General features: G+C 43.0%; 2 protein-coding genes across 7 annotated transcripts; both read left to right on the top strand.

The window, feature by feature from the left end:
* The first annotated feature begins 24945 nt into the window (after positions 1–24945).
* On the top strand, positions 24946–91783 carry LOC104845418 (zinc finger protein 420-like). Of its 6 annotated transcripts, XM_064293112.1 has the most exons (6): positions 24946–25113; positions 58800–59050; positions 75792–75870; positions 86433–86559; positions 87665–87815; positions 88678–91783. In XM_064293112.1, the coding sequence occupies exons 3-6, from the start codon at positions 75868–75870 to the stop codon at positions 91415–91417; spliced, it is 3021 nt and encodes a 1006-aa protein (XP_064149182.1). In that variant the 5' UTR covers positions 24946–25113; positions 58800–59050; positions 75792–75867; the 3' UTR covers positions 91418–91783. The 6 variants fall into 6 exon arrangements, with proteins under 6 accessions (XP_064149182.1, XP_064149185.1, XP_064149183.1 ...); XM_064293115.1 differs by lacking the exon at positions 75792–75870 and having other exon boundaries at positions 88792–91783; XM_064293113.1 differs by lacking the exon at positions 75792–75870 and having other exon boundaries at positions 88699–91783.
* Positions 91784–131092: 39309 nt separating this feature from the next.
* On the top strand, positions 131093–136811 carry LOC100664734 (histone-lysine N-methyltransferase PRDM9-like). The gene is given in 6 exon segments (XM_064291871.1): positions 131093–131165; positions 131336–131604; positions 131925–131992; positions 133033–133212; positions 135286–135656; positions 135659–136811. Coding segments are annotated over 6 exon segments (1413 nt in total). The 3' UTR covers positions 136111–136811.
* Positions 136812–144179: the final 7368 nt, after the last annotated feature.

Below are 144179 nucleotides of genomic sequence, written 5' to 3'. Positions count from 1 at the left end.
GGTCCTCAAGCATTACCCATACATTTTTATAGTAAAATTTTTATAATTTTAGTTTTTATATGGTCACTAATCTATTCTAAGTTAATTTTCATATATGGTGTGAAGTATGAGTCTAACTTCATTCTTTTACATGTGGAGACCCAGAGTCCCCAGCTCCATTCATTGAAAAGACTTCCTTTTTCCACACTGAATGGATTTTTTACCTTTGCAGAAAATCAGTTGACTGTAAATATGTGGGTTTATTCTGGATTCTCAGTTCTATTCCATTGGTCTATATGTCTATCCTTATACCAGAACCACTAAAAAAACTGAAGAAAACATTCAAGCCTTGAGTTGCAATAGTGAAGAATTCTATGGGGAAAATGTTAAATGATGCAGGAAGCATCAAAAGAAGATGCAAGAAATACACAGAGTCACTGTACCGAAAAGAATTGGTCTATGTTTAGCCATTTCAGGAAGTAGTACATGATCAAGAACCGATGGTACTGAAGGAAGAAGTCCAAGCTGCACTGAAGGCGTTGGCTAAAAAGGCTCCAGGAATTGATGAAATACCAAGTCAGACGTTTCAACTAATGGATGCAGTGCTAGAGGTGCTCACTTGTCTATGCCAAGAAATTTGGAAGACAGCTACCTGGACAACCGACTGAAAGAGATCCATATTTGTATCCATTCCTAAGTAAGGTGATCCAACTGAATGCGGAAATTATTGAACTATATCATTAACATCACAAACAAGTAAAATTTTGCTGAAGATCATTCAAAAGCAGTTGCAGAACTACATCAACAGGGAACTGCCAGAAATTCAAGGTATATTCCGAAGAGGACGTGGAACAAGGGATGTCATTGCTAATGTCAGACGGATCTTGGTGGAAAGCAGAGAATGCCAGAAAGATGTTTAACTGTGTTTTATTGACTATGCAAAGGCATTTGACTGCGTGGATCATAACAAACTATGGATAATGTTGAGAAGAGTGGGAATTCTACAATTAATTATGATCAAGGGGAACCTGTACATACACCAAGATGGAGTCGTTTAAACAGAACAAGCAGATACTGGGTGGTTAAAGTCAGGAAATGTGTGTCGGGGTTGTACTCTTTCACCATACTCATTCAATTTGTGTGCTGAGCAAATAATCTGAGAAGCTGGGCTATATGAAGAATGCAACATCAGGATTGGAGGAAGACTGAGTCTGCATTCTTCATGTTAACAACCGGCAACATGCAGATGACACAACTTTGCCTGCATCAAGTGAAGAGGACTTGAAGCACTTACTGATCAAGATCGAAGACCACAGCCTTCAGCATGTATTACACCTCAACATAAAAAGAACAAAAATCCTCACAAGTGGACCAATAAGCAACATCATGACAAGGGGAGAAAAGACTGAAGTCAAGGATTCCGTTTTACTTGGATCCACAATCAACACCCGTGAAAACACAATCAAGAAATCAAAAGACACGTTGCATTGTGAAAATCTGCTGCAAAAGACCTCTTTAAAGTGTTAAAAAAAATGTTACTTTAAGGACTAAGGTGCACCTGACCCAAGCCATAGTGTTTTCAAATGCCTCATATGCATGTGAAAGGTGGACAGAGAATAAGGAAGACAGAAGAAGAATTGATGCCTTTGAATTATGGTGTTGAAGAGTATTGAATATCATGGACTGCCAAAAGAACGAGCATACCTGTCTTGGAAGAAGTACAGCCAGAATGTTCATTAGAAGCAAGGACGGTGAGACTTTGTCTCACATACTTTGGCCAAGTTATCAGGAGGGACCAGTTCCTAGATAAGGACCACGTGCTTGGTAGGGGGTCAGCAAAATAGGAAGACGCTCAGGGTGATGGACTGACACAGTGGCTGCATCAATGGACTCAAGCCTAGCAACAATTGTTAGCATGTCGCAGGACTGGGCAGTGTTTTGCTCTGAGGATTGCTATTTATCCCCAGAATGGTTCAGCTGTGAGGATTTTTGTTTTCTTTATGTTGAGATGAAATCCATACTGAAGGCTGTGGTCTTTGATCTTCATCAGTAAGTGCTTCAAGTCCTCTTCACTTTCAGCAAGCCAGGCTGTGTCATCTGCATAATAGAGGTTGTTAATGCACATTCCTCCATTCTTGATGCCCAGTTCTTCTTCATAGAGTCCAGTTTCTCAGACTCTTTGCTCAGCATACGGATTGAATAGGTATGGTGAAAGGACACAACCCCAACATACACCTTTCCTGACTTTAAACCACGCTATATATCCCCTAGCGTCTATAGGGTCGCTATGAGTCGGAATCAACGGCAGTGGGTTTGGTTTTTTGGGTATATCCCCTAGTTCAATTTGAATGACTGCCTCTTGAACCATGTTCGGGTTCCTCATGAGTCCAGTTAAGTGTTTTGGAGTTCCCATTATTTGCAATATTATCCGTAATTTGTTATGATTCACACACTCAAATGCCTTTGCATTGTCAATAAAACACAGGTAAACATCCTTCTGGTATTCTCTGCTTTCCACCAGGATTCATCTGACATCAGCAATGACATCCCTGGTCCCACGACCTCTTCTGAATCTGTCTTGAATTTCAAGTTCCCTGTCGATATACTGCTGCAGCCAATTTAGAATGATCTTCAACAAAATTTTACCTGCATGTGATATTAATGGTATTGTTCAATAATTTCCACATTCGGTTAAATCAGCTTTCCTGGGAGTAGGCATAAATATGGATCTCTTCCATTTGGTTGGCCAGGTAGCTGTCTTTTAAATTTCTTGGCACAGACGAGTGATCACTTCCAGTACTGCATTTGTTCCTTGAAACATCTAAACTGATATTCCGTCAATTACTGGAGCCTTGTTTTTCACTGCTGCTTGGACTTCTTCCTTCAGTACCATCGGTTCCTCACTACCTCCTGAAATGGTTGAACGCCAACAAATTCTTTTTAATATACTGACTCTGTGTATTCCTTCCATCTCGTTTTGATGCTTCCTGCTTCATTTAATATTTTCCTCACAGAATCCTTCATTATTGCAACTGGAAGCTTGAACTTTTTCTTCAGTTCTTTCAGCTAGAGAAATCCCTAGTGTGTTCTTCACTTTTGGTTTTCTATCTCCAGGTCTTTGCTCATGTCATTATAATACTTTACTTTGTCTTCTTCAGCCACTCTTTGAAATCTTCTGTTCAGCTCTTTTACTTCATCATTTCTTCCTTTTGCTTTAGCTACTACTTTAGGTTCAAGAGCAAATTTCATAGTCTCTACTGACATCCATTTTGATCTTTTCTTTCTTTCCTGTCTTTTTAATGACCTCTTGCTTTCTTCATGTATGATGTCCTTGATGTCATTCCACAACTCGTCTGGTCTTTGGTTATTAGTGTTTAACACATCAAATCTATTTTTGAGATGGTCTCTAAATTTAGGTAGGATACACTGAAGGGTGTATGTGACTCTTGTGGACTTGTTCCACTTTTCTTCAGTTGTTCAGCCTGAACTAACATGAGCAATTGATGGTCTGTTCCACAGTCGGCCCCTGGCCTTGTTCTGACTGATGATATTTAGCTTTTCCATCGTCTCTTTCCACAGATGTAGTCAATTTGAGTCATGTGTATTCCATTTGGCGAGGTCCGTATGTATAGTCGCCATTCATGTTGGTCAAAAATGTAAATTGCAATGAAGAAGTCATTTGTCTTGCAGAATTCTATCATGCAATCACCAGCATCATTTCTATCACTAAGGCCATATTTCCCAACTACGGATCCTTCTTCATTTCCAACTTTTGCTTTCCAATCACCAGAAATTATCAATGCATCCTGAGTGCATGTTTGATCAATGTCAGACTGCAGAAGTTGGTAAAAATCATCTATTTCTTCATCTTTGACCTTAGTGGTTGATGCATAAATTTGAATAATAATCGTACTAACTGGTCTTCCTTGGGGGCACATGGATATTATCCTATCATTGACAGTGTTGTACTTCAGAAAAGATCTCAAAATGTTCTTTTTGACAATGAATGCAATGCCATTCCTCTTCAAGTTGTCATTCCCCGCATAGTAGACCATATTTGCCTGATTCAAAATGGCCAGTACTAGTCCATTTCAGCTCACTTATGCCAAGAATATTGATGTTTATGCATTCCATTTCATTTTGGATGCTTTTCAATTTTCCTAGATTCATACTTTATGCATTCCATGTTCCTATGATTAATAGATGTTTACAACTGTTTCTTCTCACTTTGAGTCATGCAACATTAGCAAATGAAGATCCCGAAAGCTTGACTCCATCCACATCATTAAGGTTGACTCTACTTTGAGGAGGCAGCTCTTCCCTAGTCATATTTTGAGTGCCTTCCAACCTAGGCGGAGGGGTGGGGCTCATCTTCTGGCTCTATATCAGAAAATGTTCCACTGTTATTCGTAAGATTTTCACTGGCTAATTCTTTTCAGAAGTAGACCGCTGGGTCCTTCTTCCTAGTCTGTCTTAGCCTGGAAGTTCAGCTGAAACCTGTTCGCCATGGGTGGCCCTGCTGATATTTGAATACTGATGGCATAGCTTCCAGCATCACAGTAACATGCAATCCCACTCAATATGACAAACTGACAGACATGTGGGGGATTTTGCCCATAGAATCCTTCAAAATTGCAACTTGAGGCTTGAATTTTTTCTTCAGTTCTTTCAGCCTGAGAAATGCTGAGCGTGTTCTTCCCTTTAAATTTTCCAACTCCAGGTCTTTGCACATGTCATTATAATACTTTGTCTTCTTGAGCCACCCTTTGAAATCCATTCAGCTCTTTTACTTCATCATTTCCTCCATTTACTTTAGCTTCTCTACATTCAAAGGCAAGCTTCAGAGTCTATTCTGACATCCATTTTGGTCTTTTCTTTCTTTCCTATCTTTTTAATGACCTCTTGCTTTCTTCATGTATGATGTCCTTGAAGTCATCCCACAACTCATTTGCTCTTCAGTCATTAATGTTCAATGTGTCAAATCTATTCTTGAGATGGTCTCTAAATTCAGGTGGGATGTACACAAGGTTGTATTTTCATTCTTGTGGACTTGTTTTAATTTTTTTCAGCTTCAACTTAAACTTGCATTTGAGCAATTGATGGTCTGTTACGCAGCCAGCCCCGGCCTTTTTCTTACTTATGATATTGAGCTTCTCTATAGTCTCTTTCCACAGATGTAGTCAATTTGATTCCTGTGTATTCCATCTGATGAGGTCCATGCATAGTGACTGTTTAGGTTGGTGAAAAAAGGTATTTGCAATGAAGAAGTCATTGGTCTTGGGAAATTCTATCATGTGATCTCCAGTGTCATTTCTAACACCAAAGCCATATTTTCCAACTACCAATCCTTATTCTTTGTTTTCAACTTTCACATTCCAATTACTAGTAATTATCAATGCATCTTGATTGTATGTTTGAACAATTTCAGACTGCAGAAGGTGATAAAAATCGGTAGTTTCTTCATCTTTGGCATCAGTGGCCACTCTGTAAATTTGAATAATAGTCGTATTAACTGATCTTCCTTGTAGGGTTATGGATATTATCCTATTACTGACAGCATTCTACTTCAGGATAGATCTTGAAATGTTCTTTTTGATGACAAATGTAAAACAATTCCTCTTCAATTTATCATTCCTGGCATGGAGACCGTATGATTGTTGGATTCGAAATGGCCAACACAAATCCATTTCAGCACACTAATGTCTAGGATATTGATCTTTATGCATTCCATTTCATTTTTTATGACTTCCAATTTTCTTAGATTCATAGTTTGTGCATTCCATGCTTTGATTACTAATGGATGTTTCCAGCTGTTTCTTCTCATTTTGAGTAGTGCCACATAAGCAAATGAAGGTCCCAAAAGCTTGACTCCATCCACATCATTAATGTTGACTCTACTTTGAGGAGGCAGCTCTTCCCCAGTCATATTTTGAGTGCCTTCCTACCTGAGGGATGCAAATCATTACAGAAATGCAAGTCAAAACAGGAATAAGATACGATCTCTCTCCTGCTAAAATTAAAAAAAAAACGTTGCTGTAGAGTCAATTCTCACTCACAGCGACCCTATAGGACAGAGTATAACTGTTCCATAGGGTTTCCAAAGACTGCCTGGTGGATTTGAACTGCTGACCTTTTGGTTAGCAGCTATGGATCTTAACCGCTACACCACCAGGGTTTCCCCTACTAGGATGGTAATGATTAAAAAAAAATAAAGGCACATAAAATAGCAAATGTTAGCAAGGATGTGAGGAGATAAGCACTGTTATCCACCGCTTGTAGAAATGTAAAATGGCATAGCTAATGGGAACAGCATGGCGATTCTTCAAAAAAATAGAAATATAGCTACCATATGATCCAGGAATTCCAATCCTAGGAATATGCCCTAGGGACCTAAAAGTGTGAACACAAACAGACATATGTATGCAGACATTCATTGCAGCACTATTCACAATGAAAAAATAGTGAAAACAACCCAGGTGCTCTACAGCAGATGAACGGATACACAAAACATGGTACATATATAGTGTGGAATACTGTTGTTGTTGTTGTCGGGTGCCATTGAGTCAGTTCTGACTCATAAATATCCTATGCACAACAGAACAAAACACTGCCTGGTCCTGCCCCATCCTCACAATTGCTCTTATTCTTGAGCCCATTGTTGGAGCCACTGTGTCAATCCATCTTATTGAGAGTTTTTTCCTCTTTTTCGCTGAACCTCTACTTTACCAAAAATGATATCCTTCTCCAGGGACTGGTCCTTCCTAATAACATCTCCAAAGTATGTGAGATGTAGTCTTGTGGTCCCTGCTTCTATTGAGCATTCTGGCTGTATTTCTTTCGAGACAGATTTGTTCCTTCTTCTGGCAGTCCACGGTATATTCAATATTCTTCTCCAACACCAACACGGTATATTCAACACGATATATTCAATATTCTTCTCCAAAGACATCAATTCTTCTTTGGTCTTTCTTATTCAGCGTCCAACTTTCACATGGTTATGAGGCAACTGAAAACACCATGGCTTCCGCCAGGAGCACCTTAGTCCTTAAGGTGACATCTTTGCTTTTTAACACTTTGAAGAGATCTTTTGCAGCAGATTTGCCCAATGCAATTCGTCCTTTGATTTCTTGACTGCTGCTTCCATGAGCGTTGGTTGTGGATCCAAGTAAAATAATAAAATCCTCGATAACTTCAATCTTTTCTCCATTTATCTTGCTGTTGATTATTGGTCCAGTTGTGATGATTTTTGTTTTCTTTATGTTTGATCTTCATCAGTAAATTCTTTAAGTCCTCCTCACTTTTAGCAAGGAAGGTTGTGTCCTCTGCATAACACAGGTTGTTACTGATGACACATTCTTCTTCATATAGTCCAGCTTCTCAGATTATTTGCTCAGCATACAAACTCAATAGGTACAGTGAAAGGATACAACCCAGACACACGCCTTTCTTGTCTTTAAGCCATGCAGTATCCCTTCATTCTGTTCGAATGACTACATCTTGGTCTAAGTACAGGCTCCTCATGAGCACAATTAAGAGTTGTGGAATTCCCATTCTTCGCAATGTTATCCATAATTTGTTATGATCCACACGGTCGAATGTCTTTGCATAGTCAATAAAACACAAGTAAATATCTTTCTGGTATTCTCTGCTTTCAGACATGATCCCTCTGACATCGACAATGATATCCCTTGTTTCATGTCCTCTTCTGAATTCAGCTTGAATTCCTGGCAGTTCCCTGTCGATGCACAGCTTCAACTGTTTTTGAAAGATCTTCAGCAAAATTTTACTTGTGTGTGATATTAATGATATTGTTCAATAATTTCTCCATTCAGTTGGATCACGTTTCTTAGGAATGGATACAAATATGAATCTCTTCCAGTCGGTTGTCCAGGTAGCTGTCTTTCAAATTTCTTGGCATAGATGAGTGAGCACCTCTAGCACTGCATCCTTTTAAGTTGAAACACCTCAATTGGTATTTTGCCAATTCCCGGATCCTTGTTTTTAGCCAATGCCTTCAATGCAGCTCGGACTTCTTCCTTCAGTACCATTGGTTCTTGATCATATACTACTTCCTGAAATGGCTGAATGTTGACCAATTCTTTTTGGTACAGCGACTCTGTGTATTCCTTCTATCTTCTTTTGACGCTTCCTGCATTGTTTAATGTTTTCGCTGCAGAATCCTTCAATATTGCAAGTCAAGGCTTAAATTTTACCTTCAGTTCTTTCAGCTTTAGAAATGCCAAGTATGTTCTTCCCTTCTGATTTTCTATCTCCATGTCTTCGCACATTTCATTATAATACTTTAGTTTGTCTTCTCTAGCCACCCTTTGAAACCTTCTGTTCAGCTCTTTACTTCGTCATTTCTCTCTCTCTTTTTCTTCCTTTAGCTACTCTACATTCAAGAGCAACTTTCAGAGTCTCTTCTGACATTCATTTTACTCTTTTCTTTCTTTCCTGTCTTTTAATGACTTCTTGCTTTCTTCACGTATGATGTTCCTGATGTCATTCCACAACTCGTCTGGTCTTCGGTCATTAGCGTTTAATGCATCAAATCTATTCTTGAGAAGGTCTTTAAATTCAAGTGGGATATATTCAAGGTCATACTTTGGCTCTCATGGAGTTGTTCTAGTTTTCTTCAATTTCAATTTGAACTTGCATATGAACAATTGATGGTCCGTTCCACAGTCGGCCCCTGGCCTTGTTTTGACTGATGATATTGAGATTTTAAACCGTCTCTTTCTACAGATAGAGTCGATTTGATTCCTGTGTATACCATCTGGTAAGGTCCATGTATGTAGTCACCTTTTATGTTGTTCAGAAAAGGTAAATATGATAAAGAAGACTTTGGTCTTGCAAAATTCTATCATTCAGTCTCCAGTGTTGTTTTTATCATCAAGACCATATTTTCTAACTACCAATCCTTCTTCTTTGTTTCCAATTTTCTCATTCCAATCACCAGTAACTATCAATCCATCTTGATTGCATGTTTGATCAATTTCAGACTGCAAAAGTTGCCAAAAATCTTAAATTTATTTTTCTTTGGCCCTAGTGGTTGGTGTGTAAATCTGAATAATACTTATGTTAACTGGTCTTCCTCGTAGGCGTATGGATATTATTCTATCACTGAGAGCATCGTAACTCAGAGTAGATTTTGAAATGTTCTTTTTGACAATGAGTGCAACACCATTCCTCTTCAGGTTGTCATTCCCAGCATAGTAGACCCTATGATTGTCCAATTCAAAATGGCCAATACCTATCCATTTCAGCTCACTAATGCCTAGAATATTGATGTTTATGCATTCCGTTTCACTTTTGACACCTTTCAATCTTCCTAGATTCATACTTTGTACATTCCATGTTCATATTTTTAATAGATGTTTGCAGCTGTTTCTTCTCATTTTGAGTCGTGCCACATCAGCAAACAAAAGCATCAGGATTGGAAGAAGACTCATTAACAACCTGAGATATGCAGATGACAGAACTTTGTTTGCTGAAAGTAAAGAGAACTTGAAACACTTATTGAAGAATATCAAAGACTACAGCCTTCATTACACATTACATCTCAACATAAAGGAAACATAAATCCTAACGACTGGACCAATAAGCAACATTATGATAAAAGAAGAAAAGATTGAAGTTGTCAAGGATTTCATTTTACTTGGATACACAATCAATGCCCAAGGAAGCAGCAGTCAAGAAATCAAATAACACATTACATTGGATGAATTTGCTGCAAAAGACCTCTTTGAAGTGTTAAAAAGCAAAGATATTACTTTAAGGACGAAGGTGTGCCTGATGCAAGCCACGATGTTTTCAATCACCTCATATGCATGTGAAATCTGGACAATGAATAAAGAAGACGTAAGAAGAATTGATGCCTTTGAGTTACGGTGTTGGCAAAGAATATTGAATATACCATGAACTGCAAGAAGAGCAAATCTGTCTTGGAAGAAGAACAGCCAGAATGCTCCTTAGAAGTTGGGAGGGTGAGACTTCATGTCACATACTTTGGACATGTTATCTGGAGGGAGAAGGACAACACGCTTGGTAAAGCTGACAGTCAGCAAAAAAGAAGAAGACCCTCAATGAGATGCATTGACACAGTGGCTGCAACAATGGGCTCAAGCACAACAATGATTGCGAAGGTGACGCAGAACCAGGCAGCGTTTTGTTCTCTTCACATAGGGTCACTATGAGCCAGGACCTACTCGACAATGCCTAACAACAACAACAACAACAATAGTGAAAGCCTAGAATGCCTTGAAGAGATCGTTGGTGGAATTATGGAATCAAACACAATTCTGGTGAGGACTCAGAAGGAAATGAGGAGAGCTATAACACCAGAGATGGCACAGCCAGTGAGAAGCAGCTGCAGAGAAACGGTGGCATCAGAACTAGGAGACTGGCATAAGGCAGCACGGGTGCCAACCCACAGAGCAAGAGAGCTCAGTGCCTTTGTACAGGAGACTTTCTAGTGGGGTGGGGTGCCTTTAGGCACTTATCAGTGAATCTAGGCTTGCCAACCCATGGGGCAAAAAAGCTGAGTGTCTTCCAGTCAAAGTTTACTGACAGAGTGGGGTGCTTCCAGGCACTTCTCTGTAGAATTAAAGAGTTTTGGAACACTTGCCTGAGTCCAGGGAACCATGAAGCAGAAGCTGAAGAGAAAAGGAACACAGGATGCAGAACTGCCTCAGTCTCAAAGGGTAGAACTACAACCTCTAGGGTGTTGGAGAGTGGAGCCATGGCCTCTGGGGTTTCAAAGGGTGCGACCACAGACTCCTAAGTTTCAAACAGTCAGATCTTCACCAACTCAGTTCTGCAGTGTGGGACTGCCTTTCATGACTGCCAGAGGGATGGGGACAGATCCACTGCCCAAAGCTGAGGGGGCAGGGCTGACATGTCCAAGGCGCAGAAGAACAGGGTCTGCCAGGGCCGAGGGGGTAGGGCCATCACTCAGATGGACTAGGAGAATAGGGCTGCCCAAATGTGAAAGAGCAGAGCTGCCATTCCAGTGGGCCTGGAAGGCAGAACTGAAGCCCAGGGCCGAGACACCTCCACCCAGAATCCGGAGAGTGTGGCCAACACCCAGTCTGGAGAGCAGATCCATTGCCTAAATGGTCTCAGAACAGAAGATTATTTTCAAGCCTTGAGAGCTGATGTAATGTGTTCTACTGACTTGCTTGGTATCTGTTTTTCTTCTTTCCCTCCAATTTCTCCCGTTTGTAAATGAAATCTCTACCTTGTGCCTGCTCCACCATTGTACTTTCAAAGCAAATTACTTGTATTCTAGATTTCACAGATGAGTAATTTTGCAGAAGATGATAATTGGGACTTGAAGTCGATTTAAGACTTGGGATTATATGATGGGGCAAAAGCGTTTTACATGTGGCAAGGACATGAATTGGGGGGAGCCAAATGATGAAATATCATGGATTGCATAGTGTCCCCCAAAATATGTGTCAACTTTGCTAGCATTATGTGGTTGTCCACCATTTTGCAATGTGATGTGATTTACCTATATGTTGTAAATCCTAATCTGTGCCTGTGGTTAATAAGGCAAGATTAGGTTACGCTAAAGAGGCTTAGAGTGGGATGCAACACACTTACTCAGGTCACAGCCCTGATTCTTTCATCTTGCAAGAGATAAAAGGAGAGAGATGCAAGCAGAGAAGGGGGACTTCCTACCACCAAGAATGAAAAGCTGGGAGAGGAGCATGTCCTTTGGACCTGGAGTCCCTGTGCTGAGAAACTCCTGGACCCAGTGGAAGATTGATAACAGGACCTTCCCCCAGAGCTGACAGAGATAGAAAGCCTTCCTCTGGATCTGGAGCCCTGAGTTAGGACTTCTAGCCTCCTAAACTGTGAGAGAATAAACTTCTGTTTGTTAAAGCCATTCACTTGTGGTATTTCTGTTATAGTAGCACCAGAAAACTACGACATCAAAGAAGGGCAAGCAGTGTGGAGAGAGATGGAGGGGGATGGGGGCTTTCAGACAAAGGCTTTCCTAAAACAGAAAATGCTCACTGTCCCTGTCACTAGGGAGGGGAGTAGCCCAATCAGCCCCCTGGGAGCTGGAGGAGCCATTAGGCCCTGGAGTCCCATTCATACATCAGGCCCCTCTTCTACCTGGGAGGACTGTGGGGAGGTGACAACATAAGACTCTTGAGGAGGAGAGGAAATACCCCTTTCACAGCAGCTTGTGGAAGAAAATGTCCAGGTCTGGGAATGGAGAGAAGGCAGAGGTTTCAGTGTGGAGGGAGTTCAGAGCTCCTGTCCCTCATCTTTGCAGCCCCAAAGCAGCTGCCAGCCCCACCCGCTCAGAGCTGTACCTTACCTAGCCCACAGCTGCCCAGGCCCCAAGTCCAGAAACCTGAGGTCAGGGGAAAGCCACCTCTGGTGATTTGCTTGGAAGGAGAGAGAGGAAGAGGAGGTAGAAGCTGATGTTGACTTGGAGAGGGCCTGACAGGGAACTCCACCACCCTGGACTGAGTGTTCAAGCTCTGAGTCACCCTTCTGGGAAACCTCATAGATCCTGTCTCCACTGACTCCATGGAGCAGGCAAGTAAGAAGCCAGAGCACACCTGAAGCCTTCCCCTTTTTTCACTATAAAGCTTTCCCAATCCCTGCTGACCTTGGAGTCCCTGCCCAATGCAATCAATGGTGGCCGACACCCTTGCTACAGCAAGCTCTGAACAAATAGCCTCTGTTTGTTCTCATTTTGTCTTTGCTTATTTCTACAGAACCATCTCCCCCATACACAAACACACACAAATATGTTAGGAATGACAGAGAAGGGAAGTGTAGAAATTCTTCAGAGGAAACACACCAGTTCAGCCTGAGCAGTTTTGTCCAGATGGAGGTGAAGTGTCTGGTTGGCAGCTAGGGCCAGCCAGCCTCTGCTGTATTTTTCCAAGTGACTTCTGCCAGCCTTTTAAAACTTCAATGTGCTTGGTTATTTTGGAGGCAATGACGTTGAAGGCCATGGAGGTGCCGGGTATCTTCTTCAGTTGAACCCCATTGAGAGACCAGCGAGGGACTTTGCACACCTCTGCCCGCCGTCACATGAAGTCCCCCTGGTCCAACTTGTGAGGCATGCACAGGAGCTGGGACCAGGAACTGATCTTCATTCTCACAGGAAGTTAGGGAACACAGCTTCGCCTCCAGAGGTTTGAGCATCTCCACTCAGTCCTTGCATTCAAATTCATTCAGGTTCCTTCTGGCACACCTGAAGACAGATTTCTTCTTATAAACTTGAAGAATCTCCCACTGGCCCCCTGCTGGCCCTGGGTAGTTCCAGAGGGAGAGGCTGGGGTCACACCACAGGGAAAATTCTGCTGGTCACATACCTGTCAGAGGTGCCCAGCATGGATGGAGTTTCTTTGGACACGTCTCCAGGGGAAATTGGTTCTGCCTGGGGCTCCACCAGTGCAGCTGATATGGTGGGCTGAGGAGCAAGTCATAGAGAGGTGCAGGACTGCTGGGCTGGGATGCCACACCTTACAGATACTCTCTGCAGGGTACAGCCCAGAAGCCTGGTTGGGCTGCACTGAGGCCAAGCTGGATTTCTGGTGCAGGAAAAGCAGGGCTGGGGAGACTGAGGCAGAATCAGAAACTAGGAGGTTCTGGACTCTCTCACAGTTAGGCTGTATTTGCCGTTCGAGATGGAGGTTAGCCAAGGCTGGCCTCCAGAAAAGGACATTCTTGCTTTCATTTGTGCTAGTTGAGAACTCTCCCTGTTCATAGGGCTGGTCTTCTCCCCTGGGTGAGATAGGGAGCTAGCAGTTTGAGTTCTGATCCATCTGTGAGGCCCAGATCTCTTCCTATGTGTAACCTATGAACACCACTAACTCAGTGTGTCAGGGTCCTTGTAGTCAGTAAGTAGCCATGTAACCCACAGGCACCACTAACTCACTAAGTCAGGGCCCTTGTAGTCAGTGAGTATCTCCATGTAAGGCTTTAGTTCATAATCTTTATGGCCCACATTCATCCATGGATCTTTCACGATTTGCTTTAAAGAGGCTTTCTTACTGGAATTGAGGATGAGACATTTCTTGAGCAGGTTTTCACACTCCATGAACATGTAGAAAGGAACGTGCTATTTTCCACTCAGTTTCTGCTCCTGCAACCACTTCAAGTTCTGTCCATCAAAAGGCAGGCATCCACTGACCAGTGTATACACAATGACTTTCATGCTCTACGTATCCTCTGTGGTTTCATTGTATTTTTGGCCCTGGAAGGGTTCTGGGGCAACATAAGGGGGACTGCTACAAAAGGTATCCAGCTTTTTGCCAAAGGTGAATTCCTTCCTGAAGACAATGTCTGTAATCTCGATGTCCTAACAGCATCCAAGAAAAGCTTTTCTGCTTTTAACTCTCTATGCACACTAAACTTTGGTGACAGTGCTGCACAGAGGACACTGAAGAGTTTGGCTTGGGTCACTTCACTTTTTCTTTCACATTTCCATGAGCCAGTAGGTAATCAAGCACTCTCCTCCATTAGTGTACTCTGAAAAGGTGGAGTTTTCTCAGTCTTGATCTCTTCAAATAACTATGTTAGCATGATTCAAAGTCTCCATTTTTCTTATGTCATGGGAGGGTTTCAAAAGGCTGAGGAAGTTCTGTTTAGCCTTGCCAAAGATCTTGACCCTCATGTTCAGCCAAGCTTGCGTCCAGCTGGTCTGAGTTACAACTTCTAATCTCAGGGCCACTACCAATGAGTAAATTTTAATGAAAGTAAAAGAAAGTTTTGAGGTAAACCCTGATACTGGGCCAAGCTTCAATTCTCTCTGGTCCTACCCTCTACCTTCAGGGCCCCTACAAAGGAACGTGCTGGGGCAGATAGTGACCCTGCACCAAGCTTAGATTATGTCCAACCTGAGCTATGGTCACTAGCCTCAGTGCTATTTCCAAATACTGAAACAAATGATAATACAGGAGATTGGAATGATTCATAAGAGAATGGACAAAACAAGAGGGGAAGAGAAAGGAATTCATTCCAGCAGGGTGGAGATCTTTACCCAGTTATTAAGAAATGAAAGGAATGAATATTGATGGAGTCAAAACAAATGTCTTTCTTAGTGCAGCACTCTCACAAGTTGGGTGGTTGTTCCTCAACATTAAAGGTCCCTAAAAATCTACTTTAGTCACCCAAGTTTGGAAGAATTTGAAAAGGTGCAGGACCAATATGACGATGAGAAACCTGACCTCCTATTGCCTGGGGCGATGGTCCCAAATCTTATTTTGTGAATTAATATCGCCAGCTTCTTTTTTTTTTTTAAGTTTTTATTGTGCTTTAAGTGAAAGTTTACAAATCAACTCAGTCTTACAAAACCTTATATACACCTTGCCATATACTCCTAGTTGCTTGCTCCCTAAGGAGACAGCACATTCCTTCTCTCCACTCTGTGTTTCCGTGTCTATTCAGCCAGCTTCTGTCCCCCTCAGTCTTCGCATCTTCCCTCCAGACAGGAGCTGCCCACATGGTCTCATGTGTCTACTTGATCCAAGAAGCCCACTGCTCACCAGTATCATTTTCTCGCTTGTAGTCCAGTCCAATCCCTGTCTGAAGAGTTGGCTTTGGGAATGGTTCCTGTATTGGGCTAACAGAAAGTCTGGGGACCATGACCTCCAGGGTCCCTCTGGTCTCAGTCAGACCATTAAGTCTGGTCTTTTTACTAGAATTTGGGGTCTGCCTCCCACTGTTCTCCTGCTCCCTCAGGGATTCTCTGTAGTGCTCCCTGTCTTGGCAGTCATCAGTTGTAGCTGGGCACCATCTAGTTCTTCTGGTCTCAGGGTGATGTAGTCTTTGATTTATGTGGCCCATCCTGGCTCTTCGGCTCATACTTACCTTGTGTCTTTGGTGTTATTCATTCTCCTTTGCTACAGGTGGGTTGAGACCAATTGTTGTATCTTAGATGGCCGCTTGCTAGCATTTAAGACCCCAGATGCCACTCTCCAAAATGGGATGCAGAATGTTTTCTCAATAGTTTTTATTATGCAGATTGACCTAGATGTCCCCTGAAACCATGGTCTCCAAACCCCACCCCTGCTACGCCAGCCTTTGAAGCTTTCAGTTTATTCAGGAAACTGCTTTTGCTTTAGTCCAGTCGTGCTGACCTCTCCTGTATTGTGTGTTGCCCTTCCCTTCACCTAAATTAGTTCTCGTCTACTATCTAATTAGTGAATCCCACTCTCCCTCCCTCTCTCCCTTCCTTGTCTCGTAACTATCAAAGAATATTTTCTTCTCTGTTTACCCTATTTCTTGAGTTCTTATAATAGTGGTCTTATACAATATTTGTCCTTTTGCAGCTAATTTCACTCAGCATAATGCCTTCCAGGTTCCTCCATGTTATGAAATGTTTCACAGATTCATCATTGTTCTTTATCAAGGCACAGTATTCCACTGTGTGAATACACCATGATTTATTTATCCATTCATCCATTGATTGGCACCTTGGTTGCTTCCATCTTTTCGCTATTGTAAACAGTGCTGCAGTGAACATGGGTGTGCATGTATCTGTTCATATAAAGGCTCTTACGTCTCTAGGATATATTCCAAGGAGTGGGATTGCTGGATCGTATGCTAGTTCTATTTCTAGCTTTTTAAGGAAGTGCCAAATTGATTCCCAAAGTGGTTGTACCATTTGACACTCCCACCAGCAGTGTATAAGTGTTCGAGTCTCCGCACAACCTTTCCAACATTTGTTATTCTGTTTTTTGGATTAATGCCAGCCTCGTTGGGATGAGATGGAATATCATTGTAGTTTTGATTTGAATTTCTCTAATGGCTAATGAATGTGAGCTTTTCCCATGTATGTGTTAGCTACCTGAGTGTGGTCTTTAGTGAAGTGCCTGTTCATATCCTTTGCCCATTTTTTAACTGGGTTGTCTTTTTGTTGTTGAGTTTTTGCAGTAACATATAGATTTTAGAGATCATGCGCTGATCAGGGATGTCATAGCTAAAAACTTTTCCCCAATCTGTAGGTAATCTTTTTACTCTTTTGGTGGAGTCTTTGGATGAGCATAGGTGTTCGACTTTTAGGAGCTCCCAGTTATCTAATTTCTCTTTTGCTGTTTTTGGAGTTCTAGTAATGTTTTGTACGTTTATGCCATGTATTAGGGCTCCTAGCATTGTTCCTATTTTTTCTTTCAGGAACTTTATCATTTTAGGTGTTATATTTAGGCCTTTGATCCATTTTGAGTTGGTTTTTGTGCATGGTGTGTGGTATAGGTCTTGTTTCATTTTTTTGCAGATGGATATCCAGTTATGCTAACATCATTTGTTAAAGAGACTGTCTCTTCCCCATTTAACAGACTTTGGGCCTTTGTCAAATATCAGTTGTTCATATGTGGATAAATTTATGCATGGATTCTCAATTCTGCTCTATTGGTCTATGTATCTGTTGTTGTACCAGTACCAGGCTGTTTTGACTACCGTGGCGGTATCATATGTTCTAAAGTCAGATAGTATGAGGCCTCCCACTTTGTTCTTCTTTTTCAGTAATGTTTTACTTATTCAGGGCCTCTTTCCCTTCCATATGAAGTTGGTGATTTGTTTCTCCATCTCATTAAAAAATGTCACTGGTATTTGGATCAGGATTGCATTGTATCTATAGGTGGCTTTGGGCAGAATAGACGTTTTTACAATGTTAAGTCTTCCTATCCATGAGCAAGGTATGTTTTTCCACTACTGAAGGTCTCTTTTGGTTTCTGGCAGTAGTGTTTTGTAGTTTTCTTTGTATAGGTCTTTTATCTCTCTGGTTAGATTTACTCCTAAGTACTTTATCTTCTTAGGGGCTATTGTAAATGGTATTGATTTGGTGATTTCGTCTTCATCACTCTCTTTGTTCATGTACAGGAATCCAACAGATTTATATATGTTTATCTTGTATCCTGAAACGCAGTTGAACTCTTCTATTAGTTTCAGTAGTTTTCTTAAGGATTCTTTAAGTTTTTCTAAGTATAAGATCATGTCATCTGCAAACAGAGATACTTTTACTTCTTCCTTGCCAATTTGGATGCCTTTTATTTCTTTATCTAGCCTTATCGCTCTGGCTAGGACCTCCAGCACAATGTTGAATAAGAGTGGTGATAAAGGGCATCCTTGTCCGGGTCCTGTTCTCAATGGAAATGGTTGCAATCTCTCTCCGTTTAGAATGATGTTGACTGTTGGCTTTGTATAATTGCCTTTTACTATGCTGAACAGTTTTCCTTCTATTCCAATTTTGCTGAGAGTTTTTATCATGAATGGGTGTTGGGCTTTGTAAAATCCCTTTTCTGCATCAATTGATAAGATCATGTGGTTCTTGTCCTTTGTTTTATTTGTGTGATGGATTAAACTGATTGTTTTTCTAATGTTGAACCATCCCTGCATACCTGATATGAATCCTACTTGCTTGTGGTGAATTATTTTTTGATATGTTGTTGAATTCTATTGGCTAGAATTCTGTTGAGGATTTTTCTATTTAAGTTCATGAGGGACATTGGCCTGTGGTTTTCTTTTTTTTGCGGAGTCTCTACCTGGTCTTGGTATCAGGGTTATGATGGCTTCATAGAACTAGTTTGGGAGTATTCTGTCCTTTTCTATGCTCTGAAATACCTCTAGTAGTAGTGGTGTTAGCTCTTCTCTGAAAGTTTGATAGAATTCTCTGGTGAAGCCGTCCGGGCCAGGGCTTTTCTTCATTGGGTGTTTTTTGATTACTTTTTCAACTTCTTTCGTTGTGGGTTTATTTAGTTGTTTGTGTTAGTTTAGGTAGGTAGTGTGTTTCTAGATATTTGTCCATTTCATCTAGGTTTTCAAATTTCTTAGAGTACAACTTTTCATAGTACTCTGATATGATTCTTTTAATTTCAGTTGGGTCTGTTGTAATATCGCCCCTCGCATTTCTTATTTGGGTTATTTGCTTCCTCTCCTGTTTTTCTTTTGTCAGTTTGGCCAATGGTTTATCAATTTTGTTAACCTTTTCAAGAACCAGCTTTTGGTCTTGTTAACTCTTTCAATTGTTTTTCTGTTCTCTATTTCATTTAATTCTGCTCTAATTTTTATTATTTGCTTTCTTCTGGTGCCTGAGGGTTTCTTTTGTTGCTCTCTATTTGTTCAAGTTGTAGAGATAATTCTTTGATTTTGGCCCTTTCTTCTTTTTGTATGTGTGCATTTATTGATATAAATTGACCTCTGAGCACTGCTTTCACTGTTTCCCAAAGGTTCTGATAGGAAGTGTTTTCATTCTCACTGGATTCTATGAATTTCTTTATTGCTTCCTTGACGTCTTCTATAACCCAGTCATTTTTGAGCAGGGTATTGTTCAGTTTCCAAGAATTTGATTTCTTTTCCTCCTTTTTCTGTTACTGATTCCTACTTTTATGGCCTTATGGTCAGAGAAGATGCTTTGTAATATTTCAATGTTTTGGATTCTGTTAAGGCTTGCTTTATGGCCTAATACGTGGCCTATTCTACAGAATGTTCCATGTGCCTTGGAAAAGAAAGTATACTTGGATGCTGTTGGGTGGAGTGTATGTCTACAAGGTCAGATTGGTTAATTGTGGCATTTAGCTTTTCCAGGTCTTTACTGAGCTTCTTTCTGGATGTTCTGTCCTTCACTGAAAGTGGTGTGTTGATGCCTCCTACTATTATTGTCGAGCTGTCTATCTCACTTTTCAATGCTGTTAGAGTTTGTTTTATGTATCTTGAAGCCCTGTCATTGGGTGCATAAATATTTAATATGGTTATAGCCTCCTGGAATATTGTCCCTTTAATCATTATGTAGTGTCCTTCCTTATCCTTTGTGGTAGATTTAAAGTCTGTTTTGTCAGAAATTAGTATAGCCATTCCTGCTTTTGATTGTTGTTTGCTTGATATATTTTTTCCATCCTTTGAACTTTAGTCTGTGTCTTTAAGTCTAAGGTGCATCTCTTGGAGACTGCATATAGCCAGATAGTGTTGTTTTTTTTAATCCATTCTGCAACTCTCTGTCTCTTTATTGGTGCACTTAGTCCATTTACATTCAGCGTGATTATAGATGGGTATGAGTTTATTGCTGTCATTTTGATGCCTTTGTGTTTTGTTGACCGGTTTCGTTTTTCCACTTCTTTTTCTGTGTTGAGAAGTTTTTCTTTGTAAATTGCGTGTTCTTCTTTTTCATTGTGGTTGAATTTGTTTTTGTGAGTCTTTATGTTTATCTTGTTTTTTATTTTGAAGTGTAGGATTGTTAGTCTTCTTTGTGGTTACCTTGATATTTACTCCTATTTTTCTAAGTTTAAACCTAACTCATATCTCCCTATATCACCTTGATTTCCTCTCCGTATGGAAGATCTATGCCTACTTTATTTAGTCCCTCTTTATTGATTATTGTCTTCTTTTACATAATGACATCACTGATTCTCTGTTTAGAGCATTTTTTTATCTTGATTTATTTTTATGATTTCCCTGAGATGATATCTGGATGTCAACTCTGTTTTGTGTTCTAGTGTTGGGTTGATATCTGATATTATTCATTTTCTATCCAGAGAATTCCCTTTAGTATTTCTTGTAGTTTTGGTTTGCTTTTTGCAAATTCCCTAAGCTTCTGTTCATCTGTAAATGTCTTAATTTTGCCTTCATATTTGAGAGACACTTTTACTGGATATATGATTCTTGGCTGGCAATTTTTCTCCTTCAAGGCTTTATATATGTCATCCCACTACCTTCTTAACTGCAAGGTTTCTGCAGAGTAGTCTGAATTTATTCTTATTGATTCTCCTTGGTAGGTGACTTTTTGCTTATCCCTGGCTGCTCTTAAAATTTTCTCTTTATTTTTGGTTTTTGCAAGTTTGATGATAATATGTCTTGGTGGCTTTCTTTTGGGATCTACCTTGTATGGGGTTCGATGAGCATTTTGGAAAGATATCCTTTCATCTTTCACAATATCAGGGAAGTTTTCTGCCAACAAATCTTCAACAATTTTGTCTGTATTTTCTGTTATCCCTGCCTGTTCTGGTATTCCAATCACTCGTGAGTTATTCTTCTTGATGGAGTCCCACATGATTCTTAGGGTTTCTTCATTTTTTTAATTCTTTTCTCTGATTTTTCTTCAAATATATTGGTGCCAAGTGATTTATCTTCAATCTCACAAATTCTGTATCCCAGTTCCTCGATTCTGCTCCTCTGACTTTCTATCGAGTTGTCTAATTCTGTAATTTTATTGTTAATCTTCTGAATTTCTGATTGCTGTCTCTCTCTGGATCCTTGCAGTTTATTAAATTTTTTCATTATGTTCTTGAATAATCTTTTTTATTTCTTTAACTGCTTTATCTGTGTGTTCCTTGACTTTTTCTGTGTGTTGCCTGATCTTGTTCCTGATGTCTTGAAGAGTCCTGTATTCTTTTGTATTCAACATCTGGTAGTTCCAGGAATACAGCTTCATCTGGGAGAGTCCTTGATTCTCTGTTATGGGAGTTTGTTGAACAATCATTGTCTGCTTTTTTATGTGATTAATATCAACTATTGTCTCCGAGTCATTTATAAATTATTGTATTAATTTATTTTGTTTGCTGTGTCCTAGTTTCTCGCTTTGTTTTCTTTCAATATAGCCAAATAGGTTACTAGAGTGAGCTACCTTGGTTATTGGTGCCTTTGAAGCACTACTGTCCTCTAACCAGATGGCTAGAGCTGTTAACTGACCCATGAGTCTCACAGTCCATTCAGTATTCTTGTATTGATTCAGCTTAGGTGTCCTGATAGTCAGTCACCGAGTGTGTGGTGTAGGCTCTCACCTGCTATCTTAGAGGAGCAGTGATGATGGGTATATGCACTGGTTTCTGGTAGTGGCAGGGGGTCACACTCCGAGGAGGGCAGGGTGCTGACAGCCTTCCCCCAAGTGTCAGTGAGGAAGGAGCATCTCTGTTCTCTAGAGCACTCTGGTGGGTGGGCTCTGTAGCTGTACCTTAGGCACCCAATGCTTATATCTGTAAGTACTGGTAGGCATCGCTATCCTTTCGCGGGTGGCTAGGTGGCATGGATGGAGCCTCCAGTCCTCAGGCCCCTGCTGTGGGTAGGTGAAGGCCCTGTTTAATAGGCAGAGTGGTATGAGACCTCCAAAACCTGTTGCCCCACCACACAGCTAAAACAGTTACAGTCAGACCTCAAACAGATTAGCCCTTGCAATATAATAGCCACCTGTATCCATGTAGGTAGGGGTGAGACACAAAGTCTACGGATCACTTACGCCTGGGCTGAAGCCACTTCCGCTCTGAGCTTCCAAACTAGGGAGTCTGCAGGGTATTTTCCCCCCATTTGTTAATTCGTAACTTCTCCCAGGCCAGGAAAATGGCTCAGAGAGCACAGCAGGTTCTATCTCAGGCCCAGGGAAATCAACTGTTAATGAAGCCAGCTTGGGCAGGGGGGAGGGATCAGACAGATAGGGGAAAGTTCTTTCAAAAGAAGGAGCTACTAGATCTGCGCACGGTAAATTACACAAAATCACTTATCTTGTGTCAAGAGCTCTGTCTTATCTCAGATTCCAGAGGCATGTGTAGCCTGTGCGTGCTGGCTGGGTCCCCACCGAGATTGCCCCAGGGGGTCAGGGCTGCATCCCGTGCTTGCCTTCTTTTGCTGAAGGAGCTGTGTCCTAAACTCCACCGCCAGTCCCGTGGCTATCACTACAAGGGGTCGTGGTGCTAGCACTTTGGTTGCCTTCTTTCACTGAAGTAGCTGGTTCCTGAATGCCACAGCCAGCCCCATTGTGGACATGCCACAGGGTCAGGGGTGCACCACTCTGCTTGCCTTCTTTCACTGAAGCTGCTGTGTCTCAGGGAACTACCATCAACCCTGCTGTAGTTGTGACAAAGAACAGTGCCAAGGAATCAGAGCTGAGGTGCTGTGCGGGCTCCACAACTGTTGCTGCTTCTGCACTGTCTCTCCCTCCCTCGTTGCTCAGACCGATTCCTTAATTTTGCCTTTGATGCTCAGGGTTCCTAGTTTGTCATATATGTAATCAATTCACTTGTTTTTTCCTGTCTTTGTTGTAAGAAGGATCAGCAAAAGCTTCTGGCTAGTTCGTCATCTTGGCCCCGCCTCCTCACCAGTTTCATGAGGAACCTTAGTAAAATGGGTGTGAGAGTGACCACCTTAGGGTCAGTCTTATTGGTTTTGATTACAGGTAGTTCCTCACTTACGAAGTAGTCAAGTGACAAAAAGTCGCACTTATAACAGTGCTTTTTTTTTTTGGTACATCTTATTGTAATATGTACTACATACAACGTTGCAATGTATAATTTGCTGGTGTCATCATTCTCAAATGTTCACTCACAGATGTTCAATGTTACGACTTATTGATCAAAACACCATTGTACAGCAGGCTATGGCCTGGTCTACAATGATGTCTGTGTCGGTGTTAGTGTAGGGACTCAGGGAGTCTTAACAGATAGAAAGTTGGGCAATGTTCAACTTTAGACATATGACAGTGGAACTGCACATGCGCCCAACAGCCATCAGGACTCTGACTTCATTATTACAACCCTGACACTGACAAATAAAGATCTGATTTATAAAAATACTAATAAAAGGCAGTAATAATGAAAAAAAAAAAAGTCTTCAACTATGCCACAGCAAATTATGATGAAGTCACTGAACGATAACCCCATTGTAAATCATGGATGACCTGTACCCTGAAATGGAGGAGTATGTTCTGGTTGACACAAGACCTACAGCTCACTGTTGAACAATCATACCCAAAAACCCCCTTGTCATCAAATCGATTCTGACTCAGAACAACCCTATACTACAGAGTAGAACTGCCCCATACAGTTTCCAAGGAGCAGCTGGTGGATTGGAACTACTGACCTTTTGGTTAGCAGCCAAGCACTTCATCACTGAGCCACCAGGGTTCCTGAATAATCACGTTGTTGTTGTTAGGTGCTATGGAGTCGGTTCCAACTCATAGCAACTATATGTACAACACAACAAAACACTGCCCTGTCCTCCATCATTCTCACAATCCTTGCTACGCTTAAGCCCCCTGTTGCAGCCACTGTGTCAATCCACCTTGTCGAGGGTCTTCCTCTTTTTTGCTGACCTCCTACCTTCCCCAGGGATTGCTCCCTCCTAATAACACGTCCAAGTATGTGAAACGAAGTCTCACCATTCTTGCTTCTAAGGAGCATTCTGGCAGCACTTCTTCCAAGACAGATTTGTAAGTTCTTTTGGCAGTGTATGGTATATTCAATACTAATTTGTCAACACCATAATTCAAAGGCATCCAGTCTTCTTTGGTCTTCCTTATCCATTATCTAGCTTTCACATGTATATGAGGAAATTGAAAATACCATGGCTTGGGTCAGGTGCTCTTTAGTCCTCAAAGTGCCATCTTTGCTTACCATTTAGGAAACTCCATACTGGAGGGCTATGGAGCCCTGGTGGGACAGTAGCTAATAGCTTGGCTGCTAATCAAAAAGGATGGCAGTCTGAATCCACCAGCCATTCCTTGGAAACACTATGGGGCAATTCTTCTCTGTCCTATAGGGTCACTATGAGTCAGAATTGACTCTAGGGCACACAAAAACAAAAACCATCTGGTAGGAGGAAAAGGGCTCAGCTTCGGATATATGTGACCTACCCGGCTTTCCTCTTTTCCTTAAACTGTTTGAAACGTTAACAGAAGCAGCTCTGGTCCTCAGGATCCCAAAGACTTTGAAACGGCTCAATAGGAAGAGAATCAAGTTCTTTTGGAAGGCCAGAAACTAAAGCTCAGGTCCGGGGTCGGGGAGGAAGCTCACGCCCAGCTGCCCCAGTCCGCTCCAGTGCCTAGCGGTTTGGGACCCCGCCCGATTCCCTGCACAGCCCCGCCCCCTGCAGGCCCACCCCGCCCCCTGCCTAGCTCGGTCCTCGGCGCAGCCCCGCCCCCTGCAGGCCCCGCCCCGCCCCCTGCACAACTCGGTCCTCGGCGCAGCCCCGCCCGCCGCACCTCCTTCTACGCATGCGTAGGAGGTTCGCTTGGCGCGACAATCCCACGAGTGTGAGCGAGTGGCGTGTTTCTAGTTTAAACCCGCGCTCCGCGTCCCCTCCAGCCTCGCGTCCTCCCGCTCGGGGTCCGGGGGCCGCTGCAGACGCTCAGGTCCCCGCGCCCGCCCCGCTGTCGTCCTGGATCCGCGTCCGTTTCCGGTAAAACAGCTCCGAGCCGGCCCGCCTGGCCTTCCCACCCTGGCCAGGGAGCCCGCCACCCGCCTCCCGTCGACCCCTCCTCACCGCCGCCTCCCGTCGGCCCCTCGCCAACCCCTCCCCCCCTTCCCGTCGGGCCCTCGCCGACCCCTCCCCCCCTTCCCGTCGGCCCCTCGCCGACCCCTCCCCACCTCCCCCTTCCCGTCCGCCCTTCGCCGACCCCTCCCGTCGGCCCCTCGCCGACCCCTCCCCACCTCCCCCTTCCCGTCGGCCCTTCGCCGACCCCTCCCGTCGGCCCCTCGCCGACCCCTTCCCACCTCCCCCTTCCCGTCGGCCCCTCGCCGACCCCTTCCCCCCCCCTTCCCGTCGGCCCCTCGCCGACCCCTCCCGTCGGCCCCTCGCCGACCCCCCCACCTCCTCCTTCCCGTGGGCCCCTCGGCGACCCCTCCTCTGCGCTCTCAGGGTGGTGTCGGCCGCGCCCCCGCCCCAGTCCGCGAGTAGGGAAGTTTTGTTCATTTTGTCGTTTTCAGCCAAATAGTCTGCTTCGTCCTTTCATTCCTGAAATTTATCGTTTCTTGAAAGTTTTATTGATAATTTACTTAATTTTTAACGTGAAATTTGGGTTTCCTTTTTTCCGTCTCTTGGTTTACAGATTTGAACGGTCGGTTCATTTATTTTCAACCCCACTCCCCCACCCCTTTTATTATTGTATTTTAAATTAAGGTCTACAGAACAAACTAGCTTCTCAAGAAGCAGTACATATACTGTTTTGTGATTTTGGTTACCAACCCCTTCTCGATCTTGGGTTCCGGATCACCAGCTTTCCTGTCCCCTCCTGCCTTCTCGTCCTTGCCCCTGGGCTGGTGTACCCCTTTTGTCTTCTTTTGTTTCATGGGCCTGTCCAATCTTTGGACAAAGGGTGAACCTCAGGAGTGACTTCATTACTGAGCTAAAAGGATGTATGGAGGCCGTACTCTCGGGATTTCTCCAGTCTCTTTCAGGCCAGTAAGTCTTGTGTTTTTGTGAGTTGTACATTTTTCTCCAGCTCTATCTGGGGACCTTCTATTGTGACCCTTGTCAGAGCGGTTGGTGGTGGTCGCTGGACGCTGTCTAGTTGTGCTGAGTTCAGTCTGGTGGAGGCTGTGGTAGTTGTGGTCCACTAGTCTTTTGGACTGATCTTTCTCTTGTGTCTGTTTTTTTTTTTTTTTCCTTCCATTCTCTCTTGTTCCAGCGGGATGAGACCAGCGGAGTATCTTAAAGGGCTGCTCACAAGCTTTTAAGACCCCAGATGCTACTCATCAAAGCAGAATGTAGAACGTTTTGTTTATAAACTGTGTTATGTCAGTTAAGCTAGATGTTCCTCGAGACCATGGTCCCCACGGCCCTCAGGCCAATAATTCAGTCCCTCAGGGAGTTTGGATATTTCTATGGAGCTTCCATGACCTTGCCTCAGACAAGTTGTGCTGGGTTCCTCAGTATTGTGTACTGTCTCACACTCTTCATCGATGTTACAATTTCTCTCTTGTCTATTTAGTGTTTTTCCATCCCCACTCCTGCTCTCCCTCATAACCATCAAAGATTGTTTCTTTTTGTGTGTAAGCCTTTTCATGAGTTTTTAGAGTAGTGGTCTCATACAATATTTGTCCTGTTGTGATTGATTTATTTCACTCAGCATAATGCCCTCCAGATGCATTCATGTTGTGAGATGCTTCACAGATTCATCACTGTTGCTTATGATTACATAGTACTGTATCGTGTGTATGTACCATACTTTATCCATTCATCTGTTGCTGGGCATCTAGGTTGTTTCCATCTTTTTGCTGTTGTGAACGATGCTGCAGTGAACATGGGTGCACATATATCTATTCATGTGACTGCTCTTATATCTGTAGAATATGTTCCTGGGAATGGGATTGCTGGATCATATGGTATTTCTAGCTTTTTAAGAAAGGGATCATATCGTCTTGCAAAATGGTTGTACCATTTTGCATTTCCACCAGCTGTGCAAGAGAGTTCCAGTCTCCCCGCAGCCTTTCCAACATATGTTATTTTATTTCATTTTATTTTATTTTGATTTATGCCAGTAATGTCAAGGTGAGTTGGTATCTCATGGTTTTTATTTGCATTTCTCTAATGGGTAGTGATTTGATTTACATTTCTCTAATGGCTGGTGATCACGAGCATTTCCACCTGTGTCTATTAGCCACTTGAATGTCTTCTTTGGTGAAGTGTCTGTTCATTTCCTTTGCCCATTTTTTTAGTTGGATTATTTGTCTTTGTTGTAGAGGTGTTGAATTTTCCTGTGGATTTTAGCAATTAGACCTACCTTTCCTGGATTTGTCATAGCCAAAAAAATTTTCCCAGTCTATAGGTTCTCTTTTTACTCTTTCAGTGAAGTCTTTTGTTTCCCCCTGCAGTGGGTTCCCGTTTATCTGTTGATATTGATCTAATGTTATCACAAGCCCCAACTCTAAGAAGATCCCAGTTATCGAGCTTATCTTCTGGAGTTTTTTTGTTGTTAGTTATGGTTCATATCCTGTTAATACCGAGTATTAGGATCTCTAGTGTTGATCGTATTTTTTTCTTCTATGATCTTTGTAGTTTTTTATTTTATATTTAGGTCTTTGGTCCATTTTGAATTAGTTTTTGTGTATGGTGTGAGGTATGGGTCCTGTTTCATTTTTTTGCAAATGGACATCGAGTTTTGCCAGCACATTTGTAAAAAAGACTATCTTTTCCCCATTTGATGGACTTTGGGCCCTTGTCCACGAGGATCAAGTGACCATAGATGGATGGATTTACATCTGGGTTCTCAATTCTGTTCCATTGGTCAATGTAGTACCAAGCTGTTTTGACTACCGTAGCTGTATAATAGGTTCTGAGGTCAGATAGCAGGAGTCCTCCTACAGTATTCCTGTTCTTCAATAATGCTTACTTATCCAGGGCCTCTCCTCTTTCCATATTAATGTTTTATTTTTCCATCTTTTTAAAGAATGCTGTTGGTATTTGGATCAGGATTGCATTGTTTGTAGATTGCTTTGGGTAGAATTGACATTTTCACAGTGTTGAGTCTACCTATTCATGAGGATGGTATGTTTTTCCATTGATGTAGATCTCTTTTGGTTTCTTGCAGTGCCCTCACCCTTTTTTTTTAAGGTCCCTGAGAGGCCCAAACGGTTTGAGTTGGTGTACTAACCTAACGAAAGGTTGGCAGTTGAGTCCACCCAGAGCCCCGCGGAAGAGAGGCCTGTCTTTCTGTATAAAGGTTACAGCCAAGAAACCCTGTGGAGCAGTTCTAGGCTGTAACGTGGGGTGTCGGAAGAAGGAATCGAGTACAAGCCAACGTTTTTTCTTTCTTTCTTTGGTTTTTAATAGTATGTTTTTAAATAGACACTTATTTCAGGGTCACTGCTTTGACCACATTATCTGGTTTTGAGTACTTTGATTCTTTGTGATGACAGTGATGCTAAATTGGTCATTTACCAGTTGTCACATACGTTATAAAAACTTTTTCTGTAATCAGATTCCAAGTATGTAAACTATCTTTAGCTTTTTGTTTCGTTTAGCTTTGCTTCCACTATTTGATTTTTGTTAACTTTTATTTTGATTTCCCTGTGCAAGGGCTGTGGCCTACCTAATACCTCTTTTTTTTTTTTTTTTAATTGTTTCACAGCTTTATTTCTAATTTAAGACAGCACAATATCCAGTGATAATAATCTGTTCTTGTCGAGTCGATTCCAACTCATAGTGGCCCTACAGGACAGAGCAGAATTCTCCCATAGGTTTTCCAAGGAGCACCTGGTAGATCTGAACTGCCAACCTTTTGGTAAGGAGCAGTAGCTGTTAACCACTATGCCACCAGGGTTTCCATCCAGTAATAGGAGAGTTGTTAAATACAGTGAGATATCATCTTATTTGAAATTAGCTGATGTTTACTTTATGACCCACTACATGGTCGTATCTCCAGTAGCCTCTAAGCACAGGAAATGGTGTACTGCCCCTTCGATCCTATTGAAGGCTGAGCCCAGGTCTCTGTCTGCACGCCCTTTGACTCTCCCCTTCTTCAGCACCCATGTGACTCAACGTGTGGCCCTCGAGTGTGCACCCCTCCAGGACCTGTGAGTAATAAACAAGTCATTTCTTCTTTTCAGGGGCTGAATGTTAAAGTGCAGCTTTGTAACCAAAGAAGCCACCACCTAATTTCCATACAGGTGGTTTCATCAGCTGACCCCTTCTGGGTGGCTTCGTGTTTCCCCCTGCAGTGGGTTCCCGTTTATCTGTTGATACTGGTCTAACGTTACCACAATCCTCAACTCTCTGATCACATGGTTGGTCTCTCTGGCATGACCAGTTTCCACTCTGTGTATTTCCTCCTGCAGTGAGCTCCCATTTACCTGTTGATATTGGTCTAATGTTAACACAATCCCCAACTGTCTGATCACATGGTGGGTCTCTCTGGCGTGACCAGCTTCCACTCTGTGTGTTTCCTTCTGGAGCGGGCTCCCATTTACCTGTTGATATTGGTCTAAGGTTAACACAAACCCCAAATCTAATCACCTGGTGGGTCTCCTTGGTATGACCAGCTTCCATTCTGTGTGTTTCCTCCTGCAGTGAGCTCCCATTTACCTGTTGATATTTGTCTAATATTAACAGAAGCCCCAACTCTCTGATCACATAGTGGGTCTTTCTGGCGTGACCACCTTCCACTCTGTGTGTTTTCTTCTACAGTGAGCTCCCACTTACCTGTTGATATTGGTGTAATGTTAACACAAGTCCCAACTCTGATGACATGGTGGGTCTTTCTGGTGTGACAAGCTTCCACCCTATCACCTCTTTGGTATAAACTATCAGGTGTGGACAGAGGGGCCTGCTGTGAATCACAAAGGCAGTCTCTCACTCTGGAAATTCCAGGGCTTTAGAGGTTACTTCCCAGGAATCAGGACAAAGGCCAGAACGCTCTTTGTTGTTGTTGGAAGTTGCTATTGAATCTGTTCTGACTCAGAGTGAGCCCGTGTGTACAAAATAGAACTGCTCCATAGGGTTTTCAAGGTTGTGACCTTTCAGAAGCAGATTGCTAGGCCTGTCTTCCAGGTTGCAGGGCAAGGTTTCCCAGCTTGGGACCAAGTCCTGTTTAGGTACTTGCCTTCTGCTGACCAAGAATGACCAGGAGAGGCTCAGAGGTTCCACACGAAGAAAGGTTTATTAGTGACAGAAAGAAAGTAGAGGCTCGCGAGAAAGGAGAGGAGCTTCTGCCTATGCTAGCCTCCAGTCTTTCCCTGAATGGAGGTTTTCTTGAAGTTTATAAAGGGTTTTAGGAGGGAAGGATCTCATGTTTTATTCATTGCTTTTGGGGGGAAAAGGCGGGGCTTTCTGAGAAATAGAGGGGCTAAGAAATTAGGTGTGTGCGCATCTGGAACCCAGGGTAGAGTCAATTTGGATGTCATGTCACCACTGCGGAGTCTCAGGGCCCACTTGACAAGACTGTAAGGACACACCCATTCTCGCTGTGCATGCCCCGGGGATCGGCTGATTCTGTTCATCTTTGGAAAGCAGCTGGTAGGGAAGATACATGGAACTCTGTGTGTCAGAGTCCAGGATGTTGGTTATCTTGTAACACCACTCCCTATGGTGGAGTCCTGAAAAACAACTTCCAAGAGATATGCAGGATACCGCTCCTATGGTGGGGTCCTGAAAAACAACTTACAAGAGATAATGCAGGATGCCACCCCTATGATGGGGTCCTGAAAAACAGCTTAAGAGATATGTAAGATTTTGTGCATCATGGACTGCACGTGTGGGTTGTGTTGTAACGTCACCCATGGGTTAGAGTCCCAGATCAACGGGCCTGTTATTCCGGTATTGCGGCTATCCAGCCTTCTGTCCCTGTCTCATCCGAGGTGCAGCTGGGTGGATTCAAACCACCAACCTTTTGGCTAGTAGTCCAACGCGCTTAACTGTGTGCCACCCCCCAGCCATAGCCCTTTCTTTAGGTGAGATCAAATTCTTTACTACAGAAGTAAAATTTAAATATGTTTATTGTATTAAATACTGAAAAAAATAAACAGAAAATGATAGTAAAAATCCAGCCATAAAATCCATCACTCACAGGTAACTGCTCGTATTTTGATTATACTGATGGTGCGCATGCATCAGAGGTTTCTATAAAAAACATTGTATCATTTCATAAATAAGTTTTACACATTTTCCCCATGGCCTTAAATATTTTTACACTATTGTGTTAATAAGGAGCCCTGGTAGTGAAATGGTTAAGTGCACAGCTGCTATCTGAAAGGCTGGCTGACGGTTTAACCCACTCAGCTGTTCTGTGGGAGAAAGACTTGGTGATCTGCTTCCGTAAAGATTACAGCCTAGAAGACCCTAGGGGGTAGTTCTACTCTGTTACATGGGGTCTCCATGAGTTGGAATCAGCTTCGCTGCCCCAACAACAATAATACCATGTTAATGGTAGTAAAAATACCCATTAACCTGTTGCCATTGAGTCGATTCTGACTCATAGTGACCCTGTAGGATGGTAGAACTGCCCCATAGAGTTTCCAAGGAAAGCCTGGTGGATTTGAACTGCCGACCTTTTGGTTGGCAGCTGTAGTGCTTAACCACTACGCCACCAGGGTTTCCAGTAGTAAAAATAATAACTGATTATGTATATGCATGTGTGTGCATATATAATGATCTTTTGACTAATTCTTTTTGTGTGTGTGTGTCATATATATGTGTGTGTTTTTGTGCTTTAGGTGAAGGTTTACAGCTCAAGTTAATTTCACATACAAAAATGTATATACATATTGTTATGTGACACTAGTTGCAATCCCTATAATGTGACGGCACACACCCCCTTTTCACCCTGAGTTTCCCATGTCCATCCAGCCAGCTCCTGTCCCTTCTTGCCTTCTCATCCTGCCTCCAAACAGGAACCGCCCATTTGGTCTCATGTATCTGTTAGAACTAAGAAGCACACTCTTCACGAGTATAGTCCAGTCTAATCTTTGTCTGAAAAGTAGGTTGCAGGAATGGTTTTAGTTCTGGGTTAACAGGGAGTCTGGAAACCATGGCTTCAGAGGTTCCTCCAGTCTCAGTCAGACCATTAAGCTGGTCTTTTTACGTGAATTTGAGTTGTGCTCCACCGTTTTCTCCTGCTCCATCAGGGACTGTCTGTTGTGGTCCCTGTCAGGGCAGTCATTGGTGGTAGCCAGTCACCATTTAGTTCTTCTGGTCTCAGGGTGATGGAGCCTCTGGTTTATACGGCCCCTTTGTCTCATGGGTTAATATAAATAACTTCCTTGTGTCTTTGGTAGTCTTCATTCTCCTTTGCTCCAAGCAGGTTGGGACCAATTGATGCATCTTAGATGGCTACTCGCAAGCTTGTAAGACCCCAGACACCAATCACCAAAGTGGGATGTAGAACATTTTCTTAATAAACTATGTTTATTAAAAATTCAAGCCTCAAGTTACAGTAGTGAAAGATTCTGTGGGGAAAATATTAAATGGCACAGGAAGGATCAAGAGAAGATGGAATATACAGTCATTATACCAAAAATAGCTCAGTGTTCAACCATTTTAAGAGGCAGCATATGATCAGGAACCAGTGGTACTGCAGGGAGAGGTCCAAGCTACACTGAAGGCATTGGTGAAAAACAAGGCTTCAGGGATTGAGGTAATAACAACTGAGATGTTTCAGCAAATGGATGCAACACTGAAAGTGCTCATTTGTCTATGCCAAGAAATTTAGAAGAGAGCTAACCGGCCAACTGACTGGAAGAGATCCATATTTATGCCTATTCCTGAGAAAGAAGATCCAGCTGAATGTGGAAATTATCAAACAATGTCATCAATACGACATGCAAGTAAAATTTTGCTGAAGATCATCCAAAAGCGGCTGCAGCAGTATATCAATAGGGAACTGCCAGAAATTCAGGCCGGATTTAGAAGAGGGCATGGAACCAGGGATATCATTGCTGATCTCAGGTGGATCTTGGCTGAAAACAGAAATTTCCAGAAAGATGTTTACCTGTGTTTTCTTGACTATGCAAAGGTATTCGACTGTGTGGATCATAGCAAATTATGGATAACATTATGAGGAATGGGAGTTCCAGAACACTTAATTGTGCTCATGAGGAGCCTGTACATAGACCAAGAGGCAGTCATTCGAACAGAACAAAGGGATACTGCATGGTTTAAAGTCAAGAAAGGTGTGCGTCAGGGTTGTATCCTTTCATCGTACTGTTCAGTGTATGCTGAGCAGATAATCTGAGAAGCTGGACTACATGAAGAGGAATGGGACATCAGGATTGGACATAGACTCTCTAACAACCTCCATTACGAAGATGATACAGTCTTGCTGAAAGTGAAGAGGACTTGAAACACTTACGGATGAAGATCAAAGACTACAGCCTTCAGTATGGATCACACATCAACGGAAAGAAAACAAAAATCCTCACAACTAGACCAATAAATAACATCGTGATAAACAAAAAAGATTGAAGTTGTCAAGAATTTCATTTTACTTGGATCCTCAATCAACACCCGTGAAAACAGCAGTCGAGAAATCAAAGGACATTTTATGTTGGGCAAATCTGCTGCAAAAGACTGCTTTAAAATGTTAAAAAGCAAAGACATCACTGTGAAGACTGAGATGCACCTGACCCAAGCCATGGTGACTTCAGCTGCCTCATATGCATGCAAAAGTTGGATTGTAGGATTTTTAGTCTCCTTAGTAGTGACCTTAATATTTACCCTTATTTTTCTATATTTAAACTTAACTTTTATTTTTTTATATCGCTTTGTCTTCCTCTCCACATGAAAGATCTATGACTACATTTCTTAGTTCCTCTTTATTGTTTTAATGTTGTCTTCTTTTACATGATAACGTCGCTGTTTCCCTGTTTTGAGACAATACATAAGGAAGATAGAAGAAAAATTGACACCTTTGAATTATGGTGTTGACAGATGATATTGAATATACTATGAACTGCCAAAAGAACAAACAAATCAGTTCTGGTTGAAGCACAGCCAGAATGCTCCTTAGAAGCAAGGATGGCGAGATTTCGTCTCACATACTTTGGACATGTTATCAGGAGGGACCAGTCCCTGGAGAAGGACATCATGCGTGGTAAAGTAGAGGGTCAATGAAAGAGAGGAAGACCCTCAACGAGAAATGGATCGACACTGTGGCTGCACCAGTGGGCTCAAGCATAATGTTTGTGAGGATGGCACAGGATAGGCGGTGTTTTGTTCCGTTGTGCATAGGGTCGCTATGAGTCAGAATAGCACGTACGAACAACATGCACTTACGTCAATCAAAACTGATACATGTGGAGGCGGGGCCAAGATGGCAGAGGAGACAGAAGCTTCCGGTGACCCGTCTTACAACAAAGACCCGAAAAAACAAGTGAAACGCTTATGACGACTTAGGAGTCCTGAACTTCAAGGCAAAGTTAGAAAACGGACTGAGTGGCAGGGAGAGGGAGAGACAGTTCAGAAGTGGAGAGGAGTTGCCAGACCTGGATCGCCAGGATCCCTCAGGGACCATTCCCAGTAGCAACTGCGACAGGGTTGGTAGTAGGATTCGGCCACAGTTTCTTCAGGGAGAAACACCAGCCACACAGCGTACTCACACCTCCAGAACAGCACTCTTGGCAATAACAAAGTATTTGTGTATTTTACTGTGCCCGCAACCCCCAAGCCAGCTTCAGTGGCTGTTGATTTCCCTGGGCCAGAGAGAGGTCCTGCTGAGTGACCTGAGACATTCTCCCAGCCTTGGAGAAGGAATATTCGCAACTGGGGGAAAAGAGAATTTGCCAGCTCCACTAACCTGGGAAGCTCAGGACAGAAGCGGCTGCTGTCCAGGCATAAACAGTCCATGGGCATTGAATACCTTTCCCCCCTGCATGGACCTGTGTGGGCCCATCTCAGGAGAATAAGCCATTCTTGGCAGAGTGCAACTGTTTCAGCTGTGCAGTGGAGAGGTGGGTATTTGACATTTGACATTGCTTTGCCTATTAAGGTCCTCACCTACCCACATCAGGGACCTAAGGACTGGTGGCTCCGCTCAGGTCACCCAGCCACCCATGACGGGTCCAAAGGTAACTGGTACCTCCCACTCATTACAACCAAAAGCTTTGGGTGCCCATGGTCCATCTGCAGAATCCACCCACCTTTGTTCTCTAGGGAATAGGGGCGCACTTTCCTCCCAGACACCTGGGGGACATTTGTCAGTCCCCTGCCTTATTCAGAGCATGATCCCCTGCTGCAACAAGATACCAGTACCTACGCCAATCACCCCATCTCTCTGTAAGACAGAGCCTGTACCACACACTTGATGCCTAGCTACCTGGACGCTTGAGCTGAATCCATACAAAAAAAGTGAATGGACTCCTAGACTGATATACCTGATAACAGCTCTAGCCATCTGGGGACAGGACGTCAGAGCTTCAAAGGTGAAAATAATCAAGCTGGCTCACTCAAGCAACCTATTTGGGCATATCAAAACAAAACAAGAAGCTAGGATACAGTGAACAAACGTAAACTAATACGGTAACTTACAGATGGCTCTGAGACAACAGTCAATATCAAATCACATAAAGAAGCAGACCGTGATTGCTTCAACAAGCTCTCAAAAGAAAGAATCAAGGGATCTTCTGGATGAAGGTGCCTTCCTGGACTTACCAAATGCAGAATACAAAAGAGTAATGTACAGAGTTATTCAACACATCAGAAAGGAAATCAGGCAATACACAGAACAAGTCAAGGAACATGCAGATAAAGCAGTCAAAGAAATTAAAAAGGTTATTCAAGAATGTAATGAAAAACTTAATAAGCTGCAAGAGTCCATGGAGAGACGGCAATCAGAAATTCAGAAGATTAACAATAAAATTTCAAAATTAGATGACTTAGTAGAAAGTCAGAGGAGTAGAATTGAGGAAGTGGAAGGCAAAATTGGTGAGATTGAAGATAAAGCACTTGGCACCACTATATTTTAAGAAAAATCAGATAAAAGAATTTTAGAAAATGAAGAAACCCTAAGAATCATGTGGGACTCTGTCAAGAAGAATAACTTGCGAGTGATTGGAATACGAGAACAGGGAGGGATAACAGGAAGTATAGAGAGAATTGTTGAAGATTTGTTGGCAGAAAACTTCCCTGATATTATGAAAGATGAGAAGATATCAATCCAGGATGCTCATCGAACTCCACATAGGGTAGATCCTAAAAGAAAGTCACCAAGACATGTTATAAACAAACTTGTCAAAACCGAAGATAAAGAGAGAATGTTAAGAGAAGTTAGGGATAAAGGAAAAGCCTCCTACAAAGTAGAGTCAAGAAGAATAAGATCGGATTACTCAGCAGAAACCATGTAGGCAAGAAGGCAATGGGATGACTTACATAAAACCTTGAAAGAAAAAAATTGCCAGCCAAGAATCATATATCCAGCAAAAGTGTTTCTCAAATATGAAGGCGAAGATAGGACATTTCAAATAAACGGAAGTTTAGGGAATTCGTAAAAACCAAGCCAAAATTACAGGAAATACTAAAAGGAGTTCTTTGGTTAGAAAATCAATACCAGATGTCAACCCAGATACGGAAATCACAAAAATAAACCAAGATAAAAATGCTAAACACAGGGAAACAGCAATATTATTATGTAAAAGAAGACAACGTTAAAACAAAGAAGGACTAAGAAATGTAGTTGTAGATCTTTCATATGGAGAGGAAGACAAGGTGATATATAGAAATAAAAGTTAGGTTCAAGCTTAGAAAAATAGGGATAAATATTAAGGTCACTACAAAGGAGACTAAAAATTCCACTCATCAAAATAAAACACAAGAAAGAAAGACTCAGCATAAACAAAATCAAAACAAAAAAGAGTAAAAAACAATATATAAACTACTCAGCACAAAAAATTAAGTGGGAAAAAGAAACTCAACAACACACCAAAAAAACTGTCAAAATGACAACTAAACTCACACCTACCCATCATAATGCTCTATGTAAATGGATTAAATGCATCAATAAAGAGAGAGTGGCAGAATGGATAAAAAAAAATCACAGTCCATCTATAGGGTGCCTAGAAGAGATACACCTTAGACTTAGAGACACAAACTAAAACTCAAAAATATATCAAGCAAACAACAATCAAAAAAGAGCAGGAGTGGCAATATTGATTTCTGACAAAATAGACTAAAGTTAAATCCACCACAAAGGATAAGGAAGGACACTATATAATGAGGAAAGGGACAATATATCAGGAGGATATAACCATATTAAATATTTATGCACCTAGTGACAGGGCTGCAAGATACGTAAAACAAACTCTAACAGCATTGAAAAGTGAGATGGCTCCACAATTATACTAGGAGACTTCAACACACCACTTTCAGTGAAGGACAGAACATCCAAAAAGAAGCTCAGTAAAGACATGGAAGATCTAAATGGCACAAGCAACCAACTTGACCTCGTAGACATATACAGAACACTCAACAGCAGCCAAGTATACTTTCTTTTCTAGTGCACATGTAACATTCTCTAGAACAGACCACGTATTAGGTCATAAAGCAAGCCTTAGCAGAATCCAAAATGTCAAAATATCACAAAGCATCTCATCTGACCATGAGGCTATAAAAGTGGAAATCAATAACAGAAAAAGCAGGGGAAAGAAATCAAACTCTTGGAAACTGAACAATACCCTCCTCAAGGATGCAATAAAGAAATTTGTAGAATCCAATGAGAATGAAAACATTTCCTATCAGAACCTTTGGGACACAGCGAAAGCAGTTCTCAGAGGTCAGTTTATATCAATAAATGCACACATACAAAAAGAAGAAAAGGCCAAAATCAAAGAATTACCTGTACAACTTAAATAGAAGGAGAGCAACAAAAGAAACCCTCGGGCACCAGAAGAAAGCAAATAATAAAAATTAGAGCAGAATTAAGTGAAATAGAAAACGAAAACAATTGAAAAAGTTAAAAGGACCAAAAGCTGGTTCTTTGAAAAACTAACAAAATCACTAAACCATTGGCCAAACTGACAAAAGAAAAACAGGAAAGCAAGCAAATAACCCAAATAAGAAATGAGATGGGTGATATTACAACAGATCTAACTGTGAAATTAAAAGAATCATATCAAATAACTCTGAAAAACTGTACTTTAACAAATTTGAAAACCTAGAAGAAATGGATGAATTTCTAGAAACACACTACCTACCTAAACTAACGCAAACAGAGGTAGAACAACTAAATAGACCCATAACAAAAAAAGAGATTGAAAAGGTAATCAAAAGACTCCCAACCAAAAAAAGCCCTAGTCCGGACGGCTTCACTGCAGAGTTCTACCAAACTTTCAAAGAAGAGTTAACACCACTACTACTAAAGGTATTTCAAAGCATAGAAAAGGATGGAATACTCCTAACTCATTCTATGAAGCCAGCATATCCTTGATACCAACACCAGGTAAAGACACCACAAAGAAAATTACAGACCTATATCCCTCACAAACATAGATGCAAAAATCCTTAACAAAATTCTAGCCAATAGAACTTAACGATTTTTCAAAATAATAATTCACCATGACCAAATGGGATTCACACCAGCTACGCAGGGATGTTTCAACATTAGGAAAACAATCAATGTAATCCATTGTATAAATAAAATAAAACACAGGAGCCACACAATCTTATCAATTGGTGCAGAAAAGAAATTTGACAAAGTTCAACACGCATTCGTGATAAAAAACGCTCAGCAAAATAGGAATAGAAGGAAAATTATTCAACATAGTAAAGGGCATTTATACAAAGCCAACAGCCAACATCACCCTAAATGGAGAGAGCCTGAAAGCATTACTCTTGAGAACAGGAACCAGACAAGGGTGCTCTTTATCACCACTCTTCCTCAACATTGTGCTGGAGGTCCTAGCCAGAGCAATTAGGCTAAATAAAGAAATAAAGGGCATCCAGATTGGTAAGGAAGAAGTAAAAGTATCTGTTTGTAGAGGACACGATCTTATATGCAGAAAACCCTAAGGAATCCGCAAGAAAACTACTGAAACTAATAGAAGAGTTCAGCTGAGTATCAAGATACAGGATGAACATACAAAAATCAGCTGGATTCCTCTACACCAACAAAAAGGACATGGAAGAGGAAATGACCAAGTCAACACCATTTATAGTAGCCCCCAAGAAGATAAAATCTTACCACAGACGTAAAAGACCTATACAAAGAAAACTACAAGCCACTACTACAGGAAACCAAGAGAGACCTACATAAGTGCAAAAACAGACCTTGATCATGGATAGGAAGACTTAACATTGTAAAAATGTCTATTCTACCAAAAGCAATCTATAGATGTAATGCAATTCCGATCCAAATTCCAACGACATTTTTTAATGAGATGGAGAAACAAATCACCAATATCATATGGAAGGGAAAGAGGCCCTGGATAAGTAAAGCATTACTGAAAAAGAACAAAGTGGGAGGCCTCACTCTACCTGATTGTAGAACCTATTATACCTCCATACTAGTCAAAACAGCCTGGTACTGGCACAACAGGTGCTTAGACCAGGGGAACAGAATTGAAAATCCAGACATAAATACATCCAAAGATGAGCAAGTGATATTTGACAAAGGCGCAAAGCCAGTTAAATGGGGAAAAGACAGCTTCTTTAACAAATGGTGCAGGCATAACTGGATATCCATCTGTAAAAAAAGATGAAACAAAACCCATACCTCACACCATGTGCAAAAACTAACTCAAAATGGTTCAATGACCTAAATATAAAATCCGAAATGATAAAGATCGTGAAAGAAAAAATAGGGAAAATGCTAGGAACCCTAATACATGGCATAAATAGTATACAAAACATTGCTAACAATGCAGAAGAGAAACCACACAGCTGGGAGCTCCTAAAAATCAAACATTTATGCTCATGCAAAGACTTCACCAAAAGACTAGAAAGATTACCTACAGACTGGGGAAAAAGTTTTTAGCTGTGGTATTTCCAATTAACGTCTGATCTCTAAAATCTATATGATAGTGCAAAAACTCAAGTACAAAAAAAAAATAATGCAATTAAAAAATGACAAAGGATATGAACAGGCACTTTACTAAGGAAGACATTTGGGTAGCTAACAGATAAATGAGGAAATGCTCACGATCATTAGCCATTAGAGAAATGCACATTAAAACCACAATGAGAGGGAGGTGGAGCCAAGATGGCAAAATAGACAGACGCTTCCATCAAGCCCTCTTTACAACAAAAACCTGAAAAAACAAGTGAAACGAGTATATTTGTGATGCACTGGAAGCACTGAGCATCAAAGGCAAGCTTAGACAACGAACTGAGGGGCAGGGGAAGGAAGAGACCGTTCAGAAGTGGAGAGGAGTTACCGGACCTGAATCACAGGGAGCCCTCAAGCACCATTCCCAAAGCGGTGGCAGAGGGCTGGTACTAGTGTTTGGCCTCAGTTTCCTCAGGGAGAAGCAGCCAGCCACACAGCCTACTCACACCTCTGGAACCTGAGGAGAACGGCGCTTTCAGCAAAAGCTAAGTACTTGCGTATATTTTACCGCGGCCCCCCACCCCCAAGCCGGCTTCAGCGGCTGAATCCCTGGGCCTGAGATAGACCCTGGTGAGCACCTAGAGCCATCCTCCCAGCCTTGGCGAAGGAAAAAATTTGCAACTGGGGTAAAAGATAATTTGTTAGCTCCATTAACCAGGAGAGCTCAGGACAGAAGTGGCTCCTGTCCAGGCATAAACCGTCCATGGACCTTGAGCACCTTTCCCTTCTGCGTGGACCTGTGTGGGCCTATCTCAGGAGAATAGGCCCTTGTTGGCAAACTCCAACCATTTCAGCTGTGTGGTGGAGAGGTGGGTGTTTGACATTTGACATTGCTTTGCCTATTAAACAAGGTCCTCACCTATCCAGATCAGGGACCTAAGGACTGGTAGCTCCACTCGTCACCCAGCCACCCGTGACAGGGGTCCAAAGATAACTGGTACCTCCCAGTCCTTACAACCAAAAACTTTGGGTGCCCATGGTCCCTCTGCAGAACCCACCCACCAGCACACTCTAGGGAACAGAGATGCATTTTCCTCAGAGACACTTGGGGGTCAGTTCTCAGCCCCTGCCTTGTTCAGAGCGTGACCCCCTGTTGCAATCAGATACTGGTATATATGCCAATCACCCCTGCCCATCTAAGACTGTACGACAGAGCCTGTTCCACACACTTGATATCAGCTACTTAGAAACCTGAGCTGAATTCATACAAGAAAACTGAATGGACTCCTAGACTGATATACCTGATAACAGTTCTAGCCCGCTGGGGACGGGACACCAGAGCTCCAAAGGCGAAAATAATCAAGCTAGCTCACTCAAGCAACACATAAGGGTATACCAAAACAAAACAAAGCAAGCAGCTACGACACAGTAAGCAAACATAAACTAAATACGATAACTTATACATGGCTCGGAGACAACAGTCAGTATCAAGTCACATAAAAAAACAGACCATGATCACCTCAACAGGCTCTTAAAGAATCCAGGGATCTTATAGGTGAAAGTGCATTCCTGGAATTAACAGATGCAGAATACAAAAGTTTAATATACAGAACCCTTCAAGACATCAGGAAGGAAATGAGGCAATATGCGGAACAAGCCAAGGAACACACAGATAAAGGAACTGAAAAAATTAGAACGATTATTTAGGAACATAATGAAAAGTTTAATAAGCTGGAAAAACCCATAGACAGGCAGCAATCAGAAATTCAGAAGATTAGCAATAAAATTACAGAATTAGACCACTTAACAGAAAGTCAGAGGAGCAGAGTTGAGCAAGTAGAAGCTAGAATTTCTGAACTCGCAGATAAATCACTTGGCACTAATGTATTTGAAGAAAAACCAAGTAAAAAGAATTTTAAAAAATGAAGGAAACTTAAAAATCATGTGGGACTCTATCAAGAGAAATAACCTACGAGTGATTGGAGTACCAGAACAGGGAGGGATAACAGAAAATGCAGAGAAAATTGTTCAAGATTTGTTGGTAGAAAACTTCCTTGATATTGTGAAAGATGAGAAGATACCTCTCCAAGATGCTCATCGAACTCCATATAAGGTAGATGTTAAAAGAAAGTCACCAAGACATATTATAATCAGGCTTGCCAAAACCAAAGATAAAGAGAGAATTATAAGAGCAGCGAAGGATATATGAAAAGTCACGAAGGAGAGCCAATAAGAATAAGCTCGGACTACTCGGCAGAAACCATGCAGGCAAGAAGGGCAATGGGATGACATTTTAAAAAATTGAAGAAAAAAAATTGCCTGCCGAGCATCATATATCCATCAAAACTGTCTCTTAAATATGAAGGTGAAATTAAGACATTTTCAGATAAACATACGTTGAGGGAATGCATAGAAATTAAACCAAAACTACAAGAAATACTAAAGGGAGTTCTTTGGTTAGAAAATCAATAATATCAGGTATCAACCCAAGACCAGAACACTGAGCAGAGCAACCAGAAGTCAACCCAGACAGAGAAGTCCAAAAAAACAAAGCAAGATTATTTTTTAAAAAGCCCAAAACAGGATAACAGTGATGTTATTACATAAAAAAAGACAATATAAGATAATGAAGAGGGACTAAGAAACGTAATTATACACCTTCATATGGAGAGGAAGATACGGCGATACAGAGAAATAAAAGTTAGTTTTAAATTTAGAAAAATAGGGGCAAATAATAAGGTAACCACAAAGGAGACAAACTATGCTACCCATCAAAATAAAATACAAGGGAAAAATACAGACTCAGCAGAAACAAAATCAACAACAACAAATATAAGGAAAGGACAGTATATAATCTACTCAGCACATAAAATTAAGTGGGGAAAAAGAAACTATCAACAACACACAAAAAAATACATCAAAATGATAGCACTAAATTCATACCTATCCATAATTACCCTGAATATAAATGGACTAAATGCACCAATAAAGAGTTAGAGTGGCAGAATAGGTTAAAAAACAAGATCCAGCTATACGCTGCCTACAAGAGACACACCTTATACATAGAGACACAAACAAATGAAAACTCAAAGGATGGAAAAAAATATATCAAGCAAACAACATCAAAAAAGAGCAGGAGTGGAAATATTAATTTCTGACAAAATAGACTTTAAAGTTAAATCCATCAGAAAGGATAAGGAAGGATACTATATAATGATTAAAGGGATAATACACCAAGAAGATATAACCATATTAAATACTTATGCACCCAGTGACAGGGCTGCAAGATACATAAACTCTATCAGCATTGACAAGTGAGATAGACAGCTCCTCAATAATAATAGGAGACTTCAACACAGCGCTTTAGGTGAAGGGCAAGACATCCAGAAAGAAGCTCAGTAAAGACACGAAAGATCTAAATGCCACAATCAACCAGCTTGACCTCGTAGACGTACAGAACACTCCACCCAACAGCAACCAACTATACCTTCTTTTCTAGTGCACGTGGAACATTCTCTAGAATAGACCACATATTAGTTCATAAAGCAAGCCTTAGCAGAATCCAAAACATTGAAATACTACAAAGCATCTTCTCTGACCATGGCCATAAAAGTGGAAATCAATAACAGGAAAAGAAATCAAACACTTGGAAACTGAAAATACCCTGCTCAAAAAAGACTGGATTATAGAATACATTAAGGATGGAATAAAGAAATTTAGAGAATCCAATGAGAATGAAAACATTTCCTTTCAGAACAATGAAAACATTTCCTATCAGAATCTTTGGGACACAGTAAAAGCGGTGCTCAAATGCCAATTTATATCAATGAATGCACACATCCAAGAAGAAGAAAGGGCCAAAATCAAAGAATTATTCCTACAACTTGAACAAATAGAGAGCAACAAAAGAAACCCACAGGCACCAGAAGAAAACAAATAATAAAAATTAGAGCTGAATTAACTGAAATAGAAAACAGAAAAACAATTGAATGAATTAACAAGACCATAAGCTGGTTTTTTGAAAAAATCAACAAAATTGATAAACCAGTGCCCAAACTGATAAATGGAAAACAGGAGAGGAGGCAAAGAATCCGAATAAGAAATGAGATGAGTGATACTACAACAGACCCAACTGAAATTAAAAGAATCATATAGATTACTATGAAAAACTATACTCAAACAAATTGGAAAACCTAGAAGAAATGGGTGAATTCCTAGAAACACACTACCTACCTAAACTAACACAAACAGAGGTAGAGCAACTAAATAGACCCATATCGAAAGAACAGATTGAAAAGGTAATCAAAAAACTCCCAACAAAAAAAAAAAGCCCAGGTCTGGACGGCTTCACTGCAGAGTTCTACCAAACTTATTCAATGAAGCCACCATATCCCTGATACCAAAACCAGGTAAAGACACCACAAGCAAAGAAAATTATAGACCTATATCCCTCATGAATGTAGATGCAAAAATCCTCAACAAAATTCTAGCCAATAGAATTCAACAACATATCAAAAAAATAATTCACAACCAAGTAGGATTCATACAAGGTATGCAGGGATGGTTTTACATTAGAAAAACAATGTAATCCACCACATAAATAAAACAAAAGACAAGAATCACATGATTTTATCAATTGATGCAGAAAACGCATTTGACAAAGTTCAACACACATTCATGATCAAAACTCTTAGCAAAATAGGAATAGAAGGAAAATTCCTCAACATAATAAAGGGCATTTATACAAAGCCAACAGCTAACATCACCCAAAATGGAGAGAGCCTGAAAACATTCCCATTGAGGTCAGGAACCAGACAAGGATGCCCTTTATCACCACTCTCACTCAACATTGTGCTGGAAGTCCTAGCCAGAGAATTAGGCTGGATAAAGAAAGAATGGGCATCCAGATTGGCAAGGAAGAAGTATAAGTATCTGTATTTGCAGATGACATGATCTTATACACAGAAAACCCTAAGGAATCTTCAAGAAAACTACTTTAATAGCAGAGTTCAGCAGACTATTGGGATACAAGATAAACATACAAAAATCATTTGGATTCCTCGACACCAACAAAAAGAACACCGAAAAGGAAATCACCAAATCAATGCCATTTACAGTAGCCCCAAGAAGATAAAATGCTTAGGAATAAGCCTTAGCAGAGATATAAAAGACTTATACAAAGAAAACTACAGTACATTTCTACAAGAAACCAAAAGAAACTTACATAAGTGGAAGAACATACCTTGCTCGTGGATAGGAAGACTTAACATTATAAAAATGTCTATGCTACCAAAAAGGATCTATACATTTAATGCATTCCGATCCAGATTCCAACGACATTCTTTAATGAGATGGAGCAACAAATCAGCAACTTCATATGGAAGGGAAAGATGCCCCAGATAAGTAAGGCATTACTGAAAAAGAAGAACAAAGTGGGAGGTCTTACCGTACCTGATTTTAGAACCTATTATACCACCACAGTAGTCAAAACAGCCTGGTACTGATACAACAACAGATACATGGGGCAATGAAACAGAATTAAGAATCCAGACATAAAGACATCCACATATGAGCAGCTGATTTTTGACAAAGGCCCCAAAAACAGTTAAATGGGGAAAAGACAGTCTTTTTAAAAAATGGTGCTGGCATAACTGGATATCCATCTGCAAAAAAATGAAACAAGACCTATACTTCACTTCATGCACAAAAACTAACTCAAAATGGATCAAAGACCTAAATATAAAATCTAAAACAATAAAGATCATGGAAGAAAAATTAGGGACAACGTTAGGAGCCCTAATACATGGCATAAACAGTATACAAAACATTATAAAGAGTGTAGAAGAAAAACTAGATAATTGGGAGATCCTAAAAATCAAACACCTATGCTCATCCAAAGACTTCACCAAAAAGGTAAAAAGACTACCTACAGACTGGGAAAAAGTTTTTAGCTATGACATTTCTGATCAGCCCCTGATCTCCAAAATCTACATGATACTGCAAAAAGACAACCCAATTAGACACTTCACTAAAGAAGACATTCAGGTAGCTAACAGATACATGAGGAAATGTTTACCATCATTAGCCATTAGAGAAATGCAGATCAAAACTAAAATGAGATTTCATCTCACTCCAACAAGGCTGGCATTAATAAAAAAAAAAAAAACACAAAATAATAAATGTTGGAGATGCTGTGGAGAGATTGGAACACTTCTACACTGCTGGTGGGAATGTCAAATGGTACAACCACTTTGGAAATTGATTTGGCACTTAAAAAGCTAGAAATAGAACTAGCATATGATCCAGCAATCCCACTCCTTGGAATATATCCTAGAGAATTAAGAGCCTTTACACAAACAGATATATGCACACCCATGTTTACTGCAGCACTGTTTACAATAGCAAAAAGATGGAAGCAACCAAGGTACCCATCAATGGATGAATGGATAGATAAATTATGGTCTGTTCACACAATGGAATACTACACATCAATAAAGAACAGTGAGGAATCTGTGAAACATTTCATAACATGGAGGAACCTCGGAGGCATTATGCTGAATGAAATTAGTCAGTTGCAAAGGGACAAATATTGGATAAGGCCACTATTATAAGAACTTGAGAAATAGTTTAAACTGAGAAGAAAACATTCTTTTGTGGTTACGATGGGGGAGGGTGCGAGGGGCATTCACTAATTACATAGTATTTAAGAACTACTTTAGGTGAAGGGAAAGACAGCACGCGGTACAGGGGAGGTCAGCACAATTGGACTAAACCAAAAGCAAAGAAGTTTCCTGAATAAACTGAATGCTTCAAAGGCCAGCGTAGCAGGGGCAGGGGTCTGGGGACCATGGTTTCAGGGGACATCTAAGTCAATTGGCATAATAAAATCTATTAAGAAAACATTCTGCATTCCACTTCATGGAGTGGCATCTGGGGTCTTAAACGCTAGCAAGCAGCCATCTAAGATGCATCAATTGGTCTCAACCCACCTGGATCAAAGGAGAATGAAGAACACCAAGGACACAAGGCAATTACGAGCCCAAGGGACAGAAAGTGCCACATGAACCACAGACTACATCATCCTGAGACCAGAAGAACTAGATGGTGCCCGGCTACAACCAATGACTGCCCTGAAAGGGAACACAACAGAGAACCCCTGAGGGAGCAGGAGAGCAGTGGTATGCAGACCCCAAATTCTCATAAGACCAGACTTAATTGTCTGACTAAGACTAGAAGGACCCTGGTGCCCATGTCCCCCAGACCTTCTGTTGGCCCAGGACAGGAACCATTCCCAAAGCCAACTCTTCAGACATAGATCGGACTGGGCAATGGGTTGGAGACTGATGCTGGTGAGGAATGAGCTTCTTGCATCAGGTGGACACTTGAGACTATGTTGGTATCTCCTGCCTGGAGGGGAGATGAGAGGGTGGCTGGGGTTAGAAGCTGGCGAAATGGGCACAAAAAGAGAGAGTGGAGGGAGGAGCGGGCTCTCTCATTAGGGGGGAGAGTAATTGGGAGTGTGTAGCAAGGAGTATATGGGTTTTTGTGTGAGAGAGTGACTTGATTTGTAAACTTTCACTTAAAACACAATAAAAATTATTAAAAAAAAAAACTACCATGAGATTCCATCTCCCTCCCGCAAGGCTGGCATTAATCCAAGAAGACAAAATAATAAATATTGGAGAGGTCATGGAGAGACTGGAACACTTATACAGTGCTGGTGGGAATGTAAAATGGTACAACCACTTTGAAAATCAATTTTGTGCCTCCTTAACAAACTAGAAATAGGACTACCATACCATCCAGTAGTCCCACTCCTTGGAATATATCCTAGAGAAATAGAGCTTTTACACAAGCAGATTTATGCACACCCACGTTAATTGCAGCACTGTTTACAATAGCAAAAAGATGGAAGCAACCAAGGTGCCCATCAACGGATTAATGGATAAGTAAATTATGGTACATTCATACAATGGAATACTACACATCAATAAAGAACAACAATGAATCCGTGAAACATTTCATAACACAAGGAATCTGGAAGGCATTACGCTGAGTGAAGTTAGCCAGTTGCAAAAGGACAAATATTGTATGAGGCCACTATTACTATAAGAACTCGAAAAATAGTTCAAATAGAGAAGAAGATATTCTTTGATGGTTACAAGAGTGGAGTAGGAGGGAGGGAGACAGAGGGGTTTTCTCTAATTAGATAGTAGATAAGAACTATTTTAGGTAAAGGGAAAGACAGCCCACAATACAAGAGAGGTCACCATAAGTGGACTAAACCAAAAGCGAGGAAGTTTCCTGAATAAACAATGTTTCGAAGGCCAGCGTAGCAGTGGTGGGGTTTGGGGACCATGGTTTCGGGGGATATCTAAGTCAATTGGTATATTAAATCTATTAAAACATTCTGCATTCTACTGTGGAGAGTGGCTTCTGGGGTCTTAAACGCTAGCAAGCAACCATCTAAGATGCATCAGCTGGTCTCAACCCACCTGAAAGCAAAGGAGAATGAAGAACACCAAAGACACAAAGTAATTATGAGCCCAAGAGACAGAAAGGGCCGTATAAACCAGAGACTACGTTAGCCTGAGACCAGACGAACAAGATGGTGCCTGGCCGTAACTGATGACTGCTCTGACAGCACAGCAGAGAACCCCTGAGGAAGCAGCAGGGCAGTGGGATGCAGACCCCAAATTCTTGTGAAAAGACCAGACTCAATGGGCTGACTGAGAGTAGAAGGACCCCAGAGGTCATGGTCCCCAGACTTTCTGTTAGCCCAAGACAGGAACCATTCCCAAAGCCAACTCTTCAGACAGGGATTGGACTGGACTATGGGATAGAAAGTGATACTGGTAATGAGTGAGCTTCTTGGATCAAGTAGACACGTGAGACTATGTGGGCAGCTCCTGTGTGGAGGGGAGATGAGAGCGCAGAGCGGGGCAGAAGCTGGCCAAATGGACATGAAAAGAGTGGAGGGATGGAGTGTGTTGTCTTCTTAGGGGGAGAGCAGCTAGGAGTATATAGTGGGGTGTATATAAATTTTTGTATGAGAGACTGACTTGATTTGTAAATTTTCACTTAAAGCACAAGTAAAATTTTTTTTTAAAGTTACGCCTTTTGCCTCCTTATATTATGCAAAAACAAGAAGTGCCTCCCCACCACCAACACTTTACTGTGGACTACTGGAGAAATGTGTGTTTCATGTTAGCCACCATTGACATACAAGGATTTGTCCGTACATTCCCCCCAGAAGGGGTGGGGGAAATGATTGTATCCTGCTCAGAGAGCTTTGTAAAGGCGCATAATGTTGGAGAACTACAGAAACCTGGTCAACCTGGTTCTCGTAGGAGAGATAGAAGTCAGGACCTGCACTTGGATGTCTTTGCATTTTCCAGTTTGAGTCTCTTGAGGGCCCCTGCCTTTCTTAACTAAGTTTACATTCCCTTCCTTAAGGGAATCACTGAGGCTTTGTAGATTCAGAACTAAAGATCTTCGTAATGAGGTATCTGGGCTTTTACCTTCCCCTTTCTTCAGATGATCTGCCCTGAATTGATGGTGGTTCTAGAGCTTTGTGTGCATAAACCTGTGGCCAGCATTTCAAACATCCAGTGTCTGGTTACTCCCGGGCTTTTGATTTAGTAGTTCACGGAAGAGTGCTTAGAGGTCTGTACCTTTGAAATGATCCCTAAGCATTTAGAAGGGAGAGGGCAGTGGCTCCATTAAAAAATTACTGTGGTAAAATATATATAACAAATGTTGCCATTTTCAGCTTTTTTAAGTGTATAGTTCAGTGACATTAAATACACTAACAATGTTATACAACCATCTCCACCATCTAAGTCCAAAACTTTTTCGTTATTCCAGGCAGAAAGTGTTGCTGTTGTTAGGTGGCATCTAGTGGGTTCTGACTCATAGTGACTCTATGCACGACAGAACGAAACACCGCCTGGTCCTGCGCCACCCTTAAAATCATTGTTATGCTTGAGCTCATTGTTGCAGCCACTGTGTCAATCCACCTCGTTGAGGGCCTTCCTCTTTTCAGCTGACCCTGTACTTTACCAAGCATGATGTCCTTCTTCAGGGACTGATCCCTCCTGACAACATGTCCAAAGTATGTAAAATGTAGTCTTGCCTTCCTGCTGCTAAGGAGTATTCTGGTTGTACTTTTTCCAAGACAGATTTGTTCATTCTTTTGCCAGTCCTTGGTATTCAGTATTCTTCGCCAACCCCACAGTTCAAAGGCGTCAACTCTTCTTCGGTCTTCCTTATTCACTGTACAGCTTTCACATGCATATGATGCGATTGAAAATATCCTGGCTTGGGTCAGGCACACCTTAGTCGTCAGGGTGACATCTTTGCTTTTCAGCACTTTAAAGAGGTCCTCTGCAGCATATTTACCCAATGCAGTGTGTCCTTTGATTTCTTGACTGCTGCTTCCATGGCTGTTGATTGTGGATCCAAGTAAAACGAAATCCTTGACAACTTCAATCTTTTCTCTGTTTATCATGATGTTGCTTATTGGCCCAGTTGTGAGGACTTTTGTTTTCTTAAAGTTGAGGTGTAATCCATAGTGAAGGCTGTGGTCTTTGATCAAGTCCTTTTCACTTTGAGCAAGCAAGATTGTGTCATCTGCATAATGCAGGTTGTTAATGAGTCTTTCTCCAATCCTGATGGCCTAATCGTCTTAATATAGTCCAAATTCTCGGATTATTTTCTCAGCATACAGATTGAATAGGATATGGTGAAAGAATACAACCCTGACACACACCTTTCCTGACTTTAAACCATGCGGTATCCCCTTGTTCTGTTCAAACGACTGCTGCTTGATCTATGTACAAGTTCCTCATGAGCACAATTAAGTGTTCTGGAATTCCCATTCTTCTCAATGCTGTCCATAATTTATTATGATCCACATAGTCAAATGCCTTTAAATAGTCAATAAAAGACAGGTCAACATCTTTCTGGTATTCTCTGCTTTCAGCCAGGATCCATCTGACATCAGCAATGATATCTTTCCTTCCACATCCTCTTCTGAATCGTCCTGAATTTTTGACAGTTCCTCGTTGACGCACTCCTGCAGCAGCTTTTGAATGATCTTCAACGATATATTACCTGCGTGTGATATTGATGTTGTTCAATAATTTCCCCCATTCGGTAGAATCACCTTTCTTTGGAATAGGCACAAATATGGATCTCTTTCAGTTGGTTGACCAGGCAGCTGTCTTCCAAATTTCTTGGTGTAGATGAGGGAGCATTTCCAGTGCTGCATCAGTTGGTGGAAACGTTTCAGTTCCTGGAGTCTTGTTTTTCACCAATGCCTTCGGTGCAGCTTGGACCTCTTCTTTCAGTACCCTCAGTTCCTGATCATATGCTGTCCCCTGAAATAGTAGTCCTGAAAGTAAGAAGAGAGAATTTTACCACTGAACCATCAGTGTCCCCATTTTCCATTATAATGAGGGTGGCTGTTTGACACAGAGCTTGCCGATAACATAGACGAAGCCACTAGGTCTCATACTTCCCCACGTAAACAATGCAAAGCGTAAGAAGAAAAAAAAAAAACAGGCTTTTCCCCACAACCTTCAATCTTATTCTTTCTCATTCAGCAGCCAGCTGGCCACCATGAGAATGCTGGCGCGTGGTAATAGAAGCAGAGTACACAGAAAGGAGCCTGGGTCACTGATTACTTCACAGAGCACCTGTCATGTCCTGCACTGTAACTTCTGGACTTTTTGTTGGACGAGAAGATAAACTGATAAGATTCTTACTTGTTTCAGTTTCCAGGTGTTACATGACTCACAAACAAAAACATCCCCATCTAACCAATGAGATTATTATTTTGTGTTGAGGAATTCTGGACATTGACTGTAATTGTGTGCCTTAGAAAAACGTCATGAAAGGCTTCCTCCACTGCTGATGAGAGAGAGACAGGCAGGTACCACAATTAACCTTCCCTTTATAACTAAATTTTGAATTGGCCTTCTGCCCTTCATCTGTGTATGTCCTCAATCCCTGTGGCTTTTACCTACAGTCCTTGGCTGAGACAATGATATCCTGCTTTTTAAGTTCAAGAGTCACACCTAGGGTCTATACTACTGTTATTTTCAACAATTGTGGTACCGTTGACCATTATTCACTTTGTTTATATAAGAATATGTTACATAAATATGTGTGATGGTCACTCTTAATGTAAGTAACATTAATTTTTTAATGTACTCTAATGCCCAAATAAATATATTGTGCTTCCCTTTGTCTTAATGTTGTTGTTAGCTGCTTTTCAGTTGGCCCTGACTTGTGGTTATCCCATGCGCTGTGGAATGAAATGGACCATTGTGATTCATAGGCTTTTCACTGACTGATTTTCACAAGTAGATCACCAGGCTGTTCTTCCTAGTCTTGGTCCGAAAGCTCCACTGAAACCTGTTCAGCATCACAGTGTCACAAAAGCCTCCGCTGACAGACATGTGGTGGGTATGCATGAGATGTGTTAGCTGGGAATCAAGACAAGCCTTTCACATAGAAGATGGGAATTCTACCACTGAACCACGAACGTTTTCCATCGAGTCAGTACCATAATGGAGCCCTGGTGGTATGGTGGTTAAGAGCTCAGGCTGCCAACCAGAAAGGTCAGCATTTCGAATCCACCAGCTGCTCCTTGGAAACCCTGTGAGGCAGTTCTGCTCTGTCTGGTGAGTCGCTATGAATCAGAATCCACTCGACAGCAGCAGGGCTGCCATGAATAATAGCCATCATAGGTGGTGTGAAGTGGTATCTCAGTTTTGTTTTCATTTGCATTTCCCTAATCATTAATGACATTAAACATCATCTGTTGTGCTTATCGGCCATTTGTATATCTTTGGAAAGATGTCTGTTCAGGGTCTTTGCTCTTTTTGTTTTTAATTGTGCTTTAAGTGAAAGTTTACAGTTACGGTTAGTTGGTTCACAAAAACTTAACACACATGTTGTTATGTGACCCTAGTTCTTCTCCCTATGTGACAGCACACTCTTCTCCACCCTGTATTTCCCGTGTCCACTCAACCAGCTCCTCTCCCCCTCTGCCTTCTCCTCTTGCCTCTGGACAGGAGCTGCCCACTTAGTCTCATGTATCTACTTGAGCTGAGAAGCACACTCCTCACCATTATCATCTCGTGTCTTACAGTCCAGTCTAATCTTTGTCTAAAGAGTTGGCTTTGGGAATGGTTTTGGTTTTGGGTTAATAGAGAGTCCAAGGGCCATGTCTTCTGGGGTCTTTCCAGTCTCAGTCAGACCATTAAGTCTGGTCTTTTTACTAGAATTTGAGTTCTGCACCCCACTCTTCTCCTGCTCCATCAGGGACTCTCTGTTGTGTTCCCTATCAGGGCAGTCATCGGTGGTAACCAGGCACCATCCAGTTCTTCTGGTCTCAGCCTTTGCCCGTTTTTTATTGGGTTTTTTATCTTTTTTGTTGTTAAGCTGTAGAAATTATTTCCGTATTCTGAATATTAAACTCTTATCCAATATGATTCCTAAATATTTTCTCCAATCTGTAGGTTGTATGTTCATTTTCTTGATAAAGTGTTGGATCCACAAAAGGTTTTAGTTTTGATGAAGACCAATTTATGTATTTTGTCTTCTGTTGCTCAAGATTTTGATGTCACATCTAAGACTCTGTCGTCAAAAACTAGATCCTTAAGCATTACCCATATATTTTTACCGTAAAAGTTTATAGTTTTAGTTTGTATATGGTCATTAATCTATTCCAAGTTAATTTTGATATACGGTGTGATGTACGGGTCCAACTTTATTCTTTTATATGTGGAGACCCAGAATTCCCAGCTTCATTTGTTGAAGAGACATTTTTTTTCCACATTGAATAGATGATTTACCTTTGCAGAGAATGAGTTGACGGTAAATGTGTGGGTTTATTCTGAATTCTCCGTTGTATTCCACTGGTCTACATGTCTGTCCTTATACCAGAATGACTGAAAGAACTGAAGAAAAAATTGAAGCCTCGAGTTGCGATATTGAAGTATTCTACAAGGAAAATATTAAATGGTGCAAGGAGCATCAAAAGAAGATGGAAGGAATACACAGAGTCACCGTACCAAAAAGAATTGGTCAGTGTTCAGCCATTTCAGGAGGCAGTATATGATCAAGAACCGATGATACTGAAGGAAGAAGTCCGAGCTGCACTGAAGGCGTTGGCTAAAAACAAGGATCCGGGAATTGATGAAATACCAATTGAGGTGTTTCAACGAAAGGGTGCAGTGCCAGAGGTGCTCACTCATCTATCCCAAGAAATTTAGAAGACAGCTACCTGGCCACCCGACTGGAAGAGATCCATATTTGTATCCATTCCTAAGAAAGGTGATCCAACTGAATGCAGAAATTATCAAACAATATCGTTAGTATCACACACAAGTAAAATTTTGCTGAAGATCTTTCAAAAGTGGTTGCAGCACTGCATTGGCAAGGGACTACCAGAAATTCAAGCTGGGTTCGGAAGGGAACATGGAACAAGGGATATCATTACTGATGTCAGATAGATCTTGGTTGAAAGCAGAGAATACCAGAAAGATGTTTACCTGTGTTTTACTACCTATGCAAAAGCATGCAACTGTGTGGATCGTAGCAAATTATGGATAATGTTGAGAAGAGTGGGAATTCCAGCACACTTAATTGTTCTCATAAGGAACCTGTACATAGACCAAGAGGCAGTCGTTCAATCAGAGCAAGGAGATACTGCGTGGTTAAAATCAGGAAAGATGTACGTCAGGGTTGTATCCTTTCACCATACTTATTCAATCTGTATGCTGAGCAAATATTCTGAGAAACTGGCCTGTATGAAGAAGAACGGGGTATCGGGATGAGAGGAAGATTCATTAACAACCTGCGATATGCAGATGATACAGTCTTGCTTGTGTAAGTGAAGAGGACTTGAAGCACTTACTAAAAGATCAAAGACCACAGCCTTCAGTATGGATTGATTACACCTCAACATAAAGAAAACAAAAATCCTCACAACTGGACCAATGAACAGCATCATGTCTCTTTCCACAGACGTAGTCTGTTTGATTTCTGTGTATTTCATCTGACGAGGTCCACAGGTACATTCACCATTTATATCACTGAAAAAAGGTATTCGCAATGAAGAAGTCATTGGTCTTGCAAAGTTCTGTCATCGGATCTCCGGCATCGTTTCTGTCACCAAGGCCATGTTTTCCAACTACTGATCCTTCTTCTTGGTTTCTGACTTTGGTGTTCCAATCATCAGTAATTATCAGTGCATCCTGATGGCGTGTTCAGTCTGTTTCAGACTGCAGAAGTTGGTAAAAATCTTCAATTTCTTCATTTTTGGTCTCAGTGGTTGGTGTGTAAATTTGAATAATAGTTGTATTAACTGGTCTTCCTTGTAGGTGTATGAATTTGGATACCTTTTATTTCTTTTTCTTAAGCTAATTGCTCTGACTTCTAGTACTTCTAGTACAGTAACAAATAGCAGTGGTGGAAGTGAACATTACCGATCTGTCCTATTCTTAGGGGGAATGATTTCAGTCTTTCTCCATGGAGTATGACATTAGCTGTGGGTTTTCATAAGTGACTTTAGCACATTGAGGAATTTCCCTTCTATGTCTAGTTTATTGGAAACCCTGGTGGCGTAATGGTTAAGTGCTGCAGCTGCTAACCAAAAGGCCAGCAGTTCAAATTCGCCAGGCGCCACTTGGAAACCCTATGGGGCAGTTCTACTCAGTCCTCTAGGGTTGCTATGAGTCAGAATTGACAGCAGTGGGTTTGGGTTTGTTTTTTTTTTTTTTGGACCCTCCAAGAGAGCAGTAGAAATTCAAGAGGATTTGGGATCCTTTGGTGCTGTTGCAGTCACCTTGCTTGTTCCAAGTTTATAAACAACAGAAAGTCATTCCTTCTCTTTAAAAGCTATACTTATGTTCCAGCAGATGTGATTTAAGGGGTTTGCCATTTGATAACCTCGGGGATCATTTCTGTAAATGCCATTGACACACTTGCTTTTTGTACATGTGTTGGGTAATAAGAGGTGGCTTCTACAGCTACTGCCAGCTTTTAGTATCTCTGGAATTTTCTTTATGACAGTACTTTTCTGGAAGGAGTTAGAAATGAACCAAGCTTCAGACAAAGAGGGCCAGCCAAGGTGGGGCCTGGAGGTGGAGCTCCCTCTGCACCCTGCCTGCCTCGGGGCCCTGGGACTGAAGCCTGGCCTTGGGGCTGGGGGAGCCATGAGCTTCACAAGGTGAACACACATGGTGATGCGAGGGAAGGGGTCTAGAAACAGGTCGTGTGCTTCTCTGGTAGCCTCGCCTTGGGGGTGGGAAGTGGTGAGCTTCACAAGGTGAACACGCATGATGGCGATGCATGATGGCGATGCAAGGGAAGCGTCCTAAAACAGGTTGCGCACCTCTCTAGTAGCCTGGCGTTCACAGATTAGTTTGCGATGTGATCCCCCTGCATCCTGTCACTGCCACTGCAGGCCTCCCAGCCTTCAGCAGTTCCCTAAGGGTGGGAAGAGGGCAGTGCTGGGGATCTCCAACCAGCCCTTCCTGCCAGATGACCCCCTACCGTCTTCCAGCCCAGCCTTCCCCCACGGCATTCCTTTTGTCTGTCCTGTCTCTCCAGGCTCCTGGTGGAGCATGATCCACAGCCTCCAGTGTTGGTGTGAGAGCTGGGCACTGGTCTTTTCCTCTCCTCCTAGGAGAGGGGGGGCACGACAGGGGTTCCCCGGAGCCCAGGTTAGTCACCTCCCTTCCCGCAATGTGTACCATCTGCCACCTGTCAGCCTGTCTTTGAGGCTTCGATCCTAGGCACCAGCCAAGGTGAGGGAGTGGCCGATCCCTCTTTCCTGAATCCTCCCCAGGCACCTCGAGGCCACTGCCCCCGCCTTACGCTTTGGCACTCCCTTTCCACCTAGCCCCAGCCGTCCCTGGGCTGTGGGGGACAGCCCCCAGTCTTTCCAGGAAGGCCGAGATACCGCACACCCTCAGGCTCACAAGCTGAGAAAGGCAGGAAGGAGGCATTCCTCAGGGCCTGTGTCCCACTCATGGAATGGCTTTCTCCTGGCCTAGGCTCCTCCAGGGATTCTCAGTCTCTGTCACCCGGTGCCTGGGTATCCACCTCTGCAGTAAGTTTCCCTGGTAACCTGCGTTGTACTTTGGAGACGGCTGTGGGTACACACATGGGCACCTCCCCCGGGCTTTTCTCCACACATGCAGGCCAGCATGCCCTAGCTGTGGGGGCACAGGGGTGGCATCTGCCTTCAGTGATAAGCCCAACAGAGGCCGGAGGCTGAGAGAGGCGAGCAAGGCCTGGCTGGACCACCAAAGCCCGCAGAGGCGTCGGGGCGTGGATTGGGCCGGTGGGCAGCTAGGCCAGAGCATTTGATAGAATGTTCCTTCCTTCAGTTACAGGCTCTACAGCAGCGAGTGCTTGGATGTGAGGACCCCAGGTTCTTGTGAAAATGCAGATTTTTATCTTGGGTGGGGCTTGAGATTCTCTATTTCACAAGCTCCCAGTTTATGCTGAAAATAACTCATAGAAATAGGATGTAAATTAAAACTAGAGAAATTAATAAAAGGAAGGACAGTGCTGAAGAAAAGCCCTGGTATACAGATCATGCAAGAGAAGAGAGAAAACATTTACACTGACACCGAGAAGTAAAAAGTAGGGGTCCGCTAGGTGGGGTGGTGGGGAGGAAACGGGAACAGACGTGAGAGACGCTCCTCAGAGAAAACCTAATGATTTCCCGATTTATTGGTTGACTGATAATTGTAAGTTTGAAAGAGAGTGTGTTCAGAAATTCTCCCAGATTTTTGGAAAGCCTGGGGACTGGTGGTGTCATGGCCAAAGAGTGAAGGTAAAAAAAAAAAAAAAAAGCTCAAGGAAAGAAGGAAATGTTAGTTGCAAAATCAACAGGAAAAATACTGATCACATATTATAAAACAAAACCCAAACCTGTTGCTACTGAGCCTATTCTGCCTTATAGCGACCCTGTAGGACAGAGTAGAACTGCCCCCATGGGGATTCCAAGGCTGTAATCTTTACAGAAGCCAACTGCCACATCTTTGTCCCACAGACCTGCTGGTGGGTTTGAACCGGGCCTTTTGGTTAGCAGCCGAGTGCTTAAGCACTGTGCTCCTTGATCACGTATTACCATCCTATAAATGAAATGAAAGCTTTTTTTAAAAAGCACAGCAGAAGAGTTTCAACTGCACATAATTAAAAATGAGGGACGCATGATGAGTTAATTGACTTGAACGTGATAAGTACGTTCTCCCTGAAAATTCACCCCTGTTGATACCAAATAAAAGTGCGTGGGCTGTTCTACAAAGGTGAACCCTTAACCTCTTAAGTGAACCTGCAGTTAAGCCTCGGAGCCCTGGCACCCTGGAGGGTAGCCAGGTTCACGTTTTCCAGCCTGGGCAGGCCTGGATGCCTCTCACGCTCTGGGATGAGAGCATCCCTCCCTCTGTGACTTTGTTGCCAGAGGAAGAGGCCTGTGGAGCTGCATGAAGAATGCACATGTGTGCTCTGGAAGGCTAGAGCAGGATCTGCCCTAAATGCAGATGTGCTCAGGGTGGAGCATGGCCTTGAGCCTGAGGAAACCCTGCCCAGAAAAGAGCTGAAGGCCAGGAACCCATCACTCCTTGCTCAACACTGTCTCCTTGCATTTCAGGTCCCAGGTGTGGCTCAGGGAGAGATAGTCCAATCTAGGCAGCGGGGGACCAAGGGTGACCATCTTGCACATCCAGGGAATCACAAGTAAGGATTTCAGCTGCTCTGACTGGCTGTGTGGACCAAACATCATTCATCTGCCTCCAGACTGCCTAGTGGCTCTGCTTCCACTGCCATTCCTCTTCCTGAGGTGTCTTCTTGGGCTCAGAGAGCACATTCACTTAGACTTCCAGAAGCTAGAGCCAGGAAATGGTGAGTACCATAGAGAACCGGGATATTGTTACTCTAAGGGGTGAGGCTAGATGTGAACTGTTGGGGGACCGGATGCTCGAGGGCTGAGGTTCCTCAGTGAGGTAAAAAGGTGGCAGAGGAGACCAAGGTACGGAGCCCTAAGAGGCAACCTGAGGCCCTGCTTCTCTCTACTGGGCTCTTCCTCTACATGTATTTGGATTTTCAAGGCTTGGATGCCTGGGGTCATCTTCCTTATGTGACTCTCAGGGCTGGCATCATGGAGCGTTAACATCCCCATTCTGGGCCTTGGCTCTCTGGGCTGGATGACAGAACCTCCTGACCAGAATGTGAAGATGGCGCAGCTCTGGCTGAGGAGCCCGAGCCCCAGCTCCTCCAGAGCCGTCCTGGTCCCATCCCTACAGTTTTCTTGGCTTCCTCCATGTGTTAGTCATCTAGTGCTGCTGTGACAGAAATACCACAAGTGGATGGCTTCATCAGAGAGAGATGTATTTTCTCACAGTCTAGTAGGCTAAAAGTACAAATTCAGGGCACTGGTTCCAGGGGAAGGCTTTCTCTCTCTGTTGGCTCTGGAGGAAGGTCCTTGTCATCAATCTTCCCCTGGTCGAGGAGCTTCTCAGTGCAGGGACCTCAGGTCCAGAGGACGAGCTCTACTCCTAGTGCTGCTTTCTTGGTGGTATGAGGACCCCTACTCTCTGCTCACTTCCCCTTCCTTTGTCTCTTGTAAGATAAAAGGTGGTGCAGGTCACACCCCAGGGGAACTCTCTTTACATTGGATCTGGGATTTGACCCTAGGAATGGTGTTACAGCTCCACCCTAATCCTCTTTAACATAATGTAATCTTGCCTCATTAGAATTTACAACACCTACGAAAATTATAATCACAAAATGAAGGACAACCACACAATACAGGGAATCATGGCCTAACCAAGCTGACACATATTTTTGGGGTATGCAATTCAATCCATGGCACCCCAGGCACTGGAGCCTTTTCTGTACAGTTCTAAAACCACAGCTCCACCTCTCACACTGTGTAATGTGGTAGAAAACGGGGGAGACAGAGTAGCGGAAGGCCCTGACTGTTAATGGGGTTCTGTGTGGGGCTTGGTCCTCTCCTGAATTCATTTCAGTGAAATGAGCCAGGGGACAGTGAGTCCACTGGATCATGTGTGGGGTGTCCACATCCTTCCCTTTTGGAGGGATGGTGTTTCCTTGAGGCTTTCAGATGTGTGAGAAGCATGTTTCCCCAGCCTAAGTCTTTGTCCTCCTACCCATCTCTGCTAGAATTTGTATTAAGTCCCTCTGATTTTCACCGGCTCTCCACAATGGGAATCTAAAATAAAAGTGTTCTTTTCTGCTGGACAAGCTCAGCATATGAGGTGGTACATTACAGTTTCTAGTGGAAAAAGATTTCCAGATCAGTTTGTTTTCCTACTGAGAATTACTTCTCAAACAGAGAAGAATGCCTATTTTAACTGATGTAAGAGTGAAAATTCAAAAGTAAAACACATTATTTCTCCTATTTGTTACACAAAAGGTGGCTTGGAATTTACACTTGCTTTTTGATTAACAGTTTTCCTGGAGTTTTTATAATAATACAGAAAGCTTAAATCCGGATTCCTAGAAAACTGCATAATGCTGCATATAGTTGATCTTTGTTGTTTTGACCATATCGCCACAAGTGGACACCTGGATTGTGCCCAGTATTTTGCTCTTTCAAAGCATAAATCTAGTGAATATAAATGTAAATTTCTAAGATTCAGGTATCAAAAGTTTACACATATAAGCCCTTCTGAACTAAGACAAATTAAATCCAAAAGAAGGGGTTTTTGTAAAATTATTACATGAAAATTACAATTCTTTCATGTTTGAAGCCTTTTCTTTTAAGCCTTTCTTACCAGCTGAGTCATAAACCTGCACACATCTGTCAGTTTGTTGTGCTGTGGTGGCTTGCATTTTGCTGTGATGCAGGAAGCTGTACCACCAGTATTTCAAATACCAGCAGGGTCATCTATGGTGGACAAGTTTCAGCTGAACTTCCAGGCTAAGACAGACTAGGAAAAAGGACCTGGCGGTGTACTTCTGAAAAAATTAGCCAGTGAAAACCTTATGAATAGCAGCAGCAGAAGATGAGCCCCCCCAGGTTGGAAGGCACTCAGAAAGATGACTGGGGAAAAGCTGCCTTCTCAAAGTAGAGTTGATCCTTAATGACATGGATAGAGTCAAGCTTTCAGGACCTTCATTTGTTGATGTGGCAGGACTCAAAATGAGGAGAAACACCTGCATACACCCATTAATAATAGGAGTGTAGCATGTACGAACTATGAATCTAGGAAAATTGGAAGTCCCAAAAAGAACTGGAATGCAAAAACACCAATATCCTAGGCATTAGTGAGCTGAAGTGGACTGGTATTGGCCATTGTGAATAGGACAATCATATGGTCTACTATGCTGGGAATGAGAAATTAAAGAGGACTAGCATTTTATTCATTGTCAAAAAAGACCCTTGTAGATATATCCTGAAGTACAGTGCTGTCAGTGATAGGATAATGGCCATACGCCTACAAGGAAGACCCGTTAATACAACTATTATTTAAATTTACATACCAACCGCTAAGGCCAACAATGAAGAAATTGAAGATTTTTTACCAACTTCTGCAGTTTGAAATTGATGAAACATGGAATCAAGATGCATTGATAATTACTGGTGATTGGAATGTGAAAGTTGGAGACAAAGAAGAAGGATTGGTAGTAGAAAAATATGGCCTTGGCCATAGAAATGACTCAGGAGATCGCATAATAGAATTTTGCACTACCAACGACCTCTTTGTTGAAAATACCTCTTTTCAGCAACATAAACAAAGACTCTACACATTGACTTTGCCAGATGGAATACACAGGAATCAAATCGACTACGTTTGTGGAAAGAGACGATGGAAAAGCTCAATATCATCAGTCAGAACAAGGCCAGGGGCCGACTGTGGAACAGACCATCAATTGCTCTTATGCAAGTTCAAGCCAAAACTGAAGAAAATCAGAGCAAGTCCATGAGAGCCAAAATATGACCTCGAGTATATCCCACCCGAATTATAGAGACGATCTAAAGAATAGATTTGATGCATTGAACACTAGTGACCAAAGACCAGACGAGTTGTGGAATGACATCAAGGACATCATCCATGAAGAAAGCAAGAGGTCACTGAAAAGACAGGAAAGAAAGAAAAGACCAAGATGGATGTCAGAGGAGACTCTGAAACTTGCTCCTGAGCGTCAAGCAGCTAAAGCAAAAGGAAGAACTGTTGAAGTAAAAGACCTGAACAGAAGATTTCAGAGGGCAGCTCGAGAAGACAAAGTAAAGTAGTATAATGACATGCAAAGAGCTGGAGATGGAAAACTGAAAGGGAAGAATATGCTCGGCGTTTCTCAAGCTGAAAGAACTGAAGAAAAAACTAAAGCCTCGAGTTGCAATAGTGAAGGATTCCATGTGGAAAATATTAGACAATGCAGGAGGCATCAAAAGAAGATGGAAGGAATACACAGAGTCACCGTACCAAAGAGAATTAGTCGATATTCAACCATTTTAAGAGGTGGCATATGATCAGGAACTGATGGTACTGAAGGAAGAAGTCCAAGCTGCTCTGAAGGCATTGGTGAAAAACAAGGCTCCAGGAATTGATGGAATATCAATTGAGATGTTTCAACAAACAGATACAGCGCTGGAGGTGCTCACTCTACTATGCCAAGAAATACGGAAGACAGCTTCCTGGCCAACTGACTGGAAGAAATCCGTATTTATGCCTATTCCCAAGAAAGGTGATCCAGCCGAATGTGGAAATTATAGAACAATATCATTAATATCACACGCAAGCAAAATTTTGCTGAACATCATTCAAAAACGGCTGCAGCAGTGTATTGACAGGGAACTGCCAGAAATTCAGGCTGGTTTCAGAAGAGGACGTGGAACCAGAGATATCATTGCTGATGTCAGATGGATCCTGGCTGAAAGCAGAGAATACCAGAAGGATGTTTACCTGTGTTTTATGGACTATGCAAAGGCATTTGACCGTGTGGATCATAACAAACTATGGATAACACTGCGAAGAATGGGAATTCCAGAACACTTAACTGTGCTCATGAGGAACCGTTACATGGATCAAGAGGCAGTTGTTCCGACAGAACAAGGGGATACCGATAGGTTTAAAGTCAGGAAAGGTGTGCGTCAGGGTTGTATTCTTTCACCATACCTATTCAATCTGTATGCTGAACAAATAATCCGAGAAGCTGGACTATATGAAGAAGAACAGGGCATCAGGATTGGAGGAAGACTCATTAACAACCTGCGTTATGCAGATGACACAACTTTGCTTGCTGAAAGTGAAGAGGACTTGAAGCACTTACTAATGAAGTTCAAAGACCACAACCTTCAGTATGGATTACACCTCCACATAAAGAAAACAAAAATCCTCACAACTGGACTAATGAGCAACATTATGATAAACAGAGAAAACATTGAAGTTGTCAAGGATTTCATTTTTCTTGGATCCACAATCAACAGCCATGGAAGCAGCAGTCAAGAAATCAAAAGACGCATTGCATTGGGCAAATCTGCTGCAAAGGACCTCTTTAAAGTGTTGAAGAGCAAAGATGTCACCCTGAAGACTAAGGTGCGCCTGACCCAAGCCAGGGTATTTTCAATCGCATCATATGCATGTGAAAGCTGTACAGAATAAGGAAGACCGAAGAAGAGTTGACGCCTTTGAATTGTGGGGTTGGCGAAGGATATTGAATATACCATGGACTGCCAAAAGAATGAACAAATGTGTCTTGGAAGAAGTGCGGCCAGAGTGCTCCTTAGAGGCAAGGATGGTGAGACTGCATCTTACATGCTTTGGACATGTTGTCAGGAGGGATCAGTCCCTGGAGAAGGACATCATTCTTGGAGAGTACAGGGCCATTGGAAAAGAGGAAGACCCTCAACAAGGTGGACTGACACAGTGGCTGCAACAGTGAGCTCAAGCATAACAACGATTTTAAGGGTGGCGCAGGACCAGGCAGTGTTTTGTTTTGTTGTGCATGGGGTTGCTATGAGTCGGAACTGACTCAACGGCACCTAACAACAACAACACGGAGAAAATATTAAACGACACAGGAAACATCAAAAGAAGGTGGAAAGAATACGCAGAGTCACTGTACCAAAAAGACATAGTTGACGTTCAGCCATTTCAGGAGGTAGCATACGATGAAGAACTGATGGTACTGAAGGAAGAAATCCAAGATGCAATGAGAGCACTAGCGAAAAACAAGGCTCTAGGAATTGAGGGAATACCAGTTGAATGTTTCAACAAACGGGTGCAGTGCTGGAAGTACTCACTCCTCTATGCCAGGAAATTTGGAAAACAGCTACCTGGCAATCCAACTGGAAGAGATCCGTATTTGTATCCATTCCTAAGAAAGGTGATCCAGCCGAATGCAGAAATTTACGGAACAATATCATTAATATCACACACAAGTAAAATTTTTATGAAGATCATTCAAAAGCAGCTGCAGCACTGCATTGACAGAGAACTGCCAGAAATTCAAGCTGTATTCTGAAGAGGACATAGGAGGGGTATCGTTGCTGATATTAGACGGATCTTGGTAGAAAGCAGAGAATACCAGAAGGATGTTTCCCTGTGTTTCTTTGACCATGCGAAGGCATTCAACTGTGTGAATAATAACAAATTATGGATAACATTTTGAAGAATGGAAGCTCTAGAACACTTAATTGTGTTCATGCGAAACCTGTATGCAGACCAGGAGACAGTTGTTAGAACCGAATAAAGGGATACTGCATGGTTTAAAGTTAACCCCACGTTCTTATTCGGCATGACCCATATTGGCCAATAAACCAGAGACCAAGGTGGGAGAACAGGGAAGACACCTTTATTTCATGGTACACGGAAAGGAGTCATTCAGAACTGGTACTGCCAAGACTGCTAGCCAAGGGTGGGCAGGCAAGTTACTTTTAAAGGAGTTTACAAGTAGGGAGTTCATACAAGTTACATCAGCAACTTTCTTAATCACACAACGGGGTTTACTGTACCTTCCAAGCAAAAGCAGGATTCAAATGCAGACCTGGAGGAGGGTGGGGGAGGAAGCCCAGGAAAGGAAACAGGGTTTTTCAATACAACACTGTGGGGGAGGAAGCCAGGCAAAGAATACCTGATTTTTAATACAGCATTGTGGGAGCTCTGTCTCACTCTTCCTGTTTCATTTTGGATGTTGGTCATTCAAGACCAGTGTCCATTTTGAACTTTAGCAGGGCTTGGAATTGTTTGGCATATTTTCAGGGAGGGGCAGATACTGGACCTAGGCCTTTCATTGTGGCTACTGACCACTTTGTTGGTTCGTAACTGATTATTTACTAAATACTAAAAGAAAAAGAGTGGCTTTTATGCCCTCTTTATGTGAATGTCTCCCTAAAAGATCCTGTGTTTTTTTTTTTAAGATTGTCTTAGCTATTGTCTTTATACCTCAGGACCCAGTTGATGTGTCTTTATGAGTCTTTGAGTTCAGCTCCAGCTGGGTCACATTCTTTATGCTGAAGGACAGGGAATAATGGCTCCAATATTATCTCTTAAATCATTCTTTTCTTTTCATTGGACATTGGAGATATTAATGCCTGGACTTAGTTGAGCCTTTAGATGGTGGCCATGGCAAGCTCTTTAAACTCTTGGTGCTGATTTTGCACCAGATACCATCTGGTTCTTCACCAGGATCTAAATAAAGTAAGAGCGACGTTCTCATCATTTGCATTGCCTAAGTGAGCAGACTCGAGGTACCTCAACATTTTAGCCCGAGACCTTCTTTTTACCTTTTATGTGTGTAAGACAATAGAAAGGTCAGGAAGGGTGTGCATCAGGGTTGTATCCTTTTGCCATACTCACTCAATCTGTATGCTGAAAACATAATCCAAGAAGTTTGACTATATGAAGAAGAACGGGGTATCAGGATTGGAGGAAGACTCATCAACAACCTGCGATATGCAGATGACACAACCTTGTTTGATGAAAGTGAAGAGGACCTGAAGCACTTATTTACTTGGATCCACAATCAACAGCTATGGAAGCAGCAGTCAAGAAATCAAAAGACCCATTGCACTGGGCAAATCTGCTGCAAAAGACCTCTTTAAGTGTTAAAAAGCAAAGATGTCACCTTGAAGACTAAGGTGCGCCTGACCCAAGCTGTGGTCTTTTCAGTCGCCTCATATGCATGTGCAAGGTGGATGATGAATAAGGAAGATCGAAGAATTGATGACTTTGAATTGTGGTATTGGCGAAGATTATCGAATATACCATGGACTGCCAAAAGAACCAACAAATCTGTCTTGGAAGAAGTAAAATCAGAATGCTCCTTAGAAGCAAGAATGGCGAGACTACGTCTCACATACTTTGGACTTGTTACCAGGAAGGATCAGTCCCCGGGGAAGGACATCATGCTTGATAAAGTAGAGGTTCAGCAAAAAAGAGGAAGGCCTTCAACACAGTGGCTGCAACAATGGGCTCAAGCATAACAACAATTGTGAGGATGGTGCAGGACCAGGCAGTGTTTCATTCTGTTGTACGTAGGGTTGCTATGAGTCAGAACCGACTCGATGGCACCTAACAACAACAAGAAGAACAATAGGAGATAAATTTTATTATGTCTAATACTATCAGGATGCAGACTAAGAATATTACTATCCCTTACAGTAGTGATCTAGCCCATGTACTTACTCCTGATGGTAACCAACCAAATAAATCTGGTGTTCGTAAGGGTGTTACAGTGGGTAACCAAGTAGCTTGCTAATTCTGTTTATATCCTGTTCTACTTCTCCTGTGTTATTTATCCAGATGCAACAAGAGGTATTTGCTGTAGCACAGACTACACTTTCTTGGGTTAATAAAAAAAATCTGAGGCTACTTTGTTATCTCATGTCACCTTGATTAATGAGGTCAGAGATTACGGTTGTGTTTTTATCCGTCTAGCAACTTTGCCTGCTATTTGTCCCATAGTGATTGACAAATTTCTTAAAGATTTCTCCAATTCAGCTACACTATAACTAGGAATCAAAGCTACTGACCAGAATCTGAGTGTTGGACCAATGGGTGTCTTTTTGACTCTCGTTCTATAAAGAAAAAAAAAAAATTTTTTTTTGTAACATGTAACAATTTAACATTGTCTTTTCAATATTTACTAGCATCATTACTATGCATATCTAAAGGTCATCTTAAAATTCTCAAGCGCATTGCCTATGCATTCACCAGGAATCAAAACAAGAGATTGCCTATGTATACTCACTCTCAGTTGGAAAGGGATCGTTTAAAACTAGTATAGTTGGATCCACCACATAAAAATGTATCCATAAGGAACATACAAATTTCGTCTAGAGGAAACAGAAGGTATAGAAAAATTCACATGTGATAACCAGATTTTCATTAGAGAATACATGATTAACAAGATGATACAGGATGGACCTCTCCTGTTGGAGGTCTTCAGTTAATCTGTTTAAAATATGCTAAGTGTTCTCCTCGAGGGCAAACTGCCCCTCCCTGGTTTACGTATTAACAGTCATGGGTCACTTTCTCAGAAGCAGAAGTGTCACAAAACTATTTTTACAGGAGAAGAACTAATTCAGAAGTTAAAATATCTAGACTCATTAGTTAAATAATTGAGGAGAAAGAAAAAAGGTTTCTTATGTACAGAAAGTGGGACCTTAAACATCAGCAGTGTTCCTACATAAAACCCATAGTATTCCTTTACTCAGTCTTATGGAGTTAATTTCTGTTCCACCGAGTCCGGATCAGCCGCAGTCTGTGAACTCAACAGCTTCTACATAAGTTTTTGGAAATCTTGATTCAGTCTAGTCACAGTTCTTGTCTTAAGTCTAGTATAGACAATCTCTTGGTTGAACTTTTTGGTCAAATATTTTCAGCAACTCAGGAAAGTAAAAACTTACCTGCAGATGACAAATCTTTATATGGCCATGATTAATTTATAAACATACCGCTCTTAATTATAAAAAAATTCAGAACGAAATAAAGTCATTTTAAAGAAACTTTAGACAAAAATATTTTTAAATATAATGATTAACCTTATTTTTAAAGAACTCCAGATATGATATACTATATAATAATTTTGAAACATAACACCATATAGTCAGGATATGCCAAGATTATCAAGTCTCTAAATACCTGAATAGTAATAAAAAAGACTTCGTAGGTAAATGATGTGAATAACCCAGACATTGGCTTTGATGCTAGATTCAAAAAAATAAAGTTGTGGCCAAGTTAGTCATAAATAGTAATGAAATTGTGGCAAAATATTATGCATTTGCTGTCTAATATTAGGCAAAAACATAAGAGGAAATACTAACATATAAATTTTGACCCAAAGGGAGTCAGGCATTTCTCTTGATTTTGACTACACATTCCATGCAAGTTATTAAAACTTTTTAGCACTTTTCCTGTATAAAAATTTTTTGTGGCTTTCCATGAAGTTTCAGAGTTGTCAGGAGTTTATCACAGGTCACTGTGAAATAGTACTTAAGTTATTTAACCAAAGATCTTAAAAGCTTTTTTTTTTTAAGCCATGTGGCTTGGTTTTTGACTCAGGAATCCTACTCTAATGAAAGGCCAATCCCTTGCCTTCGAGGCAGATTACACGAAGAATAAATTAACCCTTCAATACAGAAATCAAAGGAAAGTCTGTTATTTTAACACTGAGAAACCCAGTTCTTTGTTTTATATGCTATTTAACATTAAAGCTCTTAAAAGTCTCATAAATTGAACCATTAAACATTTATTTGACCATATCAAATAAAATTTTTTTGATAAACCTCTTAAACATTGTCTTTGTTGCATATATCTTAGAGTACATTCTTTTAAAATGGCAAAAATGAACACACTATTAGCACATGTAAATATATCCTTTCTCTTGTGGGGTAAAAAGCAAAAGTATATAAGCTTAAATTATGACAGACGTCTGTTAATTTAACATCAATAAGTTACCTAAAAGGTCTTAGTAATTATTTTAAGCTTGTATACCATAAAACATAGCTGTTGTTGAAAGAAAGCCTGTTTAAACATTTTAAGTTTTCATTCAACTTTTACTATTTCCCAATCTAATTTTAGCCCTTAAAGGTTTTATCACCTGGCTTTGAAAATCACAGAGTCTCTGCTCAACTGACCAAATTCATTGATATGGATATAACCTTAAGTGTCTGGCTAGTGTTGGAAACATTTTCCCAGGCTATTTCAGGTGTGTCTTATTGTGATTTCTTTTGTTTTTTTGGCTTCTTAAAGTTCCCCTACAATAGAGAGAACTTGTTCACAGTTATTTTATGATTGGGATCCACCCAATTTTTGATACCTATAGTAAGCTTCCTGGAGCTATTGACATTGGAGACTGGAGACCAGGGAGGCCTGATGTTGCCCCACCCTCCCTATTTTTGATTCATGGTAGGAGACAAGATTAGGCCATTCCGATTCATTTACATATGTTTAGATTAGTCTAGGCATTTTGAAAGGCTGTCTACCCAGTAAATACCAAAGCTCTTTAGCAATTTTATAAATGAATCCATCAATTCTTGGCTGGTCTTCCCCCCTCTACCCCCCCACCAGGCTTGTCCTATGCCTCCTTTTGCCCACTCTGGAACTACTAGTTTTACTTTAGGACAAAAGTGTTCCTTTTCCTTAAATAAAACCCATTTCGTATATGTCTAGCTTAAGTTACTTAGAAAGGTTTTGCTTTTAAGATTGACATAAACATAGAGTCTTTCAATGTAGCTACTAAAAATCTAAATTGTTAAGCCAAAGGCAAAGAAGTTCCCTGAATAAACTGAACACTTTGAAGGCCAGCGTAGCAGGGGCAGGGGTTTGGGGACCATGGTTTCAGGGGACATCTAAGTAAATTGGCATAATAAAATCTATTAACAAAACATTCTGCATCCCATTTTGGAGAGTGGCATCTGGGGTCTTAAACACTAGCAAGAGACCGTCTAAGATGCATCAATTGGTCTCAACCCACCTGGATCAAAGGAGAATGAAGAACACCAAAGACACAAGGTAATTACAGGCCCAAGAGACAGAAAGGGCCACGTAAACCAGAGACTACATCATCCTGAGACCAGAAGAACTAGATGGTGCCTGGCTAGAACTGATGACTGCCCTGACAGGGAGCACAACAGAGAACCCCTGAGGGAGCAGGAGAGCAATGGGATCCAGACCCCAAATTCTCATAAAAAGACCAGACTTAATGGGCTCACTGAGACTAGAAGGACCCTGGTGGTCATGGTCCCCAGACTTTCTGTTAGGCCAAGACTGGAACCATTCCCAAAGCCAACTCTTCAGACAGGGATTGCACTGGATTGTGGGATAGAAAAGATACTGGTGAAGAATGAGCTTCTTGGATCAAGTAGACACATGAGACTATGTGGGCAGCTCCTGTCTGGAGGGGAGATGAGAGAGCAGAGGAGGTCAGAAGCTGGCCAAATGGACACGAAAAGAGAGAGTGGAGGGAAGAAGTGTGTTGTCTCATTGGGGGTAAAACAATTAGGAGTATATAGCAAGGCGTATATAAATTTTTGTATGAGAGACTGACTTGATCTGTAAACTTCCACTTAAAGCACAATTTAAAAAAACTAAATCATAAGACAGAGCACAAGGTTTTTCTGGGATGAGGAAAGAACTGAGGTTCTAAGACAGCCTTACAAAAAACAGCAATTCTCAGCCATAGCCTCCAACTGATACGAGGAGATACTTAGACACGAGGCTCTAGACTAGAAGCAAGCTCTCAAAACAGCATGAGACGGGAAGACCACATAAACTTACTGAACAATACCACATAAAACAAAGATAGGAGGATTCTGGTTTCTTAAAGTATGTGTAAATACAAATCCCAAACCAGTGTCTCGGTAGCAGGAGGGAAATCCAGGCTCATTTATCAAAGATTTTAAGCTCTAAGGTTCAAGCTTTTGATTTCCTTCTTTTTAAACTTTATTAATTCTGTTGGCTGTAGACCTAGTCTCCTATTTTAGACCTTAAATATACTAGTTCTTCCAGTTGGAGAGTACTTTAAAGTAGCTACTGATTTTAATTTTAACATTGTGATTCTCTTTTGAAAAACTGTATCTTAAAACAGGTACAGAACTATCGCTTCTCCCTTAAATTTCCTAAAACAGATCAGGGGCTGCCACCTCCCTTAGGAATTTCATAACACAGGTCAGGAGCCGCCACCTCCCCTGAGAATTTCATAACACAGGTCAGGAGCCACCACTTATCCCTGAGAATTTCACAGCACAGGTTAGGAGCTACCACTTCTCCCTGAGAATGCCATAACACAGGTCAGGAGCTGTCACCTCCCCTGAGAATTTCATAACACAGGTCAGGAGTTGCCGCCTCCCCTGAGAATTTCATAACACAGGTCTGGAGCTGTCACCTCCCCCTGAGAATTTGATAACACAGGAGCTACCAATTCTCCCTGAGAATGTTATAACACAGGTCAGGATCCACCACTTCTCCCTGAGAATGTCATAACACAGGTCAGGAGCTGTCATCCCCCTGAAAATTTCATAGCAGGTCAGGAGCTGCCACCTACCCCTGAGAATCTGGCAAAACAGGTAAGGAGCTGCTACCTCCACTTTTGCAAATTTGGTAAAACAGCATTATTTTCCAGGTTTTTCTCTGAGCCACAAAAAGAAACCTAATGAAGAACGCCACGGGGTTTGGGCAGTGTTTTGCTTCGACCAGTGTGTAACTTTGTTGAGCGAGAGTTTACCTAGGGGTGGCAGGCAGCCTGTCTTGCAGCCACCTTATCCTCTCACGGGAGAGTTTCAACGCTTATGATGAGCACCAGCAAAAAATTCAGTCACGGGGCTTTTTACTGATTGACCCGTGCCTGAGTTTTTTGCTTATAGTGGCTCAGAGCTCTCTGAAAATAGAATTACCTCTTTAATGTTTCAAACATCCAAATCCAGACCTAAACTGCAGCTCACCAAGAGTTACTAGATACCACTCTTAAACAATCAAAAAAAAACCTAAGATTCTCCTTAATCAAACCACTGTTTTTTTTTTCAAACAAATATGCTGAACAGAACTTAAGAAAACATGAGGAAAAGAGCAAAAAGAATAAGCACAGGCTGGTTTTCAGAGAGTGCTCACCCTGTCGGTGTGAAAGGGACATGGAGTGCAAATACTTGGGTCCAGAAGATAGGACCTCTCTTTTTGTTGGCGTCTCTGTAGTCCATGTCTCCTTGAGGCCTACTGGATTCATGGTTTTGGAATCCCTTCAGTGACTACACGTTAACTCTTGTAGGATGAAAACACCGCAAAGTTTAGTAAAGCAAAAAGAAAGGTTTATTTGGCAGATATTTAAAGAGGCAAAAGTAGGGAAGGGACAAGCATGCTATCAGAACCACGTCTGCCCTAGCTGCTGTTCCCAGTTCTTAAGGATGCATCTTAGCAGGCTGCATTCCAGGATCCCTTGAACGTTCCCGGTTCTCAGGATACACACACTTACACACACCCACAACCTCATCCTGTGCACCAACTAACAGGAATCTGAGCCAAAATATCCTCAGTAGTCAATTCCTCCCGCTTCTTGGGACCCTTCTGAGGCCTTACCTAGTAGCTACCCTGTTCCCAAATAACCTCAGATCCCTTGTGCCCTCAATGGCTGATTTCTCCCACCTCTTGAGACTCCTGTAAGGCCGTACCTAGGCACTTACCAAGCAATCCAGGTGTGTTTCATGTCTCTCAGAACCATCGTTTGGGTCCTGGGGTGATCTGCTTTCAGAACTGCTCCAAGATATCCAGGAGAAATCTCCTGGTGGCGCCAAACATCACGGCCGGTCTGTTTCCTGGTCTACCTCAGGAACCCAGCAGATGGCTCCTGACTGGCTCGCCAGAAATGTTACCCAGTGGAAACCCCAGGTTCTTACTCAGCATGACTTGTATGGGCCAATAAACAGGAGACTGAGGTGGGAGAACAGGGAAGGCATTTTTGTTTCATTGTACAAGGAAAGGAGTCAGTTGGAGCTGCTGCTGCCAAGACTACTCCCCAAGGGCGGGCAGGCAAGTTACTTTTAAAGGGGTTTACAAGTATGGAGTTCATAGAAGTTATGTCAGCAACACCCTTAATCATAGTACACAGGCACAGTGAGGTTTACATATAGCCTTCAAGCAAAAGCAGGATTCAGATGCAAAGCTGGGGGTGGGGGAAAGAAGCCCAGCAAAGGGAACAGGGTTTTTCAATACAACACTGGGGACTAAGCCAATCAAAGAAAACATAATTTCTAATACAGCACTGTGGGGCTCTGTGTTAGTGTGTCAGGGTTGTATGCTTTCACCATACTTATTCAATCTGTATGCTGAGCAAATAATCCAAGAAGCTGGACTGTATGGAGAACAGGGCATCAGAATTGGTGAAAGTCTCATTATCAACTTGCAATATGCCGATGATTCAAACTTTCTTGCTGAAAGCGATGAGGACTTGAAACACTTACTGATGAAGATCAAAGACTGCAGCCTTCGGTATAGATTACACCTCAACATAAAACAAAAATCCTCACAACTGAACCAATAAACAACATCACGATAAAAGAAAATATTCAGGAGGGACTAGTGTCTGAATACAGACATCATGCTTGGTAGAGGGTTGACAGAAAGGAAGACCCTCAAGGAGATGGACTGACACAGTGGCTGCAACGGTGGGCTCAAGCATAACGACGATTGTGAGGATGGTGCAGGACCCAGCAGTATTTCATTTTTTGTACACAGGGTCGCTATGAGTTGTAACTGACTCAATGGCACCTAAAACATAACAACGTATAAACAAGGAGTGAAGAAACTATGTATAGTTTAAATAACAGGAATTTAAATCCTTGATAATAGACCTTGTCAATTTTTATGGCCTCCCAGTATGTCCCACCTTGATCTCATCTACTTTCTGCCTGGAGATTACTGCTATCTGCATATGAGAAATCTATTATTACCCAGTTTTTATTCAAGAGCGGTTGCAGCAGTACATCGACAGGGAAATACCAGAAAATTCAAGACTTATTCAGAAGAATACATGGAACAATGGGTATCATTGCTGTTGTTGGATGAATCTTGGCCAAAAGCAGAGAATACCAGGAAGATGTTTACCTGTGTTTTATTGACTATGCAGAGGCATTTGACTGTTCGAATAATAAAAGATAATGGATAGCATTGTGAAGAATGAGAATTCCAGAACACTTAACTGTGCTCATGAGGAATCTGTACGTAGACCAAGAAGCAGTAGTTCAGTCAGAGCAAGGGGATACTAAAAAAAATGGTCTAAAATCAAGAAAGGTGTGTGTCAGGGTTGTATCCTTTCACCATACTTATTCAAACTGTATGCTGAGAAAATAATCCCAGAAGCTGGACTGTATGAAAAAGAACTCAGCATCAGGATTGGTGGAAGACTCATTAACAACCTGTGATACACAGATGTCACAACCTTGCTTGCTGAAAGTGAAGAGGACTTGAAGCACTTACGGATGAAGATCAGTGACTACGGCCTTCGTTATGGGTTACACCTCAGCATAAAGAAAACAAAATCCTCCACAATTGGACCCATAAGCAACATCATGATACAGGGAGAAAAGATTGACGTTGTCAGTGATCCACAATCAACGCCCATGGAAACAGCAGTCAGGAAATCAAACAACGTATTGCATTGGGCAAATCTGCTGCAAAAGACATCTTTAAAATGTTAAAAAAAAAAAAAAAAGAAGCAAAGATGTTACTTTGAGGACTAAGGTGCAACTGACTGAAGCCAAGATGTTTTCAATTGCCTCTTATGCATTCAAAAGCCAGAAAATGAATAAAGAAGACTGAAGAATTGATGCCTTTGAATTATGGTGTTGGCGAAGAATATTGCAGGAAGAATGACCAAGTTTCTTGGAAGAAATACAGCCAGGGTGCTCCTTGGAAGCAAGGATGATGAGACTTTGACTCATGTCCTTTGGACATGTTGTCAGGAGGGACCAGTCCCTGGACAAGGACATCATACTTGGTTAAGTAGAGGGTCAGTGAAAAAGAACACAACCCTCGATGAGATGGATTGACGCAATGGCTGCAACATTGGGCTAAACATAGTAACCATTGTGAGGATGGCACAGGACCTGCATTGTTAAGTTCTGTTGTACACGGTCTCGCTATGAGTTGGAATCCATTCAGTGGCCCATAACGACAACAACATAATTTCAGTTAATACTATTTTATTATAGCTTTGACACCAAAAAAAAAAATTTTTTTTTTTAGTGAAGGTTTACATAGCAGTTTAGGTTCCTATTCAACAATTTCTACACAAATTGCTCAGTGACATTGGACACATTCTTTGTTATTCATGAACATTCCTAATATTTCTGTTCTGGTTGTTCCCTTTCTATTAATCTGGTTTCCCTACACCCTTACATTCTTATCTCTTTTTTAAAAAGTAGTTGTTGACTCTTTGGTCTCATATAGTTGATTTTTTTAATGGAGCACAGTGAGGCGATGTTCCTTATTTTGTGAGCCGGTCTGTTGTTTTAGCTAAAAGATGACCTCAGGGGCTAGTTTTGGGTCAAAGTTTAAAGACTATTTCAGGGCAACAGTCTTGGGAAGTTCTCCAGTCTCAACCAGTCCAGTAAGTCTGTTTGCTTTTTGGTTTTGTTTTTTAGGAATTTAACATTCTATTCCACATTTTTCTCCCATTCCATCAGGGTCCATCTATTATAGCTCGGATCAGAATGGCCGGAGTGGTAGCCAGGCACTGTCTTACCTGGTTCTTCCTGTTCTATGGTAGGTGAGGTCGTGCTTCATGTAGACCCTTAGTCCTGTAGACTAGGTTCTTCTTTGAGTCTTTGGTTTCCTTCTTTCTCTTTTGCTCCAGATGAATAGAAACAAATGGTTGTATCTTAGATGGCCACCCTCAAGCTTTTAAGACCCCATACACTAGTCACCAAACTAGGATATAGAACATAAACTTTATGAACTATATGTTGTTGTTGTTGTTGTTGTTAGGTGCCCTCGAGTGGGTTCTGACTCATGGCAACCTTGTGTACAGCAGAATGAAACACCATTGGGTCCTGAGCCATCCTCGCAGTCGTAATTATGCACGAGCCCATTGTTGCAGCCACTGTGTCGGTCCATCTCGTTGACGGTCTTCGTCTTTCGCTGACCCTATGCTTCACCAACCATGATGCCCTTTTCCGGGGACTGGTCCCACCTCATCACATGTCCAAAGTACGTGTGACGAAGTCCTGCCGTCCTTGCTTCTACGGAGCATTCTAACTGTATTCCTTTAAAGACAAACTTCTTAGTTCTTTTGGCATGGCTTCCAGCGTCACAGCAGCACGCAAGCCCTCACAGTATGACGGACAGACAGATGTGTGGGGGTGTGAACTATATATACATATTATGCCAGCTGACCAGATGTCCCACAACACTTTGGTCTTGATTCTTCAAACCCAGGAACAAATCCCATGGAGTGTTTGGTTACACCTAAGAAGTATCCATATATATGACACTGAGTCCTTAATCCATAATCTCTATATTTTTTCATTTTGCCTCTTTTGAGCTTTCTGTAAATTTAATTATAATTGTGTTTGGTTTCTTCCATGACTTGTTTTCCTCAGAATGCTTTTGAGTGTCACATGTTGATGTCTGTAGCTCTAGCCTACTCATGTTGCTATGTATGCATGCTACCACTGTATGAGTGGGCCAGAATCTACTTACCCATTGTAGAGCTTACTTTAGGTTTTCTTTATGTTGAGGTGTAATCCATACTGAAAGCTGTAGTGTGATCTTCTTCAGTAAGTGCTTCAAGTCATCTTCACTTCCATCAAGCAGGGGTGTGTCAGCTGCATATCAAAGGTTGTTAGTGGGTCTTCCTCTAGTCCTGATGCTGCGTTCTTCTTCATATTGTCCAGCTTCTCCGATTATTTGCTCAGCGTACAAATTGAATAAGTATGGTGAAAGAATACACACCTTTCTTGATCTTAAACCATCCAGTATCCCCTTGTTCTGTTCCAGTGACTGCCTCTGCTTGGTCTATGTTCTCATGAGCACAATTAAGTGTTCTGGATTTTCATTATCCTCAGTGTAATGCATAATTTGTTAATGATCCACGCATTCAAATACGTTTGCATAGTCAAGAAAACACAGGTAAACATCCTTCTGGTATTCTCTGGTTTCAGCCATGATCCATCTGACATCAGCAATGGTATCCCTTGTTCCACATCCTCTTCTGAATCCAGCTTCAATTTCTGGCAGTTCCCCGCGGATATAGTGCTGCAACCGCTTATGAATGATCTTCAGCAAAATTTTACTTGTGTAATATTAATGATACTGTTCGATAATTTCCACATTCTTTTGGATGACTTTTCTTTGGAATCGATGCACTTGTGGATATCTCCCAGTCGGTTGGCCAGGTAGCTATCTTCTAAATTTCTTGGCATAGACAAATGTGCACCTCCAGTGCTGCATCTATTTGTTGAAATATATCAGTTGATGTTCCATAAATTCCTGGAGCCTTATCTTCCGCCAGTGCCTTCAGTGCAGCTTGGCCCTCTTCTGTCAGTACCATGAGTTCCTGATCATGTGCTACCTCCTGAAATGGTTGAACGTCACCGAATTCTTTTTGGTACAGTGACTCTGTGTATTCCTTCCATCTTCTTTTGATGCCTCTTGTATCATTTAATATTTTCCCTGTAAAATTCTTAAATATTGCAACTCAAGGCTTAAATTTTTTCTTCAGTTCTTTCAGCATCCCTTTTGGTTTTCTATCTCCAGGTCTTTGCACATGTCATTATAATACTTTACTTTGTCTTTTCAAGGTGCCCTTTGAAATCTTCTGTTCACCTCTATTATTTCATCATTTCTTCCTTTTGCTTTAGCTATTCGACACTCAAGAGGAAGTTTCAGAGTCTCTTCTGACATCCATTTTGGTCTTTTCTTCCTTTCCTGTCTTTTTAATTGACCTTTTGCCCTCATATATGATGTCCTCAATGTCATTGAACAACTCGTCTGTTCTTTGGTCATTAGTGTTCGATGCGTCAAATCTATTATTTAGATGGTCTCTAAGTTCAGGTGAAGTATACTCAAGGTTGTAATTTGGCTCTTGTGGACTTGCTGTAATTTTCCTCAGTTTCAACTTGAACTTGCATATGAGCAGTTGACGGCCTGTTCTACAGTCGGCCCCTGGCCTTGTTCTGACAGATAATACTGAGCTTTTCCATCGTCTCTTTCCACAGATGTAGTCGATTTGATTCCTGTGTATTCCATCTGGTGAGGTCCATGTGTATAGTCGCCGTTTATGTTGCTGAAAAAACGTATTTGCAATGGAGAAGTCAGTGGACTTGCAAAATTCTGTCAGGCAATCTCCAGCGTCGTCTTTATCACTAAGGCCATATTTATCAACTACCATTCCTTTTTCTTGGCTTCCAACTTTCGCATTCCAATCATCAATGATTTTCAATGTGTTTTGATTGCATATTTGATCAGTTTCAGACTACAGAAGTTGGTAAAAATCTTCAATGTCTTCATCTTTGGCCTAAATAATAGTCATATTAACTGGTGTTTCCTGTAGGCATATGGATATTGTCCTATCACTGACGGTGTTGTACTTGGATAGATCTTGAAATGTTCTTTTTGATGATGAATGCAATACCATTCGCCTTCAATATGTCTTTTCCAGCATAGTACACCACATGATTGTCTGATTCAAAATGGCCAGTACCAGTGCATTTCAGCTCACTGATGTCTAGGATATTGATGCTTACGTGGTCCATTTCATTTTTGACAACTTCCAATTTTCCTAGTTTCATACTTCATACATTCCTTGTCATGTTATTGATGGGTGTTTGCGGCTGTTTCTTCTCATTTTCAGTCATGCCACATGAGCAAATTGAGGTCCTGAAAGCTTGACTCCATCACGTCATTGAGGGTCGACTCTACTTTGAGGAAGCAGTTTTTCCCTAGTCATCTTTTGAGTGCCTTCCAACCTGATGGGCTCGTCTTCTGGTGCTCTATCAGATAGTGTTCCGATACTATTCATAGGGTTTTCACTGGCTAATTTTTTCAGAAGTAGACTGCCAGGTCCTAGTCTTAGTCAATAAGCTCCATTGAAACCTGTCCACCAAGGGTGACTCTGCTGGTATTTGAAATACTGGTGGTAAAGCTTCCAGAATCACAGTAACACTCTACCACCACAGTATGACAAACTTCGTTTATTTCAGTCTGTTTGGATGTCATTTAATAATGCTATATAATTTTCTCATTAGACTCTCTTATTAATAGCACTTCTTTTTGATGATTTTTATCCTTACTAAAAATGTGGTATCTTTTTAAAATTAATTTTTCAACTGCTAGGTGCTAGTATGTTCTTGTTGTTAGGTGCCGTCGAGTCGGCTCCGACTCATAGCGACCCCGTGCACAACAGAACGAAACACTGCCCGGTCCTGCGCCATCCTTACAATCGTTGTTATGCTTGAGCTCATTGTTGCAGCCACTGTGTCAATCCACCTCGTTGAGGGTCTTCCTCTTTTCCGCTGACCCTGTACTCTGCCAAGCATGATGTCCTTCTTCAGGGACTGATCCCTCCTGACAGCGTGTCCAAAGTATGTAAAATGCAGTCTTGCCTTCCTGCTGCTAAGGAGCATTCTGGTTGTACTTCTTCCAAGACACATTTGTTCATTCTTTTGGCAGTCCATGGTATATTCAATATTCTTCGCCAACCCCCCAATTCAAAGGCGTCAACTCTTCTTCGGTCTTCCTTATTCATTGTACAGCTTTCACATGCATATGATGCGATTGAAAATACCCTGGCTTGGGTCAGGCGCACCTTAGTCTTCAGGGTGACATCTTTGCTTTTCAACACTTTAAAGAGGTCCTTTGCAGCAGATTTGCCAAATGCAATGCGTCTTTTAATTTCTTGACTGCTGCTTCCATGGCTGTTGATTGTGGATCCAAGAAAAATGAAATCCTTGACAACTTCAATCTTTTCTCCATTTTATCATGATGTTGCTCATTAGTCTAGTTGTGAGGATTTTTATTTTCTTTATGTTGAGGTCTAATCCATACTAAAGGCTGTGGTCTTTGATCTTCATTGGTAAGTGCTTCAAGTCCTCTTCACTTTCAGCAAGCAAGGTTGTGTCATCTGCATAACACAGGTTGTCAATGAGTCTTCCTCCAATCCTGATGCCCCGTTCTTCTTCATATAGTCCAGCTTCTCGGATTATTTGTTCAGCATACAGATTAAATAGGTATGGTGAAAGAATACAACCCTGACGCACACCTTTCCTGACTTTAAACCTATCAGTATCCCCTTGTTCTTTCGGAACAATTGCCTCTTGATCTATGTAAAGGTTCCTCATGAGCACAATTAAGTGTTCTGGAATTCCCATTCTTCACAGTGTTATCCATAGTTTGTTATGATCCACACAGTCAAATGCCTTTGCATAGTCCATAAAACACAGGTAAACATCCTTCTGGTATTCTCTGCGCTCAGCCAGGATCCATCTGACATCAGCAATGATATCTCTGGTTCCACGTCCTCTTCTGAAACCAGCCTGAATTTCTGGCAGTTCCCTGTCGATATACTGCTGCAGCCATTTTTGAATGATCTTCAGCAAAATTTTGCTTGCATATGATATTCATGATATTGTTCTATAATTTCCACATTCGGTTGGATCACGTTTCTTGAGAATAGGCATAAATATGGATCTCTTCCAGTCAGTTGGCCAGGAAGCTGTCTTCCGTATTTCTTGGCATAGTAGAGTGAGCACCTCCAGCACTGCATCTGTTTATTGAAACATCTCAATTGATATTCCGTCAATTCCCGGAGCCTTGTTTTTCGCCAGTGCCTTCAGAGCAGCTTGGACTTCTTCCTTCAGTACCATCAGTTCCTGATCATATGCCACCTCTTGAAATGGTTGAATATCAACTAATTCTTTTTGGTATAATGACTCTGTGTATTCCTTCCGTCTTCTTTTGATGCTTCCTGTGTTTTTCAGTATTTTCCCCATGGAATCCTTCACTATTGCAACTCGAGGCCTGAATTTTTTCTTCAGTTCTTTCAGCTAGAGAAATGCCGAGCGTGTTCTTCCCTTTTGGTTTTCCATCTCCAACTCTTTGCACATGTTATTATAATGCTTTACTTTGTCTTCTCAAGAGGCCCTTTGAAATCTTCTGTTCAGTTCTTTTACTTCATCATTGGTGCTAGTATATATAAATGAAATATTTAAAATAAAGTTCACCTTCATATTTATTTTGTTATCTGAATATTCTCAGTACTAAAATCATCTGTACCATCTTTAAGAGTTCTACATATGCAATTATTTAACCTAAATACATAGGTTGATGTGGTTTTTGTTAATCTTTGACATTCTTCTTTACTTTTTTTCTTCCTTTTTCTTTTTGGTATGTGTCAGCTACAACCTCTAGGATAATGTTGAGTAGGAATGGAATAATGGATACCCTTGTTTTTTATATGCTTTTACTAGAAAAATGTCGATGTCTTCAATATGTATGTTCTTTGATGTCCATTTTTTGTATATGCCAATTTTCATCATTTGTTGTCTGATAATGGCCATAACCTTATAACTTATCTCCTAGCTTTTACATGTGCCCCCACACAGGGTTCTTTAAATTCTTTAAAAACTGTTTGATCAAAGGCGTAAAATTGCAGTGCATTTTACTCAGATTAGAAGCCGGTGACTTTTCAGAAGCCAGCATGATCCCTGGAACCTGATATGCCCACTGGTTCCGATGCCCTCTCCAAATTCCTCTACTGTTACTCTCCAGCATCTCTTCTGCTCTGGTCATGTTGGGGCTTGGGGTCTCCCTAAAACATACCAGGCACACTCCCACCTTCTGGCCTGTGCTGGTGTTTCCTCCTCCTAGAATAGTCTCTTCTCAGCTATTCTTTGGGCGATTCCCTCACATCTTTCAAGTCTTAGATCATTCTTTCCAATGAATTCAGTTAATTATGCTGTTGAGACCATAGAGCACCTCACATAAGCACTCTGCTCCTGGGCTTCTGCACTGGACTGATTCTCTGTGTTTGCCTGTGGTCCCTCCAGTTTGGGGGGCAGTGGCTTGCCCTGTGACCTCAATAGCCTAATTTGAATTCATTGAAAGAATGCCCTGTGACCCCTGAATAGCCTAATTAATACTGCTACTGGCTTTGTCAGGGCTGTCAGTACTCCGCATTCCAGCAATTAGGTCTCGACAGTTAGTGAACCTGTGCCCTTGGGCAGTGACTTCACCAGTGCTTCTCTGCTTCTCGCCTCCCCACTGTGGTGAGACAGGAAGCCTGCAGGAGGCTAAGGATGGATATTCCACTACTCCAGGTTTGTTAGGCTGGGGTAAAAGTTTTGCTTGAGCGCAGGGGTGTGAAGCAGAAGAGAATGCTCTGGGTGAGTTTCAAAAAGGCTGCTTTTCCTCCAGCCCCTACTGGCAGCACAGGGGCATTTTTCTCTGATCTTCACACTGAAGACCTGGTAGGGTTCATGGAGATAAAATTCACAAAACTCTGTAAGTCCCCCTAAGATGGCCCCCTGGCATATTTAACCCCGAAGCTTGTCTACACCAAGCCTCCAGCAATTCCTCAGCTTTCCTTCTCTGGTCCAGATCCTAGCAGTGGTTTCTGCTCTGGAGCTCCTGCCCTAGAATGATTCTCTCTGTCTCCCTATGTGTCCCCTCAGTTTTGGGGGTGTAATTGAACACCTCTCGAGTTCTTGTCCTGTCCTATTAGCCAATTGAAATAAGATGGACATCAGTTGAAAGAGAAGGAGAAAGCAGCAAGTTTATTATCTGCACAGATAAGGAGCAACTTGGGGTCCAGCGACCAACTTGGGGACTTGGGAGTCTTTTATGGGGAGACTGATTCCAGGTCTTACAGCTCAGTCCCCCACAGCCCACCCATTCTTGGAATTCCCCTCCCCTGTCCAAGTTTGGGAGTCCAGCTCTCGAGTTGTCTTGAGCCGGGTGTACTGGTGGATGGACCTCTGGCTCCAGAATGGGCTCCAGGTGCAACGGTGGGCTGGTGGGTGGACTTCTGGGTCCAGAACGGGCTCCGGGTACAACGGTGGGGTGGTGGATGGACCTCTGGCTCCAGAATGGGCTCCAGGTGCAACGGTGGGCTGGTGGATGGACCTCTGGCTCCAGAATGGGCTCCAGGTGCAACGGTGGGCTGGTGGATGGACCTCTGGCTCCAGAATGGGCTCCAGGTGCAACGGTGGGCTGGTGGATGTACCGCTGGCTCCAGAACGGGCTCCGGGTGCAACGGTGGGCTGGTGGGTGGACTTCTGGGTCCAGAACGGGCTCCGGGTACAACGGTGGGGTGGTGGGTGGACCTCTGGGTCCGGAACGGGCTCCAGGTACAACGGTGGGCTGTCGGGTGGACCTCTGGCTCCAGAATGGGCTCCGAGTGCAACGGTGGGCTGGTAGATGTGCTCCCTCAGGAGTAGGGGAGTTCCCAGGTCAGGTTCCGGGCAGACTGCGTGGTTCCCAGGTCAGGTTCCGGGCAGGCCTGGGAGGTTCCCAGGTCAGGCTCCGGGCAGGCCTGGGAGGTTCCCAGGTCAGGCTCCGGGCAGGCATGGGAGGTTTCCAGGTCAGGCTCGGGGCAGGTGTGGGAGGTTCCCAGGTCAGGTTCCAGGCTGGCGTGGGTGGCCAGTTGGAGCTGGTTCTCAAGGTGCAGGCTTCTGGCCTGGAACATGTTGCTAAGAAAATGTTGCCTAGGGCATATCAGAGGTTAGTCATGAAGAACAGTAAGTTGCTAATGACCTTTTCACTTTGTGAATAACCAGAGTATCCTCCCTTTCCCATGTGTGAAGGTCAATGGTGGTCTTTGACTCATGTGCCTCTACATTGGGAGTTGTTGAAGTCAACGAGCATATGAAATTTGTTTTCAGAATTATCACAGAGCTCTTCAAAGTTTTTAGAATTGAAAGTATGGTTTTTTTTCCCTTAACATCCAGGTTTCGCTTGCTAGTATTTCCTAAAATGATTATTTTGCTTTCCCTGAACTAACTCACTGAAGATAAGTGCTTGTGTCACTGCTTCTCCCCTGAGTGTGCTGCACTTTTCATAGAACTTACACCACGTGACGTTATGTCATTGTTGTTAGTTACTGTGGAGTCAGTTTCAGCCAGTAGAGACCCTATGTGTGCAGAGTAGAACTGCTCCATAGGGTTAAGGCTGTGACCTCTCAGAGCAGATTGCCTGGCCTGTCTTCAGAGGAACCTCTGGGTGGCTTTGAACTGCTAGTCTTTTGACTAGCTATAAAACGCTTAACTGTTTGTGCCACCTGGGGGACTTGACATCTTTCATTTATTTACTGCCTGCACCCAAAAAAGTTATGATCTATGTGCGTCCTGATTTTTTCTGTTTTGTTCAGTACTGTATCTGCTTTGCCCATGTCAATATTACTAAATCAATGTTAATAAATGAAAGAGCCAGATGTAAGAGCCTGAAGGGACGCTGTCTTGCCTGAGACATGGGCTTTGCCAGAAGGAGATCCAGGTTGTCTGAATTGAATGGAACATTTTCTTTGTTTCCTCTCCCTACTACCCAGCAGGGCTCAGATCATCCTTGTAACTGAGGATTAACAGCCAGAATACCGAGCGCATTGTAGGTGTATGCACAGAAATGTATCTGTCAGGAGTTTAGTCTTAGACACATTGACCTGCATTCTGACCCTGGCTCAGCAAGGTACCACTCGGTCAACACTGAGCATGTGATCAATTGATTATAACTTCCCTCAGCTGTGACCTGTTTGAAGCAGTATTGGCTTAGGAGAGGCATGAGGAATAAATGAGCCAGTGTGTCGAAAGCATTTTTCAAATCCCTTCAGATATTGGAGTTACTCAATAAATGCAACATTTCTTATCATTAATGTATTGTAGGGCTGGAAGTTAGGGTTTTTGATGGCCTTTAAATATGTAACCTGGCCCACTGCAGTGGAGAGTTTTGATTGTGGCACTGGATCAAAGTTTGCTGTGACGGTATAATACCAGGATTGATTAGGAATGACCTTGACAGCTCCCTTCACCCCACAGTCTTTCTGTTCTTCAGCTGATGGGCTGTTCAGTGAACTGTTGGCATCAGAAGTGCAGGGTGGCAGTGTTATGTCTCCTAACTAAATGTGGAAATCAAAGGGTTGGTGCTGTTCCACAGTGTCAGTCCTACAGCCCAGAGCATGCCAGTGGTCAGGGTTTAGGTAGTCATGCTTGTGTGCCTTCCAAGGGCTACAAAAGTGAGAAAATTTTGGAGTGGAGAATCTAGAGGGTTGGTGTGTAAGGCTTTCTTTCCTAGGATATACGAGCAGTTTAATAGCTGAATCCCCTGCACTTCAGTGAACTTACTAGAAAGTGAGAATCTTAACCTCGTGTTCACAGTCAGCAAACACAAGGGTCTGCTGTTCTGGTTCTTCAGAGATTGGGCTCTGTGTCATCTTGTAACATTAGTGTGTGTTCGTGTGGGTGCCTGGGTGTCTGTCTGTTGAGGGAACAGTCACTAATAATTGCTCTGCAGTAGCTTTGGGTCTCAAAGTTTGAAAATTGTGATGATATCTGGATTATCTTGTTTCCTGTCTCTCACCTGAGCTCTGTTTGCCTTTTCAGTACCCTTGCCTGTCTCCATGAAGGGACAGAGTGCATGACAGCGCAGCTATAGAGTTACTGAAAAGTAGATGACAGACATGTAAAAATTCATAATTCCCCAAAATAATACTCTCTATTCAGTAGGTGGTCCTGTCAGCTCTTGATCACCTGGAGTTCTTTAAGAAAAGCTCAGGGCCTTGGCTTTCTGGTTTGGTCAGGCCACTGGTCCCTCCCATGGCTGGTGAGGGGCCAGAGGAAAAACCTCCAGTCCTGCAGTGTTTCCCAATTGTTAATATCTCATCCTGCTTTCACCCCATGCTTCATGTTTTCTTAAATATCCTGGTGGGTCCTGTGCAAGGAGGCAAACTTTTTTTTTTCCCCACAACTAAGAGACGATCTGAATGTGGGAATAAGGCTTTCATTGTAGAGCTTTTCTCTGATTTATGCTGTGTGTTCTGACTGTTGTAGACCATAAAGGTAGAGAGGAATCAGACTCCAGTCAAATTGGAGAGATAAGTCCATTGTGTTGGAAGTATTGTTAAGTGCCTGAGACAGCATGCAGTCAGTGAGGAAGTGAATGCAGACAGTGAAGGGATGAGACTGATGGCTGAACCCTAGATTAGGTCTTAGTAGAACACAGAGCCCTGTGTCAAATCCCCATGAAATCTCAGTTCCCCAGAATTGTCAGCCTCACCTTTCATTTCACACACTTTGTAGTGCATGGTACCTTGCTGAACCAGAATATGTGGGACATTTTAGGACTCAGTGACTGGTGAGGATGTGGCTGTGGACTTTACCCAGGAAGAGTGGGCACTGCTGGATCTTTCTCAGAGGAAACTCTACAAAGATGTGATGATGGAAACCTTCAGAAACCTGGCCTCAGTAGGTATGGATGGCTTGATTTTCCTTTAAATTTATTCTTAATGACCAAATATGTCATATCATCGATATTACACAAATACGTGGGCCAAGGAATGAGAATACATTGCTAAATAAGACAATATAATCATTTGCTCCCTGGAGCATGCACATCCTGGCTTCCTCACAAATACAAAGCTTTGTGTGTTAAACTGACTTCTCATTTCAATTTTGGTTAAAAGTCTTAAGGCCCTTTAAATGTTGTAAGTGTGAGCATTGATTTCCGGGGTTTCTTTGGTTAACAGAAGAGAATATTTGTGGTCCGGAACCTTGTAAACAGCCTTACTGTGTTTATTACAAGTTTGACATGATTTTGCTACTAGTAAATTCATACCCACCCATCTCCAGAGACCCTGAAGACCAAAGTGTTGGCTCAGTGTCAGGGAAGTGTTAATTGCTCTTCCCTGTCTTCCCCCATGATATACCTTTCTCCATGAGCACCAACGCAGCTGCACCTGTGTGTTCTCCCAGAGTAGCTAGAGGAAGACCTAAGTGCTCATTGCGCTGCCCTGTCTTAGGTCATGGTATGCCTTTCTCCATGAGCACCATGTCAGCTGCACCCATGTGTTCTCCCAGAGTAGCAAGAGGAAGACCTGAAGAGAGTGGCACTCATCCAGGGCCACTGTTTCAGGGCACCAGGAGGCAAGAATCCTTTGAAGGACCAGGCCTGCATGGAGGGAATGAGATTTGAATAAATCAGTTAGAAAAAGCCTCTTTGGGGTTGAGGAGTATTGTACTTCACAGATACTTGAGCTTACTTTTCTGACTTCCCTCAACCCTGACACATCTGTATTCATGGAGGAAGACTGGCCCCTTTTCCTCTTTTAGTGTTCCGTGTGCACTGTGTTCAGTACCTCTCTACTCTGTTCATCTGATTACACCCCATTTATGTCACCGTCACTCTCTATCGTCATGGAAGTACTTCCTAGAAAATTGCTTTTTGACCATTGCGAATGTACTGAAACACCAAAATGTGTTAAAGTCTTTCTTGTCTCACAGCTAACTTTTCCCTCTGAGTAATTTCATTCCTTTTTGTTTCATGTTGTGAACCTCAACTTAAATCTTTGGGTCAGTTTCTCGAAACATTAATGATGGAGAAAAGCTATCCAGTGAAAATAGGATAGTACGATTCATGAAAAATGACACCTGGTCCTTCATGGTAGGAGAAATCTGTGAATTGCATGGCATTGAAGATCAGGATAACAACCAGAAAACACATGTGAGGTGAGTGTCATTCACTCGAGAGTCAGCAGTGCTTCAGGAGAGAGGCTTAAGGTATCATGGTATTAAAATATTTATGAGGAGCCCAGGTGGCACAAATAGTTAAGCACTGGACTGCTAACCAAAAAATTGGTAATTTGAACCTACCCAGTGGCTCCGTGAGAGAAGTACCTGGCAATCTGCTCCTGTAATAATTATAGCCAAGAAAATCCTGTGTGTGTGTGGGTATAAACTAAATGCTGTTGAGTCAATTCTGACTCATAGCAACTCTACAGGGCAGAGTAGAACTGCCCTATAGGGTTTCCATCTTTATGAAAGCAGACTGCCACATCTTTCTCGAGTCTGTTCCAACTCGTGGCAGTGCTGCTGGGTTGGTTTTAACCACCAGCCTTTAGGTTCTAGTCGAGCACAAACTCTTTGTGCCATCCAGGTATCTTATAAACCCAAAAACCAAACCCATTGCTGTCGAGTTGATTCCAATTCATAGCTACCCCATAGGACAGAGTAGAACTGCCCCATAGGGTTTCCAAGGAGCAGCTGGTGGGTTTGAACTGTCAGCCTTTTGGGTAGCAGCCAAGTTCTTAACCACTGTGCCACCAAGGCTCCAGGTGCCTGCTCAAATGCTGTGTGTACACACAACTTTCGCAGTATAGCATTTTCATCAGTGTGAGTCAGGTATTGGATATTTGAAACGTATTTCACTTATATACATTGCAGAAGGTCCCATATTTTAGAAATACAGTGAAAATAACGGTAGCATCTCTGCCAGATGATTTAGTCTATGAAACATGAGACAATTCAGGGCAAAAAAGTGCATGATTACTGTATGTGGTAATGGTGAAATGGTAACATTTGTATCCAACAGTGTGCTGCCTATTTTTAACAGACAGCGTGTGATAGAGAACCTCTGTGTAAGTAATGAAGACAATCAGTGTGGACAGACCTTCAGCCAGATTCCAAATCTTTCTGTGCTCAATAGAACTCCCATGGAAGCATATTCTTCTGAATTCCTTGAGTGTGGACAATCTTTGACGGATCATGAATCATTTAAGCACCCTATCAGATCTCACTCTGGATGCAATGCCTCTCAGCCTAAGGAATGTGGAGAAGCCTGCAGTTGTCCCTCTTACCTCAGCACTCCTGTGAGAATTCTTACTGGAGAGAAGCCCTATGAATGTAAGAAATTTGGGAAAGCCTTTTGTCAGTCTTCAGACCTCATACATATGAGAACTCACAGTGGAGACAGGCTTTATAAATGTAAGGAATGTGGCAAAGCCTGTCATCATTCCTCACACCTCACTAGACATACGAGTACACATAGTGGAGAGAGGCCTTATCAGTGTAAGGAATGTGGGAAAGCTTTCAGTTGGCCATCAAATACCACTACACATGTAAGAGCTCACAGTAGAGAGAAGCCTTATGAATGTAAGGAATGTGGGAAAGCCTTTAGTGTCTTCTCAGACTTAACTAAACATATGAGAATTCACAATGGGGAGAGGCCTTATGAATGTAAGGAATGTGGCAAAGCCTTTACTTTCTCTTTAAGCTTCACTAACCATATGAGAATTCACAATGGGAAGAGGCCTTATGAATGTAAAGAATGTGGCAAAGCCTTTTGTCATTCCTCACACCTCACTACATGTATGAGTACTCACAGTGGAGAGAGGCCTTATGAATGTAAGGAATGTGACAAATTCTTCAGTAGCTCCTCAGACTTAACTAAACATATAAGAATTCACAATGGGGAGAAGCCCTATGAATGTAAGGAATGTGGCAAAGCCTTGAGTTGCTCTTCAAGCTTCACTAAACATATGAGAATTCATAATGGAGAGAGGCCTTATGAATGTAAAGAATGTGGGAAAGCCTTTAGTTGGCCATCAATCCTCACTACACATATAAGAACTCACAGTGGAGAGAAGCCTTATGAATGTAAAGAATGTGGGAGAGCCTTTAGTTGCTCTTCAAGCTTCACTAAACATATGAGAATTCACAGTGGAGAGAAGCCTTATGAGTGTAAGGAATGTGGCAAATCCTTTAGTTCCTCCTCAAACTTAACTAAACATATGAGAATTCACAATGGGGAGAGGCCTTATAGATGTAAGGAATGTGGCAAAGCTTTTCGTCATTCCTCAGACCTCACTACACATATGAGAATTCACAATGGAGAGAGGCCTTATGAATGTAAGGAATGTGGGAAAGGCTTTACTTGGCCATCACACCTCACTGCCCATATAAGAACTCACAGTGGAGAGAGGCCTTATGAATGTAAGGAATGTGGCAAATCATTTAGTTGCTCCTCAAACTTAACTAAACATATGAGAATTCACAATGGGGAAAGGCCTTATGAATGTAAGGAATGTGGCAAAGCCTTTTGTCATTTCTCAGACCTCACTACACATATGAGAATTCACAGTGGAGAGAGGCCTTATGAATGTAAGGAATGTGGGAAAGCCTTCAGTTGGCCGTCACACCTCACTAAACATACAAGAATTCACAGTAGAGAGAGGCCTTATGAATGTAAGGAATGTGGAAAAGCCTGTCGTAATTCCTCACACCTCACTAGACATATGAGTACTCATGGTGGAGAGAGGCCTTATAAATGTAAAGAATGTGGAAAAGCCTTTAGTTGGCCATCAATCCTCACTACACATACAAGAACTCACAGTGGAGAGAAGCCTTATGAGTGTAAGGAATGTGGGAAAGCCTTTAGTTGCTCTTCAAGCTTCACTAAACATATGAGAATTCACAGTGGAGAGAAGCCTTATGAGTGTAAGGAATGTGGCAAATCCTTTAGTTCCTCCTCAAACTTAACTAAACATATGAGAATTCACAATGGGGAGAGGCCTTATGAATGTAAGGAATGTGGCAAAGCCTTTCGTCATTCCTCAGACCTCACTGCACATACGAGAATTCATGGTGGAGAGAGGCCTTATGAATGTAAGGAATGTGGGAAAGCCTTTACGTGGCCATCACACCTCACTGCACATATAAGAACTCACAGTGGAGAGAGGCCTTATGAATGTAAGGAATGTGGCAAATCATTTAGTTGCTCCTCAAACTTAACTAAACATATGAGAATTCATAGTGGGGAGAGGCCTTATGAATGTAAGGAATGTGGGAAAACCTTTTGTCACTCCTCAGACCTCACTACACATACGAGATTTCACAGTGGAGAGAGGCTTTATGAATGTAAGGAATGTGGGAAAGCCTTCAGTTGGCCATCACACCTCACTAAACATATAAGAATTCACACTGGAGAGAGGCCTTATGAATGTAAGGAATGTGGCAAGTTGTTTAGTTGCTCCTCACACCTCACTACACATATGAGTACTCACAGTGGAGAGGGGCCTTATCGATGTAAAGAATGTGACAAAGCCTTTAGTTGCTCCTCACACCTCACTACACATATGAGCACTCACAGTGGAGAGAGGCCTTATGAATGTAGGAAATGTGGCAAAGCCTTTAGATGCTCCTCATACTTAACTAGCCATATGAGTACTCACAGTGGAGAGAGGCCTTATGAATGTAAGGTATGTGGCAAAGCCTTTCGTCGTTCTTCACACCTCACTAGACATATGAGAACTCACAGTGGAGGGAGGCCTTAAGAATTAGTTCATTCATAGTGCTGTGATTTCAAACAGCAAATTTCTGAAAGTCTCTGATTAGAGAACAAAGTTTCTCAGTGACTAAGAGAACAACAGAAACTCATACAAAGCGCCATTAGAGCTACTTTGTTTCTTTGGATAAAATAACTGTTTTCATGGTAACTATTTTTGTCTTTATTAGTGTTCATTTATCCAGTTCCATGAACAGCTGGACAGATATTTACTTCCTCAGTCCATATTGAATTTTACCTTCTTTGGGTATTAGAAATAAGGCTGCAGTGAGTAGCTTGAGCATATGTGGTATTGTGTTTTTTAATGTTTTTAATTGATGTTAATTTGCATGCAATAAAATGCACTGATCTTGTATTTGGATTGAGGTTTTGTTTTGTTTTCATGTATAAAGTCTTCTATTCTAGCTGTCCCCACTGTAAAGTATTTTGCCATTTGTAATTAGTAAATTTCTCGTAGGGAGGTACTTTGAGACTATACAAATTTCTGTTTTTCATCTTTTGTCACTAATTTTAGATTCACTGATAATTATTACCTGCAACCATTATTACTGTGGTGTTTACCAAATGGTGATTTTTCTCTTCCAAGCATTCATTCTAGACTTATTAATTGGAATTCTACTGTGAGAAATAGCTTTGCTTTCTCCCCCACCTTCTTTACTTGTTAAATTGTTTATATCAGTATAGGCTAATGAATATTAGTATTTTTTATTTTCTTAAATTGTCACAGATTTGGTTATTAGAAGCTGCCTTAAGTAGGTTCCTGTACATTTTTTTTTTTAATTATTTTCTGATAGTGTCCCAGGCTCATCTTGGACTTTTGCATCAACCCTGAAATCAGCCTCATAAAAATAAAATTGTTACAGCCTGAATGTGTGTGCATCTGTGTGGTGTAGGAGCAGCCCCTGGTGCCCTGTGATGGGGAGAGACTTGAGGTAGGGCCCAGCGTAGTTGATTGTCACCATCCAGGAGCAGAGCAGGTTGTGGGGAGAAGAGGCATTCCACTGTCTGAATTTCTGGGCCTTTTGACTCTGACCCTTTGGAACTCACCGCCCCACCCCCCGCCCAGCAATGAAACAGGACCCATTTCATCTGTGAACACTCTTCTCTAGGCTCTGCTCCAGTGAGCAAGCAGCCTGCCCTCTGCATCCACATGTGTGCAGTCTCGTCACTTCCTCAGGGAACAGGAGGCTCTGGGGTTCTAACACGTGTATGAACAGAGGAGGCCAAGGCAGAGTTTGGGGAATGGATGTGCACGTGTGCGCTGGAGCTCAGGAGGGCTGGTGGGCGTTTTACTTCTGCCTCAAAATGGCATGAGTCTTTGGCCGATCATCATGTGTAAATCTCCTGACACATCACCTGATGGTACCTTGTTGTTGTTAGGTGCCGTTGAGTCCATTTTGACTAATAGCAAATCTGTGTATGACGAAACACTGCCCTGCCCTGCACCATCCTCACAATCATTGTTGTGTTTGAGTCCATAGCTGGAGCCACTGTGTCAGTCTGTCTTGTCGAAGGTCCTCCTCTCTTTCGCCAATCCTCTACTAAGCATGATGTCCTCCCCCAGGACTGGTCCCTCCTGATAACATGTCCAGTAGTACCTTGTTAGGCTGTGCTTATCAAGTGGTGAAGAGCCAAACCTCTTAAAATCTGTATTTTTCTTTTTTGCATGTAGTTCAAGAAGTTTAGGTTTTAAACATATGGTTCTGATGTTTACTTTTAATATCAGTGATACAGTCCCTAGCACTTCAAAGCCCTTCTGTCTATGGGCAGGTATTTCATGGAGCCTAGTCTCTGAGAGAAGCCCTGGTGGTGCAGTGGTAAAGTGCTCTGCTGTTAGCCAGAAGGTCAGTGGTTCAAACCCACCGGGTGCTCTGTGGGAAAATGATGTGGCAGTCTGCTTCCATGAAGATTTACAGCCTTGGAAACCTTATGGGACAGTTCTCCTTTGTCCTGTAGGGTCACTGTGAGTCTGAATTGACTCGACGGCAATGGGTCGTGATTTTTTTGTTTTAGTCTCTGTGAGTAACCACCTGTTTGTCACTTTATTGTCCTGTGGTGGCTTGCATGTTGCCATGATGCTGGAAGCTATGCCACCAGTTTCCCTTTTTATCATGATGTGGCTTCTTGGTCCCATGGTGAGGATTTTTGTTTTCTCTATGTTGAGGTGTAATCCATACTGAAGGCTGTGGTCTTTGATCTCATCAGTAAGTGCTTCAAGTCCTCTTCACTATCAGAATGCAAGGTTGTGTCATCTGCATAATGCAGGTTGTTAACGAGTCTTTCTCCAAATCTGATGCCCCGTTCTTCATATAGTCCAGCTTCTTGAATTATTTGTTCAGCATACAGATTGAGTAGGTATGGTGAAAGGATACAAACCTCACTTACACCTTTCTTGACTTTAAACCATGCAGTATCCTCTTGTTCTGTTCAAACGACTGCCCCTTGATCTATGTACAGGTTCCTCATGAGCACAACTAAATGTTCTGGAATTCCCATTCTTCGCAATGTTATCCATAATTTCGTATGATCCACACAGTCGAATACCTTTGCATAGCCAGTAAAACACAGGTAAACATCTTTCCGGTGTTCTCTGCTTTCAGCCAAGATTCATCTGACATCAGCAATGATACCCCTGGTTCCTGGTCCTCTTCTGAATCTGGCTTGAATTTCTGGCAGTTCCTGTTGATACACTGCTGCAGCCACTTTTGAATGATCTTCAGCAAAATTTTACTTGCATGTGATATTAATGATATTGTTCAATAATTTCTCATTCAGTAGGATCACCTTTCTTGGGAATAGGCATAAATACAGATCTCTTCTAGTCGGTTGGCCAGGTAGCTATCTTCCAAATTTCTTGGCATAGACGAGTGAGTACTTCAGTGCTGCATCTGTTTGTTGAAACATCTCAGTTGGTATTCCCTCAATTCCTGGAGCCTTGTTTTTCACCAGTGCCTTCAGTACAGCTTGGACTTCTTCCTTCAGTACCATTGTTTCTTGCTCATATGGTACCTTCTCAGATGGTTGAGCATCGACCAATTCTTTTTGGTACAGTGACTCTGTATTCTTTCCATCTTATTTTGATGCTTTCTGAGTCGTTTAATATTATCCCCACAGAGTCCTTCGGTATTGCAACTTGAGGCTTGAATTTTTTTTTCTTCAGTTCTTTCAGCTGGATAAATGCAGAATGTCTTCTTCCCTTTTGGTTTTCCATCTCCAGTTCTTTGCACATGTTATTATAATACTTTGTCTTCTTGAGCCACCCTTTGAAATCTTCTGTTCAGTTCTTTTACTTCATCATTTCTTCCCTTTCGCTTTAGCTACTTGGCATTCAAGAGCAAGTTTCAGAGTCTCTTCTGACATCCATTTTGGTCTTTTCTTTCTTTCCTGTCTTTTCAGTGACCTCTTGCTTTCTTCATATATGATGTCCTTGATGTCGTTCCACAGCTCGTTTGAGCTTCAGTCATTAGTGTTCAATGAGTCAAATCTATTCTTGAGATGATCTCTAAATTCAGGTGGGATATATTCAGGGTCGTACTTTGGCTCCCCTGGCCTTGTTCTGACTGATGATATTGAGCTTTTCCATCGTCTCTTTCCACAGATGTCGTCAGTTTGATTCCTGTGTATTCCATCTGATGAGATCCACGTGTACGGTCGCCGTTGATGTTGTTGAAAAAAAGTATTTTCAATGAAGAAGTCACTAGTCTTGCAGAATTCTATCATGCGATCTCTGACATCATTTCTGTCACCAAAGCCATATTTTCCAACTACCAGTCCTTCTTTGTTTCTAACTTTCGCTTTCCAATCACCAGTTATTATCAATGCATCCTGATTACATTTTAGATCAATTTTATACTGCAGAAGTTGGTAAAAATCTTGAGTTTCTTCATCGTTGGCCTTAGTGGTTAGTGCATAAATTTGAATAATAGTTGTAATAACTGGTCTTCCTCCTAGGCCTGTGGGTATTATCCTATCACTGACAGCATTGTACTTCAGGATAGACCTTGAAATGTTCTTTTTGACAATGAATGCAACACCATTCCTCTTCAAGTTTTCATTTCTGGCATAGTAAACCATATGATTGTCTGATTCAAAATGGCCAGTACCTGTCCATTTCAACTCACTAATGCCTAGGATATCAATGTTTGGTGTGTTCCATTTAATTTTTGACCACTTCCAATTTCCCTGGATTCATACTTTGTACATTCCACATTCCAATTATTAACAGATGTTTGCAGCTGTTTTTTCTTATTTTGAGTCATGCCAGATCAGCAGATGAAGGTCCCAAAAGCTTGACTTCATCCACGTCATTAAGATTGACTCCACTTTGAGGAGGCAGCTCTTCCCCAGTTGTATTTTGAGTACCTTCCAACCTGGGGGCTCATCTTGTGACGCTATATCAGACAGTGTTCTGCTGCTATTCATAAGGTTTTCACCGGCTAATTCTTTTCATAAAGTAGACTGCCGGATACTTCTTCCTAGTCTTAGTCTGGAAGCTCAGCTGAAACCCGTCCACCATGGGTGACCCTGCTGGTACCTGAATACTGGTGACGTAGCTTCCAGCATCACAGCAACACACAAGCCCCCATAGTATGACAAACTGACAGACACGTGGGAGCTTGAGGAGTTAGGGGTGGTTACTGCCAGGAAAGACAGGGCTCACACTGGGGGCCCCCTCCTCATCCGGGTGAGTGACCCTCATGAAAACGGCATCCTACAACTGCTGTGCTTACTTAGGACTGTAGTTTTTCCTGAAAATAGGACTAGTTCCATAGTGATGCAGCTTTTCTAAGGACTGGCTAGGATCCCACCACCTGTTATCGGGCCTGACGTCTGAGTCACACCCACCTCACTCGCCACCTGCCCTCACAAAGGCCTTTGATTTAACCTTTTTTTCCCCTTTTTATGAGGAAAATGTCTAAGCTTCCAATGTACGTGGCCCATACAACACTAGACTTTGACCCTAAATTGTTTGAGACATTAACTTAAATAGGCAGGCATCATCTCTGATCCACAGCACACCAAAGATTCCTATGGATGAGAATCAAGTTCTGTTGGGATTAAGGACCTACAAACCCTTAAAGTCGGGGGTGGGGGCGACCTGCAGGGTCGGGGGGCAGGAGAAAGATTAGGTTCCATCCCATACAGACCCTGCGTGGGCCCCGCCTATGTCACACTCACACCGTTTCCTGCTGACCTGGAAGCCCACTGCTCTGAGCAAAGGTTCCCTGCAGTGAGTTTCCATCTTTCCAGTTCAGACCTGTGCTTTGTGTCCCTTCCAGCACTCTGCTGCACCCCGTCCTCCACATATGGGCCAGGGAACACCCAGGCACGGGGTCACTGCAGACGTTAAAGTCCTCACACTGCCCTCCCTGCACAGGTCCAGGCCCATCGCTCACACCTCCTCAGCTGGCCCAACCATTTCATCTGGGAAACTGGCCCTTATTAACCTTCCCTTTATCAAAAATGCTGATTTCAAAAGTCAGCTTCTTGCATTTTGATTGTGTTTCTTAATAATCATTGGTACAAATTTCAGTAATGACAGGAGCGTCCTCCTTAGTCCAACAAATCTTACTATTTACTAAATGCTAATAGAAAAAATGGGTTTGGGTTAATAGAAAAAGATGAGAGTGGAAAATATGTGGATCTTTTGTGCTCTATCTATCTGGAAACCCTCGTGGCACAGCGGATAAGTGCTTTGGCTGCTAACCAAGAGGTCGGCAGTTAGAATTCGCCAGGTGGTCCTTGGAAACTCTATGGGGCAGTTCTAGTCTTTCCTATAGGGTCACTATGAGTCAGAATCGACTAGATGGCAGTGGGTTTGGTTTTTGTGGGGGGGGGCTAAGTAGTATTTGTTTATGTGAAAGGTTTCCTAAAATATGTTTTCCAAGATTGTCCTAGCTATTGTTTTTATACCTCAGAGCCCAGTTGATGTGTCTTTGTGAGTACTTGTGGCTTCAGCTGGACAATAATAATGGTTCCAATTTTAACTCCTAAACCACTGCCTCCTTTTGTTCAGAGATTGGAGATAACATGTCAATGATCAAACCCTGGACTTAGGCTCCTAGATGGTGGTGATGGCAGGCTCTTGAAACTCATGGTGCCGGTTTTCCACTGGATACCATCTGGGTCTTCACCAGGATCTTAAGTAAGAGTGATGTTTTCATCAGTTGCAGTGCAGAAATGAGCAGAGTCAATGTACATCAACATTTTAGCCCAGGCCTTCCTTTTGCCTTTTAAGTGTGTAAGACAATAGAAGATAAGTTTTATTATGCCTAATGCTATCAGGATGCAGACTAAGAGTATTACTACTCCTTGCAATAGTGATCTAACCCATGTACTTATTCCTGATGGTAACCAACCAAATAAATCTGGTGTTTGTAGGGATATTATAGTGTGTCACCAAGTAGCTTGCTGTCTAATTCTATGTATATCCTGTCTTATTTCTTCTGTGTTATTTATCCAAATCAACAAGAGGTATTTGCTGTAGCACAGACTCCACTTTTTTGGGCTAGTGAAAAATCTCAGGCTATTCGGTTATCTAATGACACCTTGGCTAGTGAGGTCAGAGATCACTGTTGTGTTTCCAATCTACTAGCAACTTCATGAGCTATTTGTTCCATAAAAAAAAAATTTTTTTTTTTTTTGTTCCATAGTGCTTGGTAAATTTCTTAAAGACTTTTATAATTCAACTGTACCGTAAGTAGGAATTAAAACTCTTAGAAATGACCAACCCCACCCTGAGTGTTGGAACAATAGGTTTTCTTCCCTCTACCTTTGCTAACCCTAACCCTAACCTTTGCTAAATTTGGAAACCTTGGTGGCGTAGTGGTTAAGTGCTATGGCTGCTAACCAAAGGGTTGGCGGTTCAAATCCACCAGGCGCTCCTTGGAAACTCTATGGGGCAGTTCTACTCTGTGCTATAGGGTTGCTATGAGTCGGAATCGACGGCACCGGGTTTGGTTTTTGGTTTGGTTTGCTAAATTTAGCATACTTTGGTGGAGTAGTAGTTAAGAGCTCAGCTGCTAACCAAAAGGTCAGAGTTTGAATCCACAAGCCCCTCCTTGGAAACCCTATGGGGCAGTTCTACTCTGTCCTATGGGGTCACAGCCGGAATCCACTCAACAGCAGTGGGTTTGATTTTGGTTGCAATATTTACTAGCATCATTACTATGAATATCTAAAGGTAATCCTAAAGTTCCCAAAGTGCATTTCCCACACATTTGCTGGGAATCTAAACAAGAGAGTGCACGCATAAACTCACTGTCAATTGGAAAAAGATCATCTAAACTAGTATAGTTGAATCCACCACATAGAAACACATACCCATAAGGAGCACAAAAAGTTTGTCTAGAGGAAACAGAAGGTATAGAAAAATTTACATGTGACAACCAAGTTTCCATTAGAGGTAGTCTTCCTAGTAGTCATAATTCTCTATAGGTAAGATTTTTTCCTACATTCATTATTATAATTATGAGGATGAGGTAACTGATTGTGGGTTGCAGTTTCAACTAGCTTCTTATACCATTTTCATATCAGTCACCTAAATCTCTAGGAGGGTGTTGATACCATTCTATAAAATATCTATTCTCATTACAAGGCAAATGAAGATAACTTCGAAGTAACTGGGTGTCACACAAGTAATCATTTAACTGGATCTGAGTGATATTAAAGCATGGTATTGAAGATGTTTGAGTTACAGACGGAGGAGCCCATAACTTAACTCTTAATTCCACCAAATAAAACTTTACTAGAGTTTAAAGTAGGAGGTGGAATCAAATTGTAATTTAACACAGAGGATACTAAAGGGTCAGAGTTTTCTTTAACAGAGCAAGAGTTCTGATGACAAATCCAACATTGTGTCAGATAACTAGCACTGACTACAGATGGTGATAATTGGACAAACATATTTTCATTCCAAGTATCTATTCCTTTAACAAATAAAAAGGTAACTAAACAATCAACATCAGCCTGAATCAAAATAAAATTAATATAGATTAATAAAGTAACAAAGAATATAAAATTAACAAAATATCTAATGTACTTTTGAGTCACTCATTCAAGGGAAAAGGTCAGTTGGTGGTCATTTTGGGAGGCCGTCTGAATTTCAGCTTCAGTCCTCCTGCTGGTTTGATCACCCAGTCATGAACCTTTGTTGTTGTTAGGTGCTGTTGAGTCAGTTCTGACTCATAATGACCCTGTGTACAACAGAATGAAACACTGCCCAGTCCTTTACCATCCTCATTGTCATTATGCTTGAGCCCATCCTTGAAGCCACAGTGACAATCCTTCTCATTGAGGCTCTTCTTCTTTTTTTCTGACCCTCTACTTTACCACCCCATGCATCTGTCAGTTTGTCGTACTGTGGGGGTTCATGTGTTGCTATGATTCAGGAAGCTATGCCACCAGTATTCAAATACTAGCAGGGTCACCCATGGCGAACAAGTTTCAGCTGAGCCTCCAGACTAAGACAAACTAGGAAGAAGGACCTAGCCATCTACTTCTGAAGAGAATTAGCCAGTAAAAATCTTATGAATAGCAGTGGAACATTATCTGATACAGTGCTGGAAGATGAGCCCCCCCCAGGTTGGAAGCCACTCAAAAGACAACTGGGGAAGAGCTGCCTCCTCAAAGTAGAGTCAACCTTAATGATGTGAATGGAGTCAAGCTTTCAGGACCTTCATTTGCTGATATGGCACAACTGAAAATGAGAAGAAACAGCTGCAAACATCCATTAATAATAAGAATGTGGAATGTACAAAGTATGAATCTAGGAAAATTGAAAGCTGTCAAAAATGAAATGGAACAGAAAGATTGATATCTGCCCTGGATTGAATTGTGTCCCCCCAAAACTATGTGTCAACTTGGTTAGGCCATGATTCCCAGTATTGTGTGGTTCTCCTCCATTTTATGATTGTAATTTTATGTTGAGAGGATTAGGGTGGAATTGTAACACCACCCTTACTCGGGTCACCTCCCTGATCCAAGGTAAAGGGAGTTTCCCTCAAGAGATAAAAGGACGAGGAAGCAAGCAGAGAGTTGCGGACCTCGTACCACCAAGAAAGCTGCACCAGGAGCAGAGCGTGCCCTTTGGACCTGGGGTCCTTGTGTCTGAGAAGCTCCTTGACCAGAGGCAAGATTGAGGACAAGGACCTTCTTCCAGAGCTGACAGAGAGAGAAAGCCTTCCCCTGGAGCCGACGCCCTGAATTTGGACTTATAACCTACTAGACTGTGAGGAAATAAATTTCTCTTTGTTAAAGCCATCCACTTGTGGTATCTCTGTTACAGCACCACTAGATGACTAAGACAATATCCTAGGCCTTAGTGAGCTGAAATGCATTGGTCATTTTCAACTGGACAATCATATGGTCTACTGCTTAGTCGTCTATTACTGCTATAACAGAAATGCCACAACTGGGTGGCTTTAACAAAAAGAAGCTTATTATCTCACAGTCCAGTAAGCTAGAAGTCCACATTCAAGGCACTGACTCCAGGGGAAGGCTTTCTGTCTCTTTTGACTCTGGAAGAAGGTCATCAGTCTTCCCTTGGTCTGGGAGCATCTCAGCACAGGAACCTCTGGTCCAAAGGGTGCACTCTGCTCCCAGCACTGCATTCTTGGTACTATGAGTTCCCCATGTCTCTCTCCTCACTTCTGTCTTTTATATTTCAAAAGATACTGGCTTAAGACACTATCCAACCTTGTAGACCTCATCAATATAACTGCCATTAATCCATCCTATTACATCATAGTGGTAGGATTTACATCACATAGGGAAATCATATCAGATGACAGAATAGTAAACAATCATACAAAGGAATCATGACTTAGCAAAGTTGACAGATATTTTTGGGAGACACAATTCAATCTATGACATCTACTATGCCAGGAACCACAACTTGAAGAGGAATGGCATTGCATTCATCATCAAAAAGAACGTTTTAAGATCTATTCTGAAGTGCAGTGCTGTCAGTGATGGGATAATATCCACACACCTACAAGGAAGACGAGTTAATATGACTATTAGTCAAATTCATGCACCAAACACTAAGACCAAAGATAAAGAAATTGAAGATTTTTACCAGCTTCTGCAGTCTGAAATTGATTGAACATGCAGTCAGGATGCATTGATAATTACTGGGGATTGGAATGCAAAAGTTGGAAACGAAGGATCAGTAGCTGGAAAATACGGCCTTGGTGACAGAAATGATGCCAGAGATAGGATGATTGAATTTTGCGAGACCAACGACTTTTTCATTGCAAATACCTATTTTCAACAATATAAACAGTGACTATACACGTGGACCTCGCCAGATGGAATACACAGGAATCAAATCAACTACATCTGTGGAAGGAGATGATGGAAAAGCCCAATATCATCAGTCAAAACAAGGCCAGGGGCCAACTGTGGATCAGATCCATCAGTTACTCATAATGCAAGTTCAAGTTGAAACTGAAAAAAATTAGAACAAGTCCACGAGAGCCAAAGTATGACTTTGAGTATATCCCACCTGAATTTAGAGACCATCTCAAGAATAGATTTGACTCATCACACACTAATGACTAAGACCAGATGAGTTGTAGAAATGACACCAAGGACATCATACATGAAGAAAGCAAGATGTGATTAAAAAGGCAGGAGAGAAAGAAAAGACCAAAATGAATGTTGGGAGAGACTCTGAAACTTTTGAACGTTGGTCAGCTAAAGCAAAAGGAAAATATGTGAAGTGAAAGAGCTGAACAGGAGGCGGGACCAAGATGCCTGACTAGGCAGAAGCTTCCGCTGATCTCTCTTGCAACAAAGACTCGAAAAAACAAGTGAATTGATTACATACATGACAATCTAAGAACCCTGACCATCAAACACAGAACTAAGGAATTGACCTGAGTGACGGGAGCGAGAAACCACATGCTGAAGCAGCAACCAGTTCCGGAGCTGGCGTGCCATGCCCCAGCCCTGAGCCCTTGCAGTGCCTTGGTGTCAGAGCGCTGGGGCTGATCGTGCTCCCTGAGACAAGGCAAGCACGGGACGCAGCCCTAACCCCCTGGGGCAATCTTGGCAGGGACCCAGCCAGTGCACATAGGCTACACACCGACGTGGCTAATGGGAACAAGAGACCACACAGAAGCAGCGACTGGTTCTGGAGCCTGGCGCGCAGCATCCCAGCCCTGAGACCTTGATGCTGGGCTTTGGACTAAGTGCAGCGGGGCTGATAGTGGCTTCCTGAGACAAGGCAAGCACAGGACACAGCCCTAACCCCCAGGGGCAATCACCACAGGGACCTAGCCAGTGCATATAGGCTACAAACCAACCTGAGTGGCAGGGGACCAAGAGACCACGCACAAGCAGCCACCCAGCCCTGATCCCTTGGTGCTGGGCTTTGGAGAGAGTGCTGTGGGGCTGCTGGTGGCTTCCTGAGATAAGGAAAGCATGGGACTCAGCCCTAACCCCCTGGGGCAATCTTGGTGGGGACCCAGCCAGCGCACACAGGCTACACACCCCTCTGGAATCTCAGATAAAACAGCCCTCACCAAACAAGATAAGGATTTTGTCTATTTTACAACGCTACTATCTCCTATCTATCTGATCCCTCTCCTCCCTACCCCAGCTGGCTTCATTAATGTTGGAATTCCCTGGGCCAGAGAATGAAGTGCTCTGCAATTCTTTTTTTTTTTTTTCTCTCACCTATTCTTCTGGCCTGGGAAAAGCAGCAATTAGCAATCAGGGGAAAAATCCTTTCCTGACTTCCCTAAACTGGAATAACAGTGCAGAACCAGCTCCATCCAGGCATAAGAGATCCACAATCTTTGGCTTTCACCCCTACATGGAACCAGGTGGCTATTTTAATGCAAAGGCAATTCTGTTAGAGATCTGACTGTAATTGTTTTAGCTGAGCAGTGGAAAGGCAAGTTTTGGAGATTTGATACTGCTCTACCTATTAAACAGAACCCTAACTGATCCACAGCAGGGAATTGAGGGCTGAGGCTCCATCCACACCACCTAGCCACCTCCTAAAGGGGTCTGAGGATAGTGAGACCTACCAATCTTTACAGGTACAAGCATTGAGTGCCTAAGGTACAGCGGCAGAGCCCACCCACCAGAGCACTCTAGAGAACATAGACATTCCTTCCTCACTGGCACTTGGGGGAATGCTGTCAGCACCCTGCCCTCCTCGGAGTATGACCCCCTGCCGCTACTAGAAGCTGGTGCATACAGCCATCACCACTACTCTAAGATAGTAGGTGAAAGCCTACACCACACACTAGGTGACCATCAGGACACCTGAGCTGACTCCATTCAAGAAAAGTGAATGGACTCATAGGCTCATATACCAGGTAACAGCTCAAATCAGCTGGTAACAGGACATAATGATTCAAAGGCTCCAACAATCAAGTTAGCACACTCTAATAGCCCATCTGGGTGTACTGAAAACAAAACAAGAAGATAAGACTCAGTGAGCAAATATAAGATAAATCATTACAGTAACTTATAGATGGCTCAGAGACAGCAGTCTATAACAAATCACATAAAGAAGCAGACCATGATTGCTTCTACAAACCCCCAAATCAGAGAATCAAAACGTTTCCCAGATGGAGATACATTCCTGGAATTGCCAGATGTAGAGCATAAAAAACTAATATACAGAATGCTTCAAGACATCAGGGGTGACCTCAGAAATGAAATAAGGCAATCTACAGAAAAAGCCAAGGAACACACAGATAAAACAGTTGAAGAAATCAAAAAGATTGTTCAAGAACATAGTGAAAAATTCAATAAGCTGCAAGGATCCCATAGACAGCATTCAGAAATGCAAAATATTGACAATAAAATTACAAAATCAGACAATAGGAAGTCAGAGGAGCAGAATCGAGGAATTGGAATGCAGAAATGGGGAGATGGAGGATAAGGCAATTGGCACCAATATATTTGAAGAAAAATCAGATAAAAGAATTTAAAAAAATGAAGAAATCCTAAGAATCACGTGGGACTCTATCAAGAAGAATAACTTGCCTGTGACTGGAGTTCCAGAACAGGGAGGGGTAGCAGAAAATACAGAGAGAATAGTTGAAGATCTGTTGGCAGAAAACTTTCCTGGCATCATGAAAGATGAAAGGATATCTATCCAAGATGCTCATTGAACCCCATACAAGATAGATCCCAAAAGAAAATCACCAAGACTTATTGTCATCAAACTTGCCAAAACCAAAGATAAAGAGAAAATTTTAAAAGCAGCCAGAGATAAATGAAAAGTCACCTACAAAGGAGAATCAGTAAGTTCAGACTACTCGGCAGAAACCACGCAGGCAAGAAGGCAATGGGATGACATATATAGAGCACTGAAGGAGAAAAACTGCCAGACAAGAATCATATATCCAGCAAAACTCTCTCAAATATGAAGGTGAAATTAAGTCATTTACAGATAAACACAAGCTTATAGAATTTGCAAAAACCAAACCAAAGCTACAAGAATTAGTAAAGGAACCCCTTTGGTCAGAAAATCAATAATATCAGATATCAACACAACACAAGGTCACAGAACAGAGCATCCTGATATCGACCCAGATAGAGAAATCACAGAAACAAAATAAGATTGATTTTTTAAAAATGCTCAAGGCAGGGAATCATTGATGTCATTATGTAAAAGATTACAATAATCAATAAAGAGGGACTAACTACAGGAGGCATAGATCTTCCATATGGAGAGGAAACCAAGATGATATAGGGTGATACAAGTTGGGTTTTTACTCAGCAAAATAAGGGTAAATATTAAGGTAACTGCAAAGAGTTCTAACAATTCCATACTTCAAAATAAAAACCAAGATAAACATAACGACTTAGCAAAAGTAAATTCAACTACAATGAAAATGAGGAACACAGAATTTATAAAGAAAAACAGCCCAAAAAAGTAAGTGGAAAAATGAAATTCTCAACAACACACAAAGGCATCAAAATGACAGCACTAAACTCATATCTATAATTACATGGAATGTAAATGGACTAAATGCACCAATAAAGAGACAGAGAGTTGCAGATTGGATTAAAAAAAACATAATCCAGGTATATACTGCCTACAAGAGACACAGCTTAGAATTAGAGACACAAACTAAAACTCAAAGGATGGGAAAAAATATATCAAGCAAACAATTAAAAAAGCAGGAGTGGCAATATTAGTTTCTGACAAAATAGACTGTGAAGTTAAATCCACTACGAAAGAAAAAGGAGGACACTACATACTGATTAAAGGGACAATTTACCAGGAAGATATGACCGTATTAAATATTATGCACCCAGTGACAGGGCTGCAAGATACATAAAACAAGCTCTAACAGCATTGAAAAGTGAGATAAGACACCTCCACAATTATAGCAGGAGATTTCCACTTTCAGTGAAGGACAGGACATCCAGTAAGAAGCTCAATAAAGACGCAGAAGATCTAATTGCCACAGTCAACCAACTTGACCTCGTAGACTTATACAGAACACTCCACCCAACAGTTGCAAAGTATACTTTCTTTTCTAGTGCACATGGAACATTCTCCAGGAGAGACCACATGTTAGGTAATAAAGCAAGCTTTGCAGAATCCAAAACATCAAAATATTACAAAGCATCTTCTCAGACCATAAGGCCATAAAAGTAGAAGTCAATACCACAAAAACCAGGGAAAAGACATACTTGGAAACTGAAAAATACTCTGCTCAAAAAAGACTGGGTTATAGAAGACATTAAGGAGGTAATAAAGAAATTCATAGAATCCAAAGAGGATGGAAACACTTCCTATCACAACCTTTGGGACACAGTGAAACCAGTGCTTAGAGGTCAATTTATATCAATAAATGCACACATACAAAAAGAAGTGCCAAAATCAAAGAACTGTCCCTACAACTTGAACAAATGGAAAGAGAGCAACAAATGAAACCGTCAAGCACCAGAAGAAAACAAATGATAAAAATTAGAGCAAAATTAAATGAATTAGAGAACAGAAAAACAATGGAGTTAACAAGACCAAAAACTGGTTCTTTGAAAAAATTAACAAAATTGATACACCATTGGCCAGACTGACTAAAGAAATATAGGAAAAGAAACAACCCGAATAAGAAATGAGATGGGCAATATCACAACAGACCCAACTGAAATTAAAACAATCATATCAGATTACTATGAAAAATTGTACTCTAATAAATTTGAAAACCTAGAAGAAATGGGTGAATTCCTATAAACACACTACCTACCTAAACTAAAACAGAACTAGAACAACTAAATAGACCCATAACAAAAAAAAGAGATTGAAAAGGTAATCAAAAAACTCCCAAGAAAAAAAAGCCCTGGCCCTGACAGCTTCACTGCAGAGCTCCACCAAATTTTCAGAGAAGAGTTAACACCACTACTACTAAAGGTATTTCAAAGCGTAGAAAAGGATGGAATACCCGCTAACTCATTCTATGAAGCCACCATATCCCTGATACCAAAACCAGCTAAAGACACCACAAAAAAGAAAATTACAGACCTATATCCCTCATGAACATAAATGCAAAAATCCTCAAGAAAATTCTAGCCAATAGAATTCAACAACATATCAAAAAAATAAATCACTATGACCAAGTGGGATTTATACCAGGTATTCAAGGATCATTCAATATTAGAAAAACAATGTAACCAACCTTGTAAATAAAACAAAAGACAAGAACCACATGGTTTTATCAATTGATGCATAAAAGGCATTTGACAAAGTCCAACACCCATTCATGATCAAAACTCTCTGCAAAATAGGAGTAAAAGGAAAATTCCTCAACATAATAAAGGGCATTTATACGAAGTCAACAGCCAACATCATCCTTAATGGAGAGATTCTGAAAGCATGCCCCTTGAGAAAAGGAACAGACAAGGATGCCCTTTATCACCACACTTACTCAACGTTGTGCTGGAAGTCCTAGCCAGAGCAATTAGGCTAGATAAAGAAATAAAGGGCATCCAGATTGGTAAGGAAGAAGTAAAAGTATCTTTGTTTGCAGATGACATGATCTTATACACAGAAAACCCTAAAGAATCCTCAAAAAAAACTACTGAAAATAATAGAAGAGTTCAGCAGAGTATCAGGTTACAAGATAAACATACAAAAATCAGTTGGATTCCTCTACACCAACAAAAAGAACATCAAAGAGGAAATCACCAAATCAATACCATTCACAGTAGCCCCCAAGAAGATAAAATACTTAGGAATAAATCTAACCAGAGACATAAAAGACCTATACAAAGAAAACTACAAGGTAATACTGCAAGAAACCAAGAGACACCCACATAAGTGGAAAAACGTACCTTGCTCATGGATAGGAAGACTTAACATTGTAAAAATGTCTATTCTACCAAAAAAAAAAAAAGCCATCTATATATACAATGCAATTCCAATCCAAATTCCAATGACATTTTTTAATGAAATGGAGAAACAAATCACCAACTTCATATGGAAGGGAAAGAATCCCCGGATAAGTAAAGCATTACTGAAAAAGAAGAACAAAGTGGGAGGCCTCACTCTACCTGATTTTAGAACCTATTATACCGCCACAGTAGTTAGAACAGCCTGGTACTGGTGCAACAACAGACACATAGACCAATGGAACAGAATTGAGAATCCAGATATAAATCCATACACATCATATGAGCAGCTGATATTTGACAAAGGCCCAGTGTCAGTTAATTGGGGAAAAGATAGTCTTTTTAACAAACAGTGCTGGTATAACGATATCCATCTGCAAAAAAAAATGGAACAAGACCCATACCTCACACCATGCACAAAAACGAGCTCAGAATGGATCAAAGACCTAAACGTAAAATCTAAAATGATAAAGATCATGGGAGAAAAAAATAGGGACAACATTAGGGGCCCTAATACATGGCATAAACAGAATACAAAACATTACTAAAAATGCCAGAGAGAAGCCAGATAACTGGGAGCTCCTAAAAATCAAACACCTCTGCTCATCCAAAGACTTCACCAAAAAAGTAAAAAGACCACCTACAGACTGGGAAAAAGTTTTCAGCTATGACATTTCCGACCAGCACCTGATCTCTAAAATCTACATGATTCTGCTAAAACTCAACCACAAAAAGACAACCCAGTTTAAAAATGGGCAAAGGATATGAACAGGCGCTTCACTAAAGAAGACATTTAGGCTGCTAACAGGTACATGAGGAAATGCTCTCGATCATTAGCCATTAGAGAAATGCAAATCAAAACCACAGTGAGATTCCGTCTCACTCCAACAAGGCTGGCATTAATCCAAAAAACACAATCAATGTTGGAGAGGTTGTGGAGAGACTAGAACACTTATACACTGCTGGTGGGAATGTAAAATGGTACAACCACTTCGGAAATCAATTTGACACTTCCTTAAAAAAAAGCTAGAAATAAAACTACCATATGATCCAGCAATCCCACTCCTTGAAATATATCCTAGAGAAATAAGAGCCTTTACACGAACAGATATATGCACACCCATGTTCATGGCAGCACTGTTTACAATAGCAAAAAGTTGGAAGCAACCAAGGTTCCCATCAAAGGATGAATGGATAAATAAATTATGGTATATTCACACAATGGAATACTATGCATCGATAAAGAACAGTGTTGAATCCATGAAACATTTCATAACATGGAGAAATGTGGAAGACATTATGCTGACTGAAATCAGTCAATTTCAAAAGGACAAATATTGTATAAGACCGCTATTATAAGAACTGGAGAAACAGTTTAAGCAGAGAAGAAAATACTCTTTGATGGTTACCAGAGGGAGGAGGCCAGGAGGGAGGGTGAAGGATATTCACTAATTAGATAGTAGATAAGTTTCATTTTGGGTGAAGGAAAAGATGATACACAATACAGGAGAGGTCAACACAAATGGACTAAACCAAAAATAAGTTTCCCTAATAAACTGAACACTTTAAAGGCCAGCGTAGCAGGGCTGGGGGTTTGAGGACCATGGTTTCAGGGGACATGTAAGTCAATTGGCATAATAAAATCTATTAAGAAAACATTCTGCATCCCACTTTGGAGAGTGATGTCTGTGGTCTTAAACACTAGCAAGTGGCCATCTAAGATGCATCAGTTGGTCTCAACACACCTGGAACAAGGAAGAATGAAGAACACCAAAGACACAAAATAATTATGAGCCTAAGAGACAAAAAGACCACATAAACCATAGACTACATCAGCCTGAGACCAGAAGAGCTAGATGGTACCTGGCCACAACCGATGACTGCTCTGGCAGGGAACTCAACAGAGAAACCCTGAGGGAGCAGGAGAGCAGTGGGATGCAGACCCCAAATTCTAGTAAAAAGACCAGACTTAATGGTCAGACTGGGACTGGAGGGACCCCGGAGGCCATGGACCCCAGACCTTCCATTACCCCAGGGCAGGAACCATTCCCAATGCCAACTCTTCAGACAGGGATTGGACTGGAATAGGGGATGGAAAATGAGACTGGTGAAGAACAAGCTTCCTGGATCAAGTAGACACATGAGACTACATTGGCTTCTCCTGTCTGGAGGGGAGATGAGAGGACAGAGGGCCAGAAGCTACCCGAATGGACACGAGGAGAGTGGAGGGAAGTACTGTGCTATCTCATGAGAGGAAGAGCAATTAAGAGTCTATAGCAAGGTGCATGTAAATTTTTGTATGAGAGACTGACCTGATTTGTAAACTTTCACTAAAGCACAATAAAAATTAAAAAAAAAAAAAAAAGAGCTGAACAGAATGTTTCAAAGGGCGGCTCAAGAAGAAAAAGTAAAATGATGACATGTGTAAAGACCTGGAAATAGAAAACCAAAAGGGATGAACACACTCAGCAGTTGTCAAGCTGAAAGAACTGAAGAAAAAATTCAAGCCTTGGGTTGCAATACTGAAGGATTCTACAGGGAAAATATTAAACAACACAGGAGGCATCAAAAGAAGATGGAAAGAATACACAGAGTCACTATACCAAAAAGAATTGGTGAGCGTTCAACCATTTCAGGAGGTAACATATGATCAGGAACCGATGGTACTGAAGGAAGAAGTCCAAGCTGCAGTGAGGGCACTGGTGAAAAGCAAGGCTCCAGGAACTGAGAGAATATCGGTTGAGATGTTTCAACAAATGCAGCGCTGGAGGTGCTCACTCATCTACGCCAGGAAATGTAGAAGACAGCTCCCTGGCCAACCAACTGGAAGATATCATATTTATGCCTATTCCCAAGAAAGGCGATCCAACCGAATGCAGAAATTATCAAACAATATCAGTAATATCACACGCAAGCAAAATTCTGCTAAAGATCATTCAAAAGGGCTGCAGCAGTATATCAACAGGGAACTGCCAGAAATTGAAGCTGGATTTAGAAGAGGACGTGGAACCAGGGATATCTTTGCTAATGTCAGACAAATCCTGGCTGAAAGCAGAGAATACCAGAAAGATGTTTACCTTTGTTTTATTGACTATGCAAAGGCATTTGACTGTGTGGATCATAACAAAGTATGGATAACACTGCAGAGGATGGGAATTCTGAAACACTTAATTGTGCTCATGAGGAATCTGCCCATGGATCAAGAAGCAGTCGTTCAAACAGAACAAGGGGATGCTGCATGGTTTAAAGTCAAGAAAGGTGTGTGTGAGGGTTGTATCCTTTCAGCGTACCTATTCAGTCTGTATGCTCAGCAAATAACCTGAGAAGCTGAACTATATGAAGAAGAACGGGCATTAGGATTGAAGGAAGACTTACCAACAACCTGTGTTGCGCAGGTGACACAGCCTTGCTTACTGAAAGGACTCGAAGTGCTTACTGATGAAGATCACAGACCACAGCCTTCAGTATGGATTACACCACAACATAAAAGAAAACAAAAACCCTCACACCTGGACCAATAAGCCATATCATGATAAAAGGAGAAAAGACTGAAGTTGTCAAGGATTTCATTTTACTTGGTCCACAGTCAACACCCCTGGAAGCAGCAGTCAAGTAATCAAATGACACGTTGCAATGGGCAAATCTGCTGCAAAAGACCTCTTTACAGTATTGAAAAGCAAAGGTGTTACCTTGAGGACTAAGATGTGCCTGACCCAAGCCATGTTGTTTTCAGTCGCCTCACATGCATGCAAAAGCTGGACAATGAATAAGGAAGACTGAAGAAGAATTGACACCTTCGAATTGTGGTGTTGGCAAAAAATATTGAATATACGAAGGACTGCGAAAAGAACGAACAAATCTGTCTGGAAGAAGTACAACCAGAATGCTCCTGAGAAGCAAGGATGGTGAGACTACATCTTGCTTACTTTGAACATGTTATCAGGAGGGATGAGTCCCTAAAGGACATGATGCTTGGTAAAATAGGAGGTCAGTAGAGGAAGACCCTCAACGAGATGGATTGACACAGTGGCTGCAACAGTGGGCTCAAGCATAACAAGGATTGTGAGGATGGCGCAGGACCGGGCAGTGTTTCGTTCTATGTGCACAGTGGCACTATGAGTCGGAAGCAACTCGACGGCACCTAACAGCTACTACTTCACCAAGCATTGCGTCCTTCTCCAGGGACTGATCCCTCCTGACAACATGTCCAAAGTATGTGAGACGCAGTCTCGCCATCCTTGCCTCTACGGAGCATTCTGGCTGCACTTCTTCCAAGACAGATATGTTCATTCTTCCGGCAGTCCGTGGCATAGTCAATATCGATCACCAACACCATAACTGAAAGCCGTCGATTCTTCTGTCTTGCTTGCTCACTGTTCCACTTTTGCACGCATACGAGGTGACTGAAAACACCACGGCTTGGGTCAGCTGCACCTTAGTCCTCGGAGTGACCTCTTTGCTTCTGCACACTTTAAAGAGGTCTTTTCCAGCAGATAAATTAAAGATTAAATAATCATAAATAAAATTAAATTAATTAAAATTAAATATTTAATGAAATAAAATTACATTAAATACGTTACAATAAAAGTAAAATAAAATAACATTAAATTAATATAAAAATAGATAAAATTTTTTTAATGAATGAGTGTTATGTCCAAACTTGTTATAAAGTTGTACTAAGAAAAATTTTTGAATCATTAAGGTGTGATTTTTTAATACCAAGTAATGCATATCACTTAAAACCATTTAATTCAAAATATTAACAGGGCTTAGACTGTCAGAATAATTAAGAGACAAGACAGTTGCTAGTTGTGTAAATCAGATGTATTAATTGAAAATAGTTTTTCTCCTGTTAATCGTCCCCTGTCAGTGAACGCTTCCTGACAGCTTCAGTCGCCTGTCTGGCGCTGTGGTCGGCTGACACACCCACCTCAGCACAAGTTGCTTTCAGGGCCTCTCCCAGGCAAAGGCATATCTGGGGTATGGCAGGGACGGCACGGCGCTGGGTGCTGCTTGAGGGGAACGGGCAGCGATGAGCCGTTTCTGTTGGCCAGTGCAGTTCCCATTCCCAGCTGTGAGAGATCATCCGGCAACTTAACTGATTGCCATGGGTGCAATTTTCAGAGGATACACTGTTGCTCCTGGGGCTCCCACTTGGAATGTCCACCTTGTAAGTTGTCTAGAGTCACCCTAGCACGGTGGGGAACGTTTTGTGCAAGACAGTAATTAGTAATTAGTTTAAATATGTGTATTTTTTACAGCAGGGTTTCATGCTAGCTACTTAATATTTGTTTGGATATTTTAGTCAAATTAATTTTTGACACACTGAATTTGGCATCCCGGTAAGCCTTATGCCCCAGGTGGCCGCCCATAGAGCCCGACCCTTAATGCAGCACTGTCAACAGGTTTTCCTCTTGGTCTTCAAGGGAGAGGCCCCCAAGAACACAGAAACATCAGGATGCTGCCAACACCACTCGCAAAGAGAACTGACTGGGTGAAGTTTTACCTTGTGCCACAGGGCACATAAGAAGGCAGCCCGCAGTGGAGCACTCCACGTCTAGAGAGGCCTCAGCTGCCTTACAGGGCACATAAGAAGGCAGCCCGCAGTGGAGCACTCCACGTCTAGAGAGGCCTGAGCTGCCTTACAGGGCACCTAAGAAGGCAGCCCGCAGTGGAGCACTCCACGTCTAGAGAGGCCTCAGCTGCCTTACAGGGCACATAAGAAGGCAGCCCGCAGTGGAGCACTCCACGTCTAGAGAGGCCTCAGCTGCCTTACAGGGCACCTAAGAAGGCAGCCCGCAGTGGAGCACTCCACGTCTAGAGAGGCCTCAGCTGCCTTACAGGGCACATAAGAAGGCAGCCCGCAGTGGAGCACTCCACGTCTAGAGAGGCCTGAGCTGCCTTACAGGGCACATAAGAAGGCAGCCCGCAGTGGAGCACTCCACGTCTAGAGAGGCCTGAGCTGCCTTACAGGGCACATAAGAAGGCAGCCCGCAGTGGAGCACTCCACGTCTAGAGAGGCCTCAGCTGCCTTACAGGGCACATAAGAAGGCAGCCCGCAGTGGAGCACTCCACGTCTAGAGAGGCCTCAGCTGCCTTACAGGGCACATAAGAAGGCAGCCCGCAGTGGAGCACTCCACGTCTAGAGAGGCCTCAGCTGCCTTACAGGGCACATAAGAAGGCAGCCCGCAGTGGAGCACTCCACGTCTAGAGAGGCCTCAGCTGCCTTACAGGGCACATAAGAAGGCAGCGCGCAGTGGAGCACTCCACGTCTAGAGAGGCCTCAGCTGCCTTACAGGGCACATAAGAAGGCAGCCCGCAGTGGAGCACTCCACGTCTAGAGAGGCCTCAGCTGCCTTACAGGGCACATAAGAAGGCAGCCCGCAGTGGAGCACTCCACGTCTAGAGAGGCCTGAGCTGCCTTTCTAGAGGGAGAGCTTGTCCCAGGAGCCAGACTCTCTGGTCTCTCGTGCCTGAGTGGAAACAAACCCACCTTTGACTTCTGATCTCAGGAACATTTTCAAATACCGCCTCCGATAAAGCCTCTTTCTGACATGTTTTTGTTAGTGATGTGGGGCAAAGAGCAAGAAGACACAAATAGCGAGATGGAAACAAAGGTGCAGGCAGCCTCCTGCGAACGTGAGCAGACAGAGCAAGCACTGATGGCACGGCCCAGGAGCCCTCGCTGACCCTACAGACTCCGTTGCGTCACAGGCTCTGGGTGAAGGCCTGGATATGCAGTGTGACGAGTACGGACGACACGGCCCAGGAGCCCTCGCTGACCCTACAGACTCCGTTGCGTCACAGGCTCTGGGTGAAGGCCTGGATACTCAGTGTGACGAGCACGGACGGCACGGCCCAGGAGCCCTCGCTAACCCTACAGACTCCGTTGCGTCACAGGCTCTGGGTGAAGGCCTGGATACTCAGTGTGACGAGCACGGACGGCACGGCCCAGGAGCCCTCACTGACCCTACAGACTCCGTTGCGTCACAGGCTCTGGGTGAAGGCCTGGATACGCAGTGTGACGAGCACGGACGACACGGCCCAGGAGCCCTCGCTGACCCTACAGACTCCATTGCGTCACAGGCTCTGGGTGAAGGCCTGGATACGCAGTGTGACGAGCACGGAGGGCACGGCCCAGGAGCCCTCGCTGACCCTACAGACTCCGTTGCGTCACAGGCTCTGGGTGAAGGCCTGGATATGCAGTGTGACGAGCACGGACGACACGGCCCAGGAGCCCTCGCTGACCCTACAGACTCCGTTGCGTCACAGGCTCTGGGTGAAGGCCTGGATATGCAGTGTGACGAGCACGGACGACACGGCCCAGGAGCCCTCGCTAACCCTACAGACTCCGTTGCGTCACAGGCTCTGGGTGAAGGCCTGGATACGCAGTGTGACGGATCACATGTGGGCTCTGCAGTCTGCAGACCTCATTACAAGCTGGGTAACCTGGGGAAGGTCCATTAAGCTGTGTGGGGTCCGTGTTCTCCCCTGTGATGTGGTGATAATAATGGTACCTCTGCTTTTTTCCCAAAGACCAAAATTATCTGAAAGAACAGACGGTGAGCACCCTCCTGTAGCTCCAGCACCCACCTCAACCCAGAAAGTGTCTGAGAACAGGGATCCCTGCGAGTGGAGGGAATCTTTGAGAAGGAGCTGGGTTCCACAAGCATTTTCAGCTCTTTGTCCACGCTACACTTTGGCTGGGACTGTGGGGACAAACTGTGGGAGGGTCAAGCTGCCCCGGGGGAGCAGAGACAAGACCCAAGGCCCTGGGGGGCAATGGCTGCTTGGGCTGAAAGTGCTGGGCCTGAGGTGGCCTCCTGGAGATTCCCGCATCCAACACTTGTGGGCAGCAGGAGCCTGGCAGCATCCAGGGACCAGTCAGGAGAATCAGACACACCCCTACACCTATGTGCCACCTGACCCTCCCACATCTTCACTCCCTGCAGCTTCTACTGCCCCCACCTATGGCCTTACTGTAGACTCGTTGGTGGCTTGCTGGTCCTTTGTACCTCTTCTTGGGCCACACCTGTGCACTCTGTGAATTCCTCCCTTATCCTTCCTCCCACATCTGTGCCTTGTGGCCTGTCCCTCCTCCTCACTCCCTACATCCTCCTCACCACAACTAGGCTCCCCCTGGTCCCACCCACCTCATCATTACCCATACCTGGTGGTGGTGTTTTCCTTATACAAGGTCTGATCACTTACTCCTCCCACCTCCTCCCTCACAACACCAGTGCTGCCCCAGACCCCGCCTGTCTCCTTTTACCCATAAGTGGGAGTTGTCTAGGCCTCTGCCACCTCCTCAGCTCCCATCATCTGTCTGCCTCTTGCTCTCTTGCACAACTCTCACTCCCGCATCTGGGCTGTCTCCTCACCTTGCCCTCTTCTTCTTTATCCACCCCTGGCATTTATCATGAAGCCAGGTGGTCAGGTAGATACTTGTACACAGATGCTCACAACAGCACTACTCACATTAGTCAAAGGGTGGAAACAACCCAAATGTCCATCAACAAATGGATAAACAAAATGTGGTATACCATGAGATAACATTCACCATTGAAAGAATTCCATACTGACACAGAGTACATGTTGGATGAACGTGGAAAACATTGAGCTAAGTGAAAGAAGCGAGACGTAGAAGGCCACACGTTGCATGATCCCATTTAGAGGAAGAATCCGGAGTAGGTAAATCCATAGACACAGGAAGCCAAGTAGTGGTTCCAGGGGCTAGGGGGAGGGGAGAGTGGAGAGTGGATGCTTCATAGCTACAGGGTTTCAGTTTGGGGTGGTGAACATGCTCCAGAACCAGACAGTGGTGATGGCTGAGCAGCACTGTGAAAAAAGCCACTGAATTGCACACTTTAAAATGACCAAAACGTAAAACGTTAACTTTACCTCAAATCTAAAACTTTGAAACTTGATTTTATGTCAAACCTAAAAATTTTTAAACTTAAAATTTAAGAACTTAAAGTTGACTAAACAATAAAGTATTTGTAAAACAAGAAAAATCCTACAAACACATCCAACGGATGACCTCTCGGGGGAGGGGCAGGGAGGTTCCCGGGCTGGAGCTACAGCCTTGGCTCAGGAGCTGTTGCTGGTGGAGGTGCTCAGGCTGCAGGCCTGGAGTTGATGCTCCAGGTGAATCTGGAGCAGGAGCAGGCTCTCCCTCTGGAGCTGGGCTGGGCCTGATGATGGAGTAGTGGGGTGAGACTAGGCTCTGGTGCTGGTGCCAGAGCTGGCCCTACCTCGGGAGGTGATACTACAGCTGGTTATGGAGGTGGGGCTAGGCCTTGAGCTGACTTGAGAGTTGGTGCTGGAACTGCAAGAGGAGAGAAGATCACCAACATGGCTGCCTTTCCTTGTGCCTTTCCAAAGATGGAAACGCTTCACTGCATCAAGAGAAGCCCAACCCCACCAACTCCTCTTCAGGAGCCTTCACAGACTGCAGTCGGCCAGGTGAGTGGTCTGAGGTTCTCTGAGCTCTGGCCCAACACCCCCAGCCTCTGGAGACTCCTCCCTGTGTAGCCCAGCCCTGCACCCCTGCACGCGTGCTCACATGCACCCACCCGTCCTCCCCACCCTCTGGCTGTCTCAGTGGACTCTGGGTGCTCTGACTGGTCAAGGATCAGGTGGGTATGGCACTCCAGGTGTAAGCCCGGCATGTTCAGCTGAGCATACACTGTCAGCATCCTTGAGGGGGAGGAAGTCCAGAGGTTGATGGAAATCCAAATACTCTAACAGCCACATGCCCAGGATGAAGGAGATGGCACTGAGGGTGGGCGTTCTGAAATTCCCATTCTTCGCAATGTTATCCATAATTTGTTATGATCCACACAGTTGAATGTCTTTGCAACACTAAAGTAGCTACCTCATAGGCTTGCTTGGACCAAAGGTGATTTGAAAATGATTTCTGCAGTATCATTAATTAAAGCGTATGTTTCTAGTTTGGAGTCCCTGGTGGCACAAACAGTTAAGCACTCAGCTACAAACCAAAAGGTTGGAGGTTCAAATTCACCCAGGAACTGAGGAAGAAAGGACTGGCAATCTACTGAAAGGTCACAGGTGTTGCAAAGTTTATGGAGCACAGTTCTACTCTGACACACATGGGGTCACCATGAGTTGGAATAGACTCGGTAACTTCTTTTAATTCTTCTGTTAGAGATGTAGGAGCCCTGAGGCAGAGTGGTTAAGCACTCGGCTACTAACTGAAAGATCAGAGGTTCATATCCACACAGACCCATAGGAAAAAGACCCGCTGATCTGCTCCCATAAAGATTATGGAAACCCTACGGGGTAGTTCTACTCTGTTGTATAGAGTTGCTATGAGTCAGAATTGACTCCATGGCACACAGCAACAACATTGGGGCTTCAAGCAATCAGAATCTTAAAAGGTTAAAAGATATACAGTAAAACCTGGGAAAGCTGGAAACTGTAAAGCAGAAACATGTCAGAGAAGGAAAACTAATATTTTCCACTAGTAGAAAAGTGGTAAGACTGCACCCTGTCAAAAGCGGGAGACTTGAAAGACCCAGAAAAAAGGCAGTCCAGTGGCATTCTGGCTCTCGCAGGTTCCACTGTATCAAGGCGGTGATGTGTAGGACTGTGTGCAGGAGGGTCAGGAGAGGGAGGCAGCTGTCCTCGGTTCCGTACATTCATCCTCCTGCTGCTTCCCGAGAGTGGCTCCACGAGGAAGGTGCTCTTCTCTGCAGGACTCCCAGATACCTTCTGGTGTTTGCTCCGCTTGGGAAGCCACCCAAGGAGGTTTAACTGAAAGGCGATGAGAACTCAGAATTTATTTGCATGGTGAATTTTTCCAAACTCTGGAGATGCTCACGTAGGGACAGAAAATTAGGAACCAGAGCAGGGAGAGTCCAAGGCTTATCCAAGCGGGATTTGAAATGGTTTCTGCAGTATCATTACTTGATGGCTAACTGGTTTCTTAAAATGATTTAAACTATCTCTGGTTCATCTTAGGTACATAAAGTCTCTTACATTTATTTTAAGAAATTAATTGACTGCGTTGGGTATCTTAACTGGGTTCAGATAGAGACGTGTGATAAACCATGAGGGAGAGGGTTAGCCGTGAAAACTCTCCGTGTCAAAACCGGACAAGCAAGCACCGGGCTTCACCTCTCCCACGACTTCCTGAGCCTACAGCGTGGGAAGCCCGTGGACGGGAATCACGCATCTTGAATCCAACTTGCTCCTTCCGTTTAGGAGGACTGACTGTCGTTTTATAAACTCTCCTGTCTGAGCAGAAGTGAGCTGCTCGCTTCTGTCGTGTAAAGATGGCACATCACTTTCTTTGCCTGATGCCATCTCTGGTCAGAGCGTGTGGGAAAGCTCAGGGAGATTAAACAGCTCTCAAGCCTCTCCGAAGATCAGCACAAAAAAACAGGCTCCTTTTGGGGTAAGAGGATCCTGTGTTGTGATTGAATGGTACATAAGCTACGCGTTTTTATGGTGCCAAGCTCCTTAGGCCCCGCCCCCGCATGCTGAAGGCCCGCCCACCGGGCCCTGACGCCCCGCTCCCGCACGCCAGTGCCAAGGGCCTTAGGCCCCGCCCACACACCGAAAGTCCGCCCACCGGTGCCAAGCTCCCTAGGCCCCGCCCCCGCACGCCGAAGGCCCGCCCGCCGGGCCCTGACGCCCCGCCCCTCCCCGAGGCCCGGCAGGCCCCGCCTCCGCCCTCAGCGCCTCGCCCGGGGCAGCGCCTGCTCCACACTTGGGGGCACGAGGGAACGTTTGGAAACCACCCCACCCGCATGCATGACTCCGACAGCCATACTGAGCCGTCGTCGGCCGGGCTGCCCCACCGACTGGAGCCCGTGGAGCATCAGTCACCTTTCTCAGCTCCCACGGACGCCTGGACCCGGAGACCCAGAGCAGCCAATCCCCGCGGGGTGGGCGTGACCTTCCGCAGGGGCGGGAAGATCTGGTCCCCCACCCACAGCCCACATCCCAACTGAGTTCTGTCCGGTGACTGACAGAAAAGGCTCCGCCCAAGCCCTGCCCCCCAGCCCCACCCTGGTCGCCGATTGGTCGGGCCGCTCTATCCGCGCGTTGATTGGTGGCCTGAGCCTGACGGCGCATTAAAGGCGGGTTCCTGGTAGTTTACCGCGTCCTTCCTGAGGAGCCGCAGGTGCTCAGAGGCGGCGCCAGCGGGTGGGCAGCGAGGGAGAGCCGAGGGCACGCTAACAGGACACGGGGTGCTTCTGCCATGCTTCAGACCCTTATAAGGCTTCATAAGCTGTCCGGCCGAGACCTTCAAATGCCAGCCTGCGAGACCCCAGATCTCACCCCGAGAGGCTCCGAATCCCGCCAGCTTGAGGGACCTCCAAACTCCCTCAGCACGAGAGACCCCAAACCCCCTTACCGTGAGGAGCCCCAAGTCCCCTCATCCTTAGACCCTCAAATCTCCTGAACCTGAAGAACCTCAATTCCCCTCAGTCTGAGAAACGCTAAATCTCACACCAAAAAAAAAAAAAACACCCAAAGAGACCCCAAATTAACCCAGCCTCAGAGACCTTTACCCCCGTCAACCTGGGGACTTTTAATCTCCTCAGCCTCAGAGACCCCCAAATAACCTCATTGTTAGATACCCTAAATCCTCTTAATGGCCCTAAAGCCCCTCAGCCGAAAACCAAAAACCAAACCAAGCCCGTTGCCAGGAACAGACCCTAAAACTCCTGAGTGAGCCTAAGGAACCCTCCAATCCTCTTAAACCGGTGGATCCCAAATTCTCTCAGCCTAAGTACCCCAAATATCTTCAGACAGAAAGACTCTAAATCCTCATCTCCCATGAGATTCCAAATCCCCTGACCTTGAGAGAGCCCAAATCGCATCACCTTCAGAGACCACAAATATTCTTAACCTCAGGGACCCCAAAAACCCTCAGTCTGGATGACACAACCAAAAAAAAAAAAATACCTGTTGCCATCGAGTCCATTCCCACTTGTAGCGACCCTCTAGGACAGAGTAGAACTGCCCCACAGTGTTTCCAAGGAGCACCTGGTGGATTTGAACTGCCGATCTTTTGGCTAGCAGCCATAGCTCTTAACCACTAGGCCACCAGGGTTTCTGGATAACACAAAATCCCCTTGATATAGGAGACCCCAAATCCCCCCACCCTGAGAGACCCCCAAGTCTCCTCACTGTGAGAGACCCCAGATCCCCTCACCCTGAGATACCCCAAGGCCCTCATCTTGAGAGACCCCAAAGTCACCTCACCCTAAGAGGATAGCTGTTTTTAGGTTGTTGTTGTTAGGTGCTGTCAAGTCGGTTCCAACTCATAGCGACCCTATGCACAACAGAACGAAACACTGCCCGGTCCTGCGCCATCCTTACAATCGTTGTTATGCTTGAGCTCATTGTTGCAGCCACTGTGTCAATCCACCTCGTTGAGGTCTTCCTCTTTTCCGCTGACCCTGTACTCTGCCAAGCATGATGTCCTTCCCAGGGACTGATCCCTCCTGACAACATGTCCAAAGTATGTAAGACACAGTCTCGCCATCCTTGCTTCTAAGGAGCATTCTGGTTGTATTTCTTCTAAGACAGATTTGTTCATCCTTTTGGCAGTCCATGGTATATTCAATATTCTTCACCAACACCACAATTCAAAGGCGTCAACTCTTCTTCAGTCTTCCTTATTCATTGTCAAGCTTTCATATGCATATGATGCAATTGAAAATACCCTGGCTTGGGTCAGGCACACCTTAGTCTTCAGGGTGACATCTTTGCTCTTCAACACTTTGAAGAGGTCCTTTGCAGCAGATTTGCCCAGTGCAATGCGTCTTTTGATTTCTTGACTGTTGCTTCCAGGGCTGTTGATTGTGGATCCAAGTAAAATGAAATCCTTGACAACTTCAATCTTTTCTGCGTTTATCATGATGTTGCTCATCGGTCCAGTTGTGAGAATTTTTGTTTTCTTTATGTTGAGGTGCAATCCATACTGAAAGCTGTGGTCTTTGATCTTCATTAGTAAGTGCTTCAAGTCCTCTTCACTTTCAGCAAGCAAGGTTGTGTCATCTGCATAACACAGGTTATTAACGAGCCTTCCTCCAATCCTGATGCCCCATTCTTCTTCATATAGTCCAGCTTCTCGTATTATTTGTTCAGCATACAGATTGAATACGTATGGTGAAAGAATACAACCCTGACGCACACCTTTCCTGACTTTAAACCACTCAGTATCCCCTTGTTCTGTGCGAACAACTGCCTCTTGATCTATGTAAAGGTTCCTCATGAGCACAAGTGTTCTGGAATTCCCATTCTTCGCAGTGTTATCCATAGTTTGTTATGATCCACACAGTCAAATGCCTTTGCATAATCAATAAAACCCAGGTAAACATCCTTCTGGTATTCTCTGCTTTCAGCCAGGATCCATCTGACATCAGCAATGATATCCCTGGTTCCACGTCCTCTTCTGAAACCAGCCTGAATTTCTGGCAGTTCCCTGTCGATACACTGCTGCAGCCATTTTTGAATGATCTTCAGCAGAATTTTGCTTGCATGTGATATTAATGTTATTGTTCTATAATTTCCACATTCGGTTGGATCACCTTTCTTGGGAATGGGCATAAATATGGATCTCTTCCAGTCAGTTGGCCAGGAAGCTATCTTCCATATTTCTTGGCATAGACTAGTGAGGACCTCCAGCGCTGTATCTGTTTGTTGAAACATCTCAACTGATATTCCATCAATTCCTGGAGCCTTGTTTTTCCCCAGTGCCTTCAGAGCAGCTTGGACTTCTTCCCCCAGTACCATCAGTTCCTGATCATATGCCACCTCTTGAAATGCTTGAAAATCGACTAATTCTTTTGGGTATAATGACTCTGTGTATTCCTTCCATCTTCTTTTGATGCTTCCTGCAACATTTAATATTTTCCCCCATGGAATCCTTCACTATTACAACTCGAGGCTTGAATATTTTCTTCAGTTCTTTCAGCTTGAGAAACGCCGAGCGTGTTCTTTCCTTTTGGTTTTCCATCTCCGGCTCTTTGCACATGTTATTATAATACTTTATTTTGTCTTCTCAAGAGGCCCTTTGAAATCTTCTGTTCATTTCTTTTACTTCATCAATTCTTCCTTTTGCTTTAGCTGCTCTACACTCAAGAGCAAGCTTCAGAGTCTCCTCTGACATCACCTTGGTCTTTTCTTTCTTTCCTGTCTTTTCAGTGACCTCTTGCTTTCTTCATGGATGATGTCATTCCACAACTCCTCTAGTCTTCGGTCACTAGTGTTCGATGCATCAAATCTATTCTTCAGATGGTCTCTAAATTCAGGTGGGATATATTCAAGGTCATATTTTGGCTCTCGTGGACTTGCTCTGATTTTCTTCAGTTTCAACTTGAAATTGCATATGAGCAATTGATGGTCTGTTCCACAGTCGGCCCCTGGCCTTGTTCTGACTGATGATATTGAGCTTTTCCATCTTCTCTTTCCACAGATGTAGTCAATATGATTTCTTTGTGTTCCATCTGGTGAGGTCCATGTGTATAAAAAAAAAAAATTTTTTTTTTTTTAGTCATCGTTTATGTTGGTGAAAGAAGGTATTTGCAATGAAGAAGTCGTTGGTCTTGCAAAATTCTATCATTCGATCTCCAGCATTGTTTGTATCACCAAGGCCATATTTTCCAACTACTGATCCTTTTTCTTCGTTTCCAACTTTTGCATTCCAATCTCCAGTAATTATCAATGCATCTTGATTGCATGTTCGATCAATTTCAGACTGCAGCAGCTGATAAAAATCTTCTATCTCTTCATCTTTGGCCCTAGTGGTTGGTGCCCAAATTTGAATAATAGTCGTATTAACTGGTCTTCCTTATAGGAGTATGGATATTATCCTGTCACCGACAGTGTTGTACTTCAGGATAGATCTTGAAACGTTCTTTTTGACGATGAATGCAACACCATTCCTCTTCGAGTTGTCATTCCCAGCATAGTAGACTATACGATTGTCTGATTCAAAATGGCCAATACCAGTCCATTTCAGCTCACTAATGCCTAGGATATCGATGTTTATGCGTTCCATTTCATTTTTGACGTCTTCCAATTTTCCTAGATTCATACTTCGTACATTCCAGGTTCCAATTATTAATGGATGTTTGCAGCTTTTTCTTCTCATTTTGAGTCGTGCCACATCAGCAAATGAAGGTCCCAAAAGCTTTACTCCATCCATGTCATTAAGGTCAACTCTACTTTGAGGAGGCAGTTCTTCCCCAGTCGTCTTTTGAGTGCCTTCCAACCTGGGGGGCTCATCTTCCAGCACTATATCAGACAATGTTCCACTGCTATTCATAAGGTTTTCACTGGCTAATGCTTTTTAGAAGTAGACTGCCGAGTCCTTCTTCCTGGTCTGTCTTAGTCTGGAAGCTCAGCTGAAACCTGTCTACCATGGGTGACCCTACTGGTATCTGAGTACTGGTGGCATAGCTTCCAGCATCACAGCAACACACAAACCCCCACAGTACGACAAACTGACAGACACGTGGGGGTTTTTTAGACTACCAGCCTGCCTTATTCTCAGCTTTTTCCAGAATGCCCAGGTGGAAACCCCAGACTCTTCTCTGAGAAACGCAATTTCCTCTCACTGGAGCAGGATCCCAAGGCCCCAGTCTAACCCCAAGGACCCCTCGAATTGAGTTGCGCTAATGCATCAGGGTCTGTCCGGCCTGGGGGACCCCTGACCCATCAGCACCCCAACGTCGTGCAGCACCCTGTACCCCTGCCCTGCAGCTCCAGCGCCGGACACTCAGGCACAGAGGCGGTGGTCCCGTGGTCGTCTCTTCCAGAACCTTCTCTTTCCATAGGCGCTGTGGCCTTGGGCTAGGACACTCCAGGCTGGCCCGGGGGCAGTGCCAGTACCATGAGCCTCACCAGGGCCACGGAGGAGAACCCTGGGGGAGACGCCGGGAGGACGCCCACGGTGAGGGCGGGCAGTGGGGTCCACAGGAGGAGGGGAGAGTCCCAAGGAGAGGGGAGGGGGCCACAGGGAGTGACATGGCGGGGCGTCTACGGGGAGGGTGGGGGATGGGGTGGTCCACGGGGAGGGCAGGGGGGTCAACGGGAAGAAAGGGGAGGGGGCTGTGGGTGAATCAGGACGCCTGCATCAGCACCTGGTCTGTTTGGGGAGCCCTAGAAGATGCCCAGCATCCACTCAGTTCACTATCAGGATGCAGAGAGGGAGGGTCATTGTCCCCCAGCTGCCCTGTGCCCAGGTGAAGGGACAGGCCAGCTGAATATGTGCCCCCACTAGTGAACCATTGCAGGAATGTGTCCTTTCTCTAGGCCAGGGACTCTTTCAGAGACATTTCCATTTACTTCTCCAAGGAGGAATGGGCGGAGATGGGAGAGTGGGAGAAATCCTACTACAGGAATGTGAAAAGGAACTAAGAGGCGCTGGTCACTATAGGTGGCTGAAGGTGCTGGATCCACAGAGCTGTGGGTTCTCAGTCCCTTCAGTCCTGTGACTCCCTCCTGCATGCAGGGAGTTGGTGCTCTTGTTAGGTGCCATGGATTCTGTTTGACTCAGTGACCCTGTGTGCCTAGGGAGACCTGGGGGGAATGTTGCTTTTCTTGTGTCCATACTAGGCTCTCCCAGGCCATCCACTGAGCCGCCGCCCATCCTTCTTCCTCCCAGCTTTTCCCTCTGAGGACAATGGTTTTGCTTCTTTCCAGGTCTCAGAGCCCCTTGCCCAGCTGTCATGTGTCACCGCAGGCAGGCCATCAAAGCCTAGGTGGATAACACTGACAATTCTGATGAGGAATGGACACCTAGGCAGCAAGGTAAGGCCAGCAGGATTTCCAGGGGCCAGGTCTCAGCCACTCCTCAGGAGTTAACAAAGGAAAGGGCTTGTTCACACAAAGACATAAATGTTCAGCAAACGAGCAAGATCTAAAGGATACATACAGCAAGAGGCCAGTCATTGGAAGTTTTAAAATGTGTAAGAAGATAGTGGCGTAGTGGTTAAGTGCTACGGCTGTTAACCAAAGGGTTGGAAGTTCAAATCTACCAGGTGCTCTTTGGAAGCTCTATGGAGCAGTTCTACTCTCTCCTATAGGGTCGCTATGAGTTGGAATCGACTCGACGGCACTGGGTGGGTGGTAGGTGGGAAGAAGATAGTATGTTATTCGTAACTAAATTAATAAATGGTAAATGGGTAGAAATCTGAATGTGAATAAGAAATACCAAATTCAGAATAGTTGTCACCACCAGAGAAAGAGGAAGGACTCACAGGTGACTTAGCTGTGATTAGTTTTTGTTTTTTAATTTTAAAATAGAAATAAAAAGATCAGAAGCAGTGGTAGCAGAATGTTGAGGTCTCACTGAATGGTAGTGGGTATATAGGTTTTTCCAGTGTAATTCTCCATACTCTTCTTTATGCTTAAAATTTATCATCTTTTTTTTGAGGAGATTGGTTTTGCTAAACATTGATAATTAATCAAAGAACAATTAAGGAAACCTTAATTGAACCGTAAGACCACTTTCTAATGTTAATTTTATAGTGGTTCATAGTTACTGGATTAAATGTCTTAGAAGAGAAAACGATTAACACATTTGTAAAGATATGTAGTTTATGTACATTTAATCAGAACACATGATGCTCTTACCCCAAATGGAGCCTGTCTTTTTGTGCTGATCTCAGAAGAGGGCTGAGAGAGCTGTTTAATCTTCCTGAGCTTTCCCACATGCTCTGACCGGAGATGGCATCAGGCAAATAAAGTGATGTGTCATCCTTATACGATAGAAGTGAGAAGATCACGGAGATGGCATCAGGCAAATAAAGTGATGTGTCATCCTTATACGATAGAAGTGAGAAGATCACTTCTGCTCAGACAGGAGAGTTTATAAAAAATGGGAAAGATCAAGCTGAATTCAAGATGCGTGATTCCCGTCCACAGGCTTCCAACGTTGTAGGCTCACGAAAGTCGTGTGAGAGGTGAAGCCCAGTGCTTGCTTGTCTGGTTTTGACATGGAGAGTTTTCACAGCTAACCCTCTCCCTCACGGTTTATCACACATCTCTATCTGAACCCAGTTAAAATGCCCAACCCAGTCAATTAATTTTTTTTAATTAATATGAGAAACTTTGTGTATGTAAGATGAACCAGAGATGGTTTAAATCATTTTAAGAAACCAGTTAGCCATCAAGTAATGATACTGCAGAAACCATTTCAAATCCCCCTTGGATAAGCCTTGGACTCTCCATGCTCTGGTTCCTAATTCTCTGTCCCTACGTGAGCATCCCCAGAGTTTGGAAAAATTCACCATGCAAATAAATTCTGATTTCTCATCGCCTTTCAGTTAAACCTCCTTGGGTGGCCTCCTGGGTGGAGCAGAGTAAACACCAGAAGGTGAGTATCTGGGAGTTCTGCAGACCTTCCTCGTGGAGCCACTCTCAGGAAAGAGCAGGAGGATGTATGTATGGAGCCCAGGACAGCTGCCTCCCTCTCCTGACCCTCCTGCTCACAGTCCTGCACATCACCATCTTAATAGTAACAATAGCAACAGTAATAGCTACCACTTGTTTTATTTCCACAGTATTCCTGACTTTATTTTAAGGACTTTACATGAATAAAGTCACTTAAATCTTATCACTTAATAGATAACTTAAGAACATAGAATGAATCAAAGATGAAATTTTATCTAGATTTTTTTTAGCATTTTAAGAAAGTGACTAGTTGACTCCCCAGCAGAAGCATAAAAAAATAAAAAGTTGCTGTTGAGTCTTTTCCAACTCACGGCAACCCTATGTGTCAAGAGGAGAACTGTGCTCCATGAGGTTTTCATTGGCTGTGACCTTTCAGAAGTAGATCACAAGGCCTTTCTTCCAAGCACCTCTAGATAGATTCTAACCTCCAACCTCTTTGTTGGTAGCTGAGCGCTTAACTGCTTGTGCCACCCAGGGACTCCAAATAGAAAAACAGTTGCTATTGAGTCTATTCCGATTCATGGCGACCCCATGTGTGTCAGAGTAGAGGTTTGCAATGCCGGTGACCTTTCAGAAGCAGATTGCCAGCCCTTTCTTCCAAGGCGCCTCTGGGTGGATTTGAACCTCCAACCTTTCAGTTCGTAGCTGATTGCTTAACTGTCTGTGACACCCAGAGACTCCAGACTAGAAGCATCGGCTTTAATTGATGACACTGCAGAAATCATTTCCAAATCACCCTTGGTCCAAGCAAGCCTGTGAGGTAGCTACTTTAGTGACCGTAGACGAGGAAACTGAGGTGCAGGCGTGTTCATTTACACACCTGACATCACAGTATCAGTGGGAGTACAGTCTAATCCAAAAAACTTTCTTGTTCATTAAAATCTGCACATATTTGTGAAGCTCAGGCTGTCTCCTCCGAGGCCCAGCTGATGATTCAAACCTCATTCCTTCTCTGCTGTGCTAAAGCGGTTGCTGCTCTAAGAGCCTTACTCAGGGAAGCTTACGTTTACCTGGTTTCCTTGTCATTCCATCACGTGCAAATGTAAGGGCAGCTTGTACAGTGGATTGTCCCAGGTGAAGGAGATAGGTCCCCACCCTCAGGGGCTCCCACCTAAGAGGAAGCAGCTCCCAACCCTGAGGACCTTCAGGTTGATGATTGAGGAAAGAGTAAGACAAGGACTTAAGGATTTCTGTCAGATACACACTATTCGGTAGAAACTCCTCCTTCTGGGACTGATTTCAAATGCTCATTCCTGTAGGAGGAAGTAACAGCTGTCCTCTGGGCTCTGATTAGGTGCATCTCACATGGTTTGAATCGTCTGCTTAGCTGGCCCCCTGCATGGGATCTCATTGGGAGCCTGCTCCTTAACTGATTCATCTTGGAAGTCCCAGGCCCAGCTAGGGTCCCCCCACACCTGAATGTTTTCCGAATGATTGATTACACATTTGCAAATTAAACTATGAATAAGAAGGTTAAAGAGCCCTGGTGGCACAGTGGTTAAGAGCTCAGCTGCTAACCAGAAGGTCAGCAGCTTGAATCCACCAGCCACTCCTTGGGAATCCTATGGGGCAGCTCTTTGTCCTAGAGGGTCGCTACGAGTAGGAGTTGACCCGACAGGAATGGGTTTGGTTTTTTGTTTTTAAGAAGGTTAAGGAATGCTGAAGATGATACCTGTGAGTTAGATTTCAACTGTGGAGATGGTCGAGGAGGCGAATTTTGTAGCACAACTGTGAAAGAAATAATCTCACATTTATGCTGTATTCAATAACTCACAAAACATTTCGATGAGCATTATTACATTTAAAGTTCACTGTAACCTTAAGGATTAGGATCTATGCCCATTTATGCACAAGCAAACTAAAGGAAAGATCAATAGAAGTAGCTGATGGTATACACTTATTCAGCAGAATTGGTACAGGAACCAGCTAATTTAATTCCAGTTTTCCAGTATTTTCTAATTACAAAGTAAGTATTCTTTCCAGGATATGGAAATTTTTAACTTTCAGCATCACTGTCTCTGTTGTCAAGATACTTTTCTGCAGTTGTGTCTGTTCTCTTCCCGGTCGCGCTGCCCCACCACGCGCTGCCCAGCGTGCTTTTTCCCCTTTCTGCTTTTCTACATTTTATCTCCTATCAAATTCCCCTGGTTTATATAAAACTCCCTCTTTCTTTAAGCCCCACACTATCTCTCACAGGCTTTGTTGATTCTCAGCTAGTCTCCTCAAGCCTTCTCCTTCCCTAACTGGCTCCTACACAAAGACATTTGGACAAAGTTGAAGGGAAAGAGCCTGAAGACATGGGTTCCTGTCAGGTCCTTCCTCTTCCCTCAGGCCCTCTGGCTGCCCAGGTACCTCAGGGTTGTTGGAGCTCTAGCTAATGTCATGTGTGTGGAAATGTCGCATCCTAAAGCACTGAAGAAATGCTTGTTGTCCTTTAATATATGACTCTCACATTAAAGGAAACGCCCAAGGTGCCACTAGGTAATGAATCTAGTTTGAAGGAAGTGTCAGGAACAGCAATTTTGCTGAGCACAACTGGCTCAGAGCAGGCCCAGAAGCCAGTGTCGTCTCCTGGAGAAGCAAGTACCTCTGATCAGCCCTCGAGATGGAAACTGGGTAAGAAAATAACTGGGGCCTAGTCCCTCCAGCTTCTCTAGAAAGGTTCATGAGCATGGACTATGCACCTAGGTTTAAGCTGGAGACCAGAAGTTGAATGCATTATTGAATGTAATTAACTTCAAAGTTACAGACGTTGGTTATGATCCACACAGATGCACTGGGCATAGGCAAATCTTCAAAATTTTCTGAGGTCCAGATTCCTAACCTGTAAAATAAGGATGAAGATACAGAGCTCATATATTGTTTGAAAGCATTAAATTAAATATAAAGGAGCTGACACATGCTGGGTGTCCCATAAATCCATCTGTGACTCTAGGCACCAAACCTTCATAAGTGTTTTTGCCCTCACTCAATGCCTAACACATAACATGCCTTCAACAAATGTTTTCAGAATAAGCAAATGCCTGACAACCCCCTTTTTTTAAATTTTTATTCTGCTTTAAGTGAAAGTTTACAAATCAAGTCAGTCTCTCATATAAAAATTTATATACACCTTGCTATACACTCCTAATTGCTCTCCCCATGATGAGACAGCACACTCCTTCCCGCCACTCTCTCTTTTTGTGTCCATTCCACCAGCTTCTGACCCCCTCTGCCCTCTCATCTTCCCTCCAGGTAGGAGATGCCAACATAGTCTCATGTGTCTACTTAATCCAAGAAGCTCATTCTTCACCAGCATCATTTTCCATCCCATTGTCGAGTCCAATACCTGTCTGAAGAGTTGGCTTTGGGAATGGTTCCTGTCCTGGGCTGACAGACGGTCTGGGGACCATGACTACCGGGGTCCTTTTAGTCTCAGTCAGGCCATTAAGTCTGGTCTTTTTATGAGAATTTGGGGTCTGCATCCCACTGCTCTCCTGCTCCCTCGGGGGTTCTCTGTTGTGTTCCCTGTCAAGGCAGTCATCGGTTGTAGCTGGGCACCATCTAGTTCTTCTGGTCTCAGGCTGATGTAGTCTCTGGACAACCCCTTTTTTAAGTAGAAAGGTTGGGAAGTTAACCTGACAACAGGAGGAACAGAGCCTAAAGTTGCATTAAGCATCTGTAGTCAGTGTGTGTGGAATTTTGGTCTTTGAACCAATAGTTATGGGAAAATCACAGTCTGTAGAAGGACGGTGATGATTTGATGGGAGAGACCTCACGTATTCTGACCAAGCAGAGACTCACACTCTACACCGCACCAGCCCACCCTCCTATCTCCTCCATCTCAGAGCCCAGGAGAAAGGAGTTTGAGGTGAACATGTACAGCCTGCGAGAAAGAAAGGGCCTCGAGTACCAGGAGGTCGGTGAGCCCCAGAATGATGACTACCTTTGTAAGTGACCCTCCTGCCCCCAGCAGAAGGCTTAGGTCCTGGTCCCAAAATGGTTTCCCTTCCCTAGTGACTTGGAGTCCAGGATTGAGATCTGGGCTCTTTCTGCTTCTGCTCTCTATGTCCAGGATTGTCCTACCCTGCATCCTAATCCCTACTGCTCCCTCCTGCAGATTGTGAGAAGTGCCAGAACTTTTTCATCGACACCTGTGCAGTTCATAGGGCCCCAATGTTTGTAAAGGACAGCCCTGTAGACAGGGGGCACCCCAATCACTCAGCCCTCACTCTGCCCCCTGGACTGAGAATTGGGCCATCCAGCATCCCTGAGGCTGGGCTCAGAGTATGGTATGAGGTGTCCGAGCAGCTACTGGGTCTGCACTTTGGCCCCTATAAGGGCCAGGTGACAGAAGACGAGGCAGCCAACAGTGGCTACTCCTGGCTGGTGAGAAGCACCCACCCCCTGTCCTGTCCTCGCCCCTGTCTCCCTCTGTGCTTTGGTAGGGCATGCTAGGGCCCCCGGTGGCAATAGGCCAGCTCTGTGTACTGCGTGGTCTCTGTGTGGCCCTGGAGCTCCTGTTGAAGATCAGAGGGAAAGCAGAGGACAGTGGGACAGAGATAATGAAGGCGCCTACCACTACTCTGACTGACAGTCCACACAGATTTGGAGGTGCTGACAGATGGGTGTATTGTGTTGCAATAAACTCGGGAGAGTACAATTCCTCTGGTTATTAACCAAAAAATGCCTATTTTTCTAAAACTCAGATCACCAAGAGGAGGAACTGCTATAAGTATGTGGATGGAAAGGACGAGCCTTGGGCCAACCAGATGAGGTAAGGCCAGAAGGTGTTTGGCTTCAGAGAGTAAACAAGACTTACAAGGACAGAGCTGCTTCCTTTTCATCATGCCTCCATCACTGGATTTTATACTCTGTCCTTTTTTCTCCATACAACTCTTTCATGTCTTGAGACACTTAGAAATAAGGAGCTAAAAACATATGCCCTCTGCATAAACGTCTGTGCTAGACAAGATCCCAGGGACACACAGAAAGGACTCTTGTCTCACAGGCAGTTACTCACGCTTCATTTTTCTGATGGACATCTGTTACGTGCTTACTGTGGCCTGCTTAGACGCTGCCATTCAAGGCCAGACCCCTCAGCCCATGTCCTTGTGGATGCCACAGGCTTACTGGAGACAGACATTAAACAGTTTGTTATAGAAATATTTCACTATAATTTTCATATCTTTCGAGAACTAGTACCAAGATAACCTAAAACAAGGGACCTTTAATCTGGGAGGTCAGACCTGATGGAAGCCTGCATGAGGTGAGCCACAGGCTATTCATGGGCACCAGCTCATGATCCAGCCCCTCTCCTTGAGGGTTCTCGTTCTGTTGGGGTACCCAGTGAGAATGAATTAAGGCAAAAGACCTCGATGTGTCTGTGGGAACCTGGAGGGCAGGTGAATAGTACTTACGTAAAGTGTGGGGAGATTGGAGAAAGGCTCTCAGAAGAAGATAGACTTGGCTAAGTGCTGAATGACCTGTAGTTATTTAGAAGCAGAGTATATCATCAAGTGCCATGTTCTGTGGCATAAAACACAAATCAGAGTTCAGAGATGCTGTACTTCACTGTGTTAATGGCCAATCAAGGTGGAGGTAAGTCTGGGATTGGGCTTTGGAACATGGTTGTTTAGGCCAGGGAGGAGCATCACCACAAGCTGGGCTTGGGGAGAGGATTTCACGTGACATCACGAACAAGGCTGAGGTGGGAACAGAAGGTTTCCGTGGGGAGCCTCAGAACCTCAAACATCAGGAGGGTACAGGAACAGGACTTGACATTCCTGGTCACTCACCGTCAGTCATTCTGTCAAGTCCTATCAACCTCGGGTATGTGAACTGCACCCGGGACAAGGAGGAGCAGAACCTAGTGGCCTTTCAGTACCACAGGCAGATCTTCTACTGGACTTGCCGCACCATCCAGCCTGGCTGTGAGCTGCTGGTCTCGTATGGGGACAACTATGGCCAGGAGCTGGGCATCAAGTGGGGCAGCAGGTAGAAGAAGGAGCTCACCTCAGGGACAGGTAGGCACCGGGGACTCTTCTGCTTGCAGATTTTCCTGGTCCAACCCATAAGTGGGGTAGAATCCATCTAAAGTCAATGAAATTCAAATCAGGTGCTCCCAAAATGAAGAATTCGTTTTATATGCCTTTTACTTGGGAACCGTTTTAGTTCTAAATTTTTGTTCCAATTTTATTTTTTAATACTTCAGGCACAAAATGTTTAATAGTACACAGTGCTAGAGGCAAAAATAAGTTCTCAGACACTGGCCAGCTCCCACCAAGGCAGTTCTTGTGGCCCTTTTAGCTCTTTCTTCTTAGTCTCCCCCATGTGTCTAAAAAAGATTCATATGCTGTCATTCGTTCATTCAGTCATTCTTTCAGTCATCCTATCAGCTCCTGCTCTGTGCTAGTTGGGTCCCAGGAACTGGAAACACAGATTGATCAGATTAACCCCTCTGCAGCAGCTGACATGAGGAAAACAGAACATCAACATATAGAACATATGCACACATGTGTGTCACACCAGGCAGTGAGTATGCACATGTGTGTCACACCAGTGAGCATGTACGCGTGTGCGTGACACCAGGCAATGAGCATGCACGTGTGTGTTACACCAGACAGCAAGCATGCACATGTGCCTTCCACACCAGACAGCAAGCATGCACACGTGTATGTCACACCAGACAGCAATCATGCACATGTGTATGTCACACCAGACAGCAAGTAGGCACACGTGTATGTCACACCAGACAGCAATCATGCACGTGTGTATGTCACACCAGACAGCAAGCATGCACATGTGCCTTCCACATCAGACAGTGAGCATACTGTGCAGAAACTCAATCCAGTGGGAAGGCAGAGTGTGAGCGGAGGCTGAGCGCTGCAGAGGGGTCAGGAGTCCTCCCTCAGAGTCCTCACGAAATGGTGGACTGAGACCTGCAAACACCTGTGAGCAGAGGGCTCAGGTGGAGGGAGCAATATGTGCAACCACCCAAGGCAGGAAAGAGTCGGGGTGTTTGAAGAACAGCCAGGAGACCTCTGAGGAGAAAAGTGGGTGAGGGGAGCAGAGAGGGTCAGAGTTGAAGTCAGAGAGATACACAGCAGCGGGGAAAAGCAGGGCCCGTGATTCATACCACAAAATCAGGGTTTGTCCTGAATGAGACGGAGGCCGACGGGGATTTCCAGCTGGGGGATGACATATTCTCTGTGCAGGACGATGCTTTGGTTTATCTGTGGAATGAAGATGTGGTGGGGACCCACTCAGGGGCTACTTCAGTGTCCAGGTGAGAGGGTGGTGGGCAAAGGTGGGAGTCAAGTGGGTGTGAGAAGTCTGAACAAGGTATAATTTGGAACAGGACTTCCTAACCCATTTCAGCTGGGGTAAGACTGAGTGAAATAAATCAAGTATGAACAGAAAGAGCCTGAGAAAAGACATGTTTTCATGTCTTTTCATTTCATAATCTCTGGAAAACTAGGAGAAACACAAGTCAGCAGGACCTGGCGTCCTTTAGTCAGTGGCCTGGGCCAGCCCTGTGTCCTTCACACCCGAGTCTCTGAGACAGAATGAGGCAGAGTGGTCCTCGGTCAAACACATCTTCACTCACATGCTCTCCAACCACTGCTCCACACTGCTTTCCCATGTGGGTAACTCTGGGCCGAGGGCTCCTGACTCAGTGGATCCCACCCCCGGTAGGAAAGGCCACTGGGGAGGTTTCCACCTAAGTCATCAAGAACAGTATCTCTCGGGGAAAGAAAGAGCTGCCCACACCATATCCAAGTAGTGACAGGGTTTAGAAGACACCGCGGAGCGTGGGAAAGGCCACTGCAGTTCCAGCGAGGCTCTCCTCCAATTCCTGTTTGAAGGCCTCTCATCTGGCTGAAATGTGGAGAAGGGCCTTGATGTGGGTTTCCAGATAGCTAAGGAAGATGTAATGAATGAAAATGGAGTGAAAAGTAGGCCCATGAAACATCTATGTGGAGACAGATCCTGTGTTGTGAACATGCTGTGAATGAGACAAAGCAGACAACCAGGCAGCCTTGTCTGCATCGACTCTGACTGAAAACTTTTTCTTCCACGAGAACCAAAGCCAGAGATCCATCCATGTCCCTCCTGCACTCTGGCCATCTCCAGTCAGAAATTCCTCGGCCAACACACGAAGCACAGCCACCCCTCTCCACCCTTCCCAGGAACACCTGAAAGAAAACACCTCCAACCAGAGGACCCCCGTCCAGGGGGTCGGAGGCAACAGCATTCTGACCAACACACCTGAATGACAAAGCAGAAGACCCAGAGACTGGAGATGGGTCCAAACCAGTGTTCGAAAGGGCAAGGCTGGGGGCGGGGGGGCAGGGGGAGGGTTGTTTCAAAGGTCTGCTCCAGCCTACTCAAAGGACAAATGGGGAGCTCTAGGGAGGGTAACAGAATGATGGAGACAGAGCCCGCCCAGGCCAGAAAGTGAATCCTGAGGACACAGAAAAATTATTCCTGGGGGTAGGAATCTCAAGAATTGCAAAAGTCAGGTGTGGAGAGTATGGACAAGGCTTTAGCCAGAAGTCAGTCCTCATCAGACACCAGAGGACATACTCAGGAGAGGAGCCCTATGTCTGCGGGGAGTGTGGAGGCTTTAGCTGGAAGTCACAGCTTACCAGGCACCAGAGGTCACACTCCGGGGAGAAGCCCTATGTCTGCAGGGAGTGTGGGCGAGGCTTTAGTGTAAAGGCAACCCTCATTGGCACGGGAGAAGGAAACGCAGCCCACATACACCTCCACCTCCCTAGCTCTGAGGACTTCAGAACAAGACTGCTGAACCCTTACACTCCCCAAGAGGTCAAGAGAGCAGAAATAACTCAGTTAATAGATTCTCTGCTTTCATGTAAACGGATGAGGTAGAAAAGCCCAGAGGGTCCCTGAAGTGGTCAGGGTGTTTTTGGTTTTCTTTCCCACATCCCAGCCCCCCATGCCTGTGAATGAGACCTTATTTGGAAAAAGGGTCTTTGCAGATGTAATTAAAGGGTCTGAAGACGAGATCATCCCGGATTAACCAGATGAGCCCTGAAGCCAATGACCAGTGTTCGCATAAACAGAGACGCGCGGAGGCGAGACACAGAAGAACCGAGAAATCTACGTGAACACGGAGGCTAAGAACAGAGTAACGGAGTAATGCAGCCATAAGCCTGGGGCCACCAGAAGCTGCGAGAGACAAGGAAGGGCCCCTCCCCCCAGGCCCTTCAGAGGGAGCCCGGCCCTGTCCACACCTTGATAACAGATTTCTGCTCACCAAAACCTCGAGAGAATAAATTCTTGTTGTTTCAAGCCGCCCAGAGTGTGGTAATTTGTAACGACAGCCGCTAGAAATTAATACGCCTGCGTTGGGAACTGGATGGAGCACGGGTGGCACAGTGGTTAAGTGCTCAGCTACTAACCAAGAGATTGTCAGTGCAAACCCCCTGGTGTCTCCACAGGAGAAAGATATTGCAGTCTGCTTCCGTAAAGATTTACAGCCTTGGAAACTCTATGGGGCAGTTCTACTCTGTACTATAGGGTCACTATGAGTTAACATCAACTCCATAGCAACAGGTTTGGTTTTTGGTTTTGGGGAACTGTAAGGCTGCTCTGTGTGTGTGTGTGTGTGTGTGTGTGTGTGTGTGTGTGTGTGTGTGCACACTTTAGGTGAAGGTTTACAGAGCAAGTTAGTTACTCAAACAATTAATACACATACTGTTTTGTGACATTGGTTGCCAACTCCACGATGTGTCAACACTCTCCCCTTCTAGACCTTGGTTCCCCATTTCCATTCGTCTAGCTTTCCTGTGCCCTCCTACCTTCTCATCCTTGCTCCTGGGTTGGTGTCCCTATTTAGTCTCGTCTACATGGTTGAGCTACTTGTGTTAATGTTTATGGGCCTCCCTCATCTTTGGCTAAAGGGTGAACTTCAGGAGTGACTTCAGAACTGAGTTAAAAGGGTATCTGGGGGCCATACTCTCAGGGTTTCTCCAGTCTCTGTCAGACCAGTAAGTCTGGTCTATTTTTTGTGTGTGTGTGAGTTAGAATTTTATTCTACATTTTCTTCCACCTCTGTCTGGGACCCTCTATTGTGATCCCTGTCAGAGCAGTCAGTGGAGGTAGCCAGGCACCATCTAGTTGTGTTGGACTCAGTCTGGTGGGGGCTGTGGTAGTTGTGGTCCATAAGTCCTTTGGACTAATTTTTCTCTTGTGTCTTAAGTTTTCAAAGAGAATAAATTCTAGTTGTTTTAAGCCACCCAGTGTGTGGTAATTTGTTACGACAGCCCCAGGAAATTAATACACCTTCCTTTGGGAACTGAACAGAGCACTGGTGGTGCAGTGGTTAGGTGCTCAGCTACTAACCAAAGGGTCAGTAGTTCGAACTCAGCAGCTGCTCTGTGGGAGAAAGATGTGGCAGCCTGCTTCCGTAAAGATTTACAGCCTTGGAAACCTTATGGGGCAGTTCTACTCTGTCCTATAGGGTTGCTATGAGTCGGAATCGACTCGATAGCAATGGGTTTGGGGAACTGGAAGGCTACTTTTTTTCACTGGAAGAAAGCAAGCCTCATTTTATGAACTTTGTATTCTTTATGGTGGTCTTTCTCTTAGCTGACTCTCTTCTTTGTTCTAATAATTAAGGGTGAAAGGCAGAAGGGCCCATTCTTTCTCACCAGTCCAATCAACACTGTTTCTGACAGAGCCATCTTTTTATTTTGGAACAAGAAAAATAAAACAAAAATCTTAAAAGCTAAATAAATTTTGGAATTATGGAGGATTTGAGGGGCGCCTGGCTTTCTGGGCTCTGGTTCGAGTGTAAAGCAGGTGGCGTGCTCTCTGCTGATATTATTGGCAGGGGAACAATATGGGGATGTGGGGGGTCTTGATGGTCTGGGAGGGATGGCGTGGCAATGCTTTTCTTCTTCAGTTTTTCATCCTTAAAATGAATCGCAAGAGGGTAACAGGCTAAAGTCCTTCTAATCCTTCCACTCCAGCTCTACGATGGGAGCCCCTGGGTGGTACAAACGGTTAAGGGCTGAAGCACCAGCTGAAAGGCTGGTGGTTTGAACTCACTCAGAGGTGCCTCGGAAGAAAGGCCTGGCAATCTTCAGCTGAAAGGTCACATCCTTGAAAACCCTATGGAGCAGTTCTACTCTGTACATGTGGGGTCACCATGAGTTGGAATTGACTCGACAGCAACTAACAACTACTCTATGATATCGAAGAATAAGAAAAGACAATTTATTTAGCTTCAAGGCACGTTATATACATAAAAAAACAGCCACCAGGTAGTGTATTTTTTTTTGACAGCATTATATTTTATTAAGAAATTTCAAACATGTTAATAGAAGAATAGGCAGAAGAAATGAACAAAAACTTAATGGAAGAAAAATACAAATAACTAATAAATTTAAAAATGACTTATTTTCAATTTCTCTAATAATCAAAGATATATAACTTGACAGTACACGTTTTTTTCATATCAAATTAGCAAAAAAAAATTTGTAATACTCAGTGTTACCAATGACGCACAGAAATTAGTACTGAGACATTGCAGGTAGGAAGCCTTTCTAGCTGGATTTTTGGAACTATATATAATGTCGTGTGCTATGAAGTCAATTCCAACTCACAGCGACTTTATAGGACAGAGTAGAACCTCCCCATAGCTTTTCCTAGGCTGTAATCTTTATGGGAGCAGATTGCCAGGTCCTGTAGTGTATGTACAAGGCTACTGTCACTTTCATCGACAAGGTAGACTATACTTTCCAAAAACTCGCCTAAAACCAATCACCCACTTTTTGGAGATAACGAATACCCTTTGAAATGCAAAGCTGAGCTCACAAGAAAATAGCAAACTCCCCCAAGAACCAAAAAGAAAGAGGGCACTGAAACCAGAGTGAGAAAAACACAAAACTGATAACATCTAACTCCAGAGATTCAGGAAGTTCAGTGAATACCCAACAGGATAGATAAAAAAGAAACATAAACCGGAGGCGGGGCCAAGATGGCGGACTAGGTGGACGCTACCGTGGATCCCTCTTGCAACAAAGACTCGGAAAAACAAGTGATTCGATCACATACATAACAATCTACGAACTCTGAACAACAAACACAGCTTTAGAGATGGAGAACGAACAAATACGGGGAGACAGCGATTGTTTTCAGAGCCAGGAGCCAGCGTACCAGTCAGGTGACCTTCGGAGCCCGATTTGGGGCAGAGCCCAGGGGGGCAGACGGCACAGACAAGGGGCCCAGCCCTAGCCCCCGAACTCATCCCGGGAGGGAGCCCAGCAGGTTGGCGCGGGCGGCGTGGAGGCGCAGCCTGTGGGAGAAGTCCCCAGGAGGCAGTGACTGGTCCTGGAGCGGGGAGAGCAGTGTCCCAGCTGGGGAGCCATCCTGCCGGGATTTTGGAGGGGAGCAGGCGTGGCGTGAGTGCGGGGAGCAGCTACATTCCCCTGAATTGACCCCGGGGGGGGGGCCCAGCCGTTCGCATGGGCTGCGCCCACTCAGTTTGCATGGGCGGCGTGGCGGCGCAGCCGGTGGAAGAAGTCCCCGGGAGGCAGTGGCTGGTCTTGGAGCAGGGAGAGCGGCGTCCCAGCCGGGACGCGCAGTCGCAGCTCAGGCGCGGGGAGCTGCTCCGCTCTCCTGAGCTGACCACAGGGAGGAGAGCCCACCCAGTTCACGGGAGCGGCGCACGACGCGGCTGGCGGGACGGGGAGTCCCCGGGAGGCAGCGACTGATTTTGGAGTCGGGAGTGCACCGTCCCAGTAGGGGAGCCTTAACCTTGGGGGTGGGGCTGACAGCGGAGGATCTGACCGTGACGCCAGCGGGCCAGACCCCCCGGGGGGTAATCTCCACACAGCCAGTACATATAGGCGATGCGCCCCGCGGAAATCTCAGATATGAGTCATTCCAAGTAAGACAAACAACTCTGGCTATATTCTGAGGTGCTACACTCCTAGCTCTCTGATCCCTCCCCCACCCTCCCCAGGTGGCTCCATTAACATCCGAATAGCCTGAGCCAGAGGGAGAACTCTGATAGGGATCTGACTGCATTTTCTTTTTAGCAGATTTTCTGGAAAAACTAGTTTCCCAGTGATGGCTCGGAGACAGCAGTCCATATCAAACCACATAAAGAAGCAGACCATGACAGCTTCTCCAACCCCCCAAACAAAAGAATCAAAATCTTTCCCAAATGAAGATACAATCCTGGAATTATCAGGTACAGAATATAAAAAACTAATTTGCAGAATGCTTCAAGACATCACAAATGAAATTAGGCTAACTGCAGAAAAAGCCAAGGAACACACTGATAAAACTGTTGAAGAACTCAAAAAGATTATTCAAGAACATAGTGGAAAAATTAATAAGTTGCAAGAATCCATAGAGAAACAGCATGTAGAAATCCAAAAGATTAACAATAAAATTACAGAATTAGACAACGCAATAGGAAGTCAGAGGAGCAGACTCGAGCAATTAGAATGCAGACTGGGACTTCTGGAGGACCAGGGAATCAACACCAACATAGCTGAAAAAAAATCAGATAAAAGAATTTAAAAAAATGAAGAAACCCTAAGAATCATGTGGGATTCTATCAAGAAGGATAATTTGCGAGTGATTGGAGTCCCAGAACAGGGAGGGGGGACAGAAAACACAGAGAAAATAGTTGAAGAACTCCTGACACAAAACTTCCCTGACATCATGAAAGACGAAAGGATATCTATCCAAGATGCTCATCGAACCCCATTTAAGAATGACCCAAAAAGAAAAACACCAAGACATATTATCATCAAACTTGCCAAAACCAAAGATAAACAGAAAATTTTAAAAGCAGCCAGGGAGAAAAGAAAGGTTTCCTTCAACGGAGAATCAATAAGAATAAGTTCAGACTACTCAGCAGAAACCATGCAGGCAAGAAGGGAATGGGACGACGTATACAGAGCACTGAAGGAGAAAAACTGCCAACCAAGGATCATATATCCAGCAAAACTCTCTCTGAAATATGAAGGCGAAATTAAGATATTTACAGATAAACACAAGTTTAGAGAATTTGCAAAAACCAAACCAAGGCTACAAGAAATGCTAAAGGAGATTGTTTGGTCAGATGACCAATAATATCAGGTACCAGCACAATACAAGGTCACAAAACAGAATGTCCTGATATCAACTCAAATAGGGAAAACACAAAAACAAACAAATTAAAATTAATTCTAAAAAATAAATAAATAAATAAAATAATACACATAACAGGGAATCATGGAAATCAATAGCTAAAAGATCACAATAATCAAAAAGAGGGACTAAATATAGGAGGCATTGAACTGCCAGATGGAGAGTGATACAAGGCAGTATAGAACGATACAAGTTAGGTTTTTACTTAGAAAAATAGGGGTAAATAATAAGGTAACCACAAAAAGGAATATCAACTCCATAACTCAAGATAACAGCCAAGAAAAATGTAACGACTCAACTAACATAAAGTTAAACATTATGAAAATGAGGATCTCACAGTCTACTAAGAAGAACGTCTCAGCACAAAAAAGTATGTGGAAAAGTGAAATGGCCAACAACACACATGAAAAGGCATCAAAATGACAGCACTAAAAACTTATTTATCTATAATTACGCTCAATGTAAATGGACTAAATGCACCAATAAAGAGACAGAGAGTCATGGACTGGATAAAGAAACACGATCCATCTATATGCTGCCTACAAGAGACACACCTTAGACTTAGAGACACAAACAAACTAAAACTCAAAGGATGGAAAAAAATATATCAAGCAAACAATAAGCAAAAAAGAAGACGAGTAGCAATATTAATTTCTGACAAAATAGACTTTAGACTTAAATCCACCACAAAGGATAAAGAAGGACACTATATAATGATAAAAGGGACAATTGATCAGGAAGACATAACCATAGTAAATATTTATGCACCCAATGACAGGGCTGCAACATACATAAATCAAATTTTAACAGAATTGAAAAGTGAGATAGACACCTCCACATTTATAGTAGGAGACTTCAACACACCACTTTCGGAGAAGGACAGGACATCCAGTAAGAAGCTCAATAGAGACACGGAAGACCTACTTACAACAATCAACCAACTTGACCTCATTGACTTATACAGAACTTTCCACCCAACTGCTGCAAAGTATACTTTTTTTTCTAGCGCACATGGAACATTCTCTAGAATAGACCACATATTAGGTCATAAAACAAACCTTTGCAGAGTCCAAAACATCGAAATATTACAAAGCATCTTCTCAGACCACAAGGCAATAAAACTAGAAATCAGTAACAGAAAAACTAGGGAAAAGAAATCAAATACTTGGAAAATGAACAATACCCTCCTGAAAAAAGACTGGGTTATAGAAGACATCAAGGAGGGAATAAGGAAATTCTTAGAAAGCAACGAGAATGAAAATACTTCCTATCAAAACCTCTGGGACACAGCAAAAGCAGTGCTCAGAGGCCAATTTATATCGATAAATGCACACATACAAAAAGAAGAAAGAGCCAAAATCAGAGAACTGTCCTTACAACTTGAACAAATAGAAAGTGAGCAACAAAAGAACCCATCAGGCACCAGAAGAAAACAAATAATAAAAATTAGAGCTCAACTAAATGAATTAGAGAACAGAAAAACAATTGAAAGAATTAACAAAGCCAAAAGCTGGTTCTTCAAAAAAATTAACAAAATTGATAAACCATTGGCTAGACTGACTAAAGAAATACAGGAAAGGAAACAAATAACCCGAAATAAGAAACGAGAAGGACCACATCACAACAGAACCAAATGAAATTAAAAGAATCATTTCAGATTACTACGAAAAATTGTACTCTAACAAATTTGAAAACCTAGAAGAAATGGATGAATTCTTAGAAAAACAATACCTACCTAAACTAACACATTCAGAAGTAGAACAACTAAATAGACCCATAACAAAAAAAGAGATTGAAACGGTAATCAAAAAACTTCCAACAAAAAAAAGCCCTGGCCCGGACGGCTTCACTGCAGAGTTCTACCAAACCTTCAGAGAAGAGTTAACACCACTACTACTGAAGGTATTTCAAAGCATAGAAAATGACGGAACACTACCCAACTCATTCTATGAAGCCACCGTCTCCCTGATACCAAAACCAGGTAAAGACATTACAAAAAAAGAAAATTATAGACCTATATCCCTCATGAACATAGATGCAAAAATCCTCAACAAAATTCTAGCGAATAGAATCCAACAACACATCAAAAAAATAATTCACCCTGATCAAGTGGGATTTATACCAGGTATGCAAGGCTGGTTTAATATCAGAAAAACCATTAATGTAATCCATCACATAAATAAAACAAAAAACCACATGATCTTCTCAATTGATGCAGAAAAGGCATTTGACAAAGTCCAACACCCATTTATGATAAAAAACTCTTACCAAAATAGGAATTGAAGGAAAATTCCTCAACATAATAAAGGGCATCTATGCAAAGCCAACAGACAATATCACTCTAAATGGAGAGAACCTGAAAGCATTTCCCTTGAGAACGGGAACCAGACGAGGATGCCCTTTATCACCGCTCTTATTCAACATCGTACTTGAAGTCCTAGCCAGGGCAATTAGGCTAGACAAAGAAATAAAGGGTATCCGGATTGGCAAGGAGGAAGTAAAGCTATCACTATTTGCAGATGACATGATCTTATACACAGAAAACCCTAAGGAATCCTCCAGAAAACTACTGAAACTAGTAGAAGAGTTTGGCAGAGTCTCAGGTTATAAAATAAACATACAAAAATCACTTGGATTCCTCTACATCAACAAAAAGAACACCGAAGAGGAAATAACCAAATCAATACCATTCACAGTAGCCCCCAAGAAGATAAAATACTTAGGAATAAATCTTACCAAGGATGTAAAAGACCTATACAAAGAAAACTACAAAGCTCTACTACAAG

Source organism: Loxodonta africana, chromosome 10 (genome assembly GCF_030014295.1).
Source record: "Loxodonta africana isolate mLoxAfr1 chromosome 10, mLoxAfr1.hap2, whole genome shotgun sequence".
In the NCBI taxonomy this organism is placed as follows: Eukaryota; Metazoa; Chordata; class Mammalia; order Proboscidea; family Elephantidae; genus Loxodonta; species Loxodonta africana.
Note: the sequence above shows the minus strand (reverse complement) of the source record. Positions and strands in the feature narration are given on the sequence as shown.

Excerpts from the sequence above, each read along its gene's own strand:
- LOC104845418 (XM_064293111.1), top strand. Across the intron at positions 86,560-87,664 it reads CAGAAACCTGGCCTCAGTAG|TTTCTCGAAACATTAATGAT; the intron begins GTATGGATGGCT and ends TCTTTGGGTCAG. Across the intron at positions 87,816-88,677 it reads AACCAGAAAACACATGTGAG|TGTGCTGCCTATTTTTAACA; the intron begins GTGAGTGTCATT and ends TGTATCCAACAG.